The sequence below is a fragment of the Corvus hawaiiensis genome, chromosome 26 (genome assembly GCF_020740725.1).
Source record: "Corvus hawaiiensis isolate bCorHaw1 chromosome 26, bCorHaw1.pri.cur, whole genome shotgun sequence".
Lineage (NCBI taxonomy): Eukaryota > Metazoa > Chordata > Aves > Passeriformes > Corvidae > Corvus > Corvus hawaiiensis.
In genome coordinates this window covers 4,229,094-4,373,272 of record NC_063238.1, presented here as the reverse complement: position 1 = coordinate 4,373,272, position 144,179 = coordinate 4,229,094, and the positions used below count along the sequence as shown (strand labels likewise).

General features: G+C 37.3%; 1 protein-coding gene across 2 annotated transcripts; it reads left to right on the top strand.

Moving 5' to 3' along the window:
* Positions 1-26,725: 26,725 nt before the first annotated feature.
* RB1CC1 (RB1 inducible coiled-coil 1) lies at positions 26,726-93,930 on the top strand. 2 transcript variants are annotated; one of them, XM_048286401.1, is made up of 24 exons: positions 26,726-26,826; positions 39,662-39,780; positions 41,626-41,753; positions 44,148-44,274; positions 44,538-44,708; positions 55,206-55,408; positions 56,576-57,011; positions 60,980-61,150; positions 62,925-63,109; positions 64,045-64,231; positions 64,312-64,393; positions 65,231-65,292; positions 66,307-66,410; positions 68,794-68,920; positions 75,086-77,001; positions 80,821-80,980; positions 83,169-83,277; positions 83,398-83,638; positions 85,206-85,257; positions 86,268-86,315; positions 89,279-89,337; positions 91,096-91,223; positions 92,787-92,857; positions 93,675-93,930. In XM_048286401.1, the coding sequence occupies exons 3-24, from the start codon at positions 41,683-41,685 to the stop codon at positions 93,750-93,752; spliced, it is 4,788 nt and encodes a 1,595-aa protein (XP_048142358.1). In that variant the 5' UTR covers positions 26,726-26,826; positions 39,662-39,780; positions 41,626-41,682; the 3' UTR covers positions 93,753-93,930. The 2 variants fall into 2 exon arrangements, with proteins under 2 accessions (XP_048142358.1, XP_048142357.1); XM_048286400.1 differs by having other exon boundaries at positions 91,096-91,232.
* Positions 93,931-144,179: the final 50,249 nt, after the last annotated feature.

Below are 144,179 nucleotides of genomic sequence, written 5' to 3'. Positions count from 1 at the left end.
GTTACCTCTAATGTGCTCTCTTTGGGAGAAGCACAGGGAACAAGACTTAGACTTGGCAGGCATTTGTCACAATCCTTCACTGAGGCAGTTGGACACATCTGGACAGTCGACACCTGTAGACTGAGGATCTTGTACCTTTTTGGGTGTCAGAAGGTACTGAGAGGAAGCAAAAAGTGCACATTTGCTGTGGTATGTAGTGTTCCTCTCCAGGGAGGTTTCAGATTATCTGAAGCTATGACTGGAAAGTTAGTTCTGCTGAGAAGCACTCGAGAAAGGCTTGAAATGAAACTAAGCCTACTCAGTCCTTGCTGAACAAGTTTTATGTTTTAATAATAATACTCCTCCCCTCCCCCCCCCCCCCCCCCCCAAATCCTTTGCTAACATTTTGTTCTCTTTTTCCTTTTGGAGAAACTCACAAGACATCAAATATGTCTTAATGATGGGACTTGGGAGGATGACACTATGAATGAGACTAAGTTATAAATGAACACTCTTATGCAATGTGAATGTTCACATCAAAAATGGAATACTATCCATCAAAAATGGAATAATGACTTTTGATCATCCTTCCGCCTGCCAATGGTGGATTTAAATTCCATTTTAAAAGTGTGCAGTTTTTTGGCACAGGCAAGAGACTTGGTCTGTGACTGTTCTTTGAGCTTTCCAAGTGTGGGATGGGTGTTGAATGATGCATCAGCACTATCATGAATTCAGCTTTCACTGAGCCTTGTAAAACATGCTCATGTGAAACCTGTCCAAATTTCATAGCAGATGTCTTAGAAAGATATGGTACCATCAACATGCAATAGTAATAAGATTTTATAAGTAATTGTAATTAAGAGAGAAAAAAAGTCATGTTTGTCCAATTTTAGATGGAAAACAGCATGAACTGCAGGAAGGATTCTCTCATAAAAGCACATGCTATAACCTAAAATTGTTCCTAGGACTAAGGAAAGAGAGAGTAAATACAGGAATTTTATTTGAAGGCCAGAGAAGAAATAGAAGCCTCATAGCCATTTCATGACAGGACAGCATCTGGTTAAGCTGCAGAAGATAATGGGTCTACTTCAGAAATGAATGGGATGATGGAAGTTCTGGTTAAGTGGAATTTTAATAGCACTGGGAATTTTCATTGCAATTCTATTGCACTATTGCAGCCTTGTGTTTTCAGAAACACTCAGTTATCTTTTAAAAAGGTCTCTAGGGATAAAATAGATCCTGATTCCTCTGACATATCAAGTCAATCTATTCCTACCAATATTAAAATCCCTAAAACCATGCTATGGGGAAAGCTCTTGTAGTCAGAATCATTGCAAGAAAAGTTCTCAAGGGTACACAAATGTATAGTTGTGCCTTCACCTGTTTTCTCAAGCACATTGAAAACTGTTCTGATTCTTGCCAGGACAGGATTAATGTTTGCAGCAGCAAGGAGGGGACATGGCTGGGACACAAAGGTTATTCTATACCAGTTTATGTTACTTTCCTGGATGGGGAAGGGCTCCCTTCTGGGTGGTGTAGTGTGGTGGAGGGAGAGGTCAGGTATTGTGGGGGTTTCTGTGAGAATCATTTGCCTCTTTCTTGTACCCTCTTCATTAGTATTGGTGCTGTTACTGTTTGTTTTCTTATCTCATTGTTTCCAGTAAATTGTTCTTATCTCAACCCCTGATCTTTGTGCCTCCAATTCCCCTCTCCAGCTCACTTCAGGGAGAGAGAGGGGAAGTGGGGTGCAAGTGGGGGACACATGGTTTGGAGAGTCTCAGGGGAAGCACTAAATTGGGGAGTACCATTCCTAAACCACATCAGCCTTATTTGTAAGTTAACCCTGTCCTGGCTGGAACCAGGACAAAGAGCTACTCCAACTACCCTACATAAAGCTCCTTCTTCACATGTAGTTGTGGTGGTGCCAACTCTATTGAAACTGTACTACAATTGGACTCTAGTGTTTTTAAAATATTAAAAAATACCTTATTCTTGACCTTCCTGGGCATAATTTTCATGTATTTCTCTTTGTAACCGTCAACTTTATTTGCATTTCATTGTTATCAGTTTGAATTTCTTGCCTCTATTTCCCATGTGCTGTGTATTGGAGTTTTGTTTTCTCATAGTTTTCTTTTCAACTCAGCAAGTACAGATTTTAATTAAAAGCACTTTCCTTCTCTGGAACATGCTAAAGTATTTAAAAATAATTCCCCTTTTTCAGTCACATTTATATAATTTTATTTTCCTCCTCTTCAGTCTTGTACACTTCTGTGGTAAATTAAAAAAAAAAAAAAAATCATTCACCTTGAGTTGTGGCTTGTCTTTCTAAATTAAAAATTAACCATCTTTTCACTTTTTACTGACCATATTGAAAAACAGTTTTCAGCTTCCAGATCCAGCAGCAGCATGTCGACATTTGGGTATTGGAGTAATTGTTTAACAGCAAGTGGTCATTAATTTTGTCATGAAAATATACAGGACAATGTAAATAGTTTTTTAGAAATGCAAAATATATATATGAGGGAGAACTAAAGGATTAACCCACCTGTCTGCAACTGTTAATAAAACTGCTAATCTGCTACTTGCTCAGAAAACAAAAATCAGATCTGATTGACTGAAGCATTTTCATCCCCACAATTTTCAGTGACAGACAAAAAGTTACAGGGAAGCAAAGCCTACAACAATCCTAACTTGGTTTAGTGCATACAATTTATCTCTCTACCCACACTCAATTAGACAGTATGGTGTGAGACTCATCTAATTTTCTTGTTCCAACACACAGACACCCACCATTGAAGTTAATGGGTTTTATATTATTTTAAAGAGATATCCTAACTAAGTTAAATTAACAAGCACATTTTATTCAGCACTTGCAGTGGATAGTCTCTTGCCAATCTCAGGGGCATTACAGCTTGGTTCACACAGAGAGTGTGTCTGGTTAAACACATCCACGCACTGATATGTTCTTGACTCATCAGACAGATTGGCTGAATTGTATTACATGATCAGAGCTCTAAGAAGCTGAAGTTAATGTCAACATTATGTTTCTTGCTTATGCACAATCTGCAGAATGAAATTACAACTGGAGTATTCGGAAAAACACATATATTATTAACCTTTAGAAAGTTATGGATTGAGCAGTGGTAAAGCTAAGCCTGAAATCAAGGCACCTTCTTTAGGGTCTAGGAAACAAGTCTTACATGGAACAGCTCAAGGAACTGGGGTTGTTTAAGCTGGAGAAGCAAAGGCTTAGGAGTGCCCTCGTTACTCTCTACAACCACCTGAAAGGAGATTGCAATGAGGTGGGGGTTGGTCTCTTCTGCCATGTCTCAAGTGAAAGGGTGACAGGAAATGGCCTCAAATTGTCCCATGGGAGGTTCAGATTACATAGTACAAAAAAGCCTATTTCACTGAAAGAGTTGCCAAGCACTGGAATAAGTTGCCCAGGGCAGTGGTGAGGACACCATCTCTGGAAATGTTCAAGAGGCGCCTGGATGCGGCAGTTGGGGATATGGTTTAGGGGTGATTGTGGTGGTGCTGGGTTGACAGCTGGATTAGGTGATCTTGAAGGTCTCTTTCAACCGTGATGAGTCTAAGGTTCTTGCCTTGCTGTACTTCCTCCAGCATGGAGGTGTAGTTTAATTCTCAATTGTACATTGTGAAACATTTGATGTTTACTTTTTTGGTAACTTTTAGGAATGTTACCTCAATAAAACATCTAATCTTAACGTTCACTTGTTCAGTAGGAGTATTCTTGTGAGACCTGTTGTACTTTCCTGTATCACCTCTCATCAAAGATGAAGTAGAAGAGGTTTAACAGCATTCCTTACTGAAAATAAACTTGACTTAAGCGAGCTTAGGCTGAAGTCTTAAGTTATTTAACAAATAGCACTATATATCTAACAGTAGGCAAGTCTGTTTTGGTCCCCTGGAAATAACAGAATTACTATTTGCTATGTATTCCTAGTCTTCTTCAAAAATTGCACCATCATCAAAAATCACAGGAAATGTGATTGCATTAACCATATGTACAATAAAAACAGTACATTTTCACACTAACAACAAATAGAGAAAAAGTTCTTTACTTTCACACATAATACCCAAGATACCATCCCAAGAAGACAGAGACTGGTTCTTCATAACGGAGAAGTGGGAGTACGAGAGAGTACAGGCACAATGTGAAACAAGAGAGGTGCTGCCTGGATATACAGGAGTACTTTTCCCCATGGAGACATTGTCAGTCACTTACATGGACCTGGTAAAGCATATCCTGTTCAGCTCCACCACAGGAAGTAACGACACACACACTTAGCCTTGCATATGGTTTATAGACATAAAATCAGGATAGGTAAAGATTCAAGCTGTCCTTTGGAGGGTTTCAGTTCTTCCTGAAGAACTCTGAAAGACTTATAGGAAAAGTAGTTCAAACTCAAAAACATCTGAATGATGCTTTAGATAGCTAAAGCAGATAGTAGAGCTTATGTGCAAACATTCTATTTATGCATTTTGAAAGGCATTCAAAAAAATCAAATAAAAACAAGAAGAGAGATAATGTAACTTCTTTACCGTAAGATCTCTGCTAATTTCTTACTTAATAATTTCCCCTCTTCATTAATAATAGCAATAAAGTTTCTTACGGAAAAAAACCCCAAAATGTTTCAGTGGCATTCCTCTTAAGAAATGACACAAATGTTGCATTGTACTGACTCAAAATGTAGTCTGAATTTTATATTTTATCAATATTAATCAATATATCCAGGTCACTTGCTATTGTATTTAATGAAAATTGTTGTTCATTCACACATTCAGTCTTCCAAGAGATCAATTTGTCCCAGCTTGCCAAGTATCAAATGCAGCTCCTCAGTGTACCATGACCTTTTCCCTCTGGTTGAGCTAGGGTAGGATTTGATGCAGAACAAAAGTAAAAGTAATTAATTTTGGAATTTTCTGCAGAATGGGATTTCCATTTTTCAGTTCCCTATAAACCCAGTCACTGTGTCCTCTGTAATTCTCCCTGGTCATGTTCTGAGAGGGTAAATGGTTTGATCAAGTTGTATAGGCAGATCTCAAGGGGTGAAAAATACTAGTGGAGAAAATTAGCAACCTGAAAACATTTTTACCAGGTTCCCAAGCAGAAGAATTGAAGCTGTGTTTCAAACAGGAATTCCCATGTCTTGTACATTCCATATGCCAAATTGTGCCAAACCTCCAAGGACAGTTACCAGCATATTAAGTTATTTCTTGCAATAAAAGAATAGGCTGCTTCCAGCCCTGATCCCTGCTCTTGTCCCACAGTCTTATTAATATGTTGTGATCAACTGGAAGAGAAAATTCATGGCTGAAAATTAAACCAGTAGTGAAAACAGGCTATTTTTAATTTGTCCCTGTTCTTTGCCTATCACCCAGCTCCATGTCGTGGTGCAAATGAAGCAATGAACTGGAGCAACAGCTGACATGACCGTTCAAAGATATGTAAGTATAAGCTCACGATTTTCCTTCATCATGATGAGCGTATAAGTGCTTGTGAATCTCCCCTTCCGAAATTATCCTTTGAGAGCTGTGAACTGTGAATTAATTTTAATGGAACACCAACACTGAAATTTGAAGATGTTAAGGTTCATACTGCACATTGCTTTGTCACTTATCATCCTAGAAGAAGCAGCCAGCTAATGGGATCTTCTCCTGATTCTGCATTTCCATTTCAAATATTTGGAAAACCAAATGCACATAAAAGGTTCAACAAAATTATCGAAGAATTCTTAGGTTCCTGCTCCCTCACTCCATTTCTTTCCAGACTTCATGGGTGTATCTTTTACTGAACAACAGAAACTATGACTTTCCTAAATACATATATATATGGTGAAATGGATATTAATATTAATTCATGCTGTCTTCTTCCCTGAGCATATTTTTGTGCAAAGATTAATATGGAGTAGATATTGTGCCATCTTTACTTTCCAGAACTATATAACTCCTAATAACATTCTTTTCTCTTGCTTAAAGTTGTACTTTGATTTAGTCTCAGTTTTTCTGCACGTTTCATTTTTCCTGCTGTTTGATATGATTATTGAATTGTCTTGAAGACTGCATATCTCAAAATAGCAGGAATCTCCTGGCAACAAGATGGACAATCTAAGATGATTTATTTCTGCTCACATTAACGTGCAGTTCTAAGGTCCTCTCAAGCCAGTATGAAACACTCACTGAACATATTCACCAGATACTGAGAAAGCATGTGAATGCCTCACTAAAATCATGTAGCATACCTTTCTGTTATGAAGACATATTTCTTATTAATAATGTAAATGTTGTTCCTTAAAGAAATCCTTAAATACTTCCGCTGTGAAATATAGTTCTACTTGTAAATGGATAAAATAAAATTTTCTCTTCAGTAATCTTTTGTAACTCTAAAAGTCATTCAACTGACTTTTTGTTGTAAAATTTAACTTTAGGCAAATGGTCAGGTTTTTAGCTCTTTTAGATCAAATACATGCAGAAGTAGGACACAGATTTTTAATTGGTTTTGGTTACCTACTTAGTTTTGAGGGAAAGAGGTCTGGTTTGCTCACACAATATGTATGTAACCATAAATCTGTATTTAGTCATGACTTGTGACAGTAGCACATACTCAGTTTATATTTCAGCCATAGCTATACAGAGCAATGCTGTTTCTTCCACTTTTGTCTCTGCAAACTCTATGTTACTACAGTATATTCCCCTTATTTCTCAAAAATGATCTTCAATTTAAGTGTTTGTTTTGTTTTTAAAGAATGGGTTTGAAAATGCTGTTTCAGAACATTTCTTTAAGGCTAGAATTTGAAGGGGTATAATTACAGTTTTCAGTCTTGTTTACCTTTAATAGTTAGAGATATTTAAATAAATATCTCTAAGTATATAATTTAATAAATCCCTTGTGAAGGTTGGAACAAGAAGGTATGCAAATAATTTTATCTGTTAGTTAGAATCATCAAAGAAAGATTTTTTTTAAATTAATTTTCCCCCTTTAATATTTTTTTGTCTGTATCCAATCTGTTTCCCATTATGTATGTGGGAAGACAAAATTTTTTTAGACAATTATTTCTCAGATATCCCTTATTTTGACATCTTTAAATCATCTCGAGCATGACTTTCCATACTAAGAAGTTATTTTTCACTGAGTTGAACTTCCTTCACCTTTACTAGCAGCAGGGTGAATTTCTGGAGGGCAGGAAAAACATACTTTAAAATAGATTTTATACTCAGGGAGGGAATAACAAAGATAACAAGTTGTCACAGTTACAGTACAACTTTTTCATTTCTCATGATGTGGCTGCTTTTGAACCTTCAGGCTAGCTTTAGGTGCTTCCATGTAGGCAGCAATTTGGAAAGAATTAACTATAGGCTTGAGTGAATTTATTGGCCTGATACCACTAGGAAGAATTTCATGTGCTAGTTGCTCTAGCACTGAAACTGTTGCTGTTCCTTCCCCAAAATTTTAGGTGTTTCAGTAACTCAAGCAAATTTTTCAACTTTTACACATTTTGCCAAGTCAAACCTATGGATCTAATCAGTGCAAGTGCCTTTCCTTCATACGCGCACATCACATATTTTGGTTTTCCATTACCATGGTCTCATCTAGTGCAGAAAAGCAGCTTTTTCTCACTGTCCCAGTTTCAAGGTGCTGCTGTTTGAATGGAAGGTTATCCAGGTTCCTGAACACTTGCTGCTCTACCAACCCAGCTGATGGCACAGCCTTATTGCTGAGCAGCTGGCTTGATACAAATTGGGGTTTTACAAGCGAAACCACAAACACATGGCTTGGTACAAATAAAGGTTTTACAAGACAATCTACAAGCTCCTGCCATCTGAATTAACACATTTGCTGAACTATGAAGCAAGTGGTTAGAAATGGCTTTCAGCTGTAAATTTAAAACTGTAAGTTTTCATTTAAATAGTGCAATTTCTATTTTCCTGAAAAACAAGCTGTATTTATGAAATCTAGTTAACAAAATATGTGTTCTGTAACAAAGCTTCCTACTGTCATTGATCTTCATGATCTGTCAAGACACTGAAATTAAAATTAGAGAATTTTCAAATATAATCTGGAGAAAAAATCTGATTTGCTCTTGCAAAATTCTCTGCTCTTTTATCACCCAGAAAATTATTTGATAAAGTCTCAGTAAAAGAATGAGGCAGTATTTTGGAATCTCAACTAGAGCTGACTTACTTAAAAAAATGTAAAGTTTTTTTATTATCTTATTTCTTAATCAACTAGTGTGCTTTATTACCTCTATGTAATAAAGGATGTGCAGTCCCAAATAAGTCAGGAATAGAGGTTAGGCTGTGGCTGACTGGGGATTAGTCTTGCAGAAAATAGCCTGGGATGATGTTAGACAAGAATTTAGGTGAAATTACAGTGTGCCCCTGTAGTGATGATGTGGCTGCATTAGCAAGAAGTCAAGGGAAGGGATTATTGCTTTAAAGTCAGTATTTGCAAGGGTAAGTCTATCCTCTTCTGTGTCCCCCCTCCTCCCCAGTACAAAAGAGAGTCTGAGACACCAGAAAAAGTCCAGCAGAAAAGTTCTAACATGGCTGGGGTGCTGTAGCACACTTCTGAGTCTGGAGAAGAGAAGACTGAAAGTATAATTAGTCTTCAGCTACGTAACAGCAGGCTGCAGAAGATTTTCACTCCAACTTCTCTATGAAGTGCACAGAATGACAGGCAACAGCCACAAAGCTGGAGCGTGGGAAATTCTGACAGGTACAAGGAAAAACAAAAAGTAAAAATGATTTAGGAACCCAGAGTGCCGAGAATATTTTTCTGCCTGTTTTTAAGGGTTCTTACCCCCCTGAACAACACTGTTTTAGCCTCAAATCTTGGAAAAAATTACCAACAGTCAGACAAGAACTAAAAAATACAGTGGTGTGAATTAGGTGATAGACTACTATGTAAGATTGTCACAGGGTGAAAAATTTAGAGGTTTTGGGCTTCTCTTTGTAGTAAATAGATAAGAGTAAAAAATATCAAAATGGAGGATTGTCGTTGTTCTCTAAACCTTCTTCTCCTTCTTCTACTACTCCATATTCTGCAGTAAAAGTAGTTTGGGATGATTGGATAGAATATTCCGCAGTTCCTGGCCGTGTTACTGAATAATTGGTAGGAAAGTGAAAATAATGTACGTTTTTAGTAACTATTGGTTAAAATATCTTTAAAAGGCTGTGTAAATCTTGATAATTAGGCCTCACTCCTGCTTTTCTGTGCTCTATGCTGTACCTGGGCCACGCTAGTGGCTCTGTTCCTCTGATAAGACTTAATAAACAGCTGTCTGGAAGCATTGAAACTCAAGGAAAAGTCTCGGTTTATCTTTGAAGCTCCTTGCAAGGACTTTCAGCAAATTCTCTCCCATCAGGAGGGACTTGACTTACGGCACAGTACAGTGTCAAATGAGAGTGGTTAAGCACTGAAATATGTTTACCAAAGATGTGAAATCCCCATCCTTGAAGATACCTAAAAGATGACTGGTCAAGGCAAGAAATCCCTTCTAGACTAAATTATTCTGTGATTCTAAGGTCAAGTTAAGCAGAGAGGGTATCTGTTCTTTCCCAGGAAAGTAATAAATGGCTACATTTAATCACTCTGATAAGATCAGTGAAAGCAATAAATGCCTCCCTAGAACTGCTGAAAATAGATTAAACACTGCCTTCAGCTAACCCAACAACAGAGCCATCACAATCTGTCTACTCTTTGCCACTCATTGTCCAGTGACACATTTTGGCTGTGATGATTTATCAGATAAATGTAACAACTGCAAAGCTGAAACTTACTTTGTTTAGTCAAACTTCCCTGAACATCTATATCATCTGTTTGGGAATGTCCTATTGGCACTCCATTCCACTATGCTTACAACTAGTCTGCCTCAGAGTTGAAGGGCTCTGTGTACTGTCTATCTTTTTAAAACTATGACACAGGCACTACTGTACTGCATTACACTGATATTTATGAATATAGGTCTTCATAAAAATGTAATCTTGACCTTATTGAAATGCGTGGTTAATCCCCACTGAGTGTAGTAAGGAATGCACCCCAGACCCTCTTCATGGAAATGGTGTGTGGGGAAGAGTCTGGAGAGAAACACCCACAATTATTTCCAACACCCAAAATGGAGGAACAAATGATGCTTTTCCCAGACATTTATTCAACAGTAGTAGCTGCAGCAGTTTTATAAATCAGACTCAGAATGTCTCTCTGAGAATATATGTCATAAAAAATGCCACTGGAGACAGCATTACTGTACCACATATTAGAGGTCAGAAAGCTCTGCTATTTACCACAAGAGTATAGAAATGAAAGGTTGTATGTCCATGCAATAGTAAGTTTCCTGTTCTGTCAAAAGATACTTTAAGCTTTAAAAAGTTTGCATTAAAAAGTTTTGAGTTTGTCACTATTTTATGCATTATCTATGAAACATTTCTTTTTCTGTATCTAACTTGCTTCTATGCCTACAACAACATTATGTCAGGAATGCCTTCAATTTGAATCTTTTCCAAATGATGACACAAACCATCTGGAGTATTTTCATTTCCCAGGAATACTTCCTGGCCCAAAGCATGACTCTGTTTAACAGTTTTATCTTTTTTAAGCCTGTGATATGAAACTTGAGCAAAAGGTAATTATTCCCAGGCAAAAATCCCTGACACACATTATTTGCTATCTGGACAGTGACTGGCTGTCTGTAGCCCTGGAGCAATGTCATTTCATCATTTTCAGGTTACCTCTGAACACAGACAGACTTTTGACACTCCTTAAGCAGACTTCTGTAAGGACTCCTCACTGACTTGCAAAATAGTATGTGGCTTGGAAAGGTATCTCTGTGTTTGTTTAGTTTCACTTACTTTTCAGAGAGAGAAATGTGGAGCAACACTGGTTTAGCATGCTTCATTCTGCTTTAAAGTTTCCTTGACTGAAAATAATCAGTCCTCTCTTCAGTGTTTTTTTAGCTGCCTTTTAAAATCAGCATTTTTATCAGCATTTACCATTAAACTTACCTGAGTGTGACAGTAAGAAAGCAATTCACCCATCACTTTCAGATTATTTGTTGTGCTACAGTAAGAGCTTCTTGCCAGGTATGAGGAGCTCTTTGTACTATCAAGACAACTCACACTGCTCGATTGTACTCAATATACTACTCCACTATCCTGAAACCAATTAAACAATGTGGTATGCTAAAAAGAAGACATACTTTCATCTACATATTGATTTAGATTCACTGAAGAAATCAGTGAATAATAAGATAATTCTGTTTGTCATTTTCTCTAGAACATGTTTCATAAAAACCTCAATATTCTTGAAATATATCTTGGGTGTAAAGCTGTCACTTTTTAATAAGACAGGAAATAGTCTTTTCTAGTTTCCCCTCTACAGTCTAGACCTGCCTCTCCAGAGGCAGTCTGGATCTCATAGCAGAACACTCCAAAGTGTTCTGAGACCTGGAAAAGGCTTTGTGATCAAACCTCTGGAGAAGGCTCTTTTTTCAGTGCCACCTATATGTTTGTAACAAAGATCGTTAACTAGTACTTTCAATTTAACTTTCCAAAACATACTGTCTCCATTTACTAAAAGGCATCATGATTTTTAAATTAAGTTCTGGTAGGCTATCTCATCCATCTAAAATGCAGTGTCCTGGGACCCATTCTCATATATTTATATAACTTTTCAATTTTTACTGTGAAAAGCATGTTTCTTTTATGTCTGCCCTATTACTTTTTCTTCTTTTCCTTTGAAACAGAAATATATTGCCAGTTCCTTGTCTTTGCCACATGTTTAACTATTTTGACTGTCTGTATTTTGCTCTTGCCAAAGGTGCTTATTAAAAAGTGTGGTTTTATTCATCTATTATTACACTGGATTTATTATGGATAGCAGGAAAATTCAGATGAATGCTTTTTCAGACTGCAGGGCTTTACTGCATTTGAAGTACCTGTTTTAATCGAGTTTTCCAAGTCCTTAATGATGAGACTGTCATTGATATGAAATTTCATTTTCTTTCCTTACAATGGAATAATTTTTTTGATCTAATAAAGAAGTCAAAAGCAGACTTTTTACCAGACTATACTTCAAATTTATCTGGCTCTCTCTTAGCTGTGGCTGTGAGCTGGATGCAGGAAAAAGGAACTTGGAGATAATTGAATAGGATACCAGGAGTTGACGTAGACATTCAACATCTAAGGTTTTGGATACTGGATTATTTTTCAGATATGGACATCTAGTTTTAAAATGACTGTGAGCCAAAGCACAAGCTCATTTCACCCAGAAGCTGTGATTTTCAGAAATAGTCACTGAGTATAAGAAAAAAATCTTTGGCCTTATCAAGATCCGGTAATTAGAAATAAAAAGATTGTTTCTTTATTGTACATACTTTTATTTTTTTTCCCTATTATCAACCTCTTCTCTCAAGTCTAATAGGAAATGAAAGTGCAGTATGGGTCCTGTCCTTCTGTTGTAGAAGTTTGGCTCTCAGTTGTGTCACAAAACCAGTAATCCCATTTATCTTTGAATTAAACATGCCACAACTTTCTAAGAAAATAAATAAAATTAGGTCATTAACATTCAAAATACCAAAACAAAAACATAGTTAAGCAAAACTGACAACATGGATAATATTCCTTTTTATATGCAAAATATCTAATACCATAAATAACATCAGTGATCATAGCACATAAACTTACAGAATAAGTGTTTCCAGTGATCAGTTATCAAAATCTTGTTTGCAATTACTATCTTTCACTGTCATCTAGTGTGTGCAAAAATACTTTCTGCAAGTGCTTGGTGAAAGAGAAGAATGCAAGAATGCACAGGAGAATGAAAAACTAATTTTTCCCAACTTGATTTGAAAACTTTTAATCAGAAAGTGACTCCTAAAGTTGGATATTCAAGGGCTACTTCTCTCCATCTAAGTAGCTCAGTCTTGAAAAGCCTATGCTGCTGAACATGCCTGACCAGCAAGGAAATATGAAATGGAGAGGAAATATGGAGCTTTAAAGACCAACATCATTACAGAAAATAGTGGAACAAAATTTCGGGACTCAGCTGTGTCAGGGCTTTAAGGGATTTGTGAGCTAGAAGAAAGTACAGTCAAAAGATGTCTGTCCATTTGAACAGAAGAAATAAGTTACTAGTGAAGAAAATCATTAGAATATATTGCTAAAGAAACCACCCCCTCAAACAACTAAAAATGTAATTGCCCAAACAAGAACATGTATTAAATATGTTTCATATGTTCCCATGAATTGTTCATCTTTTCTACGTAAAGTAGCAAGAAAACAAACATGGCAGGTTTGAGTCAAGCTCTCTTAGGGCATTTGTGAGGTATTTCAGGGAGCAGTGTTTCAGTTTGCACAGTGAAGAACAGAGCCATATTCATAGCTTATATGTTTGAGCCTTACTCTTCATAAACACCCATGTTTATAATTTTAATTAACAATATTGCACTGAAAATATCTGATCACCTTTTCAAGGAAATATTTTTTAGTTTTCAAAATGAAAGATCCTATGAAACTATTGTTTCTACATCCATGTTCTTGCCACACACATCACCAAATTTAGTTTTCATTTCACAACATTCAAATACTGCACAAGTTATTCTGAGTAAAGTGTGGACTACATTCACACATCTGAAAGGAAACAGGATTAAAAATAAACATAAATAACCTGAGATGTTGTTAGTCTATTTAGTCCTGGTAAAATTAGCCTCAAGGAACCATGGCACCAGATACTTAGAATGACAAACTTAATGTAGAGCATTAATATCTGTTCTTGAATATAAGTTTGGTGCCAAATGTTCATTACCTGTTCCCTTCATAAACGTTACTCAAAGGGCAAAAGGCAGTATAGTGAAGCTAAGTGACCCAAATTTACATAAGGGCAATTTATTAACATGGAAAATATTAATAAAAGGGTGATTTATAAAAATCATATGTAAAATTTGCCTTTGCAACAAAAAAACCCAACCCAAGAGACCAACCAAAAAGCACATAACAACAAGAACCCACTAATTATTCTTTGAATAATAATAATGATAATTGAAGAACAGGTAAACGTTGCACTGATTTAAAATTTTAAAAAGAATGGATTTATATTAAAAAGAATGGTTTTATATTAATCTTCTCATCCTTGTAGAAGTGGCAGCAATATTATTACAGGTTCAGCTGAAGGAATCTGGATTGGTGTCCATACAATTTGAGACTGAAAAAAAAAAAATAAAGCCCTCACAAAAATTTCATTTCAAAATATTTATTTGGCAGTTAGTGGAAGAGTAAAGTAAACTCAACATTCTTGATTAAGGGAGATACTGAACTTAAGAGGGTAAGGAGAATAAAGGTTTAAGCCTGTTTAATATTACTTTTCTTAACTCAATTTTTTCCTGTATTATGTCTAGAAATAACCAATGACATCGACCAGTTTTAAGTGAGCAAGAAAACACTGTTCCTATTTTGTCACTTAGTAACTAACAAAATTTTATTAGCTTAAGGTTCTGAAAATATTTTAACTCATTTTCTGTAAAGAAAACAATTTCTTCTATAAATTTGAAGTATAATTTCCTTGCATTAAAATTTGGTGAAAGAAAATCTAGTAACAATTTTGGAACTTAATAGAAAATACCATACCAGAGATGACCGCTCACCTAAATTTTTGTTCAAGAAAACAAACAAAAATTTTCCTTTTTTTTTGCTATGGTTATCTTTGTTTTATGAACACAATAATTTTCAATTGGAACATAACTTGGAATCCATTAAGCAGTTCAAACAACTTCAATCCTTTGTGAAATTAAGTATATGTATCTAGTATTATGTCTCTGTATCAGTACTTAAACATTTGATGTCATGCTGCATTGGACCTCTAGATTGCTGCTTGCTGTTTACTAGGGCATTAGAAATATTCAAGGATACAACTCTTGGAAATGGTAAAAGACTTTCAGACAACTTTGCAATCATTTGACTTTAAAAGAAATCAAATAAAGTTAAAATAACTTACTGAAAACTCTCCTAGCCTCACTAAGGGTTCTACATATGATATTCTGCACTGGAATTCAGTAGATATTCCTAATATTGGCCTCTAATGAAAAATATTGAAAACTATATCCATCCTTGCTAAATGAGAGATTGGAAAAATACTTAAGAACCAAGTAGAGAGAAATAAATAAATTGCATAGGACTGGCATGCAGGTTGCTAAGACCATTGTGCTTTTTAATGTATATATTTTCTTGTCTGTTCTGGGATGGCTGTCTTATTCCTAGAATATCCAAAAAAAAAAAAAAAAAAAGAAAAAGAATTAAAGGATCTATTTTAAAAACATTTCTTTAAAAATCTAAAACGAAGTGTGAAAACTTATGAAACCATACATTAAGTGTGGATATTGATCCCAGACATACTCCACACCATGCATGCTTAAAGAATTTTAAAAAGTAACTCCCACTACCAAACGGAGAGCTCCAAGACTTGCTTTCAGGCAGATTAAAAATGTAAAGACTAGCAATGACCTCTAGTGTTGCTGTTTGAGTACTGCAAAATACTCTCGCTAGCAATAAACCACAGCATCCATGGAACTAATTTAGGCTGTATTATTCAGTTATTAGTGCAACACAGAAGAAGCTTCTTTAAAGAAAAAAAAAAAAAAGTTTTGTCTGTTTCCTAAAGCTAACGGCACCAGAAGCACTCCGCTATTTCTCCAGTTTAAAAAGAAGTAGTGGAATGCTGTTTAGGGTGGAAGTGTCTGTATCTGATGACACAGTAGGTAACTTTCTGTACTCTTCTTTGCACCTGTTTCAAGAACAAGGGTTATGTATCAGGTGAGATGCCACTCTGGCTGCCTGATAAGCCCAGGACTGGTAGGACAAGGGGAGCAGGAGATAGTGAATGAAATTCCAAGAGGAAGAGTAAATAAGAAGACATTATATTTCATACTATTGCTGGACACACATATTTTGGACCATTTGCAGAGAAGGGACAAAGCGGTGTTGCTTTCCAAGGTGACCTTCATGCCATTACTGTCCCCTTCACAAGCAAATGTCCATGTGGTATATTGGTTTTATTAGCCACGAGAGTGAACAGAAAAAGCCTAGATACACAAATGTGGCTCTAAAATGACAAAATTACAATACTGGGACCTAAACCAATTGCCCATTGAGGCTTGAGAGGAAATGCATTATTTGTCATTGGTAACAGCAGAGAATTCTTGGCCTTACTCTTACAGCTCAGATCTTGCTTTTAGATTTTTTTTTTTTTTTCACTTATTTAAGAAGCAGGATCTTTTTTCTTTTCTCTATTACATACTGAACAAAAGTGTCTACACCTTCAGTGAAATACGAAAAATTGTCTTTAGGAACAAATTGCCACCGCAGGATGGCTAAAAAGATCGTATGAAATTCGCTGTGAAATCCTTGTGTGGCTTACCTGACAACTGAGGGGTACTTTCCAAACACAACAGAATTGAAATTACAAAGTGATCTTCTGAGGTTTTCCAGGGCTTCCTCTGGTCACCAAGCACTGAAGAGAGTAATGTTTCTGTGTCTAATTCCACTTTTGGATCTTGCTTACTCTCACTTGCACCTCATTTTTTTTTTCCTTCTTAATATTTCCTTCTTTTTTTCCCTCTAACAACAATGTTAAACACACTGCTGAGCTGTTCCTTACAGTAAGACTTTTCATGTGCTCTTTATCACTTTGGTTTTGTTTGAATGCCTCCATTTTATTGCTACTTTCTATATCAATGTGGGTATGCTGGCTTTTTCCGAGTACACCTGTGCAATACTCTAGCCAATCTTTATCTGCAATTTGAGATTATTTTTATCACAGACTTTCAGAAATGTAATCCTGTAAAGTCACCACAAAACCTCCTGCCAGAGGTTTGACTCTGCTAGCTGTAAACTGGTAGCAGCACTGTGGTGCCATTGCTACAAGAACACAGAGCTCAGGCTGGGTAGGCCCATTATGGATTTCCCCTTCGCTGGCTCTGCAGCCTTGCCTGAGCACCACGATGTTTCCTACAGTTGTGTAAAGCAAGTTCTGCTCTGCTCTGATGGTCTGAAATCCCATAGATAGCATTAGCAGTGCGTGTTCATTCTTGATTAGCTGTCTGCAGTAAAATCACAAAACACCCCCATTCATGCTAGAATACACTTCACAAAAAAGTTAATAGGCACAATGATCTTAACGCTGTGTGGAAAATAAAAGGTTTTTTGAGATGGCAGTCTGGAGAATTTCTGAATTACAGATAATTGCATGAAATCCTTGAATTCCTATATGGCATTGGAGAGCATAATGCAACCCCAAATTTAGGCAGGCTCAGATTATAAGAAGTATTTGGGACAGAGCAGGGTTTCTACTCTTCTGCATCCTAAGCAAACTCATACATTGAGTTAGCGGGTGGGTAGAGAAATAATAAACAAAAAATTTTATGACATTTTCTCCAGCACTGTGTTTTTTTAAAGACTTTTTTTATTTTATTTTTTGTCTTTAAAAAATAACCTCATACTAAGCTGGAAAAAAATCATCAACAATTTCTTCTGCAGATAAATCCAGATTAACTGAGTCTTTGTGACTGTTCAGTGACCACCAACATTTCTTATTTTACTTTCAAAACAGATCTATTTTGTTAAGATTAAAGGGCATATGTAAACTTGACAACTACTTTTGACTAATTTTCCAGAGATCAAAGTACTGAGAAAAATAAATTGAAAACACGCATACAAATTAAAATGTAGATGAAAATTGAGTATCTTAAAAAGGATTTAATGAGCAGATAAAAAGCCCAAATTTCACAATCTAGGGGGAGAGCTACGGCTAAGAGCTTTTCCAAATTCACCACTTATGTAAATGTACAGTTTGAAATTAAACAACAGCAGTAACAGAACTAATCAGTGTTATGTAACAAAGCAGAGGAAAAGAAAAACTGATAGGAGTAATGTGAACTCAAAGCTATGAAACATGGTCCATAGCCAGTCAAGGCAGGGGTCAGTTGCTCTTTTTTTTCTCCAGAGTCCTAGAACTAAACATTGAGCCTATAACGAAGTGCTGAAACTATTAATGACATGAAAATTATCTGCTGCTAATGAAGAAAGCACTTGGACAGATATAGAATTTGAGCTAACTAACTAATTTGAGCTAACAAGGGGTATTACACTGTGGTCCACTAAAGTTAGTACTAATAAAAATGTGAAAATCAGGGACACTTCAGAAGACTGGAAGTATTAATGTCAGGGAAATGTTCAAAAAGGGCAAATAGATAAAACTGCTTAATCTATAGTCTGAGCTGATGTCTATAACACACTTGTTCTTTATGATGCCAATGGTTCAATTCAGTTAATACAGATAGAAGGATTAAGAACAGTAAATGTTGCTCAGAAAGGTTTTGTGAAAATGGATTCCAACCAGTAAATTTTAATTGACTGCAATTATGTATTTGCGTAAAGCACATACTGCCTACTGAAGTTAATTTCTTCCTTGTCAAATAAGAAACAATGCCAACCTTTATGTACAAATCTGATTTTGTACCTAGAGTGTAAAAAAAAAAAAAAAAGAACAGAACAAAACCCCAAACCACTCTTCAAGGAAGCAGGAATATTGTACCAGGAGTGGGGATTTTGGGCATCTCTAGCTGAAACCACAAGCCACAAGCCAGCCAACATCACAATGTCAGCCTGGAAATGTACATCACTAGGCCCTCCAGCGAGCCAGACTTGGCATTACAGTTTTGACACAATTTTCTTTCTTCCCTGTGCTCAGATAATTAGGCAGGTATTGATCTTTATTACCTCTAACTTGCTTTTTTCAGTAGAAGAGAGTAATTTGTAATTACTAGAGATTTGTATGTGTCAGTTTCTATTTGGTTGTCCTTCATACACTGGCATATAAATGTACTAAATGAGATAACTTTAGAAATTTATTTTAGAAAGACAGTAATATAAGAGCTTTGGCATTTCTAACTGCAAAATAGCCTACCACAATCTCCATCTATCTAAAGAATCTCCTGTCTACACAGATTTGAACATGAACTAGACATGCTTTTAAAATGCATAGGAAACATAAATGATGCAATCAAACCAGCAGCCATCTGAGCTGCTGTATTGGAAAGCTCAAGTGAAGAGCAGATTCCAAAGCTGCAAAGCTCTGAAAGAGGGCTCTACCAGCACCCACGCCTGATCTCATCAATGAATATAAAAAAGCTCCTAAGAATGAGTAATGAATGCAAGTGCACTCAGAATAGTCAGTTTTCTTTTTTTTTTTTTTTGTTTTTTTTGAAAATGATTTAAAACCTAGTTTAAATTAGTCTACTCCTACAGTATCCTTTAAAATAATGTAGCTATGTATTTAGGAATATTTGAAAGGTGTAGTCTCTTCTGGAAATGCAAAGAATTGCCATTTCACTGTACTTAGTCAATAACGTCAGTTTACTCTGTTAATTGAGGTCAGTGACTAATTCTTTGAATTCAGACCCTGGGAGCTGTAAAAAACGAAGATGGTTTTGTTTCTATTCCATTCAGAAATAAAAGTGAAAGAAAAAGAGCTGAATACGATAAGTTACCAGAACAAAAGACAAATAGTTAATTTAATATATTACTAGATGGATGACATTTTCATATTTTCATCAATTCATCTTTATGTAAGTACAAAGTGGGTTTTATTTATTTGGTTTAAGGCTCTTTGTGGTTTATTTAAATATATTAATAAAATACATTAAATAAAGAGTTTCTGTATCATGAATTTCTAGTTTGAATTACTAGAAAGGTTGAGAAAGAGAGGGAAATGTAGACGCTTATTTAAAAAGGCAATTAGTACTTATTAACAAAATGTAAAAAACCCCAAATGTCTAAATTAGTGACTCAGATTAAATATAACCATCCTTTTCTAGCCTCTAAAAATAGACTGCACATTAAAAGCTAAATATAGAAGGAGTGGACATAGTCTAGAAGCATTTGAGTTTAACTCTGGAGTGCCTGCTGATGTACACTTCCAGGCCAGCTGCTGTGATGCTGGCTGACTTGTGGCCCGTGGTTTCAGCTGGAGATGCCTAAAACCCCTGCTCCTGGCAGAGCACTGACATTTGCATCTGGGTTCCCATACTCTTCCAGGGGTTATAGTGAGAGACAAGCTCACTGGCAGGCAGGGCTAAGGGAGAAGCTGGAACTTGTACCCCTTGGTTTACAAATTCTGTCTTTATGGTTACCAAATCAGGAGAGTGAGTGATGCAAATCATGAAAGGATCAGAGTATGTCATCTGTGACCAGAAAGATCATTAGAATGCTGTTTTGTAAATGGGGAGAGTATATTTTCTTTCATGACTGTAAAAAGGAGAACACATCAGGTTTCTAGCAGTACAGGCCAAACAAATTCCTGGTATAACTTCTTCAACTGAAATATCTGCTTATCTAATTAGTTTTGATGATTTATGATTGTATCTGTGACTAAGGAGATCTGCATGGATTAACAAGGAGCTCCTGGACAAAAACAGAAAATGCAAGCCTATAGAGGGTGGAAGCAAGGACAGGTAACCTGGAAGGAATACTGACAAATTGCCCCAGCAACCAGGGATCAGGTTAGGACAACTAACACCCTGAAAGAATTAAACCTGGCCCAGGATCTCAAGGACAACAGTAAAAGCTTCTATAGGTACATAAGTGGTAAAAGGAAGACTAGGGAAAATGTGGGTTCTCTCCATAAGGGAATGGGGGAGCTGGTTACCCAGGATACAGAGAAGGTTGAGGTACTCAACAAATATTTTTGCCTCAGTCTTCACTGGCAAGTGCTCCAGCCACACCACCTGCATTGCAGAAAGCAAAGGCAGGGATGGGAAGAATGAAGAATTGCCAGCTGTAGGAGAAGATCAGGTTTGAGAACATCTAAGGAACCTGAAGGTGTCCAAGTCCATGGGACCTGATAAGTTGCATCCATGAGTCTTGAGGGAACTAGCACAGAAAGTGGTTGAGCTACCTTCCATCATATTTGAGAAGTCATGGAAGTTCAGTGAAATTCCCACTGACTGGAAAAGGGGTAACAAATCCTCCATTTTTAAAAAGGGAAAAATGGAATACAGGCCTATGACTAATACTGATTTGCTTGCCAGCATCTCCCTAACTCCAGTCCTTACTATAGCTCTAAGACATAAGGAAGTTTTTCACAATAAAGGTCTTAAAATGCTGGAATAGGCTGCCCAAGAGGTGGTGGATGCCCCATCCCTGGAAACATTCAAGGCCACGTTGGATGGGGTTCTGAGCAACCTGGTCTAGTTGAAGGTGTCCCTGCCCATGGCAGGAGAGTTGAAACTAGATAATCTTTAAGGTCCCTTCCAATACAAACCACTCTATGGTTTTTATGAACATGACTTCAGTGCTTTTATATGAAAAACCAAAGCTGATAGACAGTAAAAAATGGGAATTCTATTCTCAGTAACACTAAATATTCAGTAATGCTTACACAACTATAACTTTCTATAAATATTACTAACAATATTACTGTTGTTCCATGCAGTCTTCACTGTAATGCCTGTTTGACCTTGTTGCATTCATTATCATCTGAGTGCTGAGGAGAAGTGGTGGTATTGGAAGGTCCCTTACACAAATGGGGCTTCATAAATGAAAATGCACAGCAGGGGATTTTTATAGGATTATTCAGCTGCCTGTTTTCCCTTGAGAGCTTCTGTCCTTAACCACTTCTGAGAGTATGTCTATTCTGACTTATTTTATCTGAGGTTTAAATGTCCTTTGCATATTTTTGCCCAGGACCAAGAACGGATCTCATGACCTAGATGTTAAATTGAACCTAACTATTCCCTTCCTGCAGGGAGCTCTGGCAGTAAACAAGAAAAATCACTTATGAATTCAAAACTTGTGTAGTCAGAACTACCGAAACATTGGTAAGCCACACGATGTTAAAATCACTGGTTAGGAATGATCCATAACGAGGTCAGAGGGAGTGGCATGCTTTCAAAATGGCATCAGCTGCTCTTGAGTCACTGACCATTCAAAAACAAATTACTGATTGCTTATGGACCAGTCAATGCTCTGGACAAGAAGCAAGAGATGAGATAGGACTTGGTGTTTGCCATGGACTGCCAGGCAATAATAAAGGATAATCGAAGTTCTTGAAGTCTCTCTCAAAACACGCAGGAGCACTTTGTTGCTGGAGATTGGTGTTTACTTTGCGTATTCCAGGTCAGAACAATATTTTGTCCTTTAAAAATTACTGGGTTTTGAAGTGGTTATTTATTTGGAGGAAGACTTAAAATGAAAATTAATACTTGTTATAGATTATTTTGCAAGATGCCACAAAGCATCAACAGAGAAGGAAGGAACTTGGGTTTAAAGCATCAGCCTGATCTAGAAGGGGAATGAATATAGTTCTTTCCAGTATTTGAAAAAGGGGAAAAAGAAAACAAACAAACAAACAAAAAAAGCCTCAACAAGACAAAAATCAAGGGAAATGAATGAAGATGGCAATGTGTTCTGGTTTTGACTGGGGCAGAATTAATTTTCCTCTTAGTATCTGGTACAGTGCTGTGGGGTTTTTTTTAAGTGTGAGAATAATGTTGATAACACAGTGATGGTTTAGTTTTGCTATGCAGGGCTTACTCCAAGTCAAGGACTTTCCAGTTTCCCATGCTCTGGCAGTGAGCAGGTGCACAAGAAGCCAGGTGGGAGAATGGCCAGGACAGCTGACCTGAATAGACCAAAGGGATGTTCCATATCACAGAATGTCATGCTTGGTATATAAACTGGGGGGAGTTGAGGCTGGGAGGGGCTGACCACTGCTCAAGGCAGGGCTGGGCATCTGTCAGTGGGTGGTGAGCAACTGATTGAGGCCTCACTTGTCTGTTTCAGGTTTTATTCCTCTCTCTTTTTGTTGTCTCAATTACTATTATTATTATTTTAATATTACTATTACTTAATTTCAATTATTAAACTGTTTCTATCTCAACCCATGTGGTTTACAATTTTTTCCTGCTTCTCCTCCACATCTCACTGCAGGGGGGAGCTGTGTGAGCAAGCAGCTTTGTGGTACTTGATGGCTGGCTGGGCTTAAACCAAGACACAACACTAAGGGAAGCAGAAGTACACAGTGAGAACTTATGGCAAGCAGAGCTAAAGAAAATAGGAAGATGTGGTTTTTGAAGTACATTTGGAACTAAATAAATAGTGACCGTATTGGTCCATTACTGGCACGGCAGACAATAATCATACAAAAAACTGTCACCAGACCTCACTGATACTGTGGGACTGTGCCCCTTGTCTATGACAGTGCCCCTTGCTGCCAGTCTGGCCTCCCAGTATGCCTTCCTTTGAAGGGTAGTCTGGTCTTTTAGCTCTCTCACTACAGCTGCATAAATATGTAGTTTAAGAGACACATTCTTCAGTATACCAAATTTAGCACCCAAAATTAAAAGTACACAGTAAAAAACTCCTTCAACCTTCTTGGTTGTTTTACAGAATGTGAAAAAATATATAGGTGGATCCTAAACAGTATCTTGAAAGAATAATAACCTATATTTGGTACAGCACTTTGAAACTGTGAAGAATTCTCAGTAACCCTGATTCAATGCTTTCTTTTTTTATATCCTAGAGCAAACACTTCTTCATAAAATGCTGCTTTTTTAGGATAGAAGTGCTAGATATAATGTTAAATTTTAGGTTTTGTTCAGACAGACTCATGAAAAAACCCTGTAATTAGTTGTTTGGCATGAAGTGGCTCTGGAACACTTTGAGAGGAAGAAACATAATGAAATGTTACAAGAATAAGCCAGAACAACCTGCTCTGCTAGCAGCACTTTGCTTACTCCCCAGAACTGAAGTTCCTGCTTCAGTCCTGCCTGAGCTGCCTCTCAATCAACAGTTGTCCCACACGTGCTGTAAAAACCAGAACTGTGCTTAAGTGCCTGAAGCCTCATTTATGCAATTGTTGAGAGCCTGAGTGGCAGAGGTGCTTTGACAGAAAACTATAAGCTCTGTCAGCACTGTTGCTTCAGTGTTTGAAGAGATGCTGCTGCTTCTCTTGCCAATGTCTCAGCTTCTCAAACTTCAGGAGGTTGCTCTCAGTAGTTTCTCCCCAAGAGAATTTTAACGAGACTTGTTCGTGCTTCAGGCTTACTAAACCTCAAGGGGGTTTTCTGACCTCTGATTACAGCATGCATGGCACTTGTTCTGTCAAGTTCTATCTGGATATCATTCCTTTCACACTAAAGGCTAGTCCTTCATCACAGTCAAAAAAAATTAAGAAGACCATTTTAAGAGATGCAAAATGCAGAAGTTGACATCTATAGAACTAAAATAACACAGCTTTGACATCATGTGTTATATTACAGAAAGCTGCCTTGAATTGCTTTAATAGAATCTTGTATTATATTTCCTATTACATCTGTTTGAGTACTGATGTCTTCCCAGCTCCATTCATTGTTGTAGTCTGAAGTGCCAAAGGTGTCTTTCAGAATTTGGACACATCTCCCAACAAGCTGCAGAGCTGGGGAGTACTTGTTTATGGGGTGCCACAAGGTGGCAACTAGGGCCTTTCTTTAAAAAGCCAAGAAACTCCTTTCTAGACAGGCTGTGACTATTCAATATAGCCTTTAATGTGTCAAACAGGCAGGAAGCTCTCCAACATAGCAGAGGTGGCTAATTCACAAGTTTAATGTGAAAACCATAAATCTGATCCAGTTTGTGAAAAGTACCTTAAGGTACTGGAAGGCTGCAATTAGGTCACCCTGAAGCCTTTTCCAGGATGAACAAAGCAAATTCTCTCACCCTTTTCTCATAGGAGACATCCTTCATCCCTCTAATCAACCTGGTGGCCTGGACTCTTTCCAGCATGTTGATGTCCTTCCTGTGCTGGGGACCATGGCATGCTGTTGGGGTCCCTCTCCTGCCATGGAGCCCTGGGAGATGGGCCCTGAGGGCACAGACACGGGGTTTCCCTGGCAGGAGAGGGACCCCAACAGCATGCTTGCACTCTTTTTTGCAATCCTCCTCTGATTTGCAGAGTATATTCCATATCTGAATATACTCTGGCCACAACATTATGCTCTGCCACGACTTGCTGCCTATGGTGTATGTTATGGAAAGAGAGGTGAAGGTAGGCAGCATAGAAGTTACAATCCAGCTGTATGCTGTTCTCAAAGGATCTTGGCTAGAGGATGTCCTTAATGCCAGCATTGTGATCCTCTCTTGCATCTCTGAGCCAAACAAGCCCCTTGCTTCTGTTCCTCTCCAATTCACTCTTCTCTGATTTATGGGGAAATGCCCTCATCCCAAAGTTCTGTGGGCTAAGCCTCTAAAGAAACTTGTACCAAAACAGAAACCAAAAGTGACGAGTGCAAGGTTCACTCTTGTTTTCTCAGGAGTAAGAGGCCGGTTCCCACCCTACAGCTTGGGGACTGCTTTATGTCAAAAGCTCTCTGAGTCCCCACAAGGACCCACCCTCCTCACAGGGAGGGAGGCAGGAGGCAGTGTCGAGCCCGGTCTGGACAGTGAGTGCACCTGGGGCCACTCTCACCTGCCAGTGCAGGGATGAGTTGAACATCTGCTAAATTCCGCCTAGCAACTGGGAATGCAAACAGCCATCATCTAAAACACTGAAATAATAGTCAATGCCTATGGCACAAAAAAGACTATAGTGACAGAGAGCCCTTGATTCCCACGCTATGAATCCTTCTCTTTTTATTTATTTCCAGTTTATCCTTGCTAGCAGGTCTCAACTTCTAGTCTTAAAAAAAAAAAAATTCCTGTGTGTTTGGGAAATAGACACATCCTTTGGTTGGACTGACCAAGTTGATCTCCTATCTAAATCTGTCTGTAGATTTCCTAAACTTTTGATCTCTTGTCATGTCAGATTAAAATTAAATTGAAGAAACTTCCTGTTCAGGTAAGGCCAAGAGTCTGACTTCCAAAAGCCAATCATGTCCTGGGCTGGATCAAAAGCATCGCAGATGGCAGGGCAAGGGAGGGGATTCTGCCTCTCTGCTCTGCTCTGGTGAGATCCCACCTGGCATACTGCATCCATCTCTGGGGTCCCAGCACAGGAAGGACATGGACCTGTTGGGAGTGTGTCCAGAGGAGGCCGTCAAGTCGGTCAGAGGGATGGAGCACCTCTCCTACGAGGAAAAACTGAAAGAATGGGGATTGTTCAGCCTGGAAAAGAGAAGGCTTCAGGATGACTAATTGTGGCCTTCCAGTATCTTAAGGGAACTTGGAGGAAACATGGGGCAAGACTATTTACAAGGGTGTGTCGGGACAGGACAAGGGTGAATGTGTTTAAAGTGAGAAAGAATAGGTTTAGATTAGATACCAGGAAAACATTCTTTACTGTGACGGTGGTGAGGAACTGGAACTGGCAGCCCAGAGGTAAGGTGGGACGATCTTGGACGCATCCCTGGAAATATTCAGGGCCAGGGTGGACCGGGCTCTGAGCAACCCGGTCTAGTGGACGGTGCCCCTGCCCACGGGGTTGGAACCAGATGATCCTCAGGGGCCGCTTCCACCCCAGACCCCTCCCGGATTCCGCCCGTCCGGAGCCGCCGCTTCCGCCGCGCGGTCCCTCCCGCGGGCCGCCCCCTCCCGGCAGCCCTCGCGCCGGAAGCGGCTGACGACAACAACAAACACCGGCGGCGGCCGCGCTAGGCAGGGTTCCCCCGGTGTCCGCGGCCCCCAGCCCGCCCCGCCGGCCCTGCCGAGCCGCCTCTCCCCGCCCGCCGCCTTTCCCCGCCCGGCCGCGGGCCCCGCCGAGGCGCTGCGCGCCCCCGCGGAGCCGCCGGGCCCGGCCGCGCGGCGCGGGGGGGACGCGCCGCCACCGCCGCAGGATGAGCGGCGCTGCCCGCGCGGGACCCGGGGGTGAGTGCGGACGCTGCCCGGGGCTGTGCGGGCTCCCGCCGCCGCTCCGCTCAGCCCCTCCCAGCCGCGGGGAAGGCGGGGGTTCCGGTACCGGGAGGGCGGCCTTGGCGAGGGGCGGCGGTCCCGGCGCTGGGCGCAGGGCTGTACCCGTGGGGCGGGGGTCGAGTGGGACCAGGATCCGGCGCCTGGAGCCGGTCCCGGGGCGGCGGGGTGACCCCAGCGCAGCTGCTGGGGGGGGAGGGGGGAGGCGGTTGCTGCCAGCCCTCAGAGGGGAGCAGCGCCCGCTGGGCCGGGGTGCTCCCTGCCTGCCCAGGGCTCCGCTGCCAGGGCGAGGGATTCGCGGGGAAGTTACTACAAGGAATGACTCAGCCTGGCAGCGCCTCCGTGCTCGCCGTTGGCGGCGGTCGGGCGAGCGCCGTGCAGAAGCGTTGTGTGTTTACAAACGTTTTTCTTCCTCTCCCTCGGTTGTTTACTTGGTCCTGCTCCCGAGGAAGCATGTGTCCTGTAATGAATTTTCCCTTCAGTTTCTCCTTACGGCTCTTTGGTAGACTTTCAGGCTGTTCTGTGCGTCAGTGCTCAGTTTTCTTACTGACCCCCAAAGTACTGGCTGCCAGCGATCCAGAGGTAGAAATGCTAATATAAATGCTGGGAGAATTAAATGAGCTGATATTTGTAGTGCTCATGTTTCTCACTGAACGTCGTCTAGTCATGAAATAAAAAGTCGTGTCTGGTCCTGAGAAACTCAGAAATGTTAGTTTAGACCTCATATAACCATAGCTTTTTTTTTCTTGTGTCATTTGTTTTTGTCTGATGTAATTACATGGTATGTCCTGGCCATGAGCCATTTCTTGTGGTTCATATTTTAAGCTTTCACCTTTATTTCTTTATGGGAAAGAATGAAGAGGTTGAGGTTTGGGGTTTTTTTTCCTTCTGCTCACGTATATGTGTGTCAGAAGTAGTTTGTGCTGTTTGGTTTATGGAAGGACTTAACACTTCTGGAGGTGTGTGTTTTACTGTGTGGTGAAAGATACTTCAGCAATGCTGGAGAAATAACAAGAATGGAAAAACATGTTTCATACAGTTGAATTTTATACAGCTGAGAAGTACTGTGAGGAGTAACAATATAAATAGAATCAGAATTATAGAATGGTCTGGATTGGAAGGGACCTTGAAGATCACCTAGTTCCAACCTCCCTGCCATGGGGAGGGACACCTTCCACTAGACCAGGTTGCTCAAAACCCCATCCAACCTGTCCCTGAACACTTTCAGGGATGGGGCATGCACAGCTTCTCTGGGCAACCTGTTCTGGTGCCTCACCACCCTCACACTAAGGAATTTCTTCCTTATAGCCAATCTAAACTTATCCTCTTTCAATTTAAAGCCATTGTCCCATGTCTTCTCCCATACGTACCCTTTTAAAAAGTTCATACTTCATGGAAGTACTTAGTAATAATGAAAACATGCACATTTATGGTATATGTAAGTTATGAATTTTAAGAATATTTAGTATGTAGTACCTTGGGAAATTTTTAAAAGATGAAGCACATGAAGAAAGGGCCTTACTGTTTTCTGGTGGTCTAATACAACCATTTGTGCCAAGAAGCAAATATTAACAAGAAAGAATTTAGGTATTCTAACATCATTAAGTTTAGTTTAAAGTGTGCAGAGGATATATCTGTACTTACTCTAAATGCTGCCTGGAACTCAATATGGCTTTATTTTATTATGTTGAGAGGAGTAAAGAAAATGACTTACTGAAGAACACATGGTAAGGGTCTTTAGAGCTGGAAATACAAATGGGATCTTTTGGGATAATCCATTATTGTAAGATAGACCTAACTGTGCTTTGAAAGTGCATTTTTGGAAGTACATTGTTGTTGTGCACTTTGTAAAAGTAGCTGTGTGTTTTGTAGATTGTAAAGTAGCAATCTATCTTAGCTTTAATTGTTCTAGACTTGTGCTCAGCACAGATTTGGGTTAGTAGTTTCTGAGATCCTGTTTAAGGGACTGTCTCTCCCATGTCAGGTTACTATATTTATAGTTAGAAGTGTACGCAGCAGATTTGTGCTCTGACTGGAGACGAGGGCAAGGGTTATTTTGAGGTCTTTTGTGATGTCCGTTTAAAAAAACTGTGTGTCCCTGCATGTTGTCTGAACACAGCTGTTACATAGCCTTGCAGAAGCTAAGGTGGCAAACATAATTTCTAGACTGAACTTCAGTTATTTTGGTTAAATAGGGGATGGAGTGTATGTTGGGAATAAGGGAGTAGCACATGCTGATTTGTTGTTTTTGATAAGAGAGTGGCAGTTACAGTGGGATCACTGGAAAGAATTTTTCTGTATGTTATCAGTGTGTCCTTAAGTCTTTATTTGCTTTTAAACTAGCAGTTGCTTTCTGTGAAAGACTGGCTTAGAGTGATGTAAGGATCTTAAGACTTATATTGCACAGGATGGGTTCATTAGCACGTTGAGGTAAAGTGAAAACAAGAAGTTAAAATGAAAAACTATAGTGTGCTTACCCAATTGTCACACGAGCCACTTCAGTCATTTGGATAGTGCCCAAACAGTCATGTGTTTCCTTCTGCATTTGCAATATTGCTCAAAAAAGTTATGCTCCTGATTTTTGGTCCACAGCTCAATGACATTATATGAACAGTTTCTGAAGATGAGGAGGGGACAAAAAAAATACCTTAATAAAGAAATACCTTACTGCTTTCAAGGAGCCTATTAATAGCTAGCATTCTGATGCAAAGTTGTTAATCAGTATTACTGAGTAGCAAACACTTAATTACAAGATGCTAACTTACATAATACTATTGTATTATACTGCAGGATTGATACCAAACAGGCAAAAAAAAATCATTAATATGTAAATTACTAATTTAATTGCAAGAATTAGATCTGTTTTCTAGCTGATTTGCCAGACTAATGATTTTGGTGTACAAGTTGAAAGATCTCACATGAACTATGTGTTGTAAAAGCCTATAGCACAATTAATGGTGATAAAGAAATGGCTAGCAGTTATTTTTGTGAGCTAATTAACATTCTGTGGTTACTGAGAAAGTCACTTGTCTATTTATGAGTTAATTCGTAGTGCAGATCCACTCTTTATTTAGTTTTAATTTAAATTTCAGTTTTTTTAATGTAGTTCAGTTGAAAGGCAAGGTGGAAGACGTCATAGCCATGTATCAGCTCTTTCTATCCTTTCTATTTGTAAGCAGGGTTGGAAGTGGTTATACTTTGTGTTTTCTAATAGGATTCAAGCGTAACTAAATTGTTAATAATACATGAATAATATTTCAATACCAATTATTGGAAGCTGTCAGTAGAAATATCAAAACAAATTTATTGATACCACATTTACATTCATTTTACATTTACACTGAGACGGGGCTGGTCAGGGCAATGCTTGCTTGTCTTCTGTCCATCTCCAGGTGTGTATTTTCCTTTTGTTGTTCAGGTTTGCAGTCCATGGTTCTGAGCTCAAACTACCAGCTCAAGCAACAGCTCAGTGTAGCTTTTTATGTTCATCCAAGATGTTGACACTTTCTTTTGGGAACAGATTTTGCAGCTGGGCCTGCTGTCTTTATCGCATCAAGGTGAAATGATTATGGTGTGCTATATTTTAAGCTCTAGTAGTTTGTGCATCTAAAAAATAAGCTGTGGTAGAATGTGATAGCCTGTTTTCTATGAATAAGTACAAAAAAGGCTTGTTTGAGGGCTGTATGAATTTCTTTCTGACCTGTGTTGATTACTTGTTGGTGGAAAGTAAAATGTAAAACTGCTTTGTTGACTAGTTGGGTTCCAAATGTCCTGCATCTGTCTTGCTGTGTAATGCTGTAGGATCAATGAGAAGAACGGTGTGTGAATATTTGAGAGCAGCTCTGCCTAAGTAATGTTCTAATGGGTTTTTAACTGACTTCAGAACATGGTTTTATTTTCTCCTTATAAAATAGCTCATGTTTTCTTACCTCTTAAGACTTATTTTTGAAACAGTATTTTTGCTTTTTCAGGAGAGTAGGAAAGCTGTGGTGGCAATAATGAAATTGTGTGTTCAGTATTTCAATTGCATGTTGCTTTTATTTGGAGGGATTAGGTGGAACTAGTATCTGTATGATATATCAATCTTCATTATTTTTCTTGAAGATGTTTGACAGGCCAGTATGTTGTTTTCATTTTGAACAGATTGAAAACAGTATGTATTTTAGAGGTAGAATGCAGTATTGAAGAACTAATTATAGGAAAAGTTTTACTTACATCATGGATTCAAAAAATCATACCACCCTTAGCAAAGCTAAAATACAAATTCTGTAAGAATTGCACTTTGCTGAGGTCTGATTTTTGAATGTTTGAGGTAGCTGTTTCTAAATTCCCAAATTCTATTTTGGTTTAGTGTTCAGTTTATCTTTTAAATGACTTATCTGCCTTTTTTTTTTCTATGATTGAACATGTAATAATGCTCTTTTGTGTTGTAGGTATAGCTGCAGTACTTTTTGCTCTTTATTATTTGAATGGTGTTTTTTTCCTAGTATTGCAGGGACTTTCAATGTCAGTGGTTTATCTCAGACTTTGAGTTTGTTGATGCCAAGTAGCTGTGCTGGTATGTCAAAAGCCTGAAGATTTTACCCTTATTTATTGTAGTTGGCTTAGGATAAACAGTTCATACTGACAAAATGGTGCTTTTGTTTATATAGTTTTTCTTCCATCCTCCACAGTGTGTATTTTTATTAAATTCAGATGAAGTGAAGATGCTTATATAAGAATATATTGTGTAACAGTACTAGAAGCTCTCTTCTAATACATTGTGCTTATGCTATATTGTAAGTGTTCTACTAGTAAATTCAAGCTGACTTCTCTATTTAAAAATATTCTTTGCAAGTACTCGTGTTGTCTACTCATTGAAAGAGACTTGATTCTCACCCTGTGAATGGTTTGAAAATATGACTCAAAATTCTCAGTTCTGTCTGAATGAAGGGGGGGGAGGGGTAATGTGTATGCCTTTTTATATGAAAGGCTTGGTAGTAAAATACCTATAAATTTCGAAAAGCAAGTGTATTGTAACAACATTTTCACATGCATATTATGGCTCTAAACAGGACAATCAGGCTTCAGTAAGCCAGGAGTATAGTTGTAATACCTCAGTTGTTGTAAGTTGTGTTTTTCTTTGTCTTTCTTGGGGTTTCTTTGGTGGTTGTATAGCTCTTTAGTTGGTAACACCGTATAAAAGAATTTATCAGTGCACATTGTTAGTTGTTTTAAACTACCAAAGATTTATATTCCAGAAAGGTAAAGAAGGGCAGATGAAAATTAGAACTAACACCTTCTTGAGATTAGAGACAATTTAATATTCTTCAAACAATCCTGCAGCTTTTCTTATTTCTCAGCACATTGCTGTTATCTTCTTTCAAACTGATGCCAATAGAGATCCAAAGGTGATTCGTAAATATGTCATATCCAAAAAGAGTAATAGACTGATCTGAGAAGAATCTAGACATTTCTGAATATGTATTCCTAGGGAGACTGGGGGTTATATCAGCGCTGCATCTTGCTGTTGGTCATTTACTTACCTCTTTCAAATACCCCTGGAAAGAAAAGAATGTTGATAAATAGGAGGAGGTTGGTAGATGACATGTGAATTATAAGTAACTTCAAAAGGAGAAATTTGGTAAATTCCATCTTTAGATCATGAAAGTTCAAATACTAATTTTATAACTAATATAGGATAAGAAAAATTTGAAACAAGTTTGGATGTTGCAAATCAATTGAACAGTTTACCAAGACAGTAGTGGATTTCCTTATTACTAGAAAACTTTAATGGTGTTTGAAAATCTGATTGCTTATGAATAGAAATTAAGGAAGAACCTGTGACTTTTATGTAGGCAGTCAGAATAAATCACGAGGATCTTTACTTGCCTTACATTTCATTATTGTCAATCTTTTACTCTCTTTTCCATCTGTAGTGTTTTCATTCCTATAAAGTAAATGCCAGTTAATCAGTCTGTGTTTTCATCTTTTGAATAGTTCTGGCCAAGATTCTTCTTTTTTTCACATAAAAGAAAAAAAAAGTTGTAGCATTAGGATGTTGTATCTGAAGAGGGAAGAACAGGGGAAATGGCCTCCTAGACTATATTTTGAGAAAATCTGTCCTCAGTTGCATCTGTAGTAATTGTAAATTTTTATGTTATTTTAGCCTGCTTTTAAGAGGGTACTAGTTTGGGTTTTTTTACTAGGTTTCCATTTCCAAGAGGGGATCTGTTAGTAACTGAGGATGGCACGGGCAGTTAGAAATGTGAATTATGCCTTCTGAAAATTTTCACTTGTCTTCGTGAATGATGGTTGTGATGTTGAGTATCCTCTGTATTCATTGGCCTCTTTCCAGTCATAATTGAAGTGTAGCAGTTTGTGGAGTTGTGTAATGAACCTGGTCACGGAACCAATTTGAGCTATCAGGATCCTGGGGAAGCATGCTGTTTCTAACTTAATGCAGCAAAATAATCCAGTTTATTCCATAGAAATATGGATGGATAGTTGCATCACTGAAAGTTGGTGCAGGGAAAGGAGCAGAAGAACTGGCTGAGGAAAGGGATTCATAAGACTGGTGCTCTTTCTGTTAGCAGAGTTTGTGGCCTTGGTTAATCAGAGAGAGTTAGTGGAAGAGCGTTGGTGCTGACTTGTCTGAGTTGGGCATAAGAAAGAATAGACTTTGTTTTCTGTTTCTTGCAGAATTGTTTGCAAACACTGGAAGATTTTACATGCTAATTATTTTAAAGAGTATGTGCCTACAGGAAGAACCTTCCCACCATTATGGAGAGAGTCAGTAACTTGAATAAAACCACCTGAAGCTCCACGTCCCTGAGAGCACCAATCTTTGCAAAGAGAATGTATTATCTCTGTAATTCAAGGGAGGCTTGTACTCCACAAATGCTTTGAAATGGCAAAATTATACATTAAAAAAAGAAAAATCTGACAAAACCTTCAGTTAACTTTGTCAAAAACTTAAGGCGCAGACAGCTGTGAAAAGGCTTGTTTCCATCAATTAAAAACAAGAAGAGGAAAGAAAGAGAAGGGATACTTCTACAGGCTGTGGGCTGTTTCCTAGCAATAAGGTTGTCAGAAATCCTGGGTTGGTTTCCTGACTTGTACCTGTTAACTGAGGCACAGAAGTTTTACTTTCTGTCGTGCAAGAGATGTGCAGTTTTGAAAAATGTGGTAAAATTGTATTTACTGTTGGAAGAGGAGAACTTTTGTCTGATCTGTTACATGGATTGTGTTTTGGCAGCTCCTCAAATCAGTGAAAACAGCAATGTAAATAGATGCTAACCATCAGATCTGAAGCTTTATAATCATGTCCATATGGAATCACGACACAGTGCCTGAAAATGTGCTTGTTGTCTCATGAACATGTTTGAAACTATCGCATTCCTAGAATTCACAGTGTAAATTTTGTCTGAACTTGTGAGAAGCTGCATTGTTTTGGGCCACACCGATTTCAAAGCTACTCTTTCATGCACAGTGTTTTCTTGCCTACCCAGACGCATTTGCTTTTGATCTGCTCTTTTGCCCTTGATGTTGTTGAGGATCTCTGAAGGCATTGCAGCACCTACTTAGCTGAATGAGGAGCTTCCGTGTAATTCAGAGTTGTAGGAGCAACTCTGAATATGATGGCTGTATGTAACTGAAATATTAGGTTAGTATTATATAAAATTATTCATCTTAAAGGAGGGGAAGGGGGGAAAAGCCTCTTAGACTATGAAATACTGAATTAGTGACTTTTGAAATTCCTCTTTAGTGAATGGAGAAGTAGAAGCTTAGGAATGTGTCCTGGTTGCTCTGTGGGATTGCAGCTCGGCTCTTGGGTTGAGTGGAAAAGCTGACCAGCAGCTGAGTTTGAGAGCTGTTAGGAACACAGTGACTGTTGGAGATGCTGTAATTAAGTAACCGCCTCTGTGCCTGATGCACATCTCAACACAGTATAAATAGAGCTCCAGATGGCACCTTACAGATGTCAGGGATTGACAGCCTTTCTTTAAGACTACAGTGTGGCTTGAACATGAGGTTTATAGGCTTTGATATAAGGTGGTAATGGGAGATAGGATCTCTACCTGCAGTAATATATCTCTGTGATTAAATGTGGTCTTCTTGGTAAATTTATTTTGGAGGAGTAGGGGAATTAAATTATTCTCTGCAACTGGGTCAGGAGGAGCTCACTCATCACACAGCTTAGGTTTTTTTTCTAATTATTATTTTTTAGTTTTTCTTTTAAGTTTTTAGAGTGCCTTTTAAAACATATTTCCTTTCAACAGTTGGCTATCCAGAAAATGGTATGCATTTGCATATGTATTTTAGAAACATAGCCATTTCTGTTGCATAAAGCGTTACTAAAGAATGTGTGCCCTTACAATGGGGTCATTATTTCTATTCTTCTGATGGTGGTAGTAGTAATGTTTCGCAAAATTTAGGTATTTCTGGTTAGATGCATTGGATGCAGTATTGAAGAAAGCTTCTCGAAGCCTGCTTTTGGAGACGATCTTACAACTAATGTGAAGAAAGGTGTTAGTTGCATTAAATTCAGCTTCAGTTTCTATTTTCATTTTCCTTTGATTTATGTGCTATAAAATACTCAGCTTTTGGGGTCTGCAGGTTGGAGCAAAAGAGCATTTTTTGAAAGGGACACTTGAAAACAAAAACAAAGGAAGTGGATGTAGAAGGCAGGTTTAAAGAAGAAAACAAAATTAATTGTAGGGAATATTCTGCACTGGTCTTGTTCCTTTGTCTATTATACATATGCCTAAGTTGAGGTGAAGCAGGAAATGCTGCTCTGAAAGGTGAAATCACAGGAACTGCAGCATCTCAAAGGCAAACCTTAAGATTTGTGGTATGGAAATGAAGCACCATTTAATAACATGCTAATGTGCTCTGAAGTTGACTCCAGCTCGAGAGGTAATAAAGGTATATTAGCCTTGAGGGGAGATGCTACCCAGATAAGATACTCAGTGAATGAGGAATAGCACTTGAGTCTTTTTAAGCATGTCACAGGCTTGTCAGCCTTTGCCTCAGATGAATTGCCCTTTCGACAGGCAGAAATTCTGGTGGTGTCCTGTGAGACTCCTGACCGTGGTAATTGGGGGTAACATTTATGACTCATATTGGAGACGCTGTTACCTGTAGTGTAGCCTCAGTGCCTCTGCACTGAGGGAAGTGAAACTTCTGTATCAGCAGCGCACAGGTGATGATCCCACAGAGCTATGTGAATGTCTAATAGCAGTGTGAAAATGCAGGCACTGTGTGAACAGACTTGCCTTGATCTGATAGTTTAGCTAGTTCTGTCTACTTTCAGTCTTTTTTTGACTTGGAGATACACACAGGACAAAAAGAGTTTGGGCCTCTTGGTTCTATCTGACCTGGCAGGTGAAGCGTTGATAAGTATCACACTTAGCATACAGATGTGGAGCAGCACTTCCCTGCTCTTCCCTGGGTACAAGAAGCAAGGTACCTTATACTGTTTGTGTTGGTGTTGTGGATGGCATTTTACACCACTGAGTTTAAAGGAAAGCCATTACTTTGGCATGGTTCATTTTAAATTCTATGGTATTAAAGAAAAATTTGTCAGTATCTTTGTTTGCTCAAGTTTAGTTTGTAATCCAGATTATAAAGGAAGTCTGGGAATTGAGATGTCAGAAGCATGAGTGTGAACAATTAAGATAATACAGAGGGAACTTAAAGACTAAAGTGAGGTTGATGAATGTCCTATTAAACCCAAACAGCATAAATGTTGATTTCTTTGTCCTCCTCTGAATGCCATGATTCAGTGTTTGAGTTTGTGAAGTTCTTGAAGTTGTTCCATGAAACAATGGAACAGTCAGCATTAGGTAATTAGGAGCAGGGATTTTGCACTTAAGGGCAGAAATGGATGGTTAATGTACCCATAGGATTATTTGTGGAGTGCTGTGAAACCTGTGATGCCTGTGCTGTAATGATGAAAAGGAAGGGTCCATAAATAGATATTAGTTTCCTTCTAGAGATGTAACAATGAGCGTGTTCTGAACTGAGATACATCTCAATACTTGTAAACGTGTTGAAAGTATTGATCAACACTGACTTCAAAAATAGTTGGTTGTTGAAGAGTTTATATTATATAGGAAAAGATTGCAGTAATTGCATTGCAATGTAAATGCAGTGTAGAGCAGTGAAATATATATTACAACCAGCACAATGTATTCATAGCTGATTTTGGTGGTTTATTAGCTAATGTGACAATATACTTATTCTCAATTATGGAAACTTTTTATACTTTGTGCCATTCTTACATTTTTATAATCTCATTTATTTTCTTGTATTTATGCCTACTATATTCTGTTTGCTCTGGCAGCTGTTACAGAAAGTTTCAAATGTTCAGCTATTTTTTAAAATTAAATTATTGATAATTCGTGGCAGTTGGTCAGAGAGACTTCTATCCCATAATGTGAAGGATCTAGCATGGATCTAATGCTGCAAGTTACACAGTTTAAACAAATAATCGGGGTAGACTAGTCATTTGTTGTCTTTTTTCATTACATAGGTAGCAGCTCTGTCTTTAGTAGCTGTCAGATTGTGTAGTTGTTCAACCTCTATTAAGATGAATTAAAATAATTTCAGCAAAAAAACCTTTGAAACTTGTAACGCTCCATAAAAGTTTAAAGCTAAAAATAAATAAAGCCTGAAATTCTCCTAATGGCCTGTTCTGGTAATAAAAACAGAAGAAGAATAAAATGTGTTTGGATATATTCTGTTGAAGCTTGATGGTGTGACTTTTGCTCCAAGATTGCATTAAGAGTTTGCGTTACTGCTGGATGATAACAATATTCTGGAATATTGGGAACAAAGGCCAATTCGTGATGTGTGGCTGACCTTGCCTGTAATAGTCTGCAATAACCTGACCTTTGAAAGAAAAGAAACTTAGGTAACTGTGGTAGGTTTTCATGTATACATACCCTCTGTAACTTACCTTTCACTTTGAACACAATCAGACAGATTTTGTCCAGACATGCAAGACTAGGGAGAGCTCTCAAAATTAATGTTTTTCCAATGTTGTGAAGATGGACAGCTGGAGAGAGGCAGTTGATGTAGTTCCTGCTGAAGGGAGGGAGGGCTGCAGTATGTCTTTGTTGGGTATCAGTGAATCTTGCAGGGGCGGCTGTTGTTCAAGGCATGTATTCTATGGAACCTTGCTTTACATGATTCCTCTCTTCCTGAAAGTGTTCGCTGAAATTTGTAACAATCTTGAGAGTGGGTGAATTTTGTGGAATTCTGTGAATTCTACATTCTTTTTTTTTTTTTTTTCTTTCCCAAAGAGTAATCTAATACAAATTTGTCCTGCCTGTGTCATTGTAGTTCTTTTCCCCCAGCATTGTTTGATGAAATGTTGAGAAACAACACTTGCTTTTTGTCTTCTTAATGGTTGCAAAGGAGTTACAAGACAGAGATTGTGTTGTGTTCCTAGTTTGTGGCAGAAGTGTTTCAGTAGTTTCATGTTAATGTGCATTACTTTGATCTAAAGGAAGTATTCATAAATTCATTTTTGCTCAAGTACAACTGTTGACTGCTGATAGCTAAACTGGAGGAGGACACTTTAATTACAATTTTTCTTGTGGTAGCACTTAAACACATTGGTTATTTCCCTTTTATTGTACCTTTGCTTCTGATAAAATGTTATGTGTGCATTTTGCATAGGAGTGAAGAGGGAGGGGGCAAAAGGGAGGAAAAGAATTCTTCTGTTCCATGACCATAAAATGATTATTTCCTTTATTACAAGGTTTTCAAATATGGAATGGAGTGTTTTTGATTGTCTGTAGTAGCATAGGTTGTATAAAATGGTTTACATGTTCTAATGGTTTTCAGGCTTCAGCAAGCCTATTTTTAGTAATGGATTATCACCCTTTATAGTGCCCGATCATCTTCTCAGAAGCTTGCTAGGGCATTAACATGATAGAAATAATGTTTGTTTGCAGTTTGGAGTTTGTGCACTGGCTTCACTGCCCTGAGCCCAATAGCTCATCAACATGTTCTTTGCCAAGGCTCCTTCTCCTTTGGCACTGCTACTTAACTGAAGACAGTTAAAATGAACTAGGGTAGCCTAAAAAGGTCGCCTTTGCTGATCTGACTCATTTTGGTTGTTGTAGTTTCCATTGTAGTTTAAAAAGGAGTTCTGGGAGAGAAGCCCCTGGCAAAGATGCAGTGACAAGCAGCTGGGAATCTTCAGGTTATTTAAAAAAAAAAAAAAATAGAATAAATAAATCTAACACATGTTTTGAAAGTAGGTGAATGGCTTAGCAAAATAGGTTACCTTGTTTCAGGTAAGGAAGGTGATACTGATTCCTGAAGGAATCTGTGGGAGACAGCTGCAGGATAGGACTCTTCATTCAACAGCAGTAGCGTGTATGTCTTTTAATGCTGGAGTTTCATAGATAAATTGCCTTGTTAAGACTTTCTCTATTGCTCTCAGCATCACCACGTCAACATTCTGCATCAGTTCTGAAAAATAATTTCGGTTAATGGAAAAGCAAACATTTCTTTATAGCGAACTAAATTTCTCTCCTTGTAAACACTCAAAAGTATGATTAGTAGTTATTTTAAACAAAATTGATGAGCGAAAGTATTCAGATGTATAGCAGTTCTGGGCAGACTTGTGACTGGATAGCATTATTAATTAACAAAACCCCAAACAATTACCACATAATTATTCTTCTGGCATTAACATACACTGATTTCTGTATTAGATGCAATTATGGCCATAAACCCCTGACATTTTAATAATAATTTTTTACTAATAATTGCATTCTGTATCCTTTCTTTGCAGATTTTCTCTGGCTTTGAACAGCCATGCTACTCTGTTGCCAAAAATCAAGTAAACCGAATGTGCGCAGTTACTCTCCTCTTGAATTTGAAGAAGGTGGTAGCTCTGTATAGTGCCGGAAGGTAATTCTTTCTTTGCCTGAAGTTAAAAAGTTAGAGACTCCTGATGTATGGCAGATGCTGTCATAAATATTGTTGATCTTAATAATGTTTCTTCTTTCTGTGTTTTTGTTAGGTTTAGTGTTATGGTTTGGATGGGTAAATGCTTAATTAAAATTTTACTTCATGTATGTGTTGGGCACATTCTCTCTCAAATACCACTTTAGCTTTGGTAGTAATGTTCATATGAAAACTAGGTATTATATAAGCCTTTTACTATGTTTAGATGTAAAAGAGAGAATTTATTAATAAAATAAGGAACTTTTAGCTTGTTCTTGGTGTTCAGCAGTTTTTATCTATCTAATAATTTAGTTTATAGAGTATATTCTCCTTTTTCTGATACAAAAGGAAGCTGGTGCCACTGAGTACAGTAGAGTTCAGGTGCAAGGACAACAAAACTCTTCAGATCAAATTATTTAACTGGTCCTTTTTTATTTGATGTAGTTCTGTTTCTGAAGCCTTGTTGTGAAAATGAATGATTTAACTAGGACTATAATGAATGCTTGAAAAGTGTGAGGATAGCTGCTCTCTTGTAAGAAAACTCTTACGACTTTCTGGAATAAATATTCTGATAAAACTTCTCCCCCCTACTCATATTAATGGCGTGTTTGTTATTTTTCTCTGTGGTTTGTAAATTTTTCTATGTGTAGGCAAAGACATAAATGCAAATTCAGACTAATGTTCGAGTAATATGATTAGCTGTGTAGACCCTGTATGTGTGTCTTATTAATACTACAAAGAAAGACGGACAACTTATATTACCTGTGTAGTAATTTAATCCAAAAAGTCATTTTTACAATGATATAAGAATATTGCTTAGTGGCTAAAACTTACAGCTTAACTTTTCATCATTCCTTCCACAAAAAATTCAGGTTATTAGTGACTGCAGTGCTAGTTGTATTTCTGCAGCAGCTTTGGTAGTGTGGTGGAAATTACTCATAAGCTTCCTAGCTCCTAAGGAGGAGAAGAGAAAAAGGCTCAGAATTACGGAGTACTTAAGTGATAAAATCTCAGATTAAGTCTCAGTGTTTTATGAGGCAGGTTAATATTTTTCATCTGTCACATACACTGGAAAAACACGTGCATAGAGTCACTCGTCCATGGTCTTGTAGGGCACAGGACTGAAAATGTGTGTTGACCTGCACGTTCTTGCTTGAATGCTTCATATTTCCTATCAGTAACAAAGAAAGGAGCTACTGATTTAGCTAATGCTGATAACAGGAAAAAAAAAATTTAAAGCTATTACTTACTGTAGAGAAATACAAAAAGGAATTTTGCCTTCTTTCTTTTCTTTGGTTTTTTTTTTTTTTTGGGTTGTTGCCAATGATTTAATTTCTGAGTGAAAAAGTGTGGACAGGGATAGTAGTGAGCAGATAGACTTAGTGGCTGTAAGTTGAGGAATTAATAGATTGTGCTGCTGTTTGTAAAATCTAGAAAAGATGTCTGGAAATTACTATCTGGGGCTTTAAAAAGGTATTTCATAGTTGAGAAAAGCCAGGTAATGATCTGGGATGATGGCTTCTGCAATTGGAAGTCATATTTTCTTATTTTTTTCTAATTTAGTTTCTTTTATTCTTCTCAGTGTATATTCTCACGTGTTCTCCTAACTGTCTGTACATGCAGAGACTTACCCTGCTCATGTTTCTGGCTAGAGGAACAACATCTCTGTCTTTGGTAGTGAATAAAGAACTGTGGAATGTGAGCACTGATGTATTCACCCACTATATATCTGAAAGTGTGTTTTCAAAAGCATGTGTCTTGTCTTTTTCATGATTCCTGTGAAACTAACGCTTGAAATTTTTGTTTCAGTTTCTAAATGATTTTAGCAGTGGAAGTTACAAACTTCAGAGATCTAAAGAAATCATCATGAAGCTATATGTATTTTTGGTCAACACTGGAACTACCCTTACGTTTGATACTGAACTTGCTGTACAAAAGTAAGAGAGTAAATTAATTGTATATTGTTTAAATTTAAAAAGTATGTATGTTTGTTATATATTAAATATTTGACAGATATTAGGTTGGTTTTTTTAGTATGTCAGTGCAGTTTTCTTCTAGGTTATCCTGTATTTGAGTGAATTTTGGTGGTTGTTTTCTTCATTTTTTTTGTGATTAGCATTTTCAATGCCTTGCCAGGTGATTGTGTGTGCAATTCCATGAAAGAGTAGAGAAGTTATTTACTTTCTGGGTCAGTGGCAGAGGCTGACCTGCTCCTGTTGAATCTGGTGTTGTGTTTGGTGCTTTTTGAAAGAACTGTCAGAATGACTTCAGATCTTTTGTGCCCTTTTATTGAATAGTGTTTTTATTTGGGATTTCTCTATAAATGGTTTATTTTTTACTGTCTGGCATCATAGAGGAAGTTCTGCAGGTTGTTCTTTCTCTTGTTAGTACACTCATCCTGAAGAAAATGTGTGCTCTGGAATGTTTTTAGATTGGATCCTAAAGAATTGGCATGAAGGTTTTTGTCGCATGTTTTAGATGGGTAGAAGTGGATTCTGTCCTATGTTGTAAGGCTCCAAACTGTTTTAGATGATTTTATTTGTAAAACATGAACTCCTGAGTGCCCAACTACTTGAAGCGTGGTCAGTGTTAGAGGATCATGCTGAAGTCCCAACAAGTTTACTGTTTGTATTTTTTTTTTTCACTGCATACTAAAAGCATCTTGCAAATGTACAGATGCTTTTAGAGAGGTTTGTATTGTATTCTTTTTCATTATTCTCATGTGCAAGACACCTTGGGGGTAGCAAGAGCCAAGCTCACCTGCTGTTTTCATATTCTATCAGTGATGAATATGTTGCAAGTAATTGGGCATAAAAGATTTCTACCATGGATTTTGTTCTCAAATCCATTGTTTCCTTTCTCCTGAACTCCTGTTTGTAATTTTCATCAGTGAAAAAGACTAGAGTGTTTTAGTGTGCTCTTCTCTAAAGCTAGATGAAAGTCAGGGTATTACTGAGCATGAAATAGTATTTCAGCCATTCTGTTTCTACTGCGTCCTTTATAGATGTGCCCACACCCCTGTAAGCTGTCTGATACATTTAGACATTACATTTCTAAATCATGGTGAGTGAGGTGCAGCATCAAAGCTGCCATGCCAGGCTCCTAATAATCTGTTATGGGCCCACTTTTTGCTCAGTTGGGTTCTTTTTTGGAAGCTGTCCAACAACTGAACCACACAAAATCAAAGACTCTTCAGTCGAACAGTTTAACTGCTTATTCTGTATATCTGTACATACAGACTTGCTCTTTCTAGTTCTAACTTTCTTGGGTTCTTCGCCTGTCTCTTTGTACATGGACAGGCCAAGCTACCTTCCTAAAGACTGTGGAGGTGATAGGTGCATGGTTACTGTAACACAGCTAGCAAGTACAAGCTTGTGCTTGTGAGAGGTTTGTAATGAATCACAGAATTTATGATGTCATGCTGAATCATGGTTGCTTTAAATAACAGATCTTTATGATCTTTTTCAAGTAACAGTAACACTGTTAAATTTCCTGCTAGTTACATCAAAACTATTGATGCTTATATTATTCAATTCATACTCAGAAGCTTTTTTTCTGCCTTTGCACAGGTGCTACCACAGTGTGTTATGTTAGCTGGTGTCAGTAACTGGATCAGATTAGTAAATTCTCATTTACTTTGCTGTTTACGTGTGTTAATGACACAGTCTAGAACTGCCTAAAATAGGCAGTAAAGTGAAGATGTCAGCTAGAATTGAATGTTTAAGGCTGTTGAATTAAAACCAGGGATGGTCTATTGATATACTGTTTCTATGTTAAAGTCTGTGATGTTTATATTAATTTGTTGCAGGTATATCGATTGTTAAGTTTCCTGTTATTGTAAGTGCTTTACTGCATTTCATGTACAGTAAATCAGCCAGAGTTTATTAGGTGAAATTGTGCTTATGCATAACGAAGTGTTAATAGTCTTGTCTTCTAGGGCTTTAGCAAGTCAGCTGTTTGGTCATAAAGTATAAATTCAAGAAACACAAGATGACTTCTACAGCTGTTACCCTAAATGCTTGGTGTGACTTAATCCAGAATTTCAGCATGGTAACAGATCTTGGAAGAAATGTTGCTGGTGACTTATCAGCAATGCAGAGGCTGTTTTCTTTTAGCTGATAGCTTATTAGCTGCATATCCAGAATGCAACACATTACAGCACTTTAGAAATATGTCATTGTGCAGAATGAAAATGTTTCTTTTAAAAATGTTCTACTCTGACACAGACAGGTCACCTGTGTCTCTTACAGAAATACCTAAAATGAGAGAGAAAAGTAATCTGATAGCATCATCTTCTCTTCCCATTTTTTTTTTTTTTTTTTTTTTTTTAGTGTGGCTGATCTGAAACATGCAATTCAAACAAAGTACAAGATTGCCATTCAGCACCAAGTACTGGTTGTGAATGGAGGAGAGTGTATGGCACCAGACAGAAGAGTGTGTAGTTACAGTGCTGGAACAGTAAGTGCATGCTGCATTCTTAGCCTAAACTGTCATTTATAGGGGAAGAAAAAGATTTATTGCTAAGGGATTTTTAAGTATTTTTCTGTAGTGTGTTGCTTGCTGGATTTCTTTGATTTGAGAAACAATGTTTATATAGTCAGCTTATAAATGTAGATTTTAACTTGTTCTCAAGACATGTTACCCACATGAGGAAATCATTGATGGTTCAACAGTGAGTTGCCTTTACTCAGTGTTTGGTTTCCTTTCCTTTTTGAGTGTAGGACACCAACCCAATTTTTTTATTCAACAAAGAAATGATCTTGTGTGAACGTCCACCAGCTATCCCCAAAACCACATTTTCAGCAGAGAATGAGATGGAATTGAAAGTAGAAGAATCTCTTATGATGCCTGCAGTGTTTCATACAGTAGCATCACGAACACAGCTTGCTGTGGTAAGTAGATTGTTACTGTATTTGCACACCAAAGGAAAATATGTCAGAGGGACAGCTTGATGTAAAATATGAAATAGTTTCTTCAAAAGGCAGTAAGAATGGTGTATTAGTGGTGATGTATTCTTCAGAGGCTTTGTCTCAGAGTTTCAAGGTAAATTTTGAAATGTGCTTGCTTCTTCAGCATGTTCAGAGCTTCTTTCAAAACTGTAGTGTAAGACATCTTTTGGATGTGTATGTTTGCAGCATTTGCAAAACAAAAGCAATCGGGTTGCTTTGGACCATGCTTCAGTGCACTGCCTTATTTTCAGTGTCCTCAGTCTACCTCAACTGGAAGTGAGAAAAGTAACTTTGGAAATGTTGTTAACTCAAGTAGAAAATTTAACAGTATAATTTTTAAAAGCACCGTGCCAAACTTCTGTTTCATGATATATGTCTAAACAACTGGTGAGGAATTAATAAAACGAAACTTCTTCCTAAAATTCAGGTTGCCTATTATTGAATACTGCCTTTTCCTTGCATATTGCATATATTTACTTGCAAAGTGATCAGAATTCCAATTTGGTTATTTCTGTGTTGTTTTGATAGGGAAAACTCGCTCCCTGCAAGATGGCCAGTAAGATACCAAGTATGCATGCAGTAAAAACCAGATGCATGTTCAAGACACTGACAATACCTTCGGTAGCTGGACTGATTGTGTTTCTTTGTTAAAAACTCTCCTAATAGTCTTTTCAAATTTTACATTTAAATGGATTAAATATTTTTCATATCTCTAAAGATTTTTTAAGCTTCCATTGGCTGGCAGCAGAATACTTATGTGGAGCACTTCACACAGAATGAATAGTGATACATTTTTTGTCTGGTAATAAAATTTCTTCATTTCAGTGACAACTTTAATGCAGTCCAGAAGAACATGTAGCACTTGAAGTGGCTGGGGTTTAATACTGTACAGTAGAATTCAGAGAAAAATGTTAAGTGTTGGATGTAGAACAGGGATTTTGGTTTCTTTCTTGGCGTTCTGGCCTGTCAGAAGGGAGGAAGTTCTCCAGAATACTATGACCTTGATGTACTGTCTGATTTAAGGCAAGGATTGAGTCCAGTAGACTTTTTCTCTCTCCCCCACCTGTTGACAGTTACAGCTGACTTTGTAAATAGGACCCTGAGTTATTAGGTGTCTGTGAATCATATGACTGTCATATAGAGAAGAGTGGATATCAATGTGAATTCACCTAAGGAGTAGGAGGTTTTCAGTTGTGCTCTGTGAAGAGTGTGAGGGTTCTGATTTTACCAGCTGAAACTGAAAGTACTTTAAAACCATTTTTTGTGAAGTATTAAGAGGAGGTTATAAAAGTAAGCAAGACTGATTGCTTCTAAATACTTAACATTGATTTGATATGAAGGGAGACTGTAGTAATTGCTATAGTCTTTGTGTTTTGTTGAGGGTTATGGAAGGGAAAGGTGATGGTAGTCTCGTTTCTCACCGTTATTTTATCTGGTTTCTCTATTCCATGCCCTGTTTTCTGGTCTTAGATTCTTAATTTGGCTTTCAGTTTGGTAAAATTACTATACAATGATGGAACTTATTTAATCCCTCTGGAGTAAGCTTTTTTTATTCCAGGGGTTTTATAAAAAATACTCCTATTTAGACTTGAAAAGAATTGTTGGTACTGGCTAATCTTCCCCCTTTGATTCTGATGATTGTATTAATATGCAGAGCATGCAAGTTTATTGTAGTGTTTATGCTTTTAAATATGTTATTTAGATCTTTACTGGCTCATTCTGGTGGCAGGTCTATAATACTATTAATATTACGCTACAGACTGGAAAGTTTATATAGAGAGAGTGATCTTGAGTTTGATTTGCAAGAAGAAAATAAATCTTTCCATACTTAATGTCACCTATTAGTATTAGTGCAGGACTGGGGGAAGCAGGGGGCGGAATTCTCTTTAAACATGGATCCAAGTAAAATGGAGGTTTTATTTTAGCCTGCAGATTATTTTCAGGAAGATTATTATTTGTTCCCCACTTTTGACAGTTCTTCCCTGCTTGTAAAATGGCTATAGTGATGGTATTTGTTTTCTCATGAAAAACTTGGAAATTTTTGTAAAGATTAAATAGGTAGTAATATTCGTAAATCTGATTCACCTTTGCATGCACAGTTAATTTTATCCAAGATTTTAAATGTTCTAAAGCCATAGGCTCTGTGTTAGGCTGTGAAAATGAACTGAGTACTTCTCTGGGATGTCAGGGGACTGACAAATCTGTCATATGTGATGAAAGACTAGTAAATATTCTGTTGTGATTTTTAGATGTACCAAGGTGTGAAAACTGGATAAAGAAGTAGTGCAGTATTGTACTGAGGTAGTTTTTCTTGATGCCTGCTTGAAGCATATTGAGGGAGGACTGGGAACGTGGTTAAAGCATTAATCGTCTCCAAGGTACACCATAAGCCTCTTGCCTGGGAGGAGGAAAGAACATGGGATATTAATCCTTTTCAGAATCAGTTAAGATCTGGAGAGAGCTAGAAAGGCTCTGAACCTCTGTAGTTGTGTGATTGATGCATCCAAAGCCACACTGACAGTACTGTATGGGAGAGTTTCTGCAAAATAGACATTAAAAATCCAAGCTTTGTCTTTTTATTAATTCTAGAGAAATGGTAACCTGCTTCACCAGAAAAGCAGAATGGCAGTACTTGATAATGGAGAGGTTTTTGCCTGTGGTAATTATTTAGAGCATTTTAATTAATTAAATTTGATTACTTAATATTTACTACTATTACAGGTGCTAATACACGATGATAATGTTGAGTAGTAGGAAAATAAAGGTTTCATTCTAAATTATTGCTCATGAACAACAAGAAGTAGTGATGTGTAACTTTGTAAAAATAGGGGAGAATATTTGGTAGCTATTGCTTTTTCTTTAAGCTGGTATCTGCTTTGCCCAGAGGCTATAGGATATGATCTGTAAAATCAGACTTGATAAGAAATTGTAAACATACAGTGATATATGGGTTCTAATTTTTTTCTTCACAATGAAAGTAGTTCTAGAGCTTCCTTTAGCAAGTATTTTTATGAATCTGTGCCATTATGGCCTCTCCATCATTTTTTCTCTGTCTAAACTTGATCATTATTGACTTAAACTATGCTTTTGCTTTCTGCATTTTTTTTCCCCCATAATCTGCTGTTACTACTCAGGTATAACTAGAAGTCGTGTTTTAGTTCTTAGTGGAGGTCCTGGCATTCTTATGGCCTGTTGCATATATATTTGTAGGGTATAAGTATATGTAAAAGCAGCCATTTTTCCCCCAGGTAAAACTAATTTCTTTGACTTACAGGTAGCCTTTTTTTAGATTTCATAACTCCTAACCAAAAATCATTCCTGTGGGGAACTTACCTTGTGTTTGGTTTTCCATGGTACTGTGTTTGTCATATCAAGATACATCCATTTTCTATTTCTTTTTATTTTTGTGATTTTAACATCTATTACAGATTTTCTTGTTCCTGTTCACTACCCGTGATCTCATTATGTTGAATTCACAGTATAAAGATTAGGTAGCTTTAAAGAAGCTACATCTGTTCCTTAACTCGTTCCTTTACCATCTAAACTGAAATTCTTGCCACAGGTTTTGTCATTTGCAGTATGATGTCTGTGTTTATATGTTTTTTAAAAAGCTCAGTTAAATCAACTTTCTAAGCCTGTTTTAATTTTATGTCTTGGTATTCTGGTTTTTCTTGGGCTAAAAACTTACCTTTGAGATATCTCTGCCTGAAGGGTTCCAGGTTGCCTTTTTACAGCTAGCCTGGTCTCCCATCTTTCTTGCAGTTTAGCAGTTCTGGCCTTGAGCTGCAGTATGTGGACAGTGAGGTGCACACAATGTGTGCAAAAAGTTTCATGCACACCAGCTGAGAAGACAAGCTGTTCTCTACACAGTATGTTGTGCAATAAGCGGTGTCGTGTCAGTCTTGTCTAATCTTGTGGTCTTGTAACACCACTGCTTAAAATGATTCCTGGTAGTTTAGCCTTTAGGAAAGGATTATTTATTATTCTTTTTTTAGTGATATAACTGAAGTTCCCACGTCATTTGTCCCAGAGGGATATTGAAAACTTGGACTTTTGTTAGTGGGTATGTTTCACATCTCATGGGATGCTGCTGCTGTCATGATCAAACTGTCAGTTCCTGTCAGTTCTTCTTTGAGAAGTGGAAATGAGGATGAGAAACTGTGTGGTCATTTCATTTGGTTGTGTAAAACCACAGTTGTAGTCATAGTACATAGTCATAGATTCTTGGTTTAGTTTCAAACACTTCAGATATTTAAGCCAAGAAGTATAGTCATGCTTCCTGAAAGCTGTGGATGTACTATTTAGAGAAATGCTCTTTTCTACTAGAAAATTGCTTTGAGACTCTCTGGAAAGAGTTACTTTAAAATACGAATATTCTTCAAGGTGTGTAGTGTTTGAAACAATTGTGTGGCCAAATTAATTTTGGCTAAATTATTTGTCTGTTACGGTATGCCTCAGTGGCAGGGAGGAGAAGAGAGATCCAACAGGCAGAAATTGTGCAGCAAAATTGATTTATTTAATTATTTTACAAACTCTTTTATAGACATTTTTCTTCATAGTCTAATTGGTCAAAGGATCAGCCACCCCTTGGGGTGATTGGCTAAAATCCTAAAACATCCGTTGTCAAAACATTTTTCTACTGTAGCATAAACAAAGCTTTGCGAGGTCGCAGGTGTTCATAGTTTATAGAACACTGCTAATATCTTCTGTGAGAGAGAAAAGTAGCTCATGGGACTGGAAAGAAGCAAGAAAAATTCCTGCTAGCAGCAATATTGTATCCACAATTTGTCTAATAGTCAGACACACTTGTGGCTCCTCCAAAGAAGTCCAAATTTCTCTGTAACTCAGGTTAGTGATCAGTCTCAATCTTTTAAAGTAATTGAGCTGGCTGGGGTAGTATGGAGTAGGTTTTAGTTTATCCTAAGGTATAATGAAAGATCTACTCTAAGGCAGATCTTTCTAAATGCTACTCTAGCATTTTGTTTGCCCTTTGTAACTGAACTTTAGATCAAGCTTTTAAAAAATTGATCTGACAGAAAAGAGTTGGGTGATTTGGAATCAAGCTAGTGGAAGTTAACACTTATACCATGGTTTGACTCCCTGACTGTGGTGGTTTATGTCACTTCTCAGTACGTTTTGTGATGGTAAATTCTGTCACTTGACTTCTCCAAACCTACTTGTAATATCAGAGAGAAATGGTGAAAGTAATACTGAAGAAAGTCATTAAGCTGTGACTAACAAAATAACTTTTTCTGTATTATGCTGGTGAAATAAGTATGTTTAAGTAGGAAATAAGTCATGAACTGTGTGGACAAATATCCACAGGATGCAGTCACCAAAAATGACCGATATTAAAGAATTATGGAATAATTGGCTGTCTACTGACAGGAGACAAATTGAAATATCAGTCTCCTTTACAGTGAAGTTAACTGCTCCAATTATAAGTTTTAAAACTGAAATCTTGAAGTGTGTCTTAATCTAATAGTTTCACTGATGTTTTAGCTGTGTATGCATTAAGATAATGGTCTTGGTTACTAGTTTTGGTAAATAAGGTAACAGTTCCTTGTTGTGAAAGTGTTTATCTGCGGTTACAGTGTATGAGTTTGTGGAATTTTACTTTTAAGGATCATTTTTATTGGTCTGAGGTTGATTTTTATGGTGATTGAAAGCTGTAAGGGAGTCCCTTTTACAGAGTTTCAGACACATGGCAGTAGAGGACTTTGATGACTTATTTCCTTCTACCACAGGGTTTTAGAGAATGGAAAGAACCCTGCATTTCCTGAGAACTTTTGTTCTTTAGAGGTAAGTCCAAAGACCACTTAAGACAACAGACCCTTGTCAAATTTTGCTCATTCAGATGAGCAGAATTACGACAGTAGGATGCAAAGTCTTGAAATTGATCCTAAGCACTTCACCAGTTAATTTCTGCATTAGATAAAACATACTTTGTTGCTTCTACTGATTTTTGGTTGAAACCTAGAAAACAGAATTAATTATAATCAGAAGAATTGCCTGAATTTAAGTTGTGGTTCTCAAAGGAAATAATTCAACTAAACACTCTGTTACAATACTCAACCAAAGATTAAAGCATTCTGGTGGCCCTGTGGATTTCTTGAAAAATTGGGTAGGGAAGATGTTGTCTTTATTTACTCTTCAGCATAACAGCAAGTGGGGATTAGTCTGGGTCTCGGTACTCTTATCCTGGTAGTGGTGCTCTTTTAGGTACTCATTCCAGCAGTGCAGTGAAGTGGTTGGTGTTCTAGATATGCTGCTGTAGGCCACTAGGATGAATGTAGCCCTACAAGGCAACTGAAGTTAACTTTTGTGCTCTGTGAACCATTGGGTGTCTGCCAGTAAGACTTGAGTGCGTCTGTGAACAGTCAATGACAAAAGCAAGCCTGTTGTTAGGCAGGCTTCATTTTCTGCGCTGGAGCTGGCAACCTTACTGAGAAGCGTTAAAACATATGTTGGATTGCAGGCCTTTACTTCTGTGCCTGACATAATTTGGTTTTTAGAATTTATTCATTTAGCAGAGAGCTGCTTAATTCTTTCCTGCATAGAGCCATACAGCTATATAAAATTTATGGGTCTAGATCCTTCTAAAGTGGCTGGAGATCTCTCACAAAAATGTTGTCTATGGATTTAGACAGCAGGTAGAAGGAAAAAACTACATCACCTGAAGCTTTATTTCAGAAGTGATGGAAAGATAAGAAAGGTGCATTTGTGTAGCTTTTAATTTCATAACTTTAAAGAAAAAAGTTAAAGTTAAGTTACACAGGTACTCCAAAGGAAACAAAACAACTTTTCTGCTTTGTTTTCTTGCTGCATGCTTTCACATTTTGAAAGCAGGGTTGACTAAAACAAAACAAATAAAATACGGGTTTAACATAGTGTTCTTGTTGTATGCACTGGTATCTGCTTAGTATAGTCTAAGACTGAAACAGTTCTGGCATGTGGACAAATAGTTACTCCGTGTGGTTTGACCTTCATTAGAACCATCTGTGTGGAACCTCCTGAATTCGGAGTAATATTCTTTACTATTTGAATGTAATGAGCTTATTTCATGATATGGCTTAAGAAAGCAACATCAAAAGCAGTATTTGGTGTCTGTGGACTAATTGCATTCAGGTTCATCCATGCAGACGGAATTCTCTAGTTTTACTCCCACCAACTAGAGAGAATTTCCTTGGCACGTGTAAAAATAACTTTGAGAGGATGATAATATGGGATGCTGTTGTAGTACCTTGCATATGTGCCCTGAAATGTGTCTGTTCATTTGTACAATCTGATTTGCAATCTATTAGCATATGGGTAACTTTGAAAACATGTTACCTGAAAAAAACTACGCTATTGAATTTTGATCTCAGAGTTAGCTCAGAAAAAAATATTTTTTCTCTGAGAGACATAGTATGTTTCAATGCTTATGATTGAGATGATTTATGAGCAATATTTATGATGGCTTTCATAAGGGGATTTTTATTTTAATGTCCACATCTGCTGTGTATACCTTAAGAAGCTGCAGCTCATCTGACAGAGAATACCTGGTGGAATACTTAGATGGCATTGGGGTATTTTTATATAATAGTTCCTTTGGGCATGTATCTGTTTATATGAGAGATTCTGACACTTATTAGAATGTCCTTCTGTTACAAGGTTTCAAAAAAATTAACAAATATTAATTTGCTGCTCTGGGAAGTACTGTTGTTTGCTCTTGCTTTTCTAGGAGTCAGACTGCTGGGACAGGAGCTCCTGGTTTGGTTAAATATGAGTAAATTGCCACAGGTTAGACTCTCAGATACAGAGTGTCAGTGCTGGTTATCGGTTGTGTAACAAGTGATGTCAATTATGAGGATTTTTTTTTTTTTATTCTACTTGCGACTTCTGTTTTGTGTTTGAAAGTTTTTATCTGGGGAAACAAGCTTGTTAAAACTAAAATGTTAATTTGGCAACACTTAGGTTCTGAAAGGAGTATCAAACATGATACATAATAAGGCTTCATAGGGCAGCTCTAACTTGTAACTTTTGACTTCTACTGTGAGCACAATAAATAGATCTAGCTGAAAAAGCAAACATTGCCCACTAGTTAAGAGTATGTCTCAGGATGGAGAGTTTGGTCATATGAAGCCTAGTGCATACTTCAACATGTTAAACATTTGATCTGTGCTGTGCTAAGTGAGGTTGTCCAAAGGAAAAATAGAACTGACAAAAACCTCTGCTCAGGGCTTTTAAAGAAACATCTGAGTCCAGTCTTTACTTTGCCTCGTTGATACTCATTTGGAGGAACTGCATAAAAGGATTTTGTGATGAGTTTTGATTTTGTAGGTGGCTCCTGCTGTTTTAAGCTGTTTGAAACTAATGTGTGGTTTTGTATATGCTCTCACTTCTGGAACTGTGGCTGATAGTGGTTTGGAGTGGTATGGCTCCTCATTTGGAGGAAGGTTGACTTTGAGAAGATAGTAATTTTTATGAGTTGAAAGTCAAATGTTTGTGTATATTTCCAGGGTGTGATTAGAATGCAACAGAGACATTCAGTTACCTTTTCAACTTCATTTTTTTGGTGTACTTTTTTGGTATATCCTAGGGTAAAACAGCCTGTCCTTTTGGTTCTTAGTATGATTACTGAGGAAGCAGTAATTCTGCTTTTTTTATATGCTGTGCAATTTGCCTTTGCATAACTTGTATATGAAGTGAATTTAAGAAAGTAAAAAATTGTTCAAGTTGTCAATATTGCATTGGTCAGCTTATGTACATTTAAATTTTATAGCCAAACTCCTCGGGATGGTCTGGAGAAACTGACTTGCAGATTTCAGCATTGTCTGGATACCATTCCAGTTGTGTTACTGGTTGATTTTTGACTTAGGAAGCGAGAGTTCCTGCAGCAATTAAAATAACCATTTTTTTCAAACTGGAAATCATCATTCTCGCATGCACACGAAGCTGCCAAAGTTCAGAAAACAAGACAAGTAACATCTTTACTACAAATTGATAGGAGTTTGTAAGAGCAACTTTGGATTTCATTGGAGTTGCATATATAAGTATTTTGTATATTCACTGTTCATCTGCTTAGCTATCAGTAATTTGAAGGACAGTAGAATTTTGTCAAGCTGCTTGAAACAGGGCTTGGACTTCTGAAACAGGGAGGATGTTCATAACTTTCAGGTTTTATCAATATGAATTCTGAAATGTTTGTTTAAAATGTTTGTTTAAAATGCAGTTTAGTGGTTTATTTCAGAAGGTAAGTGTCGTTGGCCCCCAAATTTTTTTGAATGTGCATGTATGCTGCTAACCATGTGTTCAGCAGCAAACGAATTCTGAAATACACAGGTGTGTTAGGTTTTTAACGCTGCTCTCTCACTGTATTTTGTGTAACTTGTTTTTCCGTGCGTGGTTTTCTCACATGTATGATAGCACAGGAAAGTTGTGTTCAGTCCTGGTTTAAAAGTGTGCTCAACCTTCAAAAAGTGAAGACTTTTTTCTTGTAGGTTTGGTAGATACTAAAACCTAAAGTACAGGTATGCTCAGGAATATATTTTCCTTGGAGTGTGTTATTGATAAAGTTTTGAGCTTGAAGGATTTATTGCATGACTTTTGTTATTATTTTTTGGTGTTTTAGTAGGCCCTTTGAGGGGAACAGCCTTTTACTTAAATTGCTAAACTTAAAATAGTTGCTCTTCCTACTAACTACAACTTCGGAATTGATTATAATGGGCATTGCAATATACTTTTAGTAAGATCTGGTAATTACCATATGTAGGTCTCTATTTTAACTTTGCCTAGTGCAGTGGTAAATTCTCACCCTCATATGGCAGTAAAATGCCTCTGTGTCATCCAGTACTTTAACAGAAAAACTTCCACATTGGTTTGCAGATGCCAAGTTTCAGGGTATGTTTTAGAGTTTTGTGGACGCTGTACTGCTGCTCATCATGTTTCATCTGGTTTATTAATCAATAAAAGACTTAAATTATTTGCCCTGCTGTTTCCTCATGCATCTCTTCTTGCATCTGATCCACCTGCACTTTTGCTGACTGTGCAGTTCATTGTCTTGTTCTGAGCTTCTGCTTGGCTCATCAAAAAGGTTCTCCTTATTGGACCTTGATTGTCAGTTTTTTCTATCATATTATTAGTACGAGGGTTATTATTCTTGTGTGTGTGCCCTGAGTATTTTATGTTAGCAGCATTTAATTAATTTTACAAGGTGGTTTTGGAACTACAGTTTTCACCTCTCTGTTTTGAAGATATTTCTCAATAAATAGTACTTGATTTTTTGTCATCTAATTAACTTCCTTTATTCTTAAATTAAAAAAGTTTGGTGGTTTTTTTTTTTTTGAAGTTTTAAGGTGTACAACTTTTGAGCTATCTAAATGTCATACTTTTTATGTTAAAATCTTCAATAAGGTTACAACAGTAGCTTGATTTGTATTTTGATGATTGTTTTTTCAGGAAATGTATGAGGTTGCCAAGAAGCTTTGCTCCTTTTGTGAAGGTCTTGTACATGATGAACATCTTCAGCATCAAGGCTGGGCTGCCATAATGGCCAACTTGGAAGATTGTACATACTCTTATCAAAAGCTGCTTTTCAAGTTTGAAAATGTGTATTCAAGCTATTTGCAGTCCATAGATGATATCAAATTGAAACTTACACAGTAGGTTTACTATTAAATTCATTCTTAATCTCCAAATTTACTCTATTTTAAACTTAGTTTTTTAAGTGTTTTATATCTGGTGCTTATTCTGATTAAACAAGCATGTGTTTGTTTGATTGTGTGTCATGGAGAATGTTCTTCTTGTTCTGTGCTAGTTACTTTTTTTAACTGACATTTTTCCTTTCATTTATCAGCACAAAGAAACCTGTATTGAATTATGTGGGAGATAAACTCATTAATGAACAGCTGCTTAAGAGCTGGAGTCATTCCAAATGTGCACTACAAAAAATGAGATAATAAATTTAGACATTAGAATTTTTAAGTACCTATTTACAATTTTGAATTAATTGATTTTTAATAACTTGAACTGATATTAAGAAGTACAATCTGTGTTGAAAATATGAAGTCATAACACAAACTTTTGAGTGAATTTGTATTCCTTTGAATGGGATGGGGGGCATGTATCTAGATATATATACTGTGTGTGTGTGTGTGTGTGTCTGTACTTGTGTCCTGCAAAGGACTGGGTGTTACTTCAAAGAAAATCTTTCACATCTTTGCACTATAGTGTTGTGGTGTTTCTATGAGTGCTTTTCTTTGCAGAATATACATAGATACTGGACACTTAAAAAAATAAACCATAAATATATTTTATCTGTAAAAAAACACCTTGAGCTTCATAGCTTTTACCAAATGGAAACTATTCAAATTCTGCAAAAGTAGTCAGACAGAGAACACTCAAAGCTTTGATAATAAACATTGATATCCATGTGGATAGGAAACATAAGTCCCGGTTGTGTGTTTAAACAAAGAAGTAAGTGGGTGTGACTCAGTTTATCAAACACTTTTTTTTATTGCAGTATAACTTAAAACTTTTATTTCGAGTTATAAGTCACAACTTTTCATTGCAATGTAGCCATAAGCTTGGAAGTTTAGAAGATGTCATACTCAGCAGTGGAAAAGAGCAAAAACTCTGATTTCTTTAGCTGTCTTTCCATGATGTTGGTACTCAGTGCAGTAGTTTCAAAGGGTAGTTGCAAAATAACTTTGAAATCTGCTTCAATTCTAAAATGAATAGCAGTTCATATTGTTATTTTTTAGCTAAGATTTTGTGTTATATTGGCTTCTAGATACTGATGTTTTTTTCTTTTCACTTCTTAAAAAAAGCTTGGGTTCTGCTGTTTCTATCATGGCCAAGATACCACTGCTGGAGTGCCTGACAAGACACAGTTACAGAGAGTGTTTAGGAAGACTGGATTCTTCACCTGAACACGGAGGAGCAGAAAGTGAAGAAACTGAGGATGGGAAATCTGCTGAATTGGTGCTTTATCCTGATATATCTAAAGTGAACAGTAAATCAATGTTAGCGTCATTTTGCAAGTCAGTTGAACATTCAGCTTTGGAAGGCACAGAGCCTGAAAATGTAAAAGATGATAAGGAATCTGGTCAAAGTGCTACTGTCCAGGACAATGAAATGTCAGTAGAATTGAAAGATGATGATCAGCCTTCCTTCAATGTGTCTTTGTTAGACTGGATAAATGTTCAAGATAGACCTAATGATGTTGAATCCCTGGTCAGAAAATGTTTTGATTCTATGAGCAGGGTAAGTTAATAATTTTTTAAAAATCAAATTACATTCCATTGAATGCTGCTGCTTTTTTCCAGATGGAGGTGCTTTTGAAGTGACTGAACTCAGCTCTTTTGTAACTTGTTTCTCAGATAACTTTCTTAATGAAGGCCAAAGCAGAGACCGGGGAGGGATAAGTGTGGGGAAAGTGTTTTATGAGTTTGAGTGTTAAGAATCCGATCTTTAGGAAGATACATCATTTTACAATGAATGCTTGTTAAGAATCTGATCTTTAGGAAGATACATAATTTTACGATGAATGCTTGTTATCTTGCTTATTTCTCAGCTAGCCATTTATTTTGGAAAGCCAAAAACTTCTTGTAGTGTATAAGCGAAGTGGTACTACTGTTATTTTGTTGCCTTTTTCATAGAAACTACCTTTATAATAAAAGTAAAGATTTTCTTGGACCAAAATTAATGTTGAGTTCAAAATAGTTAAGCCTTTATTAAAATATAGAACAAATTCATACGGTCAATTGGGATAAATTTATATTCTATATCTCTGCATTCTTTATTAGCTGATACAGATGTGCTCAGAAGGGCTCAGTCAGTCTGTATTTCTGCTGGAAGAATACAACAGTGCTCACTTTACTTTCAAAATTATTATTTTAATCAGTGAGCATTAAAACCTTTTAAAATTCTTTTGCCTATAGTTTTCCTTCTTTATTTGCTTTCACTGTAGCTGATACTTCTTGCATTGTCTAGCCTTGTTTTCGTATATATAATATACTATTGCAACACAACATAGGTTGAACAAAGGAAACCATTTATATTGTCTTTGACACTTTATTTCCTCTCTAAGGTAGGACTGGAAGACTGAATCAGTGATTTCTAAAACCCACCTGTTGTAGAGAACATCATGGTCTGGCTGGTTCTGTACATTGATATTTCAATTGTGTCTTAAAAGTAATTGGAGAATTTGGCTTAATATTAGGGGCTGTCTAAGATTTTAGTAGTACAGAAAAGGCTAAGGAAAAGATTGGACATGACAAGTTTTTCTTTAGTGAAAACAGTAATTGATTTTGTAAAAGACTTCCTATTTTGCTGAAGTCTGAGACAGTCCTCTCTCCTGTTTGTTTAGTAATGCTATAAGGTATTTTCTACTATTTTAAAACAGGAGCAACAGAGCGCACTAGGTGGGTTGTGAGACAATAAATTCAATTTCTATGTAATATTAACAGAACACAAATGTAGTATGTTTTAAAAATCAGTATTTGAAGAGATGGACATTAAACTATTGCTTCCAAATAAGCTATAGTGATCCAAAAGACACAAAAATGCAAAGAATACTTTGGTTAAGTACATACTCTACGTTTTTTGGTCAGCTTGTAGTCTTATCTGACACATATCACATGTTTTAGAGGTGCTGTCTTGTGTTTTGTCTTTTCTGTCCTTATCTAAGATTAGGCAGAAAATTTTCGACTGTTGTAATTGTTTTGTTACTTTAGTCAATTTTTATGTTGAAAAATTGTGATTGAACCTGCAAAAAATGAAGTTTCTTTCTGTGTTCTTGGCATAAGCAGAATTGGCAGGTGGGGAAGGTGCTTCAGTCAGAGTATTCTGACTCACCAGAGCAGTTGTTATTGATCAGTCCTGGTCCATTTTGGTTCACAAAAAAACCCCAAAGCTTTGAAGTAAAGCGTTCCTGATTCTCCTTAGGAAAACATTTATTTACTCTGTTTTGATAGCAGCACAAAGGATTGCATCTTTACTTACCATTAGAATTAGTTGAAAGCAGAAGTGGGCTGCAGCTGAAAAGGAAAAGAAAATCCTAAATAAATATCTTGCAGTTGAGGTGACACTCTAGTATAAAAAATGTTAGAATAATAGAATAAAATGGCACTAACTTTTAAAAATGGTTTTGACTGCATTCTCCCCATGCCCTTTCCTTCTTGAAAATATGAACCATACAAATGGTTTGTGATTGCACTTCTTATTTGAAAAACTGAATTCGGGTAAGATTTTCCTGAAAGCTTAAAGCACCAGAGTAAGAGCTTTATACGTTTGTTACTGGTAGTCGTGACATAACTGGTGTGTTGCACAGAGTGCTGCTGAGTTTCTGATGGTTCTAGCCTCTAGATGTTTCTACAAAATGACACTTCTAATTGCAGAAACCTAGGCTGCAGTAAAAGCACTGGGTAAGTAGGTGCTAACCAGATGTTTTTGTTAAGTGCTGTTGTTGCCACTTACGTAAGAGGCTAGAAAAGGAAGATACTTTGAAAAGATGAAGAGAGTAGTATTATCTACCAATGAAAGTAGAGCTGGATCCTACAGATGCAGTTAGGCTAAAGACGGGATGAAAAGAGTGGATGGAGGAAATAGGCTAGAAGAGAATGAGAGGAATAGGCATTCTTTGTAAAAAGAGATAAAACACCATTAGTTTAAGAAGGTAAAAAGAGAAAAAAACCACCATATTGTTCTTCAGTATTTTGTTTGTTAAGAAACTCTTCTGGATGCTGCAGTGGACTAATTCAGGATGTGACAGGGAGTACTCCTGAATAGGGTGGCAGTGAAGTGAATCCTGTAAAATCAATCTGGTTAAATACTTCTGTTACTGTTTCTTGAAGATGGACAAGTGACTTGAGAAAAGACCAAGATTCATAAGACATCAAATACTAAAAATTAACCTTTGTTTTCAGAGAATCTGGATGCATTTTGTCACATTAATAACAGCACTAGTTGTTTATTCTAAGAAGTTTTGGGCTAATTACTAGTTTTTGGTACTTTCCCATTAAGCTGTTGGTTGGTTGGTTTTTTTCCTTTTTTTTTGTTTGAAGTAACTGGAAGACCTATTCTTTATAGGTGCTCCTTAATTTGTAAATGTTTCTACTCCCCAGATTCTTCTCTCTCTCCCCCCCCGAAGGTTGTTTCCAGACTGAAGTGCTGTGTGTGAAAACTTAGTTAAGTGGTAGATTGAGGGGAAAATACACTTTTACTTATGTTACTGTTGAGTGAAATAAATGCTTTCTTTTTTGAAGGTTGATTTGTGTGCTCTGTAAGTGGGATAAAACCTGCATGTTGATGAAAGAAGCCAGTGCTGTGGCAGCCAATGTGGCTTCACAAATAGCATCCTTTTCACTAGATTCTCCTATAAGAAAATACCATAACCATTTTGGATAAATTTGGGCAAATTTGTTCATCTTCTGCTAATACCTAATGGTTTTTACTATGTTCACGACTAATATATTGCAGGTTTACACTACACTCTGACCTTCATAAGATGTTGCAATTACTTACCTATGTTGTTGCTAGACGTCTAATTTTAATTTACTACTCATATAGTGAAGCTTGAAGAGTGACCCTTAATATCTGTGGGCATTGGTAGACTCTTAATGTTTCAAATACTTCTTTCTTTCTGGATAATGGTCTATGAAGGAATATTATGAAATAACTTTTAAAATGTTTCTGTTAGGGAAAAAACGCTCTAGCTAAAAATATGACAACTATACTGTTTTTCTATGGGGTCTTTTCCAGTTGCTTGGAAATTATCTGCTTGTCTAAGTAGTTAGTTAAAACATTTATTTAGTGGGAAAAGATTGATGGCTCTTCAGCTTTTTCTCACTACCCTCCCTTCTGCACTTTCCATTGAGTCGCGTTCATGATTGGTTTTGATTGTAGCCATATGGACTCTATCCCAGGTCAAACTGCCCATTAGCTATAAAGTGCCTCTTCCCTCTGCACCTCGCCTTGTCCCCTCAACCAGTGTCTCTTCCCTTTATAAGGATTCAGATTTCAGTGATGGTCTGGTTGGAGTACTTCAGAAAAATTCATGCTGTGATACAGAATCCTCATACTCATTTACTCAGACTTCTGAAACAAGATGATAGAAGTAGTCACACATTAGATTAAAAAAAAAAAAGAAAAATATTGAGGTTAAAAAACCTCATTTAACTAACTTAAATCACCTTTCAGTGTGTCAGCAACTAATAAACCTTTTTTTTTAGCTTGATCCAAGGATCATCCAACCCTTTCTGGCAGAATGTCGCCAAACTATCGCCAAACTAGATAATCAGAACATGAAGGCTATTAAAGGTCTTGAGGATAGACTCTATGCATTGGACCAGATGATAGCAAGCTGCAGCAGACTGGTGAATGAACAAAAAGAACTTGCTCAGGTAATACACAATTGTAGATTTTTCATGTGTGTATGCTGTTAAAATTACAATGAAACAATTGCATGTCATTATGCAAGATAGTTTTCAACGTATCCCATTGGGGTTGGTCAATAAGATGCTATTTCATAATAATTTGACATTTAAATACTGGCAGTTTTTACATCATGTTGTCATATTTTCACATGGTTTAAAGCTACAGCTAGGAAATCAGAACTTTAGTTGGATATACGGAACAAGAATTAAGTGGATCAGTTTCAATTTTGAAGGGAATATTGAATTCTTGGTAATTTGTCACTCAGTGATACAAGATCAGGGAATAGGTTAATGGTTGATCATCAGTCTTGTAGTGAGGAGAGGAGTGTGCCTTCACTGAACAGTATAATTTTGAGTGATAAGAAATTAGATTAAAGACTATTTTAAATATCAAATATGTAGCTCCTATTTTCAAAAAACACTCCAGTGTCATATGAAAGTTATTTTATTAAATACAGTTTCTGTAAAGAGCTTCAGTTAACTTGATAGTTAAGATTGTCCTTTAATACCTTGTTTGCTACTGAAAGTAAATAAAGGTCTATTTGGCAATACATGACGATGTTCAGATTTTCACCATGACCTTGGAGCTGGGACTCTGAAGAAAGGCATAAGTTTTTTACTCCTGGTTGCACACTGGTATATTATTAGTAGGAATAAATGATCAACCTTGCCTCCCAATTTAGTGGGGAGGGGAGCTAGACCCCCCCTTTTGAGGAGGGCAGTGCTGGACTGAGAGTTGTGTAGGACCCAGGCTCCCTGTTGCATCTGGTCTGGTATGTAAAGGTGGGTGCTATCAGTACTTCTGTCAGCATTGTTTAAAAGTGGAGCTTGTCTCCAGAAAAATTCAATGAGTAAGTTTAGAAGCAAGTTTGTGCTAAATCTCAGTCTTTTGGCATTCATATTGTAGGCCAGTGCTAAATCAAAGGGAATTTAGCACGATGGCTAAGCTAGTCTTCCCATCCCTGTGCTTGGTTGCCCTATATTGTGAGTGGTGCTTTTAGCTATTTTTTCCTTCTTCACTTGGCTGAAGAGCCTACCTCAAGTTTACCAATCCCACTTTGGAGTGAAAAACCTAACACTCAGATGGAAAGAGACTTCGTCACCTTGTTTAAATGCTACTGTAAATTTAGAATTTGTACCTTTTCAAGACTTGGCAGAGACTTCAACTTTCAAATCTTCGTCCTTGCCATTTCTTTTTATAAATTGTCTATTCCTTTACTTATGATGTAAGGGTGCATTCTGCATGCAAATAAGATGTGTGGCTGTGATCTTGGCTCTTGAGAAGAGCTAGATTTGTGTGAATTTCTTTATGCAAGAAATACAAATTCTTTAGCCCACAGTAGTCTTGAACATGCTCTAAGTTGATGTCAGATCTTGCAAATGCCAGAAGTTAGGAAGATGGTTGTTAGCAGAAGTTAGAATGATGGTTGATCCCCTCCATCGTAGTAATTATGTTTCTGCTGCATTAAATTTTGTGGTCTTTCACTGGTGTTGGTTAGTTGTGTAAAGTTCTATTAGGGTTGTGTTGGTAACTGTTTGGTAGTGAAATATGGAACAAGATTGATTTGGACTGGAAAGAAAGCAACTTTGACACTTGCTTTTTCTTCATATATCATTCTGTTATAATTCTCAATGGTTGCAGTAAGTTTGTTAAAATACTTGCAGTCTTAGAGAAGATGTATCACTTTCATGCTTTTTGATTGTCACAAAGCTTGTGTAACAAATGTCTCTCTTGCTCCAGGGATTTTTGGCAAATCAGAAGAGAGCTGAGAACTTGAAAGATCCTTCTGTGCTACCTGATTTGTGTTTGAGTCATGCAAATCAGCTGATGATTATGTTAACTAATCACAGAAAACTGTTAGATATTAAACAGAAATGTACCACTGCCAAACAGGAGCTTGCAAATAATCTGCAAGTCAGACTGAAGTAAGTTAAAACTTTTCAACTTCATGTTACTTCCACTTGCAGGAAGGTGTTTAAGGATTGTGTGTCTTAAGGAAATTATTACTATGAAAAAGTCAAGAGTGCATATCTTCTAGTGTCTTTGTTAGTATATATTCCTGATTGCTTAATGTTGACTCGTTTGTATTTGTTGTTTCACTTTTGCTTCACTTCTGTCAATAAAAGCAATTTTATATGTTTTTATTACTTGTGGGATATACCTCCACCTTACGGCTTCTCTGGTGGCAAAGTTGCTGTAATGTTTCTCCTCAAGCACACCAGTTGATTACCTTCTCACTAGTTACCCTGTGGTTTAATTATGTTGGTGTCTGTGCCTGAAATCTACCTATTGACTGTATGATTAAGGGAATTGAAGATGCGGTTACAAGATATGAGAATTTGTGTTACAAGGGCTGTTGCTTGTAGTGCGTGAGTATGTTGTGTGAACTTCCCAGTGTTGTGTTCTTATTTCTTTGACAGCATTCCAACCTTTAATACCTCCTGCTAAAGCTTTTCAATAAGTATTTTTAAGATTTATAAACAAAAAGTAGTGATTTTTTTTCTCAGGATGTATCAGCTTTTTTAAATTCTACTGGAGTAAGTTGTATTATTACTATTTCTAAGGTTATTTATGCTTAAGAACTTGTCAAAAACAATGTCTTAACTCAAATGGTGGTAGATGTTCATTTTTGATCACTAATGTGGATATTCTACTGTGAGAAACTAATGGGAATCTGCAAGGTGACTACTGAATTCTGAATAGCTTGGTACTTTGTTAGCTTGTTGTTGTCCCATGTGAAATGATGGCATTGTTCATTTCATCCATTGTTCATTTCCATTCAGACATGTTGCTAATCTAATTTAAATGAAAAAAAAAATTGCTAAGATGTGATCTTCTAAAGTGTAATCTACTTTTGTAGGTGGTGTTGTTTTGTAATGCTTCATGCTGACCAAGATGGAGAGAAACTACAAGCACTGCTTCGTCTTGTAACAGAGCTCCTAGAAAGGGTCAAAGTTGTAGAGGCTCTCAGCACTGTTCCTCAGATGTACTGTTTAGCTGTTGTTGAGGTTGTGAGGAGAAAAATGTTCATAAAACACTACAGGGAGGTAAGTAAATAAAACTTTGAGACCAAACCTTTGTATCAGCATATAAATTACAAGTAACTACATATTTTCCCCTTTCACAGTGGGCGGGTGCTTTAATAAAAGATGGGAAACATCTGTATGAAGCTGAAAAGGCAAAAAGGGAATCTTTCGGTAAACTCTTTAGTAAGTACTTTGTCTTTGTGAAATTGACTTGTGTTGAAGTATATCTCTTGTCTTTGTAGTTAAAATATTTTCATTATATTCTAATTTCAATACCTGAAAAAAAAATTTTACTCAAGTAGGATGTGCATGCTGCTCTATTACAAACAAAATATTTTTCTATTAATAAAATCATATAATTATTCATATAGATTATCCAAAATAACATGAAAGTTGTGATTAATGTTTGTAAAACATAAGATTTCTCATTATCACGTTCGAATGCAATTTGTGCTTAAACATGCTTTGTGAGCTTTATTGTTCTTTTAAATAACACTTCTAAAACTGTTACTGAATATTTGGCTACTGCTGTGACTTCCTCTGTACTACTCCAGAAAAATCCAAGAACTAAGACCCATGTCTAAAGACCTTCACCAGAAGTTTGTTTTTAAAAAAAATATTAAAAATAACGATTCTGCTCAAAGAATTCTGATTACTTTCTCTGCAAAGTCTGCAACTTATGTTCTGAATGGACAGATAAAATGAGAAAATTGAACAAAAGTTTATCAAATTTTTTTGGAAAGGAGATGAGGAAGATTACAGTGAAAATTTCAAAAATAAGTTGAAGCTTTTGCCTGTGTGAACATTAAGGAAAAAGAGGCTTCCGTGAAGGGAGTTCTGCTTGAATGGTGGGTTTTGCCTGATGTTCTGTGGTCATTTGCAATTTTATGTAATCAACAATATAAGTAGTAGTTCTTTCAAATGTACTTCAGCTCTTAAACTGCAGTAACTTCAATTGGTTTCTCTTGAGACAATGTTGCATTTCTTCCTTTAAATAAGTTGTTTGTGTTTTTTCTTCAGGGAAGTCCTTTCTAAGGAATCGTTTGTTTAGAGGACTTGACTCCTGGCCTCCATCCTTTTGTGTATGTACTCATATATTTGGGTTTGTTTAATTTCTATAGTTTCATAAATTATAAACCTGAGCTTAATTCATTGAAGCTGTATGCCTTTCACATTGCTGTGACACAAATGAAAAAGCTGGCAGCTAGTGTTCTTGCCATTTCAAGTGACCTATATTAACATTGGTTTGTAACAGTGCAGTGGGAGAGGAAATGTCAACTCTCCTTTTTAGCAGTCTTTTTTTAGTCCATGGTATTGAAAAAAAAAAAACCTGCTCTTAATGGTCAGAAAAAAGAAGCAAGGAGGAATAATTTGTTCATCTAATTGCCTTGTGAATAATAGAACAATAAAATTAATTGGCTGGTAAAAGCAAGTAAAAGGTTTCCATGTTTTCTGATAATCACTGGATGAGTGGAAAAGCATTTTTGTCTCATAATTGGCTGATAACATGAGGGCATTGTAATTCAGCATTGCCTGTTAGCTTTGATTTGATATAGCTTGGTTAATTGAAGCAAGCTAACTCCCTGATTCTAATGTTGCCATCTCACTTTGCCTTTTTAACCTTTTCAGCTTTTCCTTTTCAGCTGTGTTTTATTTAAAGGGTACTTGGAAAATAAGAATGCTCCTCATTTCAATGTTTCAAATACTGAACTGAATTAATATTTGTATGTGTAGCAGCGCAATAAATCTTCAGTGCCATGTCTTATCCCTTAACTTATAAACATGTCCATAATGTTTATGAAGCTTGGTAATAGGGAGGAAGTTGGACTAGATACTCATTGTAGGTCCCTTCCAACTGAAATACTCTATTCTACTGCTGCCCAAGCACTATGGATAGTTAGTCATTACAAATGTAAGGGGTTTTTTTTTTAGGGGAACAGGACCAGACATGGTTTCTTAAAAATTAAAAATCTTTTGAGAAAGAGATCAGTTTACTGCTAACTTTTCTGTGTTATTTATGAAGCTCTTTTAAATCCTTCTTTAGTAATCTGATACTTATCTTTACAACAATGTGTAAATTAATATCTTATTTGCAGACACGAAAACCTCGCAGATTTGACAGTGAGCTTCCAGATATCTCATTGAGTGACTTGCAGTTTTTGCAGTCTTTCTGTCCTTCAGAAGTACAGCCATTACTCAGGTAAAGCACCTTTTACACTTTGTGTGTTACAGAAATAATTCTCCTGGGGGTTCCATCCCCATCAGTTTTCTACCCCCTTAGGTCATTTTCCATAAAAACAGATAAGGGTATTTTCTAATCTGTTACCATTCTTAAGCAGTGATCTTCACTGACTTAATGCAGATACATTATATACTCATGCTCTGATGATTTGTGCATATCTATTCTGTATTGAGATATAAAGGATTTTGAGTGTTCCTTTGAGCTGCCTCATAGCTAAAAGCAAAAAAAAAAAACATCATCAGTTTTAAACTGAAATAAACTCATAACTATGTTTTGTCAGATCAGAATGAGATTTGATCCTTTTTCTTTTGCTCTTTGTTGTGTGGTGTTCTGGAGGAAATAAAATAAATGTCTTTAGCTCAGCATGAGATCACAGAGATCTTCTATATTCAATTACTACTTTTTCTCTGATTTTACTAAACTGATTTTACTAAAAAGTGTATTCTCTTAAGTGCCTCTGCTTTCTATGGAAATCCATCATTTTGAGTAGAAGCTCTATTTATATGTTTCTTACTTCCCAACAATGAGGCAGACATGCATATGCAGACAGGAAAGCTACTGGTTTGTCTCATAAGCAATTTACAGGATTAGTTCCTTATCTGGAACTTGGACTGTTAGCCTGAGGTTCCAGACTCAGAGCAGTCAAGGGGGAGAGAAATACCAACTAAAATAATGGGCCAGAAATGGGCAGTGGCAAGTTCTGTTCAGCCTAGGAGGAGATCTATCAGTATGATCACATTCAGATGTTGCATGTATCATCATCCTTCTCCTCAAAGAGATCTGCAGTTAGAGATTTGCTGAGATTACTTTTTTTTTGGTTTGGTTTGGTTTTTTTGCCCCCAAGGCAAAAAGCTGGGATTGCATTTACAAAGGTAAATGCAAGAGGACGATGCTTTGCTGCCATCTGTCAGGTTCACCAACAGTGTCAGCCTAATACCTGTTATTGGTGCATAAGGCACGAGCTGAATTCACTGCTTTTTCACCTGTATTTTGGACTGGCATTCTTTTTTTTTATTCAGAATTCCTGTCTATCTTTATGGTGGTGTTGGTGGAGTTAACAAGTGTAGTGAGCTTAGTCAGCTTGACAATGGATTTGCCATAGGTCATGTTATAGCTGATCTACCCTTTTAAATTCTCTTGTGCTCCTAGGCTTGCTCCTCATCAATTTTGTGGGGAAAAAAGTGCAACTGTAGGATCTTTTTCCTAATGTTTGCTTGATGTTTTGATTTGTGAGAATTTTACAACCTTCCTGGTGGTTTTTACTGAGTTCAGGAAGAATTTTGCCCTGCTTTTGTCAGAAAACCAATCACTGACTAAGATGTTTTAGCAGGTTTGAATTGTAGTGACATAGCTTTCCACTTGATGGCAATAGAGGTGGGATTATGTCATATTCCTCGTGGTTTCTGGGCTTGGGGTTGCATTTGGTGAAAATACAGGATAATGGTGAGCTTGCAACTCCAGTGGGCAAAAGCTGTCATACACCTTGGGTAGATGCTGATCTCAGAAGAAACTTGAGAGCAGAACTTTCTTTGGTATTTTCATTTAACATGTAAAGAGCAAGCAATAAGCAAAACTGAGACCCAGCACAAAGTCCTTTTCTATTAGCACTGAATGTCTCAGCTGCATAATTAAAATGATGTTTTAATTTACTTAGTGCTTCAATCTTCTGAAATTATGTGTTTGAGCAATTAATAGAAATCTTAATTCTACAAAAATACACTGGATACCACTTGCCCTATATATTGAATAGAGAGTGCAGAATACATTGAAGTGTAATCTGCTTTTACTGTATTGTTTGTTTAAATGAACTCTTACTTCATGTTTTCAGCTTATCTTGCAGCACTTGAAATGTGATCACGACACATTAATCGGTCGTTTAATTTAGGTTACCTATCACGAAAATAAAATAGTAGAGAATTAATTGCTTCTTCGAAGGAAGAGCTGGATTGGAGAGAATCCAACTGGAGACAAGAATAGAGCAATTTGCAAACACAAGTGCTTCAATTAGAGATTTAATCACTTCTGTTGCTGTCATTGTAACTCTAGGTACTACTGGGAAATGTTTTCATTGGGAGGAAAGACTGGAATTACTTGCTCATCTTTGTGTTTATTATTATGCACTCCTTAAAAGCTCCCAAGTTTTTAATTTTAAACACAAATACCAGGGGGTCTTAGTAGACTTTTTTTTCTTTATAAAATAAATGAAATTAAGATCTTACCTTAAGTACAGACCTTATACAGAGGGAAGCTTAGTGTTGTTGAAATATACACATAATAATTTAATAGACTGGAATATTAAACTAACAATGTGGGGAAAAAGTAATCCTGTACTATTTTTAAGGGTTCCCATACTATGTGACTTTGAACCTCTTCACCAGCATGTACGTGCTCTACATAACCTGGTCAAGGCAGCACAGAGTTTGGATGAAATGTCACAAACCATTACAGACCTGCTGAATGAACAAAAGGTATTTTTGCTTTTCTTTATCAATAAAAAAGATAATGTTATATTTAAAACAGTAGAATACTTTCATAATACTGTTTTATCAAACACTTTAGAATGCATCTTGGTTTTTCCCGATGTAAAGATTAACTGCGTAAGTTTCCTTTCTAATTGTGAACTAGTAAATATTCTAAGAATATTGAACAGATAGTTGTATTCCACAGATGCTGTAGAAATAGAATTGCGCTGTTTATATTTTTGTTTTCTGTCATTTTCAAATCTTTTGTCTGCAGTATGTGTGCATTCTGCCTTCATTGCTTTAGTTTGTATTCAGTGAATTTGTTACTTCTCTAGATTTCTGCATTGTTTCTTAGGTCCTTTTGGCACAAGCAGTTAAGATTTTAGGGCTTTGGTTGGCTGTTGTGCAGTCTTTTTCTTTTGAGTATAGAAGGAACAGATGGTAAAAAGATCTCTTCCTAGTTTCACTGCCTGTCAAACAGATTCCTTCCCCTAGAAACTGTTTCTGCCAATCATTTTTGCTTCTGTGCATGCAGCCTCTAACTTTCATAATACACCAAATAGGTTCCTTTTAGCTTCTGACTGTGGCTTCTCTCTGGGAAACTCTGGGTGAATTTAGCAATGCTTAAGTTTTTTGTGAAGTTGACTGCTTCAAATTGGGTTTCTTTTGCTGTAGAAAATCAGTAGGTTTTTGGGGGGAGCTGTGCAATGGTCTATGGTGTAAATTGTATGCACTTGGCTGACTGGAAGCATCTTATGTAACGGCTAAGATTATGGGCATGTTTCCTGCTTAAACCAAGTGACATGAAGTTCTCTATTTTTTTCTCTGGGGTTTGGACAGGAGATTTATTGGAAATCTTTTATTTGTGTAAAATATGAAATCTGGACTGCTCTTTGTTCTGTAACATAGAAAAGGTGTGTCACTTAAGTAATTTCCCAGCTATTTTCTCTCTTCATAAAGATTGTTTTTCAAATGAACAGCCATTAAGAATAAGAATATTAGGGCCTGACCATTGTATTAGCCATTGAAATTGCTGGAAATGAAGAAATTCTGTGAAATCTTGGCATTTTCTGAACGTGCCCTTACAACAGACCTTGCTCTAAAATATAGAAGTTCGCTCCCATCATGGATTATCCTGAAATTTATCTTGTAAGAAACCAGGATAGTGACAGTTGTTCTGATGAATTAATTTTTTCACTAAGGCTTGCAATGTCAGAAGAGTGTGAAATTTAAGTTTTAATTAAAAATACGCATAATAACTGTTGTAAAATAAACAGGAAATACGCCTTTTTAACGTATTCGTAGTTTCTCCTTCTTTGTTCAGACATGCTTATCTGAGAAATTTTCATCAGTATGTGTCAGTACAGAAAAAGATGTTTGCCAAATCAGGAAAATATTCTTCCCACTCTTTTCTTTTGCTGTGGTTTGACCAATTTGGATTCTTCACTTACACAGAAATGTCAGATGCTTAGACAGATTTGGATAATTGTCTCTTTTCTTAGAGTAAATTGCATTGCACAGTCAAAGCTGGGCCATTCATGATGTCATCTTGAAAATGCCCATCTCTGTGTGTCATTTCAGTGATTCATTTGAACTCTTTTTAGAATTGGAGCAAACAGATTTGTCAGAGATTTTTTTCTTTTCAAAGACAGTGTTCTTGTTACTACTTGATGAAAAACACAAGGTCTTTCTCTGTGTTGCTTTGCTCTTAAGATAATATAGAAGCGTGGTTTTAAATTATACTACTTTTGCCTGTGTTGAATTACTGAAGTAATTTTTAAAATGTTCCTTTTTTTATCTTTGGTATTGCTGGGAATTCACAGTAAATAATTAGAAGGATGAACAAACATGTAACAATTGTCCTGAAGATGCCTAGATCTTCTTGCAGCCACGTGTTCTGGGTGTGAACTGAGAAATCCTCCCAACTTGGTGCAGAGTTGGCAATAACTGTGCAGGTGTTGAGTGTTGCCCATATTATTACTCTTGTACTCTACCAAGGACACACATTCAACCACAGTGTTTCCCTTTCCATACTAGTGGCAGCAGAAGCTTGATTCTTCAAATTGAACTGGGATAGTGTCCCTGGGTAGCTGGTAGTGCAGCAGTTGAATTCTGTCTTGGTCAAATGGAAGTTCATCCTACTGCATCAGCTCCAGCAACTGTCTTTTAATAGTTGCTTTAGGCAGGAGTGAAAAGTTGTGACTGCGGACAAGCGAGCAAAGAACAAGTCAGAGGAGATCAAATACCTTACTGGGGGTGTTGAGTACTTCTTTCCAAGTGTCCCTATAACTCTTACTATTTCAGCTTTCAAGTTCATAGAACATTAATGATTATTTTTTACTTTAGTATTACATTGGAGTAGTTAAAGGACAACGTTGTGGGTATTTGTTTAATTTGTTAATACTTTGAAACCTCTTTTCATTTTTAAGACTTTCTGCTTATTCTTTGTAATTTAATAGCCTCACATCAAAGATATTGCTGTGCTCTCTTATTTTCATAATACAAAGTTTAAGCAGATCAGCAATTGAGTTAAAGATGTCCAGGGAAGGCTAAGGTGCCCATAGGATTTGGGTAAGATGATTCAGGTGTCTTCTCCATGTTAGTAGGTAGTTAACATATGCAATCCTTTGGTATTAAAAGTTTTTCTTAGAAGCTGGCTCTTCAAATCAGATCATAAATCTACCATTTCTTCTAGATGAGTTTGAAATTGAAACACTGCATGTAATCTTTCAGAGAATTGCCCCATTCCCTATGTTTTTTGTAGTAACATAATTAGAACAAGGCATGTAATCCTGCAGTACCTGAGAACTTGGAAATTAGTTCTGCTTTTCTATCTCTGTTTTTTTCTTGTTTGCTCTTGACTCTTCTTCCTTTGTTGTTACAGAAATTAGTGTATGACGTGCATACATTGCTGTCTGTAGATTGGAAACAGACTAGATGGCAGGCACAGGCTTCTCAGGGAAAGAGCAACAGTAAACAAAGTCTTTATATAGTTTCAGCCACTCAAAATGTGAGGTTTAACTCTTCTCTAAGCAGTGATCTGGTACACTTGCTAGACACTGAGCTCACAGCAGCCACTGCTGAGGCATGTAGCATGTTACAGCCCCAGGTCATGAGGAAACAGAGTTCATTATTGTTCCACAGAGTGACATTTTTTTTTTCTTTATGGTATGTCCTTACTCTTTACCTGCTGGGATGATTCTGCAGGGTTGCCAAAATTTATTTGGTAGACACCATCTTTCATTTGCATATGGATTTCTGTAGGACTTTCCCATATTCAAAGTCTTTGAAGTGCTTTTTTTAGTGTGTGCTTGTTGATAGCTGTGATGCTAGTTTTTGTTACTATTAAAGCTCTAGTTTATTAATGGTAGATGCTTGTCACTTGAAGCATGCTTTGAACCCAGGCATGTATCAGCATACAGAGTACCCTTCAACATCTATTTTTGAAAGTTTTTTAAATAAATAACAAGCTGAAATTAAACCCAAGGGAAATGCTTAAACCTGGCTAATAGAATCATTTAAAAAAGGAGCATTTCTTTTTATTTGCCTCATGTCCTGTTCATTTTTCATAAATACAATATTTTTTATACAATGACCACAAGGTTTTTTTACAATGTATTTCAAAATTATTGTATGATTTAGATTCATAAAGATGTAAAAGCTAGGGAAGCTGAGGTGCAAATGCAACTCTGCTAAACAGATGAGTGTTGAAACTGAAATAGACTCTTCTTAAATCACAGCGAGAATTGTTAAACACGCTGTATCTCCATTAAGAGAACATTTGCATGGTACAGAGGACGATGGGGTCTCTTTTTGAGTAACAATCACTGTAAAAGCTCGAGAAAGCAAAAAAAATGGCAATTTATACAGCAGTAGATCAAAGTCTGCCGCTTCTGGGTTTTTTGGAGTTCCGTTGCTGAGCATTTATTGCCAAGCTCCACTAACTGTCACCAGTCAAGTGGCTAAATTCAATGGATGGCAGAAATTTCCTTAATAAAAAGTAACGTAATAAAGAGCACTAGACACACATTTTAAATGCATTGAGGCAGTATGGATGGTTCGGGAAAGAGGCACGAGCAGGATCACAGAATTATCAGCTGGAGGCAGTGTTGGCTTTTTGAAGAAGAGCACCAGCAACAAATCTCCAGCACTCAGACTGAACATCTTAGAGGAATTTTCTTCTAGAAAGATTCCCATGACTTTTTGTTCAGCAACTGTTTCTTTTCAACATGGTCACGTTTCTTAGACGAATAAAATCAAACAAGTTCTTAGTGATGAAGGATGGAAGAGCAAGGTATTGGTTGAGCTATGGTGTTATAGACAATGCATCTGATGTCTTTCAGAGCACTGATACATTCAGAAAACTCTGCATCTCTTCCAGTTTGTGATCCTGATGATCCTGTGCTTATGCCTTAATTCTGTGTGTTACAGATATTTGCCGTATGTATTTTAACTGTGTGTGTTTCACTGTAATTTTCCTAGGAAAAATTGCTTCACTATCCATCCTATTACAAACTTTTTCAGGAATGCATCCTTGGTGGATGCTGAGACTGTACATTGCTTTTGGCTTGCACTGGGATGTGTTCTGCACTTGCTGAAGCTTAAGGTTTATGTTTTTGTCTTAGGAATCTACAGGTGTATTGTTGGCATTAGGGCTTTTATATTCCTTGTTGTAAATGATAAGTGATAGCATAAGATACTAAAGGAGTACAGGCTGGTCATTTATTTGTGCCTGGTTCTGGTAGTTATAAAGGTAGTAAAGGATGAAGACTTTATACACTTTGCTTGTTCTGTCAAAAAAAATTTGCAAGCAGTAAATTTACTGTGTTTAATCTATTAAATTGTGAAGTTAAGAAAATCTGTAACTGAATATATCTTTCAGATACATCATGCTGTAAGATAAATTGAGTTTTGGTACATACAGAAAGCTTGAACATCCCAGAACATGGGCTGTTTGCATAGTCTCTAAGGCTGATGTTGATTTTTTTTTTTTAAAGCATTTCAGAATGGAGTTTTACTGAATTGCAGGTGCACAGAAGTGCAGGTAACTTGGCCTGAGTTACAACCATTATAGCTATGATAAATAAAACTTCAGCAGAATTCTCTTGAAGTATAATTTCCATGGCAATATAGAAATATATAGAAATGTATGATGTCTTTGAAATACCAGAGACTGATCTTCAAACATGCAGGTCAGAGCAGGGTATGCACTGGTCCTGGAGATCTTGTTTTATAATTGGTATAGTATTAAACAATAACTGATGATAATGAGATTTAAAGTGTTATCTAATCAAATCAATTTTCCAATTAATTAAGTTTTTAGCCTTTTAAGAATCAAAATCACTGCAACTGATCAGAATTTCTTGGGGACAGTTCCATGAAGGTGGAGAAGCTTTAACTGATGTTTATTCACAAGCTGCTGTTACTCATGGATTATTCTGGGTGATCATTCTAACCATTAGCTTTGCAGGTGAATATTGAAAGATCTGGTGCTACAGAATCAGTTTTGGTTATATCCAGGATTTAGAGGCAAAATGACTAAAATTGGGAGCAATGGGAGCACATGAAGGGGGAAAAAATCCAATCTGGCTGTGATTGCTGTGTGTCTTGCATTCTGAAAAGTCAGAATGTTGCTTTTAATTAGAATGTGCCCTTCATTGTACTGTACTAGTTCTACATTCACATGCAGAACAATTGATACATATTTTTGATATGTTAGTAGACAACAGTTTTGTTGTAGTAAAGATTTTGTAAACCTTAGTTGTGTATTTTAAAAATGGCTGCTTTTTCACTAATAGTATTGGCAATAATAGAATAAAAATGTTTTAGTAACAATATTATTAGGAAAACTGAAATAAATAGGCTGTTAGGAACCAAAGCCTGTTTCTGACTGGTAAGATACAGTTGGGTGCGCTCTACATAGGAGTTCTGGCTAGGTGAGCATTTAGTATTTAGGTGTTTACAAATGATGCTTTTCTGAAACCTAATGGAAATCTCCCTGATTTTCTGCAATTTTTGCTTTAGTTTTAGTAGTACATATTTTGGACTGTTGCAAATAATAAGGCTGATTTTTTTAAGTTCTTGTTTTGCCTGATAATTTAAAATTAATTTTTAATATTAACAGTTTTGCTTATCACTTCAAGTGTTTATTTCTTGCTTTATAACTTGTAGGCCTCCAATAGTCAAGCATCGCCACAATCTGCTACCACACCAAGGATGGAAAGTACTACAGGAACCGCAATTGCTACCTCTTCAAGAACTCCTCCATCACTCAGTCTTCAGGGTCCCCTGTGTCCTCCTGTGTGTCCCCCAGCTCCATTAGAAGAATTGTCTCCAGACAGCATTGATGCTCATACGTTTGATTTTGAAACCATTGCCCATCCGAACTTGGAGCAAGCTCTTAAGCAAGGATCATTAGACTTGGATTCATTAGCAGAAAGTCCAGAATCTGACTTTATGTCAGCAGTAAATGAATTTGTAATAGAAGAAAATCCAGTGTCTCCTAATGTAATAAGTGACCCACAAAGCCCGGAAATGATGGTGGAATCTCTTTATTCTTCAGTTATCAATGCAATAGACAGTAGACGTATGCAAGATACAAGTTCTTGTGTAAAGGATGTTTCAGCAGAAAATGCTTCTCTCAGTGTTTGTGTGGAGAAGTGTAGGGTTATTGCTCAAGACTCAAAGATACATTTAAGAGGTATAAAGGAAGATCTCTGCCATTTCAGAACACTTGTACAAAAAGAACAGTGTGACTTTTCTAATTCTTTAAAATGTACTTCCTTAGAAATAGTAAATACAATTGAGAAGGTAAAACTTTCACTTGAAAAAACACTAAATGATAAACATCAAAATGAATTACAATGTTTGAAAAGTGAATATGAAACTAAAATTAATAAATTATTGGAGGATGGTGAAGAAAATAAAAAGAAAATCAAAAAGTTAAAAGGTGACCTGTTAGGCCTTGAGGAAGTTCTTCAGACTAAGAACAATGAATTTGCAATAGTAAAGAATGAGAAAGAAGCTGTCGTTTGCCTTCAGAATGAAAAAGACCAGAAATTACTTGAATTGGAATGCCAAATGGAGACACAAAATTCTGAAATTAAGGAACTAAGACAGTCACGTGAAATAGTACTTGAAGACTTGAAAAAACTTCATGTTGAAAACAAGGAGAAACTACAACTCCTGAGGGCAGAACTTGAGAGTTTAGAGCAAAGCCATTTAAAAGAACTGGAAAGCAACCTACAAGCCAGGCATTTACAGGAATTTGAGAAGGTCGTAGCTGAGCACAAGGACTGTTTGGATAAATTAAAAAAAGAGAACCAGCATAGACTTGAACAAATGCAGGAATCTCATGAAGTAGTTATGCAAGAGAAACAACAACAAGTAGAAGAGTTACAGCTCAAGGTTTCAGATCTGTCTGATTTGAGGTGCAAATTAGAAGTTGAACTTGCCCTGAAAGAGGCAGAAACTGATGAAATGAAGCTTCTTTTGGAAGAAAGCAGAAACCAGCAACAAGAGACCTTAAGATCTCAAATTGACAAGGAAACTGAAAGCTTAAAAAAGGAGATAGATAAATTAAACAATAAAATACAAATTAGCAGTGATGAATATCAAGTGGGCTTATCAGAACTAAGGACTCTGATGACAATTGAGAAAGATCAGTGTATTTCTGAGCTAGTAAATAGATATGAAGAAGAATCAAATTTGCTTAGAACTGAATTAAATAAAGTAACGCTTCTTCATCAAAAAACTGCTGAGGCAGGAAAAAGACTTTCAGAGCAAATAACAGAACTACAAAGTAAGTTAGAGTTGGAAACGAGTGCCCTAGAGAAGGAAAAAACAGAAAAGTTGTCTCTCTGTGAGCAGCAGGAAAAATACGAAGCTATTATCCATAAGCTAAAGGAAGAGAAAGAACTGTTAGTATCTAACCAAGAGCAAGACAGGCAGTTGCTCATTCAGAAGCTCAATTGTGAAAAAGAGGATGCAGTACAAACTGCTTGTAAAGAGTTTGAATTACAGAGGGAAGCAGCTGAAAAAGGGCTTTTGGACAGAATACAACAACTTGAGATGCAAGTGAATCGGAGGTACTGTAAGAATTAAGTTACTGTGTTTTCCTAGTATTTTAAAGTAGTCAGTGTAGTATATTCATGACACACTATCCAGTAAGTAAAACCTCTGTATTTTAATAGTGATTATCTGTATTGGTTTCTATACAAGTTACTTTCATTTTCCAGGTAGTGATGTTCCCATGGCTGTAGTTAATCTCAAAGACTGTAAAATATGTAACACAGTATTATTTTGAGACAGCAGTGAAGGTTTGTTCTATTTCATTCTTTTAATGTTACATTGAAGGAGTGTTTCCACAATAGCAAGTTACTTGAAATTCTGATTTTGCTGGTCTCAGCCCCTCTCTCCTTTCCCATCCTTGCTCTGCTCTTGGCACTGTGAGAACATGCAGTGGCTGGCTTTTAGGTTAGCCTGATAACTTTCTTTACTGGCTAGCTGTACACCAGGCTAGTGATATTGGTGGCATGAAAACCTGTGTGGGAATTTATACAGGATTGACTGAGAACTGTGCCATGGTTACATGGACTTCCATTGACTTTGCTGCCCCACGTACATATTTTAGGGTCTTCCGTTTGAGCTTCATAATGAAACACAAGGGTGCAACATAATCTTAAAGAACGTCCTAACATCATTGTTTTTCTTCATTAATTTCTGCAGAGATTTTCCATTTTAGAAAGAAAAATACATTTTTCCCTTGCCAAGAATGCATAGAATTATTCTTTCTGTGTCCTCTTATGTACTTAGCAGTTTGTAATGCCTGCCAGCAGCCTAGATGATGAAGTTATAGAATGGAAATAGTAGAATTTTTTAATGTGACCAATGCTTAGTAACAAATTTTTTTTTTAAATGCTAGCATTTGTCATTTATGTTCTTGTAGTATGAATCAATGCAGCCGATAGATCTGGTTTGTAAAACATTTTAATAGAGGAACTTTTTCCCAGGTATTAGGCTATACCAGGTATGTGAAATGGGAAAAGATCAATAAGGTGGACAGAATCGGCATAAAAGCAAGAATACTTCAAAAAATGAGTACAGACTTCAGTTAGCTTTTAACTTTTGAATATCAATGTAATGTTAAACAAAAAAAGGTAGGAGAGGGGTGGTCATGCAGAGTCCCACAGCATAGTCCAAGGGAAATGGGAATATCTGCTTCACTGAAATTGTCTGCTACCTCAGGATTTTCACATGGGCGCAAATCCATCGTTATATGATGTTGTTTTAGTGTCTATGTTTGCATGTCAGTGTATGAAAAAACGCATCAAGATAATATGGCTTCTTTGAATTAAGATCGGGATATAATGAAACTTAAGAACAGCCCTTCTTAATTGAAGAAAATATTTACTTAATGATATATGGTGAAATGGGAAGAAAAATGATAAATTCTGTGTTTTTCCTTTTCTGTGTATTAACGCATTGTAGAAATTTGAAGAACTTGACTCAACAGGAAAAAGATGTAGCTGTGTCATCAGACTTTTTAAAATCCACCTACACTTAAATTTGAACTTTTGAGCACAGCTGCATGTATTCTTATCCAAACTGGATAAAACAGAATGTATTTCAAAGAAATACTATCTGCTTCAATCTAAAGAAATGCTGTTAGTTTGTTACAAGTTCTGCCAAGTAATTTAATTTTTAGTGTGACATTGAAATACATTTTGCCTCCTAAGGCTTGTTTTTATGCCTTTATTCTGCTGTTAGTTTTTTTTCTCTAGGAATCAAGATATTCTATTGTTTTATCTCCAAAGGGCATACATGTTAAGTAAATCTGTCCTAATATTTCAAAGTCACTGTTTAGTTGTTTGATTTTTTGAATTCCTAAAACCCTAAGCTGTGTCAGTAACTTGAGTTGATTTGTTATCCTCACTCATTGTTTAGCAGTTAACTTGTAATGGTAGAAAACAACTTTTATTTGGCATGTGACTATATGTTTGCCAGATAGGTGTTGTTTTCTGCAAGACTAATGTTACATTAGCCATTCAGAAGGTACAGACAGAGAAAGGGATTGTTAAATTTGACCTGGGTATTGCACTGGTGTCAAGAATTTAGTCTTTGAACTTCCATGAAAACTAAAAAAAAAATTTAGAGGCAACAAAGAAATGTTTGCTATCCATGCATTACCATGTTATAAAAATTAACGTGGTTTGGTGTGTCTGAAAATGAAGTAATTTTGATTAGGAAAGATAATAAAACTGCAATGCACTTGTAATTCTAGTTACTCTTTCTACACTGTGTAGTACTAGCCAACTGAAAGCCACAATTTCTTTAATGATTTGTTTTTAAGCAATTTGAAAGACTCTGCTGGTTAGTTAAAAGAGTTATAATACTGTAAAGTGTTAAAAGCGGAATAGGAATCCCAACTGCTTTGAAAACTGAATTACTGCTTTGGTATTTTCCAGCCACTTCTGTCAGACCATCATAAGTAGTGAAGCTTTTCCATAGAGCACGTGCTATCTCTCTCTCTCTTAGCTGGGCTTCATTTAGAAATAAACTGAAATTTAATCAAGCATGAAAATGTTTTCTCAGTGGCACAAAGAAAGATTTGCCTGAGTGTTTCATGACTTTCTTTTCCCTGCTTATCTTACTTCTGACTTCTAGAATGTCAAAGGCTTTTTAGCCACTCCAAGAACTTCAGCTGGCTTTCAGAACTCTTTTATTTAAAGCTTCTTATGGGCTTTTTGAGTGCTTAGCTGCTGCACAATAGTTTGTATATTCAGTATATGCCCATGTGGTAGAGCAGTAACAGTATTGTTAAGTACCTCCTTTGTCATAGAATAGTGCAAGTGTTTGCTTGCAAAGAAACCCCAATTTGAAGAGAGATGCTTTTAGTATCTTGAAAACAATAGACATTGTCACTGTTGCTGTAGTTGTTAAGACCTTTGCAGATTAAATATCTAACCCTACTGCCTGTTACAGTGATGAGATATAAAAACTGGTAATGTGGTAGCATCCTTTGCAGAACAGCAATATCCTTTACTTGGCTGTCATTTGCAGTCAGTAGTCCAGGCAGCCCATCTGAAAGGCAGATGATTCCTGTTTTGGTACAGTTCAGCTAAGAGCTTTGGGTCTAAATATGATTAATTTTAATGTCAGTATGGTTTAAGTATGATTCTGGTGCAGATGAATAATGGAAATTTAAATAATACATTTTTTCACAAATGTTGCCCAAGAAAGGGGTTTCTCTATTCTAAAGTTCTGCAGGGGGGATTCTTGATAACTCAAGCCAAAGCAGAGAAGAGTGCAGTTAGTTTTTTGCTTCAGTGCTGAAAAATATTAGGCCTATGTAACATTGTTTCAAAAGCCATTTAAGGTCATTATCCTTCCTGCCTCTGTGACTGCTTATGGTTTCCTTCACGATCATTAGTGCTGTCCTTCAGGTTCTACAGTCCAGAGTTTTGAATTTCACGTCTGGATTCCTTAACATCGGATTTACTGCTGAATTGTTTTCATTATGTGATAGTTCCGAAGGCTCTGCATTTTGACATACTAAGTATCTTCATGAAGTCAATCGTTGTTTGTTCTTTTTACCACTTTCCACACCTTCTGTTATGTTAGGAAAAAGTATAAACAAAAGTTCTGCCCTGCAACAAAGCTTCAAAGTTAAAGCCATTGTGCTACACTAAAAAAACGTAATGCCCAAGAGTAAGAATTGGTGAGATGTTCATGATTAAAAAGTAGAATTGAAGTTAGTAATGGCTTAATTGTAATACAGTACTTACTAAATATTTCAGAAATAATGTGTCAAAATAAACTTCTGACTTTTTGCGTGTGTGCTTATTTCATGTATTGTGGGGCTTGGTATATGCTGCAAATTTAAAGCCTAAACATTTTCTTTTAAGTCCTCCTGCTGAATCAACTGCTGAATCAAGCTTAGTTGCTGAACTTCAGGAGAAGCTTCAGGAAGAAAAAATGAAGTTCTTAGAGCAACTTGAAGAACAAGAGAAAAGAAAGAATGAAGAAATGCAGAACATCAGGACATCTCTCACTGCAGAGCAGCAGGTAAAGCTGATTTTTTAAAAATTATTTTTGCTCCCATGACAATTGTGTTCTTTTGGTGTTTTGAAGTTAGAGTAGCATTTTCTCTTTTGCTGTATAACACTTCCACATTCTAAGTTTATGTACTTATCTGAAGCCAGAATACAATGTGTCAATGGAATCAAACATTTAAGCATTAAAAAATAACCAAAGCAAAGAAACAAACCAAAAAAAACCCACTGAAAACAAACCAAAAGGCCAAGCCAATTATCAAACAACTGGCAATCCAGATTCAGTTTTTCTGATTTCTTTTGCTTAAATGCTTGGAATTTATATTCATTTATCTCTTTAACTGCAGAAAGATACCAGTTATTACAAAATTTGTGGACAACACTAAATTAATTATTTGAAATACTGATTGATTTGGGATGCTGATTACTGGCTTTTAAAGTTTATTAGCGTGGACAAGGTGGTGTTTCGAGGTTCAAAGCATAAATATGGTGTATTTTGAGGTTCAAACAAAGTATGTTGTATTTTACATAATAAACTTAAAGCCACAATGCATGCCACATCTTGATACAAAAATCACATTGCACTGGATTAATATTTTACATCCGTATCCATGCTTTACTTCCTTTCAGAACATCGTGAGCCTCTTAGTTTCTGTAGATGAGTCTTGAGTTCTTAAATTAAATCTCTGTTAGTAACAGCTATTATCTACAGCTTTGTTGCATTTAAACACTGAGAAAGGATTTTCTGTTTTAAGCACCTCTCCTTACTGTGGCTGTGGTAGGATCAAATAAGGACAAAGAGACAGGGTGGTGATCAGCCAGCTTGGTGAATGAATGCTATGAATCACTGGGTGCAGGGAACACAAAATTGCAGATGGTTATAAAGAAAGAAATATTATTGAAATTCTTGGCCTTCAAGTGTTAATACTGGAGTTAACCTTATGTAGTAAATCTAACAGGAATTTTTTCCTACTTTGGTAATCATTAGACTTATTTTTTCATCACAATATTCCTCAGTATTCCATTTTCCCCATTATCTAATAGTATTCTTCATTTTTTCAGGAGAACATGGAAGGGATGGTTCTGAGGCATTGACAACAAATTCCAGGGAAAGCTGGAATTTTTTAAAAAAACAACAAACAAACAACCCAACTCCCCCTCAAACAGACTCCAGCCAAAGCAAACAAATACCCCAAACCCAGATAAACAGTGTATCAGTCAGTGCTGACAGTTCACTTCACTGGCTCTGCTGGTTACTGAATGTTTTGGGTATTTGGGTATTTAGCCTCTGTCCTTTTTGGTTTTTGTTTTCTTTCCTCTGTGAAGTTTCCTTAGAGGTGTCACTTATGCTTGTGGTATGAGAGTTTTGTTATGCAGACGTATAACAAAGGCTGCTCTGCCCTATGTAAGGTGTGTAGCCCACCAAATAGTTTGCATTTTAAGACTGAGAGTTGATAGACATATATCAAGACAATCTTAAAATTCACAGAAAAATTAAAATTAACTTGAAATATCCTTTAAATAGATGATTGTTGGCAGGTTTTGTCTCTTCAGCAGCACCCTAAAAGGGCCTAGGGCATAATGGTCAGTAGAAGGATTGAAGAAGCAGAAAGATTTGTCAGACTGGTACTGAAGGCTATGCTGGCCTCTTTTTATGTTCACCTATTCAAGCTATTAACCAGGATTCATGTGTACCTTTTGCAATAATTAATTGTTCACTGAAGAATTAATGCACGACTTGAAATGTATTTTTAATTCAGTGTGTAGTGTATTGATAACAGTATTTTTCTTTTTCATTGTATGTAACATATCTTGGTGCAGTTCAGATTTATCTTAATAATTTTAATCCTTCAAGTAACTGTTTCAAATATAGGATGTTCAACTGTTTTACATTAACTGGAATATAAAGTATTATATTTAAATAAAAACCCACAACTTAGAATTTTTTAAATTAGTGTATCAGGCTTGAGGGAACTAGAGGGTTAAAAATGAAATTAATTTAAAAAAAAGTTTTACAGAGAAACATAAAAATAAAATGTACAGGCATTTTATCTCTTCACCAAAGCAATAAGTTAAAAAGTTTTAATTTCTTTTTTAATTATAATGCAGAAAACTGAAATGCATGCTGTCATTTGTACTATTTTGCATTACATTTTTACAGTACATTTCTTTTTTCAGTAATACTTCCTTTCTGTTTTCAGACCAACTTTAACACTGTTCTGGCAAGAGAGAAAATGAAAAAAGAAAACATAATTAATGATCTTAGTGACAAATTAAAAGTGCTTACACAACAGCAAGAAAAAGATAAGGGTAAGCAAAGTTCTCAAGAAGTATTCATCTTCTCGAATAGGACTGTTCCATTCTCTACAGATTGGTTTTCAGCCTTAGTGCTGCTGTAATTAAAAGAAATTCTGTTTATTTGTGTCATAGATTTGATTGAAACACTTTCTGAAGATCGTGCTCGCTTACTTGAAGAGAAGAAGCAGCTTGAAGAAGAAGTTAATAAACTGAGAAGTAGTAATTTTTCTCCATCAGCCTACTTGGCAGCAGTGTCAGAAGCTTGTGGAGCCTGTGCAGCTGATGTGCCCACTGACACAGACAGATTGGTTGCTGATTTTGGGGCTGAAGGAAGAATGGACTCCACGATGGAAACCAGTATGATGGCTGTGCAGTAAGTATGGGTCATTAGAGTAGAAATACTCAGAGCATGCTCTCGTTCTGGAAATGTGTGCTCTTGGGTGGTGTGAAGTACAGATGAGCATGTTTAACTTTCCTCCTGCCTTTGATGGTCTTCTGAAAATATTCTTTTAAATGTACATGTGCGTACAATTGTGGTGTCACAATCATCAGGAATGTGTGGGTTTGATGACTTTGAAGTATGCAGCCTCAAGGCGAAACTTGGCACCACAATCATGACATAAAAGAATTTACCTACGTATACAAAATGTAAGTCAAACTGTAATAGTGAATGAGCTGGGAGGCTGCATGTTACTGGTGTACCTTTTGAACAGTGTCTCACTTCAATGCTACTAGCTTTTTGAAGAACCCCAGACTTCTCCTCCACACTTTTCACAGAAGTAATGAACCTGACTGGGAAGCACAAAAGAGAAGCAAGGTTTTTACCAGAGGAGTAAAAGCAGAATTGTTAGATGTACTTAACATTAAGTTTAGTCAGTGTCCTTCACAACCGATGCTGCCTGACTCACAATCACATACCCAGAGCACTAAATAGCTTTGTGGAAGTGAGGATGAAAGCAGTTTGTGCTTGCCAAATTAAACTTGCACTGATAATAAAACAAGGAAGTATCCTATCTTTAGAAAAAGAGCTGTTTCTAATCATTCTAGTCCTGCACTCTGAGAACAGATGTACAAAAAAAAAATAAAGCTTGTGGACAAAAAAATTATGGCTCAGTGTATGATTAGACAGAAACTTTCACAGGCTTCTGTTGACTGCTTCCTATTACATGAGAGCTAAACAGCCTTTTAACTGAAATGAAGTAATGATTAGTATGGCTTAATCTGTTAGCTTTGCTGAGCATTTTGCTTGGATTTGTAGCATGTTTTGTCCCAAAACTTGTCCATTTTCTTTTTGCAAGCAAATCTATTTGGACTAGAAAATAAATTGTTTCTCCCCTATTAAACTGCTTTTAAAATACATTATAACTGGTTTACAGATTACTGTTTATGTTCTTAAGAAATTACTTGGGATATTAGCATTATTATATTGTGCCCCAGTGCTCAGTGTATTGCATGTAAATGGCAACAAGTAGCAAGTTCAATTTAGTGTCTCTACCAGGGAGTACTAGGGCACTTCAAGCTACTCCCCAGCAGCCTTTAAGCTACAGACTAGGAAAATGGGACATCATGGAGCTGAATTGCAATATTGGCGGTTAACTGTCAAAGCATGCAGAGCTGTATCTTTCATCCTGATGTCTTGAAAATGATGCAAAATACCAAGAAATGCCCCCATGTAGCTTGATAAACCAATTGATTACTGAAAATTCACTGGCTTGTTGCAGTAAAGAACCTCATTGGTTGAAAGAAAAGAAAAAAAATCCAAAACACCAACCAGAAATATTGATGCTGATTCTTACTGTTTCTTTCTATGCTGTTCCCTCTGTGCTAGCAAATACATAACACTCTTCACTGAGTGACAGTGGCAGGTGGGTATGGAAAAGATAACTTTTGATATGAAGAAAAGTTTCATTTTTAACCTATCCATTTTCTTTCTCTTTTAGTGAAAATGTCCATATGTCTGAAGAGAAGCAGAGGATAATGTTGTTAGAAAGAGTGAGTAGATTGTGAGGTTAAGTGTTACAACTAAGTACTTAAAAAATATATACATGTGAAGTTGTGCTGTGGTCAGTTATATACGCTGATGCAATATAGTGTCTGCAAGGATTATGAATATGATTATAAATATGATTTCAGGGAATGTTTTTCATTGTACTCTTGGATCAGTATAATTCACTGAAGTAATTGAAGATAACAGTTAAAAGATTACTCTTGGCCTATCTTTGTTGTGTTCATGTAGGCTTTAGTATGAATGACTATAGTGTAATACCACTTCTTAGGAGTGACAGATCATTGATCCAGAGAATTTCTATAGGAAAAAAAAAGTTGCAGTTTCTTTTGATTGACTAGTTTCTCATGGAAGTGGGTATTGTAGGCTGTATTCTTGGTAAAATGTGAGATTAACCCCTAGTAGTTACATTGGAGTATTTCAGATTCTAGTAATTTTTAACTGCTCAGTCATATCTAACTTCATCTCAGTTGTCTTTTAAGTTTACTTATAAAAAAGAAAAAAGGTGTCTTTAGCTTTTGGCTTTCTAGGATCACTTGGACTAAAATCTGTGACCAAATAAAGAACAGGAATGCTTTCTGTTAGTGGATTGTGACACTGTATGATGCAGCTGCCTGGATGTTTTTGACTACAAGCACATACATGCTTTATTCTGTCATCTGATTACATAGGATTTGTCATGGGCAGAAGCTATAACATAGTAATACATTACATTTCTTTTGCCATTCTGTCAGTGACATGTTTTTCTAACTGAAAGAAAAGTATGAGTATGGAGGTAAACATAGTTTAGCAGTGGGTTTTGTAGTACTGGGATAATTGCTAGACTTAAATTTTTTTTGCGTGTATTTTTTCAAAAGATATTTTGATAATTGTTATAGCACTGAAAGATGTGGTATTGTACAAGTAGTTGGGCTCTAGTTGTACAACAACTATTTTTTTTATGTTTGTACTGTATGAGGTATAATAACCAGTTAATCAGATTAAGATTTTCTTTTAGACTTTGCAGTTGAAAGAAGAAGAAAATAAGAGATTAAATCAAAGATTGGTAAGTATTTGTGCAATGCATGTTTTAAGCCTCATGAGAAAATAAGAAAAGCTTAAAAATTTAAGTTTGTTAAAATCTAAAAATGTTTTTTTATTAACTTAAGAAATGTTTTAAGTGTTAAGGCAAGTGGTAAATAGATAACCTCATAACCTTCCAGAGGTCCTTAGTCTTCTCCTGGAAGAAGATTCACAGGACTGGAGAGTGACTTCTTCCCAAAGAACACAGAGCATCCAGGCTTGGGGTAGGGGGTGTTAATTTCCAGGGCACCATGACTCAGTTTTCAGCAACAGTAGATCAAAGGCCAGTTTACAAGAAGGTAAATATGCCTGCACTTTAAACATAATTGGGAATGTTAGCAATAACTTCTAGATTGGCTTGGGAAAATTGCACCTCTCAGCTTTGTAAGGTGTGAAACTAATTCTGCCTAGCAGCTGGAAATTCAGGCAGCCACCATATGAAATGCTCAAATACAGGAAATGCCTATGGAAGGAAAAAGAATGTAGTGACAGAGGGCCCTGGACTATAAATTCTTCTCCTGTTTTTTTATTCTCAGTTTATCCTTGTTAGCAGGTCTCAATATTAAGTCTTAAAAAAAATTCCTGTGTGTGTAGGAAACAGACACATCCTTTGGGTGGACTGGCCATGGTGATCTCAGTTTCTTTAAGTGACAGGTGATACCTAGAAGTTTGGTAGGAACTGATATCTGTATAGTGGGAAGTTACATTTCATACCAGGTGTAAGAAAGGATAGCAAGACATCTAAAAGTATAATTTTTAAAGGAGCGTTTTTAATTCAGAATGTCAGTGCAGTGCACAGGATTTACTTAGGTGTAGTTTTCATGCTACAGTAAAACTCAAAACACATTGGACAGTTTTCTAAAGCTCTCTGTAGATTTCTTGAATCAAACTCTTGATCTCTTGTCATCTCAGAGTAAAATAAAATGGAAGAAACACTGTGTACAAGACAAATAGAAGGTTATTCTTGTTGTGATTAATACTTAGCCACGTAGGAGGAATTGGCAGTTCATTGGTCTCTAAAGTGATTCAAATTTGATTTCTAACTGGGCATAGGAACTTCTTATCTTTTCAATTCCTTATTTAGAAAATGAGTTTTTTCATAGATAAGTTTATTATTTGTCTCTTCATCTTTCTTTCCCTCTCCCCCTCCTTTTAAATGCACTTCTGAAATTGCAATACGCATCAACACTTAAATACCAGTGTTTATTTCTATTGAGATACTTGAAATGAGGACAGAAGGCATTCTGTGTGAAAATCTTCATAGGTTACTGGCTTTTGCAGAAGAACTTGTGGGTTACTTCTGCAAGGAACAAAAAGGAACTCCTTCTAATACTTGGAATGTTATTACAGGATTTCTGTTACATTAAATGCATTACTGAGAAAGGGAAACATTTTTTCAGTCTAAAGGCTATTAGTTGTACTCATAAAACATTACTTACTAGGTTTTAATGGAATTATTTTCAGCATTCTAGTTTGTTCTGTTTTTCTTGAAGTTAGAAATCAAGGAAAAATACAGAAATCAAGCTATTTCGTGTTTTAATTTAACACTTACTCCATTTTTAAAAAACAGCAAGAAAATACCTGGTCTTTATATCTGAAGAGAACTCTCAAACACTTTTTTGAACAGTCTAAGCAAATTTGACAAATTTCATGCTAGCTGTAACTTTTTCAAGAAAGAAAAGTAGCCTCTAACAAAAAAAAGAATCTGAAGTTGGATCCTGTAAAGAAAACTGCTGAACGTGTCTTCAGAATTTGAGAGCTTTCTGTGATATACTGCATTCAGTTTGGACCCATTCTTTGAAGAAATGAAGAAAATGAGCTGTGAATAGTCTTCAAGCTCATATGAAGACAGGCTGGTACTGCCTCTGGGGAAGGCAGGGGGCAAGATTGACAATAGGAAGGAAATACCCTGTAGGGAACAGTATTTGAGTTACAGCTGAAAAATCATGTGCTAAACTTCAAGTATGAGCAATCTAGATTTGAATAGCATGTAAAAATGGTCCAGGAAGTAGGAATGTATGGAAAATCTGCAGGACCTCTAGTCAGAGTTTCTGTGGAGCAATTATGAATTGTTTTTTGTAAGGAGGTTACCAGAGGGTAATAGAACAGATACATTTATATTAGATCAGCTTCTCCAGCTACTTGCCTCCACTGGGACAGGTATTCCTTCGGAGGTAGAAGTAGCGTTAGCCATTGTCATTTCAGGGTATTGTAGTTATTGTAGAAACTGTGTGTACACTTCTATTAATTTTTAGGTCTAGTTTATCCTATTGAAAGTTGGTCCATGTACCAGTATTAATTAATTCAAACAGAATTAAAGGCAAATATTATACATACAGGAGATAATTTTTATGTCCAAAAACTCACATAATGAAGCCTTTCTTTGGTCTTACTAAACAAAGAATTATAGACTCCAGTTTTATTCCAGAGAGTGCTGCTCTGTTTATTACAATAAGCTTTATATTTTGTGACAGTGCCTAGAAAAACTGAGAGACCATGTTGAGTTCAACATCTAGAGTTTAATTGTAATAAACATGTTTAAACTCCAGTGTTCTACCATCAGCTTTTTCTAATGCCCTTGGGTAACTGTGTTAGAATGGATCATAGGTCTTGTGTATGCTCAGAATGAATCTTCACTGGCACTGATCTGAAAAGCACTTCCCCATTCTAAATAATGAGGGAGAAGTTAGTTATGCAAGAAATTTCATAATCAAGGGTAGCTGTTAAAAGAAAAAGCACTGTAGTGGAAACCAAAAACAAACCACAAACAACCAAACTTAATACAGAACAGGATGACAAAAGTATGTTGGGTTTTCTGAGTGAATATAAAATCTGCAAGACAGGCACTGTTTGAAATTGATCAAAAATTATTTTCCCATATTCTTACCTGCAATATACATTTCATCATAGCTTGCAAGTACTTTATAGCTTTTTTCTTTCTTACAGATGTCCCAAAGTATGTCATCAGTATCCTCAAGACATTCTGAAAAAATAGCAATTAGAGAGTAAGTAGATGTTAAATTTCATTTAAGTAGATGGATATGTTTTCAATAAAATAAGTGTGTAGCGAATGTTACAATTCTTCTGTTCTTGCTCTGTGGTGAAAAGATGCATAGATCTCTATAATTCAGCCATCACCTATTCAACCATCCCAGTTGAGCATAAATCAAATTTTATAAAGCCTTTTTATAAACAAAAAAACGGCCTTTTTGAACTGTCAGTGACTTTCTTGAATTCTGTACTTTGTGGAATTTCTAGAATTCTCTGAGGTTTTTTTTTAGATTACTTGTTTGTTTATCTGTAACCTTGAAGTCATGCTAAGAAAAGATAGAAGGAAATCTGTTCACCCTGAATATGCATAGTGCTGTATTATATTTCAAGAGAAGTCTTACCTTCCTGAAGTCTTCAAAGTTCTTGGCTTGCTCTGACAGAATGAAATAAAATTAACTCAAACGTTTTGTTAGGTATTCTCAATCTGTTAGCAGTTGCATGTAGAATTGTTGCTGGAAACAGAAGTATTCTTTTAAAATGTGAAAGCTACAAACAACTTCTTAATTAATATTAGGCTTATAAATTACTAATATAAAAAACCTTTTTAGAAAGAAAACTGGCACAGATTATTCTGTTAATGTTTTTTGAATTACACCAATTTCCATTTTTGCTGTAACAAAGTTAGCACTTGAAGAATCGTTTTTTTCCCTTTAGCATCTGAAAATTGTGGCAAGTGTCTTGGTAGTTTTTGGGGAGGAAAATGTTACGAAAGAAGAATCTATCTGTCTAATACAGATGATTTTAAGTCACTATAGCCTGTCTTCATAATACGTTCAGGCAGAAAAGTTTGGAGTATTGTTTATTTAATCCAAAAATGAACTTCAAAGATGATGACCTAAATTTCTCTAAATTTACTCAGTTGACTGACTGTGTATCTGTAGTTTCCTTCTCTGGAGAAGTTTTTCACTTTCTTTGCACTTCTTCCCTCATCCCCAAAATAGTAGTAATATTTATTCTTAGAGTCCCCTCATGATCTAATGCTTAATTTCTAGCCATTTTAGACTTTATTAATGGGTGAATAATTTACTTGCAACACATTTGCAGTGTGGAACAAGAAGCTTGGAGACAGAAGTCGTTCTTTGAATTCTGTTATTGAAACTTTGCATGAGAACTTGGTGGCTTCCTGTGTTACCTTGGTGTCAGGAAAAAGCAGAGTTTTAGAACTTTTTACGTAGTCGCCACAGTGTTTCTTTGGCTTTTCATCATTCGATCAAAGATGAACACTTCATCCCTTCTTTGTCTTGTGTGCTTAAAACTTTTAAGATTGAAAGCTGCATAAATGTTTTTGCTGTATTTTTCTGTGTTCAAATTGGCTTCAGTTTAAAACATCAAAAGAATGTTTGTAAACACCCAGTGCAGTGATGGTTAACTGAAGTACCAGTGAATAAAAATAATGCAAGATCGAAACATTAGTATTTTGTTAGGTACTTCTGATTATATTTTAAAGCAAAACTCACAGTTCTTTTGAAAAAAATAATTTGAGCTGATGGGTGTAGAACATTTCAAAATCACTTTTTAAAGATAGCCTGCTTTTGTTGACTTCAGAAAATAGGAAATGTATATAAGTTGGCGCAGCAAGTGGAAATGTCTGTTACCATTCAACTTAGTCTGTCTCAGGCAATACATGGGAGAAAAAATGTAGTGTAATTAATGTAGTTTCAAGCTTCTGTGCTTTTTTTAGTTAAGTTCTGTGATTTTATTTTTTTTCCCAGTTTTCAGGTTGGCGATTTGGTTCTTATTATCTTGGACGAAAGGCATGACAACTATGTGTTGTTTACTGTTAGTCCAACCTTGTATTTCTTGCACTCAGAGTCCCTTGCTGCATTGGATCTCAAACCAGGTGAGTGTGGTAAGTGTCAGATTTTTTTCTAATTATTATCTCCTCTTACAAATAACACTCTTAACTTTCTAACACTAAGTGATTTGATAAATATGTATGTGATAAATACAAGAAGCATGTATTGTAGATAGTTCTCAGCTATCTTTGTAGCTTTTGCTACTTGTTCTGATGCAAAATATTTTTCAAGGCGGAACGTTTTTAATTAAAAATTTATATAGATGTTTAGGGCCTTGGAAAAATAGGGAAAATACCTGCATCTTCAAAGTAAGCTGTAAAAAAACAAAAAAAGAGGGAGAAAATGCCAATTTCGTACACACACAGAGTTTGTTAACATTCCCATCAGGCTGCTTTAACTACTCAGTAGCATGAATAATAAATAACAAAATGTAGACAACAGTATATGGGAATTTGCAAGCAATATTTTTGCTCATAGTTTTTCCACCAAGTTAAGATAGTATTTATTAAAATTTTTCAGAGAAGACTTTCAGTATTTATTTGTTTTTGTTCAGGTTGCTGGCACATTTACTTTTTTTCTCCCTTAATCTTCAAGGCTCTTTATTGGTTGTTTTTGGCAGCTATCTAAACTTAGCTAAATTGAAATCTTTTTAAATGAGGAAAAATAACAGTGCTTTGCACTAAGCCATGAGCTACATGAAGTGGATTCATGGGAATACCTTTGAGCTATCATGGTTTTTTGCAAACCCACCTGTACTCCCAACTTTGTAGAAATGTCTAAGAATATGCATCAAAAGAAAATTTATATTAATTCTACTTTATCAGTGAAAGTTTCTATGTTATTGCATGTCACAAGCTGCCAAATAATTTCCCTGAGCAGACTCACTGTAGATTGCACTTATGATGAAAGATGATAGATCTTAAATAACTGTGTAGTCTCCAGAAGACCACTAAGGCCTAACTGGATTCTGAGTCTGCTGAAGGATCTGTGACATGTGTCATCTGTGAAACATAAGGAGAAAGTGCCTATCTGACTTCCAGATGTAATACATTCTGAGCTATGGCATTAGTAGTGCATTCATAGCTGTGTGAAATATGGTAGGCTTTCCTTACTGTTTTTTTACATGTATAAGGTAAAAGCCATTTCGGTTTGTATGTTACTGTGAGTAGTTAATTCACTGACCTGTTTTCAAATGGACTTAGCTTGTTCCATTCCTTACCACTTGCTGAACAGAGTTAATCTCAAATCTGAGAAAACTGCACGTAAAATAAACAACATACCAGTTGTCTGAGGGACACATTTGTCTCTGTCTCACTACTTCAGGAAACCATGTCTTGATTCTGTTCCTGCATCAGGGAAGTGAGGAAAATGAAATTCAGTACACTAGTTGTATTTGTGATAGGTTAAAATTGGTGTGGACCTAGGTACTGCAAATTACTGTTTTAAGGGCCACCAAAATGTTGCATTTAAACTTGATCTTACTTAATGTTCTTATTTATTTAAAAAACTGAGTTTTTTAAAGAATTTCTGCTTTTAATGAAAATATAATGTAATATCCTGGTACCTGTAGTTGCTTATCCAAAATATTGAATATATTTTCTCTTTAGCATCAGGTGCATCTAGGAGACCTTGGGTGCTAGGAAAAGTGATGGAAAAGGAATACTGCCAGGCAAAAAAGGTAAGAAAATAGTAATGAAAAATCATCTATGATTAATAGAGAAAAAGTCAATTTTAATATTTGTAATGATGCCTTTTCCTGGTCTTGAAATCAAGGATTACAAACACAGTTAGAAGGGAGAAAGGAGTTTTACCTTGGTATTTATTTTAAGGACCCTTAGGTGCACCATGTCCAGGTGGAGTGCACTGAAATGCACACCACAGTGCACACCCACAATAGATCAGGTATAATATTATAGGTCTTACTAATTACCATGTCTATCAAAGATTCCCCAGTGAGAGGCTCGAGTGAGTCCCCTCCCCGAGGAACCTTCCCCTGGATGGTTCTATCTCAGTTTACAAAATGTGTTCTGGAGAGGACCTTGGTGTCTGGGGCATTCTGACCCCTAACTACGAGGCTTCTAAGATGTTTAGTCTCCTAGCTTGACAAATAAGTCTAAGAATGTAGGCTAAAAAACACGAAGAATACAAAAAAAATATAAAACGGTATATAAAAAGGGTATAAAAGAAAAGGCAAAAAATCATCATGGCATCAATAACACTTGTGACAAATTCTCCCTGCATAAGAAGTTAGATGAAAATTGTCCTAAGTTCTGCTATTCCTGCTCTTCTTTTGAGTCAGTGAATAGCAAGAGTAGGGGAACCAGAGAAGAGGTGAGTGAGCAGTGGGTTAGGTATTTGCATCCACACTGCCCAGAGCTTTGCCAGACTCCTGAGGGTCTCCTGAATACTGAATAATGAGAATCAGTTTCGGCTTAAAAATACAAAAGTCAGTAGAATAATCCCACATTTAAATCTTTTTTTTCTTTTTTTTATAGGCACAAAACAGATTCAAAGTTCCTTTGGGTACAAAATTCTACAGAGTGAAAGCAGTACCATGGAACAAGAAAGTATAACAAAACAAAGTTTTAGTTCATTCTGTTTCCGTTCTTTTTTTGACTCATCCTTCAGTGCTCGTTCATCGCTCCCAATACCAGGCCATCTTTTTATACTGAGGTCATGTGACAAGATACGTCATTGATGTACTGCTTTTACTTTTTAACAGGTGACATTTTAGAAACAAGAAATTCATCAAAAACTCTGGCCCTAACTGCTTCGATTTTTTTACCCAGATAACTTTAAGAGTGTGGACCAAATGAGTTCATTTTCTCGAAGGGCAGCCACATGAAACATGGTTTGTTTGCCATGTTAATTGCCTGTTAAATATACATTAGCTTGTATTTAGATGTTAAATGTTAGTTACCATTATTACCAGCATATGTCCTTTTGTGAAATCATTATCAAAGTACTTGCACTCTTTAACAGATTCTTTATATGTGTAAAATTCATCAACTATTTAAGAGGGTGTTCATTGCATGCAGATAATCATATAATTTTTCTTCAACATGAGTTTGCCTCAGTAGATGAATAAAAATAACTACTGCAGCTTGTTTCATTACATGAAAATGCTCTTTAATGTTAAAAAACCCTTGTAATTTGATGGACTGATTTTGAAAATCAGTCACAGTTAGATCTGCAATCTTCAAAAGCACTTTTGATGGATTGATCACACAGATTCTGAAGGGAAGACACCTGTGCCGTTTGTTCAAAGTGAAGCACTTGTTCTTCCCAACAAAACAGAAGTCTTGTATTAATCTATTTAGAAAAATCATATTGATGAAATTGTATTTCATGGTTGAGTTTCAGGAAAAAACTCATTGTACATTAACCATACAAGAGTCATTTAAGTAACAAATTATTGTAATTGTAAAAGACATGTAGAATTTTAAAACAATAAAGATTTGAAACTGTATGTGTTTGAAGTATTTGTGTGCCTTTTAAATATTATCTCTAATATTTATTTCATGTTAATCTGTTGCAGCTTCTCTGTGATTTCTCCAGTGGTTTCATTACATAGAAATACCCAAATTTTCTATGAGAGGTAGTAATTATCAAAAACATTTGGGAATTACAAGAATTACCTTGTAATCATAAAAAAGAATTTAGGTAGAAATTTTACTTTTGTCAGCATATTAAATGGATAAAGGACATTTTTTAAGTAGTTATACTGCCTACATTTTTAAAATGTAGTCTTATTTATTTTATTTTTAATAACAGTATAAAAGGGATGTACTATAAATATGTAGCCAGTGGAAAGTGAAATTATGAGTTCAGCTATGAGCTTATGCCTAGGACTCAATCCATAGAGTTACTCAGCTGTGATTTATCTCCATGTGAGGAGTGGAAGAGGAAGAGCTAAAGAAATGGTCACATGAAAATCTCAATGCTTCTGCTCATACGTTGCAAATAATATTTCTCTAGACTAACCAGTCCACTTGAACACCCAGAAACATCTGTATATGCTTTATTTAAAATTTTGTTCCATAACAATTTTAAGTTAGATTTTTATGAAATGCATGGGCTTGTAACTGTATCATATCTTTTGAGTAAATAAATCTAAGACAATTGATCTGTGGAAAACAGAATGTCATTTTGTCAAGTTGCATTCTTACCTGGTTGATAAATTTACTAGTTGATGTACTGGCTTTTTAAAATTAGTTCTTAAATGTGCCTTATTCTTCAAGAACAGTATTACCATAGTTGAGTACTGCCCAGTGTCAAATTTGCAAATACCATAAATCTATAGGACAGGTTTAATGCATAAAAAAGCAAACCAAAGCAACAACCCATGATGTAATGCTTTTAATCATTGAATTTTTTACCTTTGATGCTAGAGGATTTTAGCTTTTATATTTTTCATATATTTGTGATCCTGCAATTCTTTAGTGTATAATTCTAAACTCCATATAGAGTGCTAGCTACTGTTCTCCCATCTTGGTCAGACAAAACAATTCCTCTCTAGGCCTGGGAATCAAGGATACCTCACTGTCTTAGGCCCCAAGAAATGTAAACAAAAGTTAGCTGGGGGGGAGCAAACTTGGGGTAAATGACTTCATTACCTGAAGCTGTAATTGGAAGATTAACCCCCAATATGCAAATGGACCAAACTTATAAAAGTATGGAAACCTGTGACCCATCATCCATTTTTGGGTGTAGCCCCTGGGTGGCTTCATCTACCCTAAATGTACCTGAAGGCCCTTCAATAAATATAACTGCTTTTTATTCTCTTAATTTTGTCTGGCCTCTGTTTTTAGGTAGTCCCATAAGGCATCACCTTCAACTAAATGGGAATTCTGTCTGCAATTTGGTGCAGTCTTGTTCCTTAAGTCAATGGAGTCACAAGTGTTTTAAGAAGTTATACACATAGCATAACTCATTTCTTTTAATATGCCAAGTGTTAAGAAGCCTTGATGTCTTTTACTCATTGACAAAACTTTCCCAGCCTCAGATACTATTGCTGTGAATGTTACCAGTCTTCCAAGGATTAGTTACTCCTTGGAAGCCATCAGGCTTTGCTAAGAGACACAGAGCCCTTCCATTTCTGGGAGGACAGTTGCTCCCTGAAGTAGCAGCAATGCATCTGTGTAGCAAGGGACAATCCAGCACTATAACATAAGACCCCACTCTTCTGTTATTGAATAGTCTATTTCAAAGGTTAGTGAAATGTTGCCTAGAACTTTGTCCATGGAGGAAAGGATGTGTTGTTGGTCAATTTCTTCCAAGGTGGATAAAACTGCTAATTTGATGATGGCCCTACATGACAGAATAGCTATAAGTGGCCCTCCTTTTAGGGCATACAAAAATTAAAGCATTTTTCTTATACTGTAAGTCATTAAGCTCTAAGGTTTGTGTGTCCTGCTCTGTGTTGGTGACATATCATGAAGTTCATTTGTTGCAGGCTGTGAGATGGTGCCCTGAGTGCCAAAGTGAGGTGAGTACAGAACTCATGCTGAGAATTAACCTCCTTGCAAAAAAAACCCAAAAAAACCTCAGAAATTCCTTCATCTTTGTCTATAAAAACATCTAAACTTCTAGTCTGGTTTTACTGTTGCCTAGATTAAAAATGTATGCTTTTAAGCTTATATATGGACAGTAGCAGTGATGATCTATGATACTGTGAAAGTTGGCTTAATTTCTAGTTTAAGATAAAAAGACATGTCTGGGGTTTATATAACTCAGAAACACATTAACAATATATGAAAGTGAACTTGGGAAGCACCTAAATAAATTGATTAAAATAAAGTGCTGTAATGCAAACTGTGAGGGAAGAAAGAGTCCTTCCCTGCTGATATCTACCACTTAAAAGAATGCCAGGATGTATCTGTTATTGTTACATGACATCATATTTTTAAAATATAAATAAACAGCAATGGCTTTGGGTTTTAGGAATATTTGTCATGTGTTTTGTTTTATAATCTTTATGTGTATTCAAAATGGAAATTCTGTCAAACAAACTTCTAACGTATTCAGTAATGATTCTGAACAGTCATTGAGAAAAATGTAGTTTACATATTTTTTGTATGTCACAGCCTTACTAGTTCTTGAAAGTATGTTTGTTATGTACCACCTATGTGCTTCATCTTGCTCTATAATAAAACTTTGTGTATAGCTATATAATTTGGATGAGAAGCATGGTCAGGAGGGATGGGTGGAGGGAAGTTGGAGGATAAAATTGATGATCTCAAATTTCCCTAATTTCATGCAGCTGCATGTTGGAAACTTAGCAAATACTTTTTAAAAAGCCTCTTGTGCTACTGCTAATACATGTTTATTCCAAAGTCTGGCTTTAGAGAGAGGCAACTATTTTTTTGAACTGCAAAGAGGAAAATGAATGGTAGAGAAAGTTGACTGAAAGCAAATGCTGTCCTGCAGACTGGAGGGATGTGATAATTTAAAAGGAATTTTTTCCCAGTGTTCCTGGAAAGCTATATCCATTTGAATATTCTGAGAGGCATATTGGGTTTTGCACTGCTCTGCAGTCAGTCTCAGGTCAGGGGCTTGTGCTGTTTAGAATTCAGCTGTGTTGCTTTTGAATCTTAAGATGGTCTGAGTAGGACCATTTTTACACTGAAGTTTACACTTTCCCCTAAGTTACCTATGTTGCATAGCAGAACTGGGAAGTCTGCCCTCTGCAAATTTATCATGTGCCTTTTTGCAGCACTAGTTTTCTGTGTGACCTACATTGCACACTTGTTTTGTGGAGTTCAGCTAGAAGCCAGATTGGCTGTAAGCAGTTACGGCAAAAATTGTTCAGTATTTTGTAGTGCTGTTTCATTCCTATAATTTTTTTCATTAATAAATTGTAATGCAGGAAATTACTGCTTAGTGCCAAATTAATAATTCTAGAAATGGAACATTCTCCATACAAGAACTCTCTTGCCTTTTCAAGCCTTTTAAACTTTGGTGATCTATGTCAGTGCTGCATTTTAAGGTCGCTGATGTCTTTAGCTCCCTTTATAAGCCATTCTGCAGTCCTGAAGCAGCGATGATAAATGATAAAAGGTAAACAGTTACTTCCTTTAGTACTCACTGTATTGACACTCACTCACATTAACAACATCCACATAAAATACTGAGGAGCATGGGAAAGTCTAGTCCCCAGACTCCAAATACTCTGAATACTGGCTAAGAATTTAGTTCAGTGTTGATGCTCTCAAGTAGCATGAGACTTAGAGAACAGTTGAGGTTGTAAGGAACCTCCTGAAGTTGTCTTGCCCAACTCTGCTGGGGATGGAATCCTGTGACATTTTTAATAAAGGTCTTCGTTTGCAACTAATTTGGCAATTGAATGTTTGCAACATTCAATTTAGTCCTTTGTTTGGAAACCTGGATTGAAACTGCTATTGTAATTTGAGTAATTTTTAAATTCTCCCATATTTTTGGCTCAATTTTCTGAAATTGATCATGGATGGCATCCTTGCTTTCCTTTTCCTGACTTTTGCTTCTTGGACTTAAATTCACTGACTTCTTTTAAATTCACTGTGTTTGACTTTTTAGGCAAAATTACTTAGTAAGTAGCAGATTTTTTTCTGCAGTGGGAAGAGCTAGTATCTTACCTCCTAGTCAAGGATTTGTACTGTTTGCAAAAGGGTGTTAGTGAAAAACTTTTTTTCACCATGCTCAGATTAATAAGTTGTGTTTCTGCTTCGGATCTCTACATGAGATCTACCTGTTCTGAATGCATGGATGCATGCTTGTGCACACAGCTTTAGAAAATTCTGCAACAAGCAGCAGCTTTGGGCCTGTTTGCCTGTGCTGGGAGTATTAAAGGTGCAGAAAAATTGATAAGTAATGCGTCATATTTATTTTTTAATGAAGATTAGGTGCAGAGCTATGAGTTATGTATAACCAAAACATTCTGTTGTGTTGGAATTTTACACTTAGGAGTTGACACATTTTATAGTCATTATCAAGGACATCTTAATGTTTATATGTCAATTATCAAGGAGGAATAAAAAAATCTGAAGATGCTGGATCCTTAAGGGGTAGCAGTCAGTTTCAAGTACCAGTCCATCTCGGAGCCTGTATTAATTTAAGCAGTTGAAATTTCAGCACTTAATGTCTAACGTAATCAAAGTGCTAACGAGGAGACTGCTAAGCTGTGCTTCTTGTGGGGTGCTGGTCAGCATTAATTGTCTACCATGTGTCTTGTGAATGGTGGGGTGTATTTTTAGCAATGATTTAACAGTGATTGAAGTGGTCGGAAAAGGTCATATTTATATTGCATACAGTACTGAATACTGTAAATAACAAGTGATAATTTTGTAGACAGTAGATAACTTTTTAAGCTTCAGAAGAGACCTATATGGTAGGTAACTATACAGAAAAAAAAAGGTATTTATTTTCAGTTGAAATCAGCTGACTAAAACCAACTGTCTGCTTTTAAAAGGCTGTAAGCTAGAAATAGCCTTTTTTGGTATATACGAAGATTTCTTGAATTGGACTGAAGTAATTTTTCAGAGATCATATTTTTAAAAGTATTTAATCAACAAAACAGCTAAGCAGTAAAATATTCTTTAATTTTAGACCATGTAATGCTAATAATATTTCTATTCCTTATGTTTGTAGCTCTTACTTATAAGTGAATTTTTGTAAGCTCAAATAATTTGCCCCAGATATGATGCATGCAGTTAAATATGCTTCTGTTGACCTTCTAACACTGCATTGCAGACTTTGAAAAAAATTCCAAATTAACAGCAGAATGTGAGTGCATATACAGTGTTGTTGCTGCTCTGGAACAATGGATCTTTTGAACCTAGGTATAGAATAGGATGACTGCTAATGGTTTTAATCTAAAAGAGGGTAGATTTAAACTAGATATAAAGAAATCTTTTATGATGAGGATGGTGGAACACTGGGACAGATTGCCCAGAGAGATAGTGGGTGCCTAATCCCTGGAAACATTCAGTGTCAGACTGGATGGGGCTCTGAGCAACCTGGTCTAGTTGAAGATGTCCAGTCTCATTGCATAGGGGTTGGACTAGGTGTCCTTTAGATAGGCCCTGCCAATCCAGAATATTCCGCAATCCTATGTATGATTACAGTATATGTGTATATACTGTGATGGCATATGCTTCAATTTTGGCAGTTTTTAAGCACGGAAAAATTGAGAAGTGTCGGCTTATGACTGCTTGTCAAACTTGGATTTTGTATGCCTGAGGATGCGCTTTTCAATTAGCTAATTAGGTGCTCTTTTCCTGCGCCTGTGCTTCCACATCTTTTCTCGATTATGCATTAAAACCTTGCCTTGAGCATATGATTACATTCTTGTCCTTTTTATGGTGGCAATTTCTGAGCAGAATGCTTGCTATGTGTCTCTTACGTAAGACCTGAGTTTCTCCAGATAATTTACTTATTTTTGGTACCTGACATCCAGGATGACCAATTTGAGATACTTGGGCTGCTCTTTTCAGGCCGTAGCAGTTTATATCTTCAAATCCTGCGCTCTCACCGTTTGTGCTCTCTCTGTTATGTAAGCAAGAAGGTAAAGCAGTGTATTCAAAGGCATGTGACACTTCAAGTAAAACTTACAGCCTTTCTTCTCTGTCTTCTTTGATACTTGTGATTCTCAGGCACCTCTGGAAACTGTGTTGGTATCAGTGTGGGTCAGTTCTCGCTCTGTAAACCAGTTTCCCCTATTAATACAAGACACGCAGTTGTAATGTGGTGTGTGTGTGTTAAATCACATACTTAGTATTTTTCTTTGACTGAGACCTGATAGACACACCAAAAAATCAATTTTTACAGTTGTTTACCTGAAAATGGTAATTTATTTGCAGTGGACTTCTACAGATTTTGAATTCTGTCAAGAGATCTGCATTTTTCAGCTTTATATTAGACTTCCATAATGTATTCGAAAAAAAAGGAAGAAAGAAATCAATCTTGGTGCTTCTCCATCTGCGAAATTATTTCTTTGCTAAGCTACAAGTGTTGTCTTGAACTTTCAGACTTTCTGTTCGTATAGTCACCTAGCAATCATCTTGAGAAATTTTTTTTAAACTTATGACCCAATACTGCACAGGAAACAGGATGAGCCATGATTCTTACATGGTACCTTTGGACTATCTATTTTAATCTTTCTTCTTCTGCCTTTTTAGTCTCACTTGACCTCTTCCCAGATCTTCAGTGAGTTCAGGAAGAGGAACTTGCTGTTGACAACTCAAGTCTGTTCCCTGTATCTCTCTATGATTAAATGAAGCAAATGCAGTTGTCTCATTGTGTAGGTGAATCACATTTTCCATTGCACGTAGGTAATTTAACCTATTCACTGGTGACAAAAAAAGTTCTGCAGAAGCTTTGATTGCCCTGGTTCTGGAGCTGGTTGGTTAGTGTGTAGTACAAAGTTCTTTTCTGGAAAATCTCAACTCCTAGGAGCTTGAAAAGTTCCACAGAAGTACATCTAACCTTGAGGAAGCTACTGTGAGTAGCAATGCCACAGAGTGGTCTGGCATGAAGGAGGCCATCTGCTCTTAAGGGAAGACACCTCACTTCTAACTGCTGGGCCATTGATTAAATAGCTTTCTCCAAGGGGTCTTAGTGTTTGGGGTTTGATTGGGTTTTTGGGGTTTTTCCTTCTTAACTGAAGAATTAAGCATCAAAATTGCATCGCTTTCTGTGCAGAGGAACAGGTGTTTAGTAGGCATCGGTAGCACCAGTCTCTCTCCTGCCTACAAAACATTCTTATAACCAAGTACTTGGATGGATACAATAAGAAACAATGAGAAAGCGAGAAGTTAAAATGCTTTTATTTTCTGTAACTATTAAAAAAAAGGTGTTTCTACCAGATTTTTTTTTTTTAATGTTGTGTTCCTTTACCCATCAGACATTGGTTTTGTGTTTCTCAAGCTACTGAAATCCCTACATCTCTTATCTTTTGTTTTAACCAACAGGCTACATAGCGGTTTATTCTGCAGGAATGTCTTGGGATGTCATGGACTCTCAGCCTAGCTTGGGTAAATGTATAATTTCACTGGCAATCAAATTGTGAGGTGAAATTCAACATTTTAGAAATGGCATTGTCTGTGCTCTCCTTGCTTCCTATTACAGCTGTAGAAGATGAAATCATAAACCTATTCAGGTGTTCAGTGTGTAATTTGATTTTTTTCTAACAATAGAAATTTTTGTTCAAGTATCCTCAATATTGATAGAACCGAAATTATACTAGTAAGTAGTATTTTTATTGTAAGGAAAATAAATCTCTAAAGTATGTCTTGTACTTTTAATCATAAATTAATATAAGAAGGAAATCTAGTGATGGGGTTGTTCAGACGTTGCCTAGCAGATGCTCTTGGAAACTTGATTTAAAAGATGAGATGAGAAAAATGACAAATCTGCTGTGTTGTGCTAATGGCTACATTTCTCTTCTGCTGAACTTTGCATGTTGACCAGTGAGAGAAGAATACCCTTAAAGAGTTTATGGATAACCATCTCCACTGGTGACATTTTGCTTTCTGCTTGCCACAGAATTTAGCCCATCTTCCATAAATACTCTTCATTTGCCCTTCATGTTTTCAAGTTGCTCCAAATTTATTATATTTAACTTAATTATTTCCCTAGGTTGGTGGTATTTTAATTTTTTTCCATGGGGTATTTCTGCAGAAACTGAGTTACTTTGCTGTGGGCTGGATGTGGTTTTCCTTTATGGCCATACCTTGTCGTGTTCAGTGAGTATGGCGCGAAGGAGGGAGTGGATGTTGGATGTGTGCTCAGGAGCAGAGGACCTCAATGTGACCAGAGCTCTGATGCTGGAAGTGGCCTGTGATCATACAGCACAGGGTCACAGGGAAGTTCTTCAGGATGCTGATTTGCCTCAGGTCTTTTCTTGCATTGATCCAGGCTTCTGTGGCTGTTCTGACCTTGGATGTAGGGGTGAGGAAGAGGACATCAGGAGGAGGAGGGGGTTGAAGCAGCTTCCTGTGATTCCTCTTAACATTAATCCCAGGAATTGGTACTCGGATGGAAAAACCATTTTAGCACAGGTTTTAGAGCCTTGGCCAGGGCAACTAAAAGTCATTTCTGAAACTGTTCTTGAAGTTTAACCCTGAAGCATGTCCTCTGTGGGATCTGTGGTAAAGCAGTTCTGCACATGCTGTTCTGAAAGAAAGTAAACCCAGGACACTGAAGCTCACCCCCTTCTATACAATGCTGCAAGAGGTAGAGATTTGTGAGCCCCCTCAAAAATTCAGTTGGCTGCTCTACCAGCTCTGACATTTCCCATTCACAAATATTCAGTTCCAATGACTTGCGGTTGTGGCATTTACATATCCTTAATACACCTCCAGAAAGTACAATCTCCACGTTTTTAGCTTCCTAAAATAGATGAATAGTTTCAACAGGACGATGTCTGTCACTGCTGCATAACCTCCGTTGAGTTCTTTCCAAGAGAATATTTTTGTTAAGTCTGTGAACACAGTTATTAGATAAATGACAGAGCAATAGTAGCACTTCCATTTCTGCATGCTAAGTTACTCCTTTTTAAACAAGCATGTGATTATGCTTCCACATGAAAGTGTAAGGAGTTGATTTATTAGTTATTTTCATTTGAAAACCTTTCTAGATCTGAAAAAAAAAAAAGGAAATTCCAACACCGGGGAGGTCTATTATTAAATTTTTGAATGCGTAAAATGAATTGTGGTAAGTTACTATTTTAAAGGTGTCCCAAGAATCCAGGAGTCTTTTTATAACACAAAATCTGTGGGTTACTTCAATGAAAAACAAACAAAAAAACCCCCATGCTATTATTCTCATGCAATTCTTTGACATAAGTAATGTTTAAATTTATTTTTAAAGATATAGAATGAGGTGCTTTCTTATTTTAAAACCAGAGTTAAAAAAATAAAGTTCTCTTTTATTGGACTGCATCCAATTATTTATGCAAGGTAGTTAAACAGTTATTTTGTGGGTTTGAGACAATATCTGGTTGGTTTTGGTGATCAGTGAAAGTAGAGGACAAATGTGGTAACCCCTCCAATGGAATTCCTTGCTTTCTTCCATCTGTGCTTCATCCTTTGACTAAGGCAATATGCCTGAGCCGTGCCTCTAACATATGCTTCTAAATAGGTTATGTAGCATGAAAACAGCATTGCTATGTGGATAGCTATGTGACTCTCAGATGTTTTGAATGTGCTTAATGTAGAGCTGATAATTCCCCTTGTCTGTTTCTGTCTGACTTGATATTAGTCCTTTCATGAGACCAACTTCCTCTAGGCCTGCTTTTAAAAATTGCATGTGTTGAAGACGGACAGAAAAAAAGAGTGATTTCCTGCAAGGAATTCGTTTAGCCTCTCTTTCCTCTCTTTCCACCAAGTTCCAAGTTTGACTTGTGAGTGAACGTATATTCTATTTTCAAAAAATATAAAAGGAATTATAAGGGAAGCATGGGTTTACACAGTTCATACTTCTGATTTGGAAGAAGCAAAACCCACAACTTTTTGAGAAATACAAGTTTTGGAGCAAATCTCAAAGGGAAAACTACAGATAATGGATAAAGTAACTTGCTGGCTATTGGACTAGAAGATTCTTTCCTAAGAAAAAGAAAATATTTTACTATACTTAGAGGATACTTTCTTAAGGATAAGTAACACTTACTGTACTGTAGTTTCACTTCCTAAGAGCTGTTACTCCTAATTCCAATCACTTCTCTGTATCACTTATTTGTAGGTGGAAATAAGGGTCTCAGCTGAGTTGCTTCTCCAGGTCCCTGTTTCATATAAACCCGGCCTTACAGTCTGCAGCTGCTTGGCATATTTTTGCTATTCTCCAATCTGAGATTTTTTTCACTTTCTTAGCTCTCAGGTTTTTTTCCCCTTGTCTCTTGATTTCTCATCTCTACTATTTGATTCTGTGAGAGAATATATATTGATTTTTTTTCCTTGAAGAAATCGTATCACTTGCTATCCCAAAGTCCTGAACTGTAAAACAAGAGAACAAGCAGTGCCCTGCCAGGCAGCTAAGGTCATCTGCTAATGGTTTGCTTCTGACCTGAATACTTCACACTTTGAGTGCCTCTTTGATGGCAAGTTTAAGGAGAAAGTGGCTGCTTGCATTTCAGGAAAATATTAAAACTATGAAGAGATGAGAAAAAAAATTGTTGTCTTCAGGGTAAAAGTGAAAATTGATTATTCGTGGCATTACCTATTTGAAAAAGCTGCAGTACTTGTAAGAAATACCAGAGTGGAAATGATGCTATTCAGGTTTGAGGTGGGCATTAGCAATGTGATAAAGATCCTAGATTGATCCTGGAAGTTCACAGATCAGATATTTCTGTGACAGAAGTAGCTTTCAGCTTTGAAGGAGGAAGGTTCATTTTGCCATGGCTAAAAGGAGAATTGGGGAAAGGTGGCTGGGTACAGACTGCTGGGAGAAGCGAGGCCAATGGTGACAGGGAGCCCAGGGTGAGCCAGTGGCGCTCTGGGGACTGGGTGACATCTGCTGGTGTGTGCTTCCACATGGATGGCAAGATGACACCCTGGGACTGTCAGCCACGTCCACAGCTGTAGCACGGCTCAATGCAGGCTGGGCTGCTTTTTGCCTGTGCTGAAGATTAGGAATGCTTTCTGAAGGGCTTCCAGGTGCTTCAGTGAGTATTCCAGTGGATCCTCATTTTCGCAGTGTCTCTGGTTTTCTAGCATGGAAAAAGGTTCCCATAATCCTCACAGTTCCCAAGATACAAATATATGGAGTAGTTCATAAAGACATCTGGTCCTGCATGGGGCTGTATCTCCAGAGCAGAATGACATTCTCTCACATGTTACAAAAAGATACACTAAAATAGTGCATGGAAGTCTCTGACCAGTTCAGAGGTTTGAAGAGGTCTTTCCAAATACAGCTTTGGCTCGAGATCCTGAAGAAATGCTCAAGGTTCCGCTGTACATGTTAAAAATAAAGATCAAGAGAAGCAAGAAAGCCCCAGGCTGGTGGCTTAGGAAAGATCAAGGTTATGCTGACTGGTTTGTGGGGCAGGCCCTTGCATTACACTTTGACTCTTAATGTCTTGTACCATTACCCCTGCTTAGGCTTTGGTGCCATGTTACTACAGATACCTCCTACAGGGAAACATCACACAGCCTTCAGATGAAGGATAGCTGATAGTCCAATGTCTGTAATGAGTCACACTTTGAGCATGAAGCACAGGGCTTTGCAGAGAAGTTCAGGCTTGGATACATGATTCCTTTGGGATTCCTGATCCCAAAGCAATGGAGGGAAGAAAATGTCCATAGCCTTCAAAGATCTAGGATCTATGCCCTGAAGGGTTTTTTTTTTTGCCATTTTCTGATTTGTTTAAAGGAAAACCCAGAATTACTGTGTTAGAAACCTACCCATCTGCATTTCATCTAACACTGAAATGTCAAAACATGCAGTGGTTAAAAATTAAAAAAAAAAGGATTAATCAATCCTTGGTTATTTAGAATGCCAGCAGCTGACATTGTGGCAGTAGCATGATGTATGCAGAGAGAAAGGTGGTGCTTTCTGATAACGGTGTTTACAAATAAGATACCTTCATTTTCTTAAGAGATTATCTTCAGAGAAGGGCAAATAGAGGATTAAGTGACTTCAAGACACACAAGAAAGTGAATTAAAAATGCCGGATCTTCTGTCCTGCTGAAGGAAAGTATCTCTCTTTCTTTGAGGCCCAGTGATGCCAAATGAAATTAATGTAATGTCTCCTGATGGCAGAGCAGTGCTACTTAAAGAAAGACCCACAAGTCCAGGAAACAGCAAAACATCACCTATAAATTGAATTTAGAAGACTGATCCTTACAATTCAGAGTTTGGAATGGTTTTTGTCAATTTTTAGGAGGCATAGCTTTATCTTCTTCTTTTTTTTTTTTTTGTCTGTAGTAGGAATTTGTAAGTTTACACAACTGTTTCTTTATTAGCAGGAGAAAGGGGTAGAGATTATTCTTTGGGAAAGCAGTTGCAACTGGATGGGTATCTGTGAGAAAAGCAAGTATTTTTTTGATGCTCTATAGGTCTGACTATCACAACCACAATAGTGGGAAATTCCCATGAAGTTATAAAATGAATAAAAAACCTGCTGTTGCTTTGAAATATTGCTTTCCAAATTAGGAAGAAGTCATCTGTGACAGGAAATATGAGCCAAAAGACAACTGATTAAATTGCCTTTGATTTTTTTTTCATTATTCATGAGAAGCCTTATCTTTAGTAAGAGTGGTTTCTATTAGTGTCTTGCTGAGATGAACCTTTGACTGCTCTAACATCTGCAATGCCAGGGACAAGGTAGTCTGTTAACTGGTATGGAGTGTTCTGCAAGAATTCAAGCAGTCCTGGATATTAAACACACCGTGGCAGATGTTGCTTAAAACATGAGTCTGTCTTCCACAAGGACATTTGGTCTTGATGTCAAGACTCTCACTAATTCATAAGTATTTGTTACAGTGATTAATCCTGCCTTCTAAAAATAAGAACAAAAAAAAAAAATGGGCCTGACTTCTAAATCCAATGCACGTGGCTTATTTTCCAGCTCGTGTTTTAGTTTTGCTGGTCGCTGGCCCAGGGTACTTTAGAGAGGACCTGGAGTGCGTGTTGGACTCAAAAAATGGTTGAGCAACCCTGTGTCTGCTGGCCTATGTTGAGCAGGAAACCATGTTCCCTTCCTGAAGGTCTTTGTGTCTTATTCCTCTTTTTTGACTGGCTTGCATAGACTGATCTCTAGAATGTTTGTGGTTTGGGTTTGTTTGGGGTTTTTTTCTGACTGTGGGAATCTAAGGTACATTCACAAGAATCTACCAGACTATTATTCTAACCAGATGCACTTCCAAGGGCAAAGACTTCCCATCTCTCAGGAGGAACATGTCCAGTTCCTGTGTCTGCTGTGTGTTTTCTTGCCCATACTCCTTTGGTGGTGTACAGTCTCCAGCTCTGTGACTAGAAATCCCAGAGCTGACTGCCACTCCTGAGTTTGGATTTCAAACTACCACTAGGGGAGACCTACATTGGCTCAGTGCTCTGGTGCCAGGGGAGAAAACAGCTGAAGGTGCTCTCGTGTTGGATGTGTAGACATCATACTGAAGTATTTATTAAGAAAGATTAGAAATTAGGGTATTTTTAAAATTAGTCTCTATTATATTCAAAAGCAGTAACCAGAACTGATGTGTTGAGTGAGTTAGATACTGACAAGAAGTGACTCTAAGTGTCAGTGCTCAGGTGATTGACAAATCTCCCAGGAGATGATTCCCCTAAGTCCCATCAGATGGCAATGGCAAAATGATTTACCACTCTCTTCATGCTGGCCTTCTTGAAACATGACACACATGATAAGTTGGGTTTATTGTTTGGGTTTTCTTCCCTTTAACTATATTTGAGGCTGTATTTATCCTTTTGATCTTTCTCTGATCTGGTTTTGTTAAGAAAAATAATTGGCTGATTATTTTGATAGTATAGGTAACATTCAGGACTCATTTAAACACAGATGATGGGCTTCTTGACAGCCAGTGAATGGCAAAGCTTCCCACACCTTAGGATTTGAGCCTTAGTGGAACACAATGCCAGTGCTGGGAAGGAGCAGTTGAGTGGGAGGTAGTGTGCTCCTCCTCTGTGAGCATCTTTTCAGCTGCTGTAGATGCCAGATGTGCTGAGATCTGCAAATGGATTACACCTCCTGTGACACTCATGCTGTGGGAGATGGAAAACATCCAGTACAGTGAGGAGCCATGAAAGATAATAAATACGCCCTTTAAAAAAAAAAAAAAAAAGTTTTCTCAGATATTAATCCATCCAGAGAATTTGTCACTGGGGTAGCAACAGGCCTATTTAGTAAGATATAAACTTCCCTTTTTCCTAAACATCATGGGCGTTATGGAATTTGCAGCTTAAACAGCTGAAAGGAACAGCTGAGGTATTTGAGGAACTGCATTGCATAGACAAGTAGGGTCATAACTTATTAAAACATTTGCAAAACACATTCCAGTGAGATGAAGTTAAACAGTTAGAGCATCTTCCCACGTAAGAAAGACATTGCGGAGTAGAACGGATAATCATGGAAATAGGCTGCTCAGACACATTCCTTGGATTGTCAAACCCACTTTTAATAACTCTGAGCTCACCATCATTAGCTTTTAGGCCAAATTCAATTGGAATTGCAGTAAGTGATGCTGGAGCTTATGTAAGAATTTTTTTCCCCCCAATCACGCTGTATTTCTAAGCTGTGTGTGATCGTAGGCTGCCTTGAAAGCATATGTTTTGGTCAGAAATAGAGCAGTGTGCAACACACATTTCGTGAACATCCTGCATATAAATAGCACAGGTGGGAAAGATGAACTCAGTTGTCCCCTAGTTCAATGGCAGCTTGAAAACCAGTCTGGCTGTCCTAGTGCAATGACGTAATACTGGCAATTGTAAGCAGGAGTAGAGCCAGAGATTTCAAGTCAGTGCACAGAGCTACAAGGCTGCTTCCCTGTGCCCCATCCAACACAGTATCGGTGCAGCTGCATGGTCATGGCTCTCTTCCCTTCCATCCCAGTTAGCTGTGGCATTTTGAGGGGCTAGAGCATTGCACAGTGTATCTTCCAAAGATAGAACTGGCAGGAAGATTCTCTCCATCACTTCCTAAGAAAACTATGCAGCTACATGTAGTGAAAGTGCCTGCCCTGGCCCTCTAATGGCAAATGCAATGTTGAAATGTAATGTAATGGTGCAAAGGTATGTCCTGTTGGTGAAAGTGAGAAGTTGTCTCTGCAGTCTCAGAGGTCTTTGGTGAGCTGGAAACTCAAATCTCTTCAGAAAGCTGCAGGCACTGTTCTGAGGGCAATAAACAAGTTAGACAGATTTTGTTTATTTGTCTTGTGTTACAAAGTTGTTCTGAATATTAAATGATAATCACCATCATACACAATATATTCAAACTCTACTCTCCACAATTAACCATTTAATAACGTTAAATTAATTTAATCACCTCACTTCCTAACTGCAGAATTCAAGTGCCTCATCATCGCTTGGAAACTTCATTGAATAATGCTTGCCTGCAATAATGAATAAAATCTCCAAATAAATCAATGAATACTGTAACTGAAAGTAAACAGAAAAGCAGAGATCCTGGTTGTCATTGGCCAGCTCCTTGAGATGTGCAGAATTAGGATTAGTTACTCTTAAATCAGCAATACACTTCTGCAAGGCTGGGTGCTGATGAACGTCACATGCTGTTGTATTAAGTGTAAAAAATCTCTCGTTTTTCTGGCTCTAAGGCTAAATGCTGTTAGCCCAAATGAGCTATCAAGGTGGTATGATAAAGGCCCTGTCAAATATTTATACAGAATTAAATTAAATACGCATGTGCCACTTCCTCTACAAAGAACATAAGGGAAAATATGACTAATGCGTAAGAGCAAAGATTAGTTTACTTGTCAGTTCGTGATCATGAAATAGATGGAATTTCCTTCCATAAAAACAGCATGACAAAGAGTTCATGAATATTTTCATCAGTAGCTAATGTTTCCATTCCCAGAGGAGAGCTCTAGGCCCACAAACAAGAAAGGCTGCTACATTTAAGATTCAAGGGAATGTCATCACAAAATGTAAACTGTCTGTAAGAAACTTCCAGCTTTGATAGTTTTATCTCATTAGGACAAGTTCATCTCAGCTGTGAAGTGCTTCATAGTACAGGCCTGACCCATATTTATAAAAACCTTTGACTAGTACAGCATTTTGTTATACTGGAAATCTGTGCTGGGCTCCACTGAGAGCAATGAGAGTTTGTAGGCGGGGGGCAGCATTTTGTTTCCATTTTGTTATCATTTTCAGGTGAAAGGTGCAGCCTCTACACTGCTGCAAGTGTGAGGACATATTTTCAGAGAAAAGCATAATGAACTTTATGCACTTACTGTCTGACATTCAGGTTTTCTAATAAGTTAAATAGATTAAATTATATGTTAGTAAATAACATGCAGGTGCACCATATATACATTCTGAATTTGACTGTGTCATAAAAATAATCGGCCTGGTTTAATAGTTTTAAATAATTCTCTCCTAGAATGATGATGGTTCTCATAAGAAAACATGAATTAGTTAATTACAATCTTGACTTTGAGGCCTTGTGTAAATTGTTAATGCACTGAGCTGACTTGAAATAGCATTATCAAGTATTTGGAGCTCTGTTAGCTTCTGCCAAAATGACACCAGTGTATTATTTTGATCATCCTTGTGTGTATTTTTCTCAAGCTTTTTATCCTTTCTTCTCGAAACTAGGAGGAATAGGCAAATAAAATTGGAAGGAATTTACCCAAATATAGGTAATAAAGTAATGCTGCAGTAGATCTGCAGAAACTAGCACATAGGAGGAAGTAGCCCTAATAGTAAATGAAGGAGAAGGGTGAGGGTAAAGTTAGAACAATATTCTTAAAAGTGGATACTTAGCAGAACGAGTTAGAGATGACATAGGTGGGGGGAATAGTTCTACAAAACATATTATGGGAAAAGGCTGGCAGCTTTCAAAATGTGATAATGAGAAAATCAGCAAGTTTCTATAAAGAGAAAATATCCACAACCATCTAGAAATATTTTTATTTTCAGTTGAGTGCTGTGACATCTTTTCCACAGAAGGAGTACAGAAATTCAGGAAGTTCTTATTATAACTGCTGAGCAAACCCAAATGGGCAAACTCTTAGTTTTTTCCAAATGCATGCAAGCTCTAATGGCAAACAGCAAAATTCTAAGAAAATTAGATAATTAAGTTATGGGATCACAGACATTTAATTCTAAGCCTTAAAGAGCATTTTGCTACAATTTCATTGTTTATATTATTTTAATATCTCTACTCAAGTGACAGCTGGCCTTTGTCTGTAGACCATGTTAATACACAGTCTGATACTATTCTCTTTTACATGCAGTGTGGTCCCAGAAGCAGCCAGGATGTATCTGGAGTGGGATGCAGAGTGAATCCAGGGAAAGCACGGGATCTCTGGGCTCCCCTACTGATGCTCTGTGTTGAGGGGATGCTTTGGGGCAGCTCCTGCACCGTGTCACAGAGTGAACCTGTGGTACCAGGTATGTACACATTGTGCAGTGCATTGTGGCACAGGCACTCGTGCCCCTGATGTCCACTGAAAATTTGTCCTTCCTATTTGCCCAGGATTCCCAAAAGTTCATGAAAATAACTTAACAGTCATGATAGGGAATAACAACCATGAGCAGAGTGATAATCCCTGGGTACTTCTGGCTGGGTTGCTAGACACCAGCTGGAATCTATTTCCTCTGTCTCAGTTTGGAGGTATCTTGTTGCAAAATGTTGCACTGTGTTAGGGAGCAACAAGGCCCAAAACCAGATCATGAGGGAATAGAGCAGAATCACATTAGTATGGTTAGCATGCATTAATACATCATACCTTATTATCTTGCTCAAAATCAGATAACTGTAGTGGATTTAATTACATGCAGTGAACAGCCACTTGAGGGCTAAAGCCTTAATTCTTTTATATATGAGAAAGATGCTGCCTTTTGCCCTCTTGAGCAGCAAGAATGATCTAGGTCCACTGCAGTTTGATTTGCTTTGTAAACCCTGGGCACATGCACTGGAAATACACTTCATTTGCAGAATCTATATTTTTGAAGCACCTACTGAGAAAAAGCAGAAACTAGCTCTAAATCCTTCTTCTGCGCTTCATAGCCTAAACATACAGACTGTTGTCTTTGTTGAGCAACAACATCTGTTACTCTGGAAAAACAGATGTGTGAGGTATATTAGCAGTTGGGAAGTATCAAAAAAGGTGAAGATAACGCTTCAGCAGCTTCAGAAGCAGCAAAGAAATTGGGACAGATGTGCTCGTGAACAAGGCATGCAAAAGAGAGAAAAACACCGTGTGAATTGGTTAATTTGGAATGATAAAGGAAAGTTCTAGGGAGAAAAGTACAATATTGTGAGGCCTTGCTTACATTTTGTTTTCTTTAATCACATTCCTTATTTCTGACAGTGTTGATGACTTAGAGCTTTCCCAGGAATGCTTTCATACTTCTGGGTGCTGATTTATACTGAATCTCAAGGGTTTGCTATGAAGGGGATTTTGGATTAGTTGAACAATCCAACTAATGTTGGACTGGAACAAGCTGAGTTTAATTCTAGGCCATGTTATAACAACTGATGAGATGAAAGTCTGGCTACAGGAGATCAAATAGTAGGCTTTTATTTGATATCAGGACTTTGCCCTGCTTTTTCATTTTTTTTCACAGCTTGATCAGAGAAGAGGAAAAAAAGAAAAAAAGTGCTGGTATGCTGAATGTTTGCAGTGTCATTAGAACTGAGAACTGCCAGCCCTTGTAATCTTGTGATTACTTAAAAAAACCCCAAAGCCTTGAACAGTGGAATTTAATGCTTTATGGGTATTTGTAGACTTGGAAAATTAGCTTGACTAAATGTTTTAATTTCAGATTAGTAGATTGAAATTTAATTATTAAGAAAAAAAATTATTACGCTTTCAGGTGTATGAAGTGATGCTGACCCATAGTACTGGAATACTTGGAAAAGCCAGTCTTGCATCTCCCCAACTTTCTCAAATCCTGATGTCTTTCAAAACTGCCTTCTTGATGGTGCAAAAGTTGGCTAGAGGATTTTGCTCTTTCTATCCAAGTCTGGCATGAAAAAATCAGTGTTCAAAAAAAAAAAGATCAAATCAGTAAATATAGTTCAGACAGAACATTTGAACTTCTAAAAGTTTTGATTTGTTCTCTGTTTTCCCTGGACATTTGCTTCTCCCTTTGCAGTGTTTAAAATTACAAAAACTGGGAGATATTTTGATACATTTCTTCCCTGGGGGAAGGATTCCTGACCCTTATACAATGCACCAGTTCTTTCTGTGTCTTTGGGAGCATTTTAGTCTCAAGGTTGCAAGTTAAAACAAGTGCTGGCAATAATTACTCTGCTTCTGGGCACCCTGGAGGGGGTTAGCAGGAAAGCTAAAAGTAGAATTGAGCTGGCATATAGGAAATACCATCTTGGATTAGGTCAAAACCTCACCTAATCCCATACCATGCCTCCATCAATGATTAGTGTCATATACATCAGACGAAAATGGGATTACGTGGCCTTGGCTAATGCACAGACATTTGAAGGGTTATTCTGAGTTGTAATCATTTGAAATTTGCTTAATCCTGCAGGTTGTGGTTTACTGTCTCTTGCACTGAATCAGTTGTAATGAGTGATACTGTGGATGTTCCTGTCATCCACAGAAATGACCACTCTCTCTTCAAACTTTGCTGATGTCTCGACCCTAAGTTTTTCATTGCATCCCTACTTGAATTGCACTTGGGGGTGAAAACAGCTTTGAAAGTCTGCTTTGTCCTGTATAGATGGTGAAGGAGCAGAGGAATTTCTTGACTACATGCTCTGGAGTACTGGTTATTTCTATGATAGTTATTTTGTATGCTGTTATCACAGCACCAAATTTTCCTCTTGTTTTCAGGTTATTTCATATGATCGAGGGTTTTTATTTCATGTTCGATAATTTTCAGGGCATTGCTTAGAATTCTTATGTCTGCCCATGTCTGACATTGATTTTCAGGATTGCCTGCGGTGGGAGGAATTTGTTAAGCAAGGAACACTGCAGGTAGCAGGTTCAGAGAATCTTCAAAGGCAGAGTAAGGCCTTTCTGGCTAAGAAAGAGCAGCAAAAAAAAGTCTTGAAGAGAAACAGGAGGGAGAGTGAGAGGCAGTTTTGATGCCTTAAGAGGCCTCCTAGAAACAGAGACTAGACAGGAGTAAGGGAATAAAAGTAGGTATTTATTTGAAAGGCCTTCAGAGGTACACCCTGGGGAGCCAACGGCTACTGCCAAAACGGACCCCAAGATGGATGGCAGGTCACGAGTTCTTCACACTTTCATAGGTTTGGTTCATTTGCATATCAGGGTTAATTCTCCAATTAAAGCTTCAGTTAATGATGTAATTCCCCTCACTTGCCCCCCTTAGTGGCTCTTTGGTTTATACTTTTGGCCTAGGATGGTCTGGGTGTCCTTGAAAAGCAGGCCCAGAGAGGCTTTGTTATGTCTACCTAGCACGAGAGAGCAGAAATTAACAGGCTACAAGAAACTTCAGAGTTACACACCAAGCAGTACAGGATTTGAAAAATATAAAAGTTAAAACCTAAGGCATCATTTTCATCATTAACAGAAGTAGTGACAAGAACTCAGAGCAAGAATGTCTCTGGTGCTGGGAGGGACAGAACAAGCATACAATTTAGGTACCCAATCTGGGACGAAAGGTCTGAGAAAATCTATTATAAGGTGTGATGCTGAAATAAATTTTCATATAATTTAATTTCATCCTCCTATAACTGTTTCCAATTTTGTAGCAAAAAATTTACCCCCTGCTTTATATAAATATAGAGCCAATAAAGACTACAAATAATGCAATGTTTTATATTATCAACATAGTGTTAGACAACTACAGATCACCACCTACAGAAAAAGATATTCTAAAACTACTGCATGAACTTTATTGACAGAATTTTTAAGTATGGTCTTGAGAGGAGGCAATCACCTTTCATTGCTTTGGAAACATCCAGTTTAGGAAATGGTAAATGACATCTTCATTCAGAAGAAGTGTTTTTTCAGGCAGCTCTTCCATTTTGGTCTGTTGAGCTTATCTGTGCTGACTAAGTTGCATAGAAGAGCTTTTATTATCTGCATCAAAATACAAACAGCAGTTAACTGAAACCATCTCCAACACCAGTCAAACCTCTGTTGCCTATTTTTTGTATAATAGTTGCAGCTAAGGGGCCGTTTGTGTTTGTGGCAATGTTTCAGCCTCTTTCAAAGAATCACATGTGGGTGCCTGGGATATCTGAAATTGGTTTTTAGACCATGTACGGTTGTTTGAATAATTTCTTTACTCTTTCACAGTAGGAGAATGCTATTCTCAGCCATCCATGTGCTGTGCCTGAAACACTAGTCAGGCCTGTCACATGGGGGGAAATTGCAGTGCTTTGCAAACCAGGTGGGGACCTCAGTGCCCATTAGTGTGACACTGTGACGCACCCGTGGGTAGCAGAAACCTGTCTTTAAGGCTGCCACAGAGCTACATACAGGCAACAATTATTCACTGGCTTTCTTTATACAAAAAGGGGGGCAACCAAATGCAATTAGTAGGCAGAAATGTAAAGCAAAAGCAAGTATGTTTCTCTACATAAATCGTAGTAAAATTGTGTTGTTTACTGCAGTAAGGTATGTCTGTTCATAATGGTGTCAATATAATTGCTCCTTGAGGTACGGGAAATTTGGCACTGACAGTGTTCATGCTTAAATTCCTTCTCTTCTCTTTTGTTACTGGTCATCATGGGAACTAACTGGGGCAAAGCACCTGAGCTAAGGACCTTTGCTTGGACCATGTGATCATTCTTACTCAGCTTGAGGAGGTGGAGGTTTGCAGGAGTTGAATTATTTCACACACAACCATTCAAGAATTATTATTGGCTTCTCTGGTTTTCTTACAAGTGTTTCACCAGGTAAGTGCTTGTGATTCTGTATAAAGTAAATTAAATTAAACTAAACAAACCAACCAACAGCCTTCCCCAAAGTACCCTCCAAACCTGCAGTTGCAACAATACATTAATTATCTTCTCACTAATGTTCTAGTGATGCTATGGGCACAGGAACAACTGCTCATCTGACAATTCAGGATCCAACAGTGTTTTCGAAGCACCTGCAAATAAGAGAGGTGAAAACTGCACACCTAAAGTATGTACTTCTAGGTATGCAGTGAGGTGCCATGCTTTATCTGGAAATAATTCAGTACCAAGCATTTTAAGGAGGAAACCTTCATCTCCCTTCATTATCCTTTTAAAAAAAAGAAGGGTAAAAAAGAGAAATCATTGCAACAGTAAATTAAAGTAAATTGTTGTGTGTTTTTTCTCTTACCTAATGCTCTCACAACATTTTTCAGATGATTCTCAGTGTGAAAATTACTGCACCCATATACTTATCAAATGTCTTGCCCTTACTTCAGAGTCAGTCCAGGGGCAGTTAGAACAGTGGTGCATTCAGGACATTCAAGTAGCTGTGGGCTTGATTCTGTAAGGCTCCAGGCAGCAGTGAGATGGGCTGAGTTTACATCTATCCAGTGAAACCAATCTAAGTCAAAGGTTCTCAGATATCACCTGAGAAATCCTTGAAGTTCCCATCGCACATGACCCTTTTCCATAAATCTTCAAGGAAAGACAGTCACACAAGCAATGACTAAAACATCAGCAACCCTGGTAAGAGATGGGTCTGTGTTAGTGACCTTCTGATTTCTCTGCAGGTTCTACGAAATTAGTTCTGGACCACAAGGGGCCCATGAGGAAAAGGCCTTGGAATAGGCTTTTCTGTTTTTGGCCTATGGGTGTATTTATATCTAGATTATGGACCAGTTTATGCAAATAAAATAAATTGAGAATTCAATATGTGCCAGAGACTATTAAGATCTCAAGGACTTAGCAATATCTGTAAGAATGCTCACATTTTTGTATTGCGTTCTCAGTATCATAAACCTAAATTTTGTGGTAACCTGTAAAAACCAACCTCTGTCTTTTCTAAGTCACCTCCAGGCTTTAACACAGAGCAAAACATTCCCTCTGAGTGACCTCAACTTTTTAAAAAAAACCAACACAAATGGAAATAACTGTAATTGTGTGAGATCTGAAATACAGCCTGTTTGATTAAGTGTTTAATATTCTTCCTTAGCTGGTTGCCTGTTTTCTTGCCATGATACTGCATCTTCTGTGGGGCTGTTAAATGACTCTAATCCTACACACAATTCTAAATCTAATTCTAATAAACACAGTTCAGATCCAGTGCTTAAGCCTTAAGGTTTATGAATGGACTGGTGAAACAACGAGTAGAAACCTATTATCTTCTGGGCACTGCAGGTGGTGTTTCAGAAGCCTGTGGGCTTGTTGCTCATTTTTAAGTAGTGATTTTAAGACTTCTTTATATTTATCCAAAAGTAAAAATTAAACCTCCACTGGTTGAAAACTTTGAAATGTTTTTCAACAGTAATAGAAACAGAGAGATCATGTTAAACTAGGCTGCATATTCTGAAGTGGATAAAAATCACTTTTCTAGTTTCAATGGATTTTTTGGTGCTGTAGAAAACATCTCCCTTTTAACCACCTTTAGCTCTTCTAAGAGAATTCAAATATTTATTGACATTTCTAAAAGAAATTGCTACAATTCAATTGGGAGGAGCAGAATTCTTCAGAAATATTGGTTGGTTTTATGTACAAGTAATAAAAACATTCAAAGAGGAACTTCTAATTTAGAGAAAAAACAGTAAAATGTGAATGATTAAAGGAGGTTTAGTAGGAGTGATTCTCACCGAGCTCTGTGTTCTTGCAGTTGATTGAAAACACATCCTTTCCTAGACAATTCTTCAAGATTTCAATTCTGTCATGTGTCTTATAAATCATCATGAACTAGGTAATTTCCTGCCAAGGTCTTAGTTGGTATAAGCTTCCAAGTTCTCTGACTGTTAACTGAAGCAATTGCACACTTTAAATTAATGGCTGAACTGATTAAATTGATATGTAGAAAATAAGTGTGTCTTTTCCTATGGGAGGCATTTAATGATTGATCACAAGGATGTTCTTAAATTTATGTTTCTTTGAAGACATTTAAAATATTACAAGAAGAGAAATACATAAAACACTGCATTTTTCAGAATAAGAAAAAATGTCACTTTCCACATAAAAATTAACAGGAGGATTTTTAATTGCTGTCCTTAGTGTTATTTGACTTGGCACTACAGGAATCTATTTACCATATGTAAGCATACTCATTCTAAAACTACCATATTCAATTCAATATTCAAATACTCTTTGATAAGCAAACATTTTTTTGGTAAAACTTCTGGTTTGGCCTCTTTATCAAGAAATTAGATTTTATTCACACCACTTTTATTTTAACTTTTTGTCACCTTTTGGATGAGTATGTTGGATAGTGTGAGTTTGGAAATAAGAGACTGCAATTTTCCCATTTGAGTCATTTAATATATAAATCAGAGGTATTTGGAGGCTACATTCTTCCTTAATTACAAAGATGGTAAAATGGTAATTATGACTTGACCCGACAGCTCTAAGTTCCATAGGAAATTGTTTACAGGCTGATGACCTTTTATTTTCTTTGCTATTGTGGATAAGCCAGGATGTAGCGAAATGCGTGAACTTCTTCAGCTTTTTGAAGGCAACCCAATCTCCTCCAGAAAGAGTCCACAGGCTGCACAGCTCCCTGTTTTCAATGCAAAAACATATGTTAGCTCTGCTGAAAAAATAACAAAAAGGAACTCTTGAATTCTGGAAGCTGCTGTCTATTTAGGGAGCAAGTATAACAGGAGAGTTTTGCAGACCTCCTCCGGATGATCTTTAGAGTGTGGCTCATGCCCTGTGTAATGCAGTCAGCTCTTGGCCTTGAAGGATTGAAGGGATCCATTTCCTCTTTAGACAGTCCATCCTCTGCTACAAATTACATCACTATTGTGCCTTATCACTTGAAACATTAACTGATCACCAAATTTCCCTCACCTTTATCATTTTTGGCCATTACAAATATGGACTGGGCTTAATCAACTGTTAGCACATATATGTCCTCATATGCTGCTTTACAGCTGATGGTGCTCTCCAAAACTCTTTTTCAAAACTCTACCTGATGACTCCACTTTAAACGCATTTTTTCTTTCTTTCATTTCAAACTTCATCTCAAAGAAGTTCTAAAATGTATACTAGTGCCTTGTTCCTGAAGGCCCTAATTAAGCTGAAGCATATGGTGGTTGTAGAGGGCATGAATAGCTTCAGAGCAGGCAGCAGGACTGTGAATCTTCAGGGCATTTTGTGCTTTGAAGGCTTGAGTAGTTTGCTGGCACTAATGCACATTAATGTGTCTGAGTTTAAAGACTTTACAGTTCCATTTGACTGATGAAGCAGCAAAAGTTTAGGGTTCCTAAACTTGTTTGCTCTCCTCGCAATTCAGTTGTGCTAATTCCTTGTTCACAAAATGTTGCTTGCACCACAATGGGTAGCTGTAAACTCACCAGGCAGGTCTGAATTGCTCCTGCTTTGTGTTTTTGTAAGCTAACAAGTAGTTCCCTTCTGAAGTCAGTTGCTGCTGAACTGGTCTTGGTCACTCTAACTCAACTAATAGCATTGCAAAACAAAAATAATTCTTTTATTTCAAAGGACATGATTGTTAAAGCTGATGAGGGATAGTGGTTTAGATGCTCACTGACACAGAATACTCATTCAAGGTAAATGAAAGCTTTATTTTTAAATTTTAGCTATCTTTTATTGGCTTTTTTCCCCACACTCATACTGTGGCAAAAGTATACCAAGTGAGTTTCTGGGAATGATGAATCCTTCAGAAAACTTCTAGAAAAAAGTGTCTATTGGAGAAAAAAAACCCAAATGAAGCTATTAGTAGTTCTCTATCTGTAAGACCAATCATGGTACCAGATCAGAAAGAAAAAATGATGGTTTATTTTGCTTTTATTCTTGCAAAAACTGGAATAGAATAGGGTTTTATCTTCTCTACTTACCCTTAGAAACATTTCTGTTGGTCTGGAGCCCTGTACTGAAGAGGAGAAAAGTGGGCCCAGTTGAACAGTCCAAAAGAAACTGGTTGGACTTCTAAGTGTGATTGACTGTGCTCTTTCTTTTGGAGAATGTCTTTGTACTGTCACTCTGAGTGGAGCCAGGAGGAGCTGCTGGGATGCTTTCTGTAACAGGACTAGGCCGCTTGGTTTATTTGACTGATGAAAGAAGGCATTTAGTGCTATTGATCTGATATGGAAACAGAAGAAGGTAAGGAAGAGAAGCAAAAGATAGTTTGACCTAGGCATGAGAAATAACTAGGATTTCTATAAATTATGTGTCTGTGAAGATTCCATAATGTTTTATGAGATTCAGGCCCAGAAAAAAAGGCCTTTTCCACTAACTTTCAGAGCCACATGTGTTTTGCTACGTTTATTTTCAGTAGCTTCTCATCAGACTAAGCATTACTTTTAAATCTAAGTGATGTGGTTTCAACAGTGAAAATGTCACACATTTTGAGCTATTTTGCCATAACTTGCTTTCCAACACAGTGTTTTGCATGGGATTTTGCAGTGTGATGAACTTTGAGGAGTTCTTCTTTCTGTTCATCTGCTGGTGTCTACCACAGGAAGAATGAGAGCATTTCCAAGAGGATGCTCTTAAGACGTGTTATCCACAGATCTGGGTAAAAGTGCTATGTAAAAAAGTTCCATGGGAAGGAAAAGAGATCAGACCAAAGAGTCAGTACTTGAATAGTCAGGTAACTAATCAGGAAGTTTGCTCTTCTGTTAAATATTTTCTCATTTGAGATGGAAAAAATGTTAATAAGAAACTGTCATGGGTTAGCAAGCATAGTCCCGGAAGGGATGTCCTTGCTAAGGGGTGCTTACAGCTTCCTCTGGGACCTGATAGAACCTATCAGCTGGCCAGTTTGAATATGGACAATTCTCTAAGCCACTTAAAGTTGTGACCGCCTCTGTGATCCACACTTAAGAATAGACAACCCCCCCCGCTGCTCTGCTCATTTCTGGTGCTGGGACAGGTGGCTGCAGGCCCCATGAGGGGGCCAGCGGGCCCGGCCCAGGCCCTGCTCAGGCCAGGCTGGGCCCAGCCACAGCCATCCTGGAGCTGATGGGCCCTGTTCCACCCACGGAACCCCACCACGGCTCTGCTGTGGGCAGCCGGAGCAGCCTGGCTCCCCCTTTCCAGTGTGGCCAAGATTCAGCTGAAGGTGCCCTGCTGTCTGGCAAAGGATCATGTGACCAACAGCAATAATCGACATTCCAGCTGCAAGGCCGAGGTGAGATTAACCCTTTTAGTGCTGTGAAGAGCTGAAAACCTGAGGGAAGAGAAAGAGGAGATGCTTAAACCTGAAATTCTGTTGTAAAGCTATGATATATCAGAGTATCCCGTTGTAATTTCATGAAGGCATGGGCAGGTGGAGCGTTCAACTTGTGAGCAAAAGCACCTGCGCTGAGATAGGCAGATGCTGACGCAGCTGTAATTTCATGAGAAGTTTGAACAGGGGGAGATGGAAGCGATGAGGACTTTTGCTCCAAATGGGAAAGGAGAAAACCTCAGTTCCTAGAGATGCTCCCAGAGATATTCTTAGAGATGAAGATGAGGAAGACCCTTTGCTCCCAGGGAAGGAGAAGGGCCTCTATTCTTAGAGATGAAATGCTCCCAGAGATGGGTGAAGAGAACTTTTGTTTCTGAATAGCTCAACCTTAAAATTGTACCCCAGTAATTCGAGTGGACCCTCGAAAGCAGTTGTGGGAAAAGCTGCAAGTCGGGGGAAGGGACTCACATGCGAGCAGAGAACCAACCCGGGCAGCTGTCTCATTGTGATAATGTTTTCATAGCATGGGCAAGAGAGACTCCTCTTCCTAAATGGACTGAACAAGGTTATTATGGAAGTGATAAACAGACTGAACATCTCAAGGGTTGTCTTTTTACATTGTCAGTGGGAGAAGGGAGGAAGGTGGGGGGAGGAGAAGAGTTCTGAAGGTGTGGTATGATTTTTTTTCTTCTTTTAGGTCTGTTAATAAACTTCTTTATATTCTTTCAAGTTTGGTGCCTCCTTTGCGTTCCTCCTGATTCTTATCTCACAGAAGGTAAACAGTAATGAGTATTTTGGACCAAACCACTACACTAAATTGGTGTTTCCACCCGGTTGCAAACCAAACCTGCTATAGAAACAGAAAGAAAAAATGTAGATGTATCCCTCATAACAAAATTTGGTTGATCTTTTCAAAATAAGAATTCGAAAAATGTAAGTATTTTACCTTAACAGTATAGGTACTCTAGGACCGTTAAAAGCTGTGAAAAAGCTTGATGTATTTTAAAGATCACAGTTTTATTTATCAGCACTGGAAACAAAATGCTACTTTGTTATGATCAAGATTTTGCATATTAAGAGTGTAACGATAATAAAAATAGACTAGGCTTGTTATCAGAAAAGTATCACTTTTTTGTGATTTTAGTGAAGTGGATGCCAGTTAATCTCTGGCATGGTCCAGGTCTGAGGATACTTTACACATTCTAGACTACTTCTTCAAAGGTGAATTTAAAGGTGAGACTAATTGAGAATTTGGGTACTGAAAATTTAAGAGAGGACTGGCCTATGGCTCAGTTGGGGGTACTTTGTCCCCAGTTCTTGTTTGCTGCTAAGCTAAGCAATTCATGTTTTTAATTTGGTTCATGACTTTTTGGGCAATTTTTTAACTGATTAGTAGGTATGGCTGAATCTATGTGTGGATACTCAAGTTGCCTGGCAACCTGTGTGTGATTTAGGAAATACTTCTTTATGTCTTCAGTATGGAAATCACTTCTCCTCCGACACTCCCATTACTGGGGAAGTCTGTGAGTACCAGGACCCAGGGAATGAAGTTGGTGTCCTCCTGCCCAGGCTCTCAGTAACCACAGAAAACTGGTGTGTGACTGAGATATTTCCTATGTTAGCAGTTCTCAGATCCATTAGGCTACAGACTGGTTTGGGGTTTCACTGACCCCTTAGGGGAAATGGGTGCTGCAGACTCAGGCAGTTCAAGAAAAACAGGTGTCAGTCTGGCAGCTTCCATGGGGAGAAGGGAGGAGATAGGTGGTGATTTCTTCTTCTACTTTGCCCCATCACCCTCTCATGAAGGGAGAGGACAACTAGTGTATTCAAGTGAGCAAACATGTACAGATACAGACATGTCAGCTGTAACAAATGCCTTGAAATTACACGCTTAGAGTCACAGTAGTGAACCAGCGGTGGCCTAGACCTTTCAGAGCATTGACCTCATCAATCAAGGACAACAGAAACACCCTTCAACAAGTGAACAGCCACTTTCTTCTGGGAAGAATGCCACAAGCAAATTAGGGGTATTGTAAACAACACTGGGTTTATGTGTTTGACATCAGTGCTAATACTCAAAAAAAAAAGGTTTTAATTTTTTTTATTTAATTTCAGCTGCTTACTTTGTTCTCTCTGGAGTGCTTCGCCAATATCTGTATGTTGCTGACAAAACAAACTGAATTTATGTTGCTGCAATCATCACAATGAGTCATTAAAATCATTAAAATGAGTCAATAATATGAGTCATCGAGAGAGCTACACCTGCAACCAGCTCCTGTCCCTATGTTATGCAATTAAATTTTTCATGATGGGCTTAAAACTTACGGGTGTCACGTTGAAGTGTTTCTTAACAGCTCATACTGCCACTGGAGTTATAATATTTAGTACTGCTGAATGAATATTTGTGATTGAATTAAACTTTTAGTCACTGAAAATAGAACCTGCCACACGGAAAGGGAACTTCATTACTCAAAAAGGAGTGTTCTTTTGAGAAAGTTCTCATAATTCTATCTTGGGCAGAAATTATTGGTATATCAGAGTTAGCTTTAAAAACTAGTATATATTATGAAGATACAGCCTGCTTTCTAGATTTGAGTTTATTTATACCTTCATTCTTGCACGAGTAAACTTTTTATTTATATGAATTAAAATGGTTTCACTTTTGGGGGGAGGGAAATTATATTTGAGAATTATATGTTGTATATATTTATATTATATAAACTAAGCACTTGAGGTTTTCAAGGAAAGGCACTACACATTATAGGTATCTGTATAATGCCTGCCATACCTGTTTCTCCTTCTTACAGTTGGTGCCCTATTAATTTAAAAAAAACAGAAGTATTATCCTTATTTATTATGTATTGGGTATTGTTTGCCAAATACTGAAGATTAGAAGTTTCAAAACTTCCACTGACTGAAGATGCATCACTCATTTTAGCAAAAACTTCGTCTGTGCATTATTAGAGGTTTTTTTCTGACCATAAGATGCAATATTTAAAGCCCCAAATTTGCAAACTTGTCTATGTAAATACTGACTTCAATTCTTTTTCCCTTTCCAGATTTTTAAAATATTTTCCTTGATTTCAGGGACCTAAACATAGCTTTTGTTATCCACCTTTACAAAGCCATTCATGAAATTTTGGCTTTAGGTATTGGCATCAGGTTTTGGAAAGGTTAGACTAGAAGAAAAAAATTGACTTGTTCAGCCACTGGTTTTTGTTATTCTAGTAGTCTCTTTCCAGCTTTTCCCTGTTAGTACTCTGAGACATAAACAAGCTTGTAAGAAAAAAACACATTTCCAATTCTTAGCTGATTAATAAGAGGAAAATTAAAAAGGAAAAAGACCAAAAAGCCTAGTGGATTGACATGTTCCTTTAAAAGAGTTTGGGCTGTTTCATAAGCAGTGTAAGAGGGTGGGGAGGGAATTTGAACCTTTCTTGTGCCTGCCCAGTGTTTTTTCTTGAGTGGGCTTAAGAAATTCACTAAGGAATTAAGGAGTTTTAGCCTTTCTTACAGTTTCTCCAGCAGAAATTTATACCATGCAACAAAACGCCTTTTCTAGACAGATTACACATTTGTTCTATGAGTCTATCTCATAATCTGTCAGCTCACAGAGAGGTACCAATGGGAACTGCCTTTTCCTCTGTGCTAAGCTTCTATTTTAAAAGTGATTTACAATCCCTAAACAAAAAATCAGAGCAATAGAGCTATAAAATTTATTACTGTGATCGTATCACCTTTCTCTGTGGACTGCTGAGTATTTAGTAAGTAAAAGAGAGAAAATCAATCTTTCATGGGTAATATATAATCTACACAGTGATGGCAATCTTTCATTTTACTTTGGCTTGCCTGACCAGGGAGATACCATTTCTATGGGAAAATCTCTGTCAGGTGGTGACATCATTTGGAGCTTTCTAGAGAAAACACTGTGCTTTTAGCTTGTTTTTCAGTATGAAGTAGCATAGTGGTTTGGCCACTAAGCATCTGTTTGCTGCTCAAGTACACTGTTTGTAGATGGACATGTAATGCTTGGGATTAACATCTAGTACAGCTTGGACAGAAGAGGGAAGGAGAAAAAAGGGTATTTAATAGAACTAATTTTTGGAGGAATCTTTTCAGTAAGGCTCTTTGTGAAGCCAGCAACAGATTTGCTAAGCTAAGGCAAAGCAACACTAGCAAGAGCCCCAGATCTGTGAAAATGCTGATACTTTTACATTAAATTCCGTGGTTTTTTTCCTAACTGCTAGTGTCAGAATATTTCAAGTAAATACATCTTCCAAAAATAATGCCTCCAGCTGAATTCTCTGCCTTGCTTTATATTTGCTTTCAAGTTAAATAACACAAGATGAAAATCAAGAGCACTTTTATTCCTGTTCTTTTCTCATTCTTAATGTTTCAAAAGTCTTAAGGGAAATTCTCAAAGGACTCTAATAGGCAATTTCAGTAATGCAGCAATGTTATAGATTCTTGGCTTTTCTGTAAGGTGGACTATGATTTAAGAGATAGATCTTTTTTTATTTGCCTGAGTCTTCTATTAAGGGGCTTCTGCCTTCCTGGAAAAATGCTTATTTCTATCATTGATTGATGTCTTCAGTGAATCACAGTTTAAAACCTGGTTCAAGGGTTAGGTAATTCTTAGTCATATGATTTAATATTTCTAGACAGTAACTTTTGCCTTTAAAATCTAAAATATTTATGTATTTTGGGAGATGATGCAGACTTTGTTGTTTTACCAGCCATAACCAGAGCCAGGTGTGCAGCAATGGTCATGAGAATTTTCTTGCAGTAAAAACCCCCAAACAATAAAAAGGCAGAAAGCTTCTCCTGGGTTCCTAATATGTCATGGGCCCTCAGAAAAAAATAACCTTCACAGCCACTTGTCCTCCATAAAGATGGGTGTTACTGAAGGGACAAGAAGATTTGACAAAGATTTGATAAAAGTCTTCAGTTATATTAAAGGTAGATGTGGAAGAATAACTACTCACCCTGTTTTAATTGGGATTAGGAATAATAGTTTTAAATTATAAGTGACAATAAATTATACGGAATAAAATTTTCTTACAGCATTGAAGTAGTTTGCTTTTAGAGATGGGAGAGTCTCCTGCAGGCTCCTCAGAATAGACTGTGCAAACGTCTGTCAGAAATGGCAGAGCTGTGTTTTGGAGAAGGCTGAGAGACTAGATGTTATGTGGTAATCACTTCCAGCTCTACTTTCCTATGGGAAGAGAGAACTTGAGAACTGCATGTAGAAAGAGTAACACTCTTCGAAAAGAGGAGAGTGGAGAGTATGCTTCCCATGGTGCCAATGCTAGACCATCAACCCATCTGTAAGGCAAGTAGGAGAGCAGCATTATGACCTGTAATGGAAGGATGACAAGGAAGGCAGTGCCATTTCTCTATTGTGCCTGCAAGGCGTAAGCTCCCTCTGCTTTCATCTGTGCTAATGGAAGAGGAAGCATTTACTAGCAGCAGGCTGCCTCCAGAGGAGACACTGACACAATTCCTGCGCATGCAGTGTCATCCCTGCAGGCACCAGATTCTGAGAACTCAGCTATTGCTTCTGGCTCTCAGCAGTTACCGCTCAGCCGAGAGTGGCACAACTGCGCTTACACAAAGTCTCTCAGCTGAGGATCTCAGGGTGCTACTCAAGCAATTTAACCCCATTTTGCAGAGAAGGGAAATGGCTCACAAGATGTCTGAGTGAAAGTTCAAGACCACACAAAAGCGGTCAGGTGCTCACTCCCTGTCAACCTTAGGTAAAACACAGGAGTTTGCTGTGTAGTTCTTACCTGAATGAAGCATGCTATTGTCCCTACTGCCGAATGGACCAGCACTGTATTCCCAGGAGACTCTCAAACAAATATGTTGAGACTTTTTCAAGTTTAAGCATTCCTTACATGTGTTGATTAATTCCAGTCTCAATAAACTCAGAACAGTGAAAAAGTGGAGGTATTCGAAAGACTTGTGGATGTGGCACTTGGGAACATGGTTTAGTGGTGAGCATGGTGGTGCTGAGTTAAACCTTCAACCAAATTATCTTGGAGGTCTTTTCCAACCTTAACAGTTCTATGATTTTCTATTACTAAACATAATGTTGAACTAGAGAGATTCTTTTGAGACATGTTTAAAGCAGCAATGGAACTACAGGAAAATTAAAGAAAATGGGTGATTTTAAGTACATTGTACTGAGTGTAGTGATGTTGCTATAATTTTGAGAGACTAAATTTTTGCAAAAGTATTTCACAACCCAGCTTCTTCCCCTGTATAACCCATTGGACCCTCAGTGCCTTGTTCCATATCCACTTGTGGGGTTTACATTAACTCTGGTGGATTCCAGTAAAACATGTCAAATTTAAACTAGAGCTACATTAAAAGCTTTTGACAAAATTGAAAACAAAGAAGTTTACAGGAAAGTTCACTGCAAGCCCAGTTTGAAATTCAATTGGCACATTTCCCATTTTTTCCCTTGGGTGTTACTGCAGACCCTTTCCTTTATGATGTGGATGAACCTTTATTTCTTTAGGTACCTGCTCCTTGTGCTATCTCTGTGGCTCACAGTCAGTGCAACAAGTAGTTAAACATTTGTAAAGCCTTTCTGATCTTGAATTTACATTTCTACCAACTATGATGGATAACTGTAGAGAAGATCTGTCACAGGTCCCTTTTGAAAAAAAAGTAGCAAGAGAAGTGAGTCAGAGGGAATGGGATGGTTGTGAATGGGATGCTTATTTTTCTAGCATCTCTTTTTTGCAATAAAGATCATCTGTCTTGACCATCCTCTTGATTGGACTTGATCAGAGTTCAAAAGGAGGTGGATCAGGGATGTTGTGTCTCAAAGGCAACACACGCATTGCCTGCTAGGGAATTGCTTTTTCTCCCAGAGTCCTATTTAGGGCATTTGGATTCTCAAGTAAATGTTGGTATGTTAGCCATGTAAACCTGTTTTTTTTTGCCATCTGTTTGTATATCTCTAAGGCCTGTTGTTGCAGTGCATGTGGCAGTGGCCCCTGCAGCAGAGCATTCAGAGGACTGGTGGACAGGCCTCCAGAACACAGAGGTCTGATTCTCACCCCGTGGTTACGGCAAGTTCCCATGTTCCTAGTGGTTCTTAGTTTATATGTTTTAAGTTTATTGGGTCAGGAATTCTCCATCAAGTTTTATGCATAAGCTCATGTTTATGCATTTCCCTTAATTGCTTATGTATTAGTTCTGGAAAGTTGTCCCTTCTTCTACGCCCCATTGGTTGGTTCATGTAATTCCCTCCCTTAAGTTATCTCTATTGGATAGTCCTCTGTTAACTCCTCCTCATTCAATCCCCATTGGTTGTTTACCGTTGTTCCACCCCTCTATAAAATGCTGTGCTCTCCCTTCGTTGCTGGTCTTTGTCCCTGGACCTTCCACTGGCAGTAAATCGGCTGGAACCTATACAGAGATACCTCTGTCGTCCTTTGCTTCTGCCAACGCTTTTACACCACCTTTGTTTGGGGCTCGCTCCTTGCGAAGGAGCCAGCTTTCCCTGCTTGCTGCAGCTGCCAGCTTTCCCTGCAGCCTGCAGCTGACAGCTTTCCCTGCAAGCTGCAGCTGACCCCTGCCCCTGCAAGCTGCAGCCGACCCCTGCCTGCAGCAGCAGAAGCCAAGGACGTCTGCAGCTGGACGCTGTGCTGCCTCGGGCAGCCCCAACAGTGTCAGTCTGTGGCTGTAATATTACTGTTTTGACCACGTTTTTTCTATTTGCATCAGCCCGTACTCTTAATAACTTGGTCAACTCTAGCTCTAATAATTTCAAAATTTAGTTAGAGCTGGTAATTAATTATTTTTCCCAGCTGATAATTTTGTTTTGGTAGTGTGATCTTTATTGCATTTATCCTTTCTTAACTTTGTAGGTTTGAACTGTGCTCGGTGTTTTAAAAGAAAGTACTTTGAGTTGTTAGGCTCTATTTATATGCCTGAGAACGTGTTTAGTCTTCTAAGATTTAATTCCATTTTATGAAGAGATTGTGTTGCGTTTTAATACTTACATGGTAATATAAAATGTTCAAAGTTCAGAAATGAGATTTTTCTAATTAGATCCATAGCAAGTAAGCCGGAAACCAGGAGAGAAAGGTGTTAGATATCTGTCATGCTTGAGCATGTCAAATTTGATCTTTTATTTTAACATAGCCATTCCTTTGAAATGAGTAGATTTCAACCTAGCCCCAAGTCTTCTGTAAACTTGCTTCTAGCTATGTCAGTGAGTAGAACGCTCAAGAGAAAAGGAATCTTTAAAAAGCTACTGAAGGAGCTAAACCACCTACAGTCAACAGGGTCAGCATCCACTGGAACTTCTCTGTGTGACCTGGGAATGATCCTGACTGCTGAAGTTGCAATAACATTGGTCTCAGGTTGTATCACTTTGCCTTCCGTCCCGCCCCGGTGCATTTGGTAAAAGACAGCAACTCTTATATATTAACTAATGTTTCAATTAAGTGTTTTTCCTACTCAAATACAATTGCTAGGATGGACAGAGGAGCTCTGATCTTTGAAACCTGTGGAATTATTTGGTCCAACCAAGGACCAAAATACATTTCTGTCGGTGACTAACTACTCTGGGTGGGTTTTCTCTTTTAAAAGCCTGTTTGGTATGCATGGGATCTCATTAAGTAGGAGGCTGTTCCTCACCCAAATATAGGTTATGTCTATATAAAAATATATTGCTGAGCTGCTGTTGTGTTCTCTCTGTGCATCTCTCACTGAATCAAGAACTGTATGGTTAGAGCAACAGATTGTTTTACACCTGTGCTCAATTACCAATCTTGGTTTACTAATCTTTATTATGAAGGGATTAATTCTAGTATATTAAATGCATTATGAAATATGGTTGTTATAGACCTCAATATAGAATTAAATATCTAGTAATGTTTTCCTACTTTTCCAAGAATTCAACATTTAAAAAGTGTGTTTTCAGCCTCTTAATGACTTCTTTTCCATCAGATTTATCTTAGATTACAGCAACAAATCTGGCACTCTGATCCTGAAGTCAGTCAAACCATGAGTGTTATTTTGAGGCCAATTAGATGAAGAGCATGTATGTTTCAGAGCTACTGTAACAGATGAAAAAATGAGGTAGATTCTCATGTTTCTGAAACAAAAATCCCTCAGGCAGATTTAAAGCAAGCAGTAATGACTTTGGAATTATTCAGAGGTCAATGAGAAACCAATGGAATTCATAAATAAACAGAAGTACTGCTGTTCTAGCAACACTTCTGGCACTGTCTGGAGACTCGAGAAATCATCAAGGCAATCTGTGGCTGGAGTTTAGTGAACTCCTTTCTAAAAAGGTCAAAGAAAAATTGTTGACACTAATCAAGGCTCACATGAAAAAAGGCATTCTGAACTGAGAAAACTTCCTGGCATCTTGTCTTGATGGCTCTAAGTTCTGTGTCATAAATTACATTATTTATGGATGTCATGCACTGAGTCAGCTGTGAAAGTCTGGGCCACAGCTAAGTTAAAATTTTACACTGGAATAAAATCTAGTGTACCATGTCAAAAATATGATCTGTGATTCTGGCTGATTCTAGACTCAAAGCAGAAAAGAGATCTAAGGAGAAATTAAACACAGATCTATATATGAAGAGAAATTAGGCAGTATATGTACACTCATTTTTAAAAGCTTCCTGGCTAATTAGTTTTGAAAGCTAAGGCAGGAGGGCAGAGAAAATTCAAGTAGTTTTCTTTGTCTTCTGTTTCAGATTCTATCCTTTCTTTTCCATTCTCTTCTCCTTTTGAATAATATTGAAAGGGGAATGATGTTGGATATTATTAGTACCAACTATGAAACAGGTGCAATGAAGGAATGAACTGTTATAAAGGACATTGGATGCAAGTTCTGTGTTTTGGGTTCAAATTTTGCCCGATTCAGCTGAGCCTGAAGGAGGCATCCTAAAAATACAATGGATTATTTGCTATTTTCCTTTTGTCCTTCTTGAGCTGTTTGTACCATGGTAAGTATTAGTTCTCCTGAGCATACCCAGACTAGATTTGTTTACATGGGAAGTGATATCAGATTAAGTCTGTTTCTGCTTCAGAACAAAGCAAGGGGGGTCCCATTTGAAGTTACTCACTTCTGGATCACATCTTGTACTTCCACATCTAAATTGTCACAGCTTGAATTTCATTATTTGGGTTGCAGTGAGTGAAAGAATAAAATTGGGTTGCTCTTAGTTTCATTGAGTTTGGGAGAACCTATGAATAACTTAGAAATTTTATCATGTGCCATTTATATGACCATAAATGTAACAAAAGGCTATTCAGATATATTTAATAAATTTTATAATAATAAAAAATTATTTCATAAATGTAATGGAAGGAAATTATGCTATATTCATTGTTGTAACAGGATGTAGAGTCAGCCAATGCTGCCTGCACATTTCCTAACACTGCTAAAGCTAAAGCTTTTAGAAGATGACCTTGAACAACGTCCCTTTTGCATTGCTTATCTATTGTTCCATCACCTCCTCAACTGAAGCATTCACTTGTGGTTCTGATGTATAATATAATGACTAACCTGCTAAAATTGCTTTCATCACCATCTATGGCACTTTGATAATCTTGGGGCAACTATCAGGAGAGAGGCTAGAGGTTAAAAATTAAAATTCATGATTTTTTTTCCCAAGAAAAAAAACGAAGTCCTTTTTTCATGGATGATTTCATTAGCTCCCATCATTACTAGTTACCATTGTTGTACCAATCTCTCTGATTTCTCTTTAAATCTGTTCATTCACTTCGAAGTCCAGACTCCTGTCCAGCAGTCTTCCTATCCATGTAAGGATGCTCCCTCATCTTCCAGTGCAGTGTTGTCCCTCCCCTTTCTTCCTGCTGCTTCTCCAGTATTTCTGGCTTTGTCCATCTGGCTTCAGTTTCCTCCTTCTCCCTTGCATCTTATGTTTGGACTGCACCCAATGCTTTCTGTCTCCTCATATGTAAGTGTTCAGAATTCCTCTTGATATTTCTGTTCCAACGTTTTCAAATAATCTTAATGGATTTGTTCTCTCCTTTACTAGGAAAGACAATGAACTCTTTCAAGGTTTAGATTAAGGAGTCAATGTAGAGTACAGAGTGGTGGCAGCACGAAAGGCAAGAGGCAGGAATTTGATGACAATAGATTAAACACATGCTTATTTGTGTTATCCTCTTCTCTTTTTAGGACAAATTAAACAAGTGGTTTTTTAATGGGAACCTAATTTTTAGGTACTCCTCTTTTGTGTTTCAAGGTAAGGGTGGAAGCCACCAAGTTCAAAAATATATTTTCTGCCACATAGGAAAAACAAATATATACTTCTTTTAGAGGAATAATACAAATTTTTCAGTGGTAAAAATAGCAGTTCAAATGGATGTAGTGAGGTGTTTTTTACAAGGGTTGATCCAAATAGTCAATGTAAAGATAGTCTTACTTTTTTTCTGAATATACTGTCCAAAGAAAGAAAAAAATTTAGATGATTCTGTCTTACAAACTTACTCAGAACTGTTTAAATTGTATACATATTTGTGCCTGTTTTAAGACACATTTCATTGTGTAGTTGGCAATCTTTGATGCTTTTTTCTGAAGACTTGTTCAGTCTTCCTTTAAAAGTTTTCTTTCATATGGATGCAGTCTCTGAATTAGGGGAAATCTGAAACCTTTCAACAAAAGTTGGAAACCTTTCAACAAAAATGGACCAGGCATACTTTGCTTTCTGTAACATCTTTGACTTCCAGATGAGCATGTGAGTGCAAATATCAAAATAGCTTGAGCAGGTGTTTTGGTGGTATTTTGGGTCTGAATGAAAAACTCATGATATCAGCTGATTCATTACTGAGCCACATAGAGAAAATAATCATCTAGGTGTTTGCAATAATGCATTAGAAGCTTGGTAGGTGAGAAATGCTTATTCATCCCTACCGTGATCTGTCTTAAACCCCCGCGATGTTCCCATCCTAAGACACCAAAATTACTAAATAGTCCTCCTTACATATTTACTGGTTCATGTTAATCAGTACTTTGGGTGAGACCTGGAGAACCTGGTTCTTTGAGTAGGGGAGACCTTTGTGACTAGGGAATGTGTGCTGGATCCCAATTCAGTCAGTTGTACTAGAAATGAAGCAGAAATTCAAGATGGTATTAACAGCACTATAGCTACGCATCCCTTTTGTCTTTCTGTATGTCTCTGACATGAATTTCGGCCATCACTAGTTCCTCTAGGAAGCCAGGCATTTATCTCAAGTCTGGAAAATAGGTATTTCTTTCTTATGATGTTCATAGTCATGACGCTTGTCCTGTAGTTAGGAAAATAATGCAATCTACATGGTGGTGGGGAAGAGAAAAGGGGTGTTGAAAGGAGAAAATGAGTTAATGGCTTGGGAAATTTTTAGAAAGGCGGAGAAGTGTGCTCACCTCCTGTGAATTCCTGTGAGTTTCCAGATGTACAGATTGGAACAGCTGTCAAATTTTAATTTTTTATTTTCAAGCAGAAAAAGGAGCTAGCTTTGATTTTCTTCATTCCAAGTAGATTTTTAACCACAGTGTTAATAAGCAAAAGTATGCTGCCATTGTTCTTCTCCTTTGCTGGTGTGTGGGCAAATACTACTCTGAGAGTTGCCTCATTCAACTCGGAAGGGGAGATCTTCATTTGTTAATTTTGCTGGAACTCCTGTACAGTGACAATGTCTGGCTCATCATCAAATATATAATGACTCTATAATAACAGAAGTGCCTTCAGACTACAGATGCAATCATGATTAGGTGACAGATAAGAGAGGTATCTTGAGGATCTAGAGATTTGACTTAGGTATTTAAAGGAGAAGTGAAATGTTTAAGTCCTTTAATGGATCTGTGATGATTAGTAAATTCAAAGGCTCCTGATGACTCAAGAAATGTTTGGAAAGGGTCCATTTTCCTCTAAGACAGTGGAAAGTAAACCACTGAGAGTGGTCATGGAAGTAGTGAAAACGAAGAATATAGTTAACTCCTTCTACCAAAGCTATGAGATGTTTTGATATGGACTGAAATATGCTGGGAGAAGGTACATCTGTCAGAGATAAGATTTGAGCTGAAGTCACCTTGTGTCTTGGCAAGCTGTGCAAATGCTGAAAGAGAAAATTTTGAATATGTTGCATATTTCACCATTTGCATACTCAGAGCCTTCAAGAGGCTGGCTGATCTTTGTGAAGGAGTGAATGTTTGCATGCTCTGAGTTACTCAAGAAAATACTTCCATGCTGCTGACAGCTACAGAGGACTCAAGCCCAGTAGGTACCATCTGGATCAGAAAAAAACCCCAACAGTGACTTGGTGAGGGTTTGCTTTTCTCTTCTGTTGCTTTCATGCTGATGGCACAGCAAACCCAGCTGATTTCTGTTTTGCTTACAGGAAGTGAGTGAAAGAAGAAATTTTGAAACTATCTCATACACCAGATGAGAAGATCCTTTGCATCACCAGTGACACAAACCCCCTATCTATTCAGGCAATTCACCATTCTCATCCCCCAAAATTTCCTATCCATCAAGTCTGCTCTTGACTGTACTTTTCCAAAGAGAGTGGCTACTGCCTGCTGAGTCACCCTTGGCAGCCCATTAAGCAAGAGAGACATGTCAAAAACCAGAAAGGGAAGACTGCAGGGAAGACATGCCTACAAACTGTGATATGAGGTAGCAAAGGAAGCACACCTGCCTGCGTGCCTCCTGGGCAGGGATGAATAGTGTATGGGAAGGCTTCAGGCCGGTAGGCTGGCACCAGGCCATGGAGCTGACTTCAAAGGAAGCATCAAAAGAGGTTCCCTTAATCCAAGGACTACCTGATACTGGAACATACGAAAGTATGCAAATGTTCTTGTTGAAAGCCCAGTAGTAATAGCTTCAGGATTTATGAAAGGATCTGCCCGAACACCCACCCGTCTCCCGACACTTGACTTGTTACACAGTTTATATTCCTGAAGGAAACTGAGTGATCACTGCCATCTATTGGCAACAAATAAGCTAACATTACTATCCCACTGAGAAGATTCACTAGAAATTACACAATTAACCTGAAATTGAACATGCTACTGTTAAAGTTGATTTTTTTTTTTTTTAAATAGGAGTATTAAATCATGTGAAATGTGCACTTCTTATGCTAGTTTTCTTTGTCTTACTTGGATTTTTTTGTGTCTTACAACACAAATCTCCATTTGTATGATTCGCATTAGATTGTGCTCCTGTTTCCAACAAACACCTGGCTAGGACAGCTCCAGGGGATTAAAAAATTGGAATTTCCAAGTATGAGGTGACTTGGTTGCCTGAGGAAAAAATTTGTGCTCATGACACAAATCTTGTGAGAAGAAATACCATGAGATCTTCTCAAAGTAGGCACTGATTACCACATTTAATTCCTTGTTCATGGCACAAATCTTATGAGAAGAAACACCATGAGATATTCTCAAAGAAGTGCCCCATTGTCACATTTTTGTTTATTATTATCACACTGGTCTTAACCAAAAAAAGAGGAAACCCTTGCTGAATGAGAGTTCTACCAACTCAAACTTGTAAAAGAGAACTGTCCCTACCAGCAACTATGGAATTAATCACAGACAAAACAAAGAAGTGACAAACGTCTTACTAATATCTAAAATATTTATCTTTGATATCTGAATATCTAAGGGTACTAATTATACAGAACTAACAAATGTAATAATGCACTAAGTCTTCAACACCTTTATTTTGAATGTTCAGTGTTCAAAATATTTTCATACCTACAAATAAATAATTCAAAACTGATTTTAGACATCCTCAATGGCTCAGTATCACTAACTTTATTAGAAGTTGGAGCTATTTGTGCTAGAAAGATGATAATATGAATTTACCGTGAGTGATGCCATAATTGCAGTTGTGTCATAACTAACACCAAAAAAAAGTTTTTCTGCTGCATGTAAATTTGTATTTGAAGACATTATTGGGACTATAGATTAGGGAATTAGTCAAAACAAATTTGGAAGACAAAAGTTTTTTCCAATTTTTAGTCAATGGCATATAGACCTTCCTAAACACATTGAAGGAAATTAGTTCCTCTCAAAAATTAACTGATGTATTTTTTCAGAAGCCCCAAATTTCATCCATATTTGTGTTCCATTTACAGATTGGAATTTGAATTATTTCAGCTGACATCCTTTCTTCTAAACAATCAGTGTATATTCACCAAGTAAGATGAAAACTGATATTCTGTGTAAAAGCAGAAGTGTTGATCAAATAGCCTAAAATTTCCTTTCTCATTCATTTAAAATGCATGTTTTTCATTTACTGCTTGGAGCAGTAAAGAAAACTTTGTGAACTTGAACCACAAAAAAATTTAAGCCTACTAGCTTGCAGGAGGAAACTGCTAAGCACAGACCAAGGATTTCAGGGTCTTCTGCTGTGGAAATACAAGGCAAATAAAGCTGCCGGACAAGCTTTATGAATGGTTGTTTGAATTCTGTAAGAGAATATTTTCATAGAGTTGTAATCCTTTTATCTTGAAAGGATTGTTGCTTAAATTACTGTTAAGAAAATCAAGAGTGGGAGGCAACAGAGGCTTCCCAGTATTAAGGGGATCAAAGCATGCTGGCGTCAATAGATATATTTATGTTGCAGGTTTACTGTATTAAGTTATTGAGGTATTTCAGAAGAGAAGAAAACTTCACTATCAATAAAAGAAATATTATATTGCTAACTTTAGTTTGAACTCATTTATCTTTTTAAAGAATGTCTTCTTAATTTGCCATTATCTAATAAATTTGCCGTCAACAGCAAATTGGGAGGAGCTGTCAACTTCCTCAAGGGCAGAGAGGCTCTGCAGAGAGACCTCGATAAATTAGAAGCCTGAGCAATCAACAACAGTATGAAGTTCAGTGAGGGACGTGCTGGATTCTACACCTGGAACGGGGCAACCCTGGATGTGTGTAGACTGGGGAGGAAGATGCTGGAGAGCAGTGCTGCAGAAAGGGACCTGGGGGTCCAGGTTGGTGGAAAGTTGAACATGAGTCAGCAGTGCCCTGGCAGCCAGGAGGGCCAACCCTGTCCTGGGGGGCATCAGGCACAGCATTGCCAGCCTGACAAGGGAGGGGATTGTCCTGCTCTGCTCTGCACTGGGGCAGCCTCACCTGGGGGCAGGTCTGGATGCCACAGTATCAGATTTTAAGGTATTAGAGAGTGTTGAAAGGAGGGCTAAGAGCATGGTGAAGGAGGGGAAACCTTTTCAGGAGAGGGTGAGGTCACTTGGTCTGCTCAGCCTGGAGAAGAGGAAACACAAGGAAAGCCTCATTGCAGTTACAGCTTCCTTGAGAAGGGAAGCAGAGGGGCAGGCACTGATCTCTTCACTCTTGTGACCAGTGACAGGACTTGAGGGAATGGCCTGAAGCTGTGTCAGTGGAGGTTTAGGTTGGATATCAGGGAAAAGTTTTCCACCCAGAGGGTGGTTGGGCACTGGAACAGGCTCCCCAGGGAAGTGGTCACAGCACCAAGCCTGACAGAGCTCAAGAAGCATTTGGACAATGCTCTTAGGCACAAAGTATGACTCTTGTGGTATCCTTCACGGTCCAGGAGTTGGACTCAATGATCCTGGTGGGTCCCTTACAACACAGCATATTCTATGGTTCTATGAAATAATGTTCAATTATTTTTTTCTTTAAAAGAAAACAAAATACAACATTTTTCTGTACTTGTTTAAGGCTTAGGAGAAGGAGTGGTTTCCATATCCAAGATAACCAAATCTTCATATGAGGAGGTTTCCTTCATCTTTCACACTTCTTTCTTGTTATAACTTCCCTTTGTTGCACATACAAGGGGAGGAAAACAGTTTCTAAAATGCAGTAATTGTGGGTTTGTGTCGTTTGTCCTTCAGGCCAGTCACTTGTGCTTTGAAGGCACAGAATTACACAGAATCACAGAATGGATCAGGTGGGAAGGGACCACAGTGGGCCATCTGGTCCAACCTTCCTGTTCAAGTAGGGTCATCCTAGAGAACTTTGAACAGGATTGCATCCAGATGGTTCTCCAGTATCATCAGGGAGGGAGACTCCATAACCTCTCTGGGCACTCTGTTCCAGTGCATGGTCACCCACGCAGTGGACACCCGTGTGTCTCTGCCTCAGTCTTCTCTCTCCCTGCTACTCTGTACATTGGCTAGACAAAACTCTGGCTGGTTGGTCCAGCCAGCCAGGACTGCATTCCTCAAAACGCTGTTTATGCTTTTGGTCAGCTGAAAGCAACATCCTCAGGATGGCTCTGCTGGCCACCTCCACCAGTAGCTGCCAAAATGGAGAGCTTGCTCCTCTGTTTGAAGCAGTGATGTACATATTACAGCATTTTCGGCCTTTGCTATTCTATTTTTTTAGTATTCCATTAATTTGCCCTTTGGTTTAAAGAACCAGGATCAGAAAGTCCTCAGAAAGAGCTTAGAATCATCTCAGCTCATGCTTTATCTTTTTTTTCTCAACGTTGTCAAATTGAGGAATGTTTTTTCTTAACAATAGGAACAGGAGAAATATAAGAACAAACACTGCTGACATGGAAGCCCTCCTTCAAATACTTTTTTTTTTTTTTTTTTTAATTAAATTACTTACATTTATTTCCTCTTGCCTTCCTATTTTCCCCATACTTAATAAAGCTTGGAAAAGCATTTAGTGATGGTTGTTTAATGCAGGACTAAAAAAGCTCTGCTCTATCAATTTAACCTCATGCCCTGGATCATATTTTATTGTAATGATGTGCAGTGAGAACATCATGACATTTTTTATAATCAGCTGGGGTCCCTGAAATTATCTTGCCTAATTTTGGCTTTTAGTTGCCTAAAACATAAAGTTTTAGAAACTTCATGGCAGAGAACAGCAAAAATTCATTATGGTCAACTGGAATAAGGATAACATTTCTCACAAGAAATAGCATTTTAAAATAGATGTACATATACATAGACATATGTATATATGATCTTTTTTTGCTTATACATAGATAGGCACATGTACACACACGTGTGTATTTCATCCTGGATCTGGATGAAAAGTCGGAAACTCGACACTTTTCATGGGAATGAGATCCTTCTAATGTATCTCTTGATTTGTTAGCTACCAAGCTCCTTTGCTTCCCACCCCTCCAACTGCTTTCCTGGATGCTCAGCTGCCTGAGGAGCCAGCTGCTCCAACAGGGAAGTGCAGGATTATGGGGAGCAGGCAACCTCCCCACCCCACTGCCAGCCAACTGACTAGAGCCTTGTCAAAGAAAACATTTATTGCTGCTGTTAAATTTTTTATGGACTCCTGCAGGATCCATATGTGCCGTTTAATCCATACTCTCCAATGGAGCAGCAATCCTTCAGGACCAAGAAGCAATTTCCCTCAGTAAAACAAGTAATTTTCTGTGGCATGCAGAAGTGCTGTTCTCAAATGTGTGCTTTAGCTGTGATTGCACTAATGTGTGCTCAGCACACTCCCAAGATGTGCCAGTGTATCAGAACCATACTCAAACAGGGCTCAAGAAAAACTAAAAGAGAGCCACAGAGGTCTTGAAAGCTGATGACAGTGAAAGACACTCAAGTATTCCAAGAAATAAGCAAGCAGGGCATTTCAGAAGGATAGGAATGATCTCAGAGAATGGGAGGAATCTGGGGGGAAATCCTGATGAGCCAATGTCTTCAGCTTTTAGACACAGACACAGAAAGCTGTAAGTGTGTCATGCTTCAGAAAACCCCAGAGTCAATTTATAAAAGCTCAGGGTTGTTGCATGAGTAGAGGATAGCTAAAGAACATCATCTGTGGTTATGCAACAGCAAAGCCAAGTTCATCATCTCTCATTTCCTCAGTAGCAAACCAAACCCTTCTATAATGCCCTATGCCAGAGAAAATGTTTTGCTTTGGGATTTTTTTCAGCTAGTAAATGACACAAAATCCAACTAAAATACCAAACAAAATCTATTTAACACAATTCATATTTGAGAAGAGTGTATGAAAAGAATCTGACCTGTCCATATGTGTTTCAGGTATGTATTTGGTGACATTTTGACAAAGATCTTTCTCCATAAATTATTATATTTGAGGTGGTATTTCTCTTGTAAAGACCTCTCCTTCAGTTTATAAATGTTGTTTGCTTGGGGTTTTTAACTCCCCTTTTCAGATGTTCAATTCCAACTTAACTCTCCCTGTGAAAAGACCCCTCCATTTTCCAAGCAAATACGGTGACTATAATATTTAAACCAATACCTCAGCTTCTTCCCCTTCATATGTCAAACACGTTTTTTCCTTTCCATTATTTCCTTTCCTACCACAGATCACTCTTCTCTTCTTCTTGTCTACCTCATCTATTCCAATTCCCTCATTCCTTCTTAATTTGCTTCAGTTTCTTCACTTTATGAAAAAGGTATGGAGCACAACTTCCTTCAGCCTATTCAGCCTATTCTGTCTTTCCATTTCTTTCTCCTTGCCCTTCTGATTTCACTGTAAGAAAATTCTTCCTTCCTTTTCACATTCAACTTTTTGATTTCTTTTTAATCACCTCCTCCTACTCTGCATTGACTCAGACTTTCTTTTCCTCCTCTTTTAACCCTTCTGTGCCCTGCATCTTTCCTCCTCCTTGCATCAATGCTCCTCACTGCACTCACTGAACATTCTTTTCAGATTTTTTTCTACCTCCTCCACTAGCTTGTTATCTTCCCTACTTAAATTCTTTCCTTGACTCATTCAGTGTTATTATTGTTAATAATAATAGTAGAAAAGAAGCTTTCCATAGAAAGCAAAAGAGGTCTCTGCCAATGAATCTGACAATACAAAAAGATTATAGAGACAGAGGTGAGGTGAATAGAACTGAAGAAGGCAATGACACCTAACGGGAAAAAGAAGTCCTCGTTTAGTTCTCTATCATTTTGTTGTTTCAGTTTGTTTTCTGCTGGGGAAAAATTGGGCTAGGGATTAAAATACCTGCAAAGCTCACTTTAGATAGGTAGCTGTTTCAGATAACCAAGTGGGAGTGCTTTGACTGTGTCACTGGAGCCATTTGTCAGAGACGTCCATATTCTTCTTTCTTTTCCAGAATTGTCTGCAGTATTTATTCTTCTACCTTACGAGCTGACACTTTGTCATACAAAGCAAAAAAAGGTTTGTCTTTTTCTTTTTTTTTAATCTAAATTGCTCTTCAAATGTTTAGTAGGGCTTACATCCAAAAAAGTTAAACCTGCTGAAATCAGATTTAGTAAAGGTCCATATGTTGCAGGCAGGCAGTGTGGCAGGCTATCCCTAAGCTTAGTCTTTCTTCTGACAGCTAAGGGTCTTTGTCTGGGCCGAGGAGATCTGCTTATCTTAGATCCACTAGCTTTAGGAACACATTTTTTCACAGTGTTTTATAAACTGTCTAAACATCACAACTGGCAGATAAAAATCTATTTAATAGTTTTTTTATTTAGAAATGTAGGGAAGAAAGGGCTTGGGAAATGTAGTCATTGCCTAGCTTTCTGCTGGGTTTTGCATGTCTTGGTGTTGCCTACCAGTTAAGTAGGCAGCACAGGAGGAGCCTAGTGCAGTTTGCTCAGCAACATATTCAAATTCCTGCAATGACAATGAAATGAGAGTTGTGGAGGAAGGAAAACAGGAGATGAGACAGGAGATATGGAGCAGTAGCAAATGCAGTCCTGTGTCCACTTCCTGCTGAGTCAATTCTGTCCTGACCTGGGAAGGAAAACAGAAGAGAAGGGTATCCCTCAGAAAGATCTTTAGTTCCTTCTGCTCTCCATGCACTAATGAATTGCTCTGCCTGCCTTTGTCTTTTATATTTAGAAAAATATGAGGATATCTTTAACTGTTACACATTTGTCAAAATGGTTGAAATGTCCAGTGCACCCAAACGTTGTTGAGATGGTCAGAGAGCACCACAGTCTCACCAGGACCCACAAATTTGTGAACACTCTAAGACAGCAATGCTTCTGGAAGAGGCACTCCTGCTCTCCTTTGCTACCAGCAATTCACTGACATCTCCGTGGTATCTGCTTCTTCATATTCTTCCCAAGAGGAGTTGTGAGGCATGCAGTGGGCCTGGTGGGAGAACCAGCCATTAAGAACTAATTTCAGCTTGAAATGTTTACTTGAGCCAGTTCAGCTTCTTTTTCTTTTCTAACTCAGGTTATTCTATGACTCTGTGATCATGGTGTGCCTCATATTAATCCTGTCCATGACTGGAAAGGTTAATAGGTATTTGGGTTTTTTTTTTTCTTTATTTTCTGCTCCATTTGGTCCTTTCTATATCAGAAGTGGTCCTACTTTGACAGAGAGATGACACTGATGTAAAGTGGGTTACCTGAATTGTGGAGCCCCTTCAGTGGTGAACAGAAAGTGATCCAGTGGAAGCTATTAGGTAGGCACAGCTTAGCTCCCATATGGTCACACTGCCAGGACTTGTGGCAAAAGATGCAGTATTTCAGAATAAGGAATGTACAACCTCAGCAAAACTTCCAGTTTTAATATTAGTTTCAACTAGACTTGAAAATAATCTCCAACAACAATACACCATGTAATTAACACAGCTTGATTTTCTGTCAGTTAGTCTTTATTCTTTTAAAAGTGTTCAAGTCAATTTGGAAAAAGGATCCCACAGAAAAAAAGTGAAAATCAATGCCAAAATGAAAATCATTATTAAAATGAAATAATTAAAAAACATTTAAAGTGGTACTTAGCTTCTTTATTAAGTTGTTGTAGATCAGGACAAAAATTAATATATAGCAGAGATTTTGGGTGTGTTTAATTTCTTCTTCTTTTCCTTGGTAACAAAGGACATAGTAAATGTCTTTCTGTTTATTAGAAATACAAGGCACATGTAAAAACTGCATGAGTGAACACATTTGATATTTCAGCTGTAGTGTCATGTGTCATTTTAAATGAAAAGAAAAAAACCTGGATGGATGGCTGAAAAGAGGAATGCGGGATCAAAAAATGTATACCAAGGAGAAACTGAGGCAGTTGAAGGAACAGGTTATGTGATGATTTTAGATTTAGGAGTAGCATGGCAGAAAGGGCACTAGAAAAGAGGACAAAAAAGGACACAATTGAAGAGGGTTAGGAAGATCTACTGCTTTTATTTTTTTAATATGATTTTGGAGCTGAGTTCT

Excerpts from the sequence above, each read along its gene's own strand:
- RB1CC1 (XM_048286400.1), top strand. The coding sequence starts at position 41,683 with ATGAAGCTATATGTATTTTTGGTCAACACTGGAACTACCCTTACGTTT. Across the intron at positions 55,409-56,575 it reads ATCAAATTGAAACTTACACA|CTTGGGTTCTGCTGTTTCTA; the intron begins GTAGGTTTACTA and ends TCTTAAAAAAAG. Across the intron at positions 57,012-60,979 it reads GTTTTGATTCTATGAGCAGG|CTTGATCCAAGGATCATCCA; the intron begins GTAAGTTAATAA and ends CTTTTTTTTTAG.